This window comes from Notolabrus celidotus, chromosome 1 (assembly GCF_009762535.1).
Source record: "Notolabrus celidotus isolate fNotCel1 chromosome 1, fNotCel1.pri, whole genome shotgun sequence".
Lineage (NCBI taxonomy): Eukaryota > Metazoa > Chordata > Actinopteri > Labriformes > Labridae > Notolabrus > Notolabrus celidotus.
Window position 1 is genome coordinate 4,461,263 of NC_048272.1, and position 125,254 is coordinate 4,586,516.

Below are 125,254 nucleotides of genomic sequence, written 5' to 3' on the forward strand. Positions count from 1 at the left end.
CTGAGGTTTCTGCCTGTTAAAAGGAAGTTTTTCCTCGCCACTGTAGCTAAGTACTGCGATGTGCAATGCTCATGATGGATTAAGGCGGGGTCAGACTGAGTCTTACCCTGTCTTGAGGTTGGGTCTCTGGTCATAAATTGACATGGAGTGGTCTAGACCTCCTGTGTTTGTAAAAGCGTCTTGAGATAACGTTTGTTGTGATTTGGCGCTATACAAATAAAGGTTGATTGATTGATTGATTGATTGATTGATTGATTGATTGATTGATTGATTGATTGATTGATTGATTGATTGATTGGTTGATTGATTGATTGATTGATTGATTGATTGATTGATTGATTGATTGATTGATTGATTGATTGATTGATTGATCCAACCATAAAAGCTTGAGAAATGAAATTTAAGAATATAAATTTTAACAATGAACAATGATAAAGTTTCATCGATTAGAAAAGTATTTGGCAAATATGCTCATTTTGAATTTGATGCCAGAAACACTTTGCATGATCTGCATGAAATTTAAAAAAAAAAGTTGGTGCAGGAACAAGAAAATATTGAAAAAGTTTGAGGTAAAGATGGAAAGAGGTTCACCACTCTGTGGAAGAGTGATGAAACTGTGACGCTGAAATGGTGAAAGAATATAGAGCATAATGGGACAATATTTCACTTTCAGAAGTCCAGAAACTGGTCTCCTTGGTTACGAAACTTTTGCAGAGTGTTGTCTAAAGAAGATGTGATACAACACAATGGTAAACATGTACATGTCCAAACTGTTTGGAAATGTGTTGTCTGCATCAAATTAAAGAGTTTATAAATATCTTTTTTAAATAAATACATTATTGAAGATCCAACATTCAATATGTTGTCTATGTACTATTTTCAATTAGATGTGGAGGTTTTATACAGGCCCTGTGATAGGTTGGTGACCTGTCCAGGGTGTACCCTGCCTTCCGCCCGAAGCCAGCTGGGATAGGCTCCAGCCCCCCGTGACCCCTGACGGGATAAGCGGTCAAGATAATGGATGGATGGATGGATGGGTTTTATACAGTCTCAACTTTTTGGAGTTGGGGTAGAATTTCAGTTCCTTTTATGATTGTTTTGCATTGAGTTTGTTTTGGTGCTCAGCTGTGACAAAACATGGTCTCCTCTCCTCAGTGCCAATCATTGTTTCTGTGTGAGAGCTGCTCACCTCAGCATTTTCTAGGTCATAGTTCATATCAAAGGATTGCACGGCAGACCAATCCTGGCCTCATGCTGGCTGATAAAACAACAACTCATCTGTACAATCAACAACATCTTTGGCTTCTGCATAATTTTCCTATCTGCTAAAACAAGCCTGCACTTGTATATCCAAAACTGTAGAAAAGGACTGGAGGAGGGAAACTACAGTGAAAAGTGAGAGCCAAGGTGCGCACTGAACTTTACTCCAGTGCCAACATAAAACAAGAAGCGTTCTGATTACTTCCTTGAGCTACTGCAATGGGAGATGGGAACCCCCCCTCCTAGATATTACTGATTTGAAAAACAAAGCCATAATAATCGAAGCAGCAATCCATTTACCAAGTATAACTCGTACGATAGTCTACCATGAGGGCTGCTGTCCAAAATCATTCCCAAACAGTCTGTCTGACTTCTGCACACCGTGCCAAATGTAGAGAGAAAAAACGAGGAAGGAGAAAAATAAATACCTCCTCAATTTTAATGGCTCATTTCCGTGGGACACTACCCTGAAGCTTTGGGCCTGACATCAGTAATGAGACGACTCCTCAACCCCAATCCTCCATTAAATCTTCCCATCGACACACACTCTCTACACGCACAAGAGTTAGTGGTATGTCTAATCAGATTTTTCAGTTTGAGACAGACAGACAGATGGACCCGCTGGTAGCAGGGCAGGTGATTCTACAGGGCACAAAAGAGCTGAATTTATGAAGTGTATTCACATGGTGGATTGTGTCTGTTTCTTTGTGTCTGTGAGATTCCATAAACTTCATTTCAAAACAATAAAAAGTAATAAGAAGTGACACTTATGATTGGTTGGCAAAGTTAGGTTTTCTGTAAACATGAACTTTAACTCCTGACCCCACCTGTAATTTTAAGCCGCAGGAACTACAAAGTAGATGTATGGAGTTCTGTCAATGGAGAGCTTTAAAACATTCTCCTTTAATTTTAATTAATCAAATTTGAAATTGTGGATAAAAAGCCAGAGGAGAGAAAATTAAGGGGGAAACAGACGTTAAAAAATGATGAGATGTTTACATATTTTGAGATTATCAAACTGCGGGTAACATATTTTAACAACGCAGTTACGTCACCACAGACCTTTGAAAAGATAAGTAACACGAAAGCACTTCATTGCATCTGTTAAATTGTAATGGTAACAAGAGTAAACTGTTGGATTACATGTAATAAAAAAAAGAGATTTTGTGGGTTTAGAGATGCACTTTTCTTTTATCTCCAGAGTTTGACTTTGTGACTGTTGTGGGCAGTGATTCGTCTAAAGCACTGCAGGTGTTGTAATAAAATGTACAAAACTGCATGTAAAAATAGTTTGTAGTTTAAATTATTTTCTTTTTCTAAACTTGTATTTAGAGTGTCTATTTTTGTATTCATAAATTAAAAGATTGTTCTCAACACTTTGTGACAGGAGGCCAAGCTAAACTGAGAAAAATGACTATATACAGCTGAAAGTTATGGAAGATATCAAAAAACTTGACATTAAGTTTGGAATTTTTTTTATCAAACCCCTTTTCAAACATCAAAAATGAAACAATATGAAATTGTTATAATAATCCCTGTAATCACCGTGTTAACAGCTGGTCTTGAGCTTATGCTTATTGTCAAAACAGGGGGTTAATTTAAAGTTTGGTGAAATAATTGCAAAAAGTGCATCTAAATATTTCAAATTAAATTTGCACCAGATGATGATAACCTGTACAATGTTACTGATAAGTCCTGTAGTCGTAACATTATAATTAGGTCATTAAAGATGCAGGTGTGGAATCACAGAGGCATCAATCACTGTATCTGCTGTTCATCGTCATCCTTTAACGTCCTCTGCTCCTCTGTTGTTTTCATGTCGCCCTCAGCCTCCTCACAATGATGTAATGTACACACAGCTGACGCCTAATATTCAGCCATGGAGCAGTGAAAAGAGGAGGAGGGGAAGGCTGATGGGAATCTTTTGGAACAGTAAACACTGCATGAATTAAGCTATCATATAGCTGACACCATGAGGCATGATCAGATAAAGAATAGGTAGGGGAAGAGGAGAAAGAATACTAATTATATTAATTAGAAAGAATATAGTCAGAGACATGTTATTCTACAGAAAGCTTACGTATGCATGTGTATAGACTGTGTAAAGTGCACACTCAGTGTCAATCAAGCCAGTTTCTAATTAAGAGTTGCAGTGTAAGGTAAGTGATTGTTGCTGGGGAAGGAAATCACTATCATCGTTCCATTTTCATATGAATGAGCTCCTTTAATTGGAATGAACCAAATGAGAGCCTAAATCAAAATAATAGAATGTTATACCAGCTGTAAGCAGAGAACAAAAAGAAAGACCATGATGATGACATATAGGAAGAAGAAAAAGAGCTGAATGGAGAAACAAGTGGAGCAAAAAAATGGGAGATTGGCTGGTTTGTGAGCAGAAAACAGATATGTGTTTTCTTTGAAACTGTCATGTTATTTCAGCACCGACAGAAGGCAGAAGAATCCCAAGGCCGAGATTGAGACGGACTTCAGTGCACAAAAGAAATGAGGAAGAGACAGAGAGAGAATAAATGTCGACTTGCAATGTTGTAAGTCTGGTATATACGCATGTGTGTCTGAGCGAGGAAGAAGCAGAGAGGGAGATCGAAGATGAAAAGGAAGGGGGAAAAAAAGAAGAACTCTTTTCCATTGTTTGAGTCAGTGTGCTGGTACGTGTGTAACTGTGGAGTGTGCGCCTATTCTTGTGTGTCTGCTATAATTTCTCCATTTGAAGGTTAATTAACGCTTGAAGAAAAAGCTACAGGACTGCAAATCAGAGACAGTAAACAGTCTTCAGCCGCCTCAGGGGATTATTAGGGAAATAAATGAAAGCTGTGTAAAACAATTAATATATTTGAAATGTGAACTTTAAAAAGGATTTTTTCTGTTTTCCTTTGATAGCACTAAAACGATCAAGGACAAGGGAAATAAATAAAACTTGGAGAAAAGGAGTCTGAGCACAAAACTGAACAGTATGAAACAGTCTGTCACCACTAACGGTAAAGCAATGTATGGAGCATTAAAGCAAAGTGCTTTAATGCTCCATACATTGCTTGAATAAACAATATTAAATCAGACACGCAAAACTTTAACATTCACATCAAACAGAAACAACTGATAACTGGGGGTAAAAGTAGGCAAGCAGCACAGGAGGCACAAACATTAAGTTCAGGCCTCTCCAAAGAAGTAGAAGAAGTGAGGAAGTGTAACATTAGCAGTCTGGAGGGCACTATATGTATGTTTGAATTGGGGCTGTGCCGTTTGCGTGTCAACACCCTGAATCCAGCAAACCAGAGGGATATGAGCTAATTAAGGAAGAAGACAACCAAAGGGGCAAAACTGAGGGAAGAAATCAAATTACAGGCAGCAGGGGATTAGTGAGAGAATCAAAGTACTTTTTTTAGAGTTTAGCAAAAACATTTGGAAAAACAGAGGATGAGACTGAGTGGAATGGTGAAAAGAGAATGAGGAGTTAGAGAGACATGAAGAGGGCTTTTATGGAAACTGATTCAGGAGTTTTTTCAGACCACATTTGCATCAAATGAACCCCCCTCCAACATCCCCCTGCCTTGTTTTAACATGTTCAGTTTGTCTTGTTTTCTTGTTTTCCTGTCGTTCTCCCTGTCTCTTGCTGACTTTTTGTCTCCTTTTGGATCTCTCAGAGGAGCTGCCCCTGTCCTAGCCCTGCACTCCTATCTGATGGGCAGTGGGCCACTGTTTTTATAAACACAGTTTTTGGAGGGCGAGCATACATACATAAACAGCAGCGCCACAGGCTGCAGTGTCAGATCTCCCCTAAACCTCTGTCACTCACTCTGGTCTTCTAAAAGCCCCATCAGGCGGTGTTTGGGTCAGTCTGACAGTGTTGGGGCTTTCAGATTGGTTCCTAACTCAACCAAAGCTATGTCAGGGTCCCCATGAAGACACCAGGGCCCCAATGTCCCTGTCTGACAGTCCACGGCTAACTCTGTGTACACACAGAGTCCTTACAGTACACACAGCACAGACCTCAGGGCACTATAAAAGTCTTTTTATCTGATAACCTTGTGTTTGCTTATAAAGAAATCTTTTGAGGGTTTTAAGTGGTATTTTAGCAGAACCACTCACCCTGTAAACATTTTTCTCCATTTATTAAAGATACATTTGTGGTTTCTTTAAGCATAAATACTTAGGTCCTCGAGCATGTCTAGGTTTTTTTGGAGCACTAAGCCTCTGTAGGGCAGTGCGATTGTCCCATTAGAAACAACATTACGAAAACAAAATTCCATCCAGTCTTTACAATGACAGTCCAGCAACTTAGTCCCAAACAAAATAACTGTTTTCAAACTTCTTGTGCATCAATGTTTTTTTTGTTGTTGATTAAATTCATGTATGGGAGACTTGCAATAATAAACCCACCAATAATTACCGCTTGATTCTGCATTTCTTAGAAGTTCTTAAGTATTTTGCTATCTCTCAGCATATTTTTTCTCAGGCCCAGAGGACTTGCCAGTGAATCTGGATCATTTTTGTTAATGTTAAAGTTTCCTCTTAAACTTGCATTTGTTGATGCAACAACTGTGTTCACAGACAATGGTTTAGGGGAGTAATTTTGACCCCATGCAGGGATTTTCACTACAGAGTCATGTCTGTTTTTATTGCAGTGCTGCCTGAGGGCCAAGATCACGGCCTTCCAGAATTGGTTTTCAGCCTTGTCCCCTTTTCTACAGAGATTTCTCCAATGATATCATACTGTAGCTGATGAAATCCCTAAATGCTTTGAACATTGCTCTTGAATTGTTGAACTATCTGCTCTTGCAGTCTCTCACAGAGTGGTGAACCTCTTCCAATCTTTCCTTCTGAGAGACTCAGCCTCTCTGGAATAGCTTTTTTTTTACCCTGTCATGTTACTAATGTGTTGCAAATTAACCTATGAGTTGGGAGATGTTCTTCCAGGTGTTTCTTTGCAAACACAACCTGTGTTTCTAAAAGGATCAAATAATTTAAATAACAGTTACATTTTTCAGTTTCAACATTTGATGTCTTTGCATTATTTTCAGTAAAACAATTCTTAAATAATTTGCAAACAATCAAAATCTATTTTCATCAGCATTTTACACAGCATCCCAACTCTTTTGGAGATGGGGTTGTACTTTGATATCAATGGACTATATATATGTAAAACTAATATACTTTGTTAAATTACAAATTAGATGTACTCTAATCTTGAACGTAAAATGATGAAAAAATACACCCCAGCTCTGTTAATTACCTCTTTTTCTGAAATAATAAGTTTGACACTCTTTGAAAAGATTTTATTTTATAGATGTTTTTTTAATACGCATTTAATTTATTATTATTTTTTTTAAATTACACAAAATTATAATACAACAATACAACTCTGACTGGACAAGGTCTAAACAAACAAACAAATATACATACAAACAAATAAACTTGATAACCTACAACAGGACAAGACATGGGAGCAAGGGGTGGAGCGTAAATATTGTTCAGTGTATAGATAAAGAAAATTGAAAAATAAATACATAAATAAAATGTATACATTCATGTTCATTCAAGAATTCATGGGGTTTAAAACTCAGGTCAAGTATCAATAGGAGCCATCAAGGTCTTTTATCCATCACTGATACAATAAAATTCAAAGAGCCTCTGTGGCCACTGCCTGGATCTACAAGTGCTGATGCTGCTTGCTCCATAGATATCAGTTCTAAATAATCTTTAAGCCAGCTGTCTATATCAAAACATTTTGCCTTTCTTACCTTCCAATTCATTAAAATTGTCCGTTTTACAGATAGAAATGCTAACGTGATCAAGTGTTGTAATTCTCTGGATGTTATTCCATCTATCTTGTTTCCCAGTAGGGCCACTGTAGGACATAATGATATATTGACATCAAATATTTTGCACAAAAAATCTTTAACATCAATCCAGAACCTTTGGATCTCTGGGCAATACCATAGTTGATGCATTAGTGTTCCCGTCATCTCACAGCCATGCCCAGATCTGAAACATGACAATTCATTTTCTTCAGTTTTTGTGGGGTGATGTATGACCTCCACAGAATCTTCATTTGGATTAACTTGTATCTAACACATTTTGACAAATAGTTTGAACGTCTCAGAATTGCTTCCCATTGCTCTGCTTTGAGGGGAATGCCCAGATCTTTCTCCCATTGAGATAACACAGGTGCATGACAGTCAAAACGAATGTGGCTCATATGCTTAATATATCTTTGGCTCAGTGGCATCAGATGCCTAACCACAAACTGCTTGACTCACGATGAAAGACGAGTTTCTTTGTTTATAACTGTCATGTTTGGGGACAAATCTAAACATAACATCTACCTCTGGGTTTTAGTGAGCTAAATGGACTCCCCAAGGCTCCCTGAAGACATTTCATTAAATTGTATAACAAGCATGAAAATCCAAGAATAGTTGACAGCCCTTTGACATCTTTTACAAGGTTATCCAGAGTGGAAGTGACTTTTCACATGACCCTACACATCACATGACCCCACCAGCAGCAATTTTAGTTGGACCGGACCCCCAGTTTTAGACGTTCCTCCCTGCAGCCCTGCAGTCCCTCAGCAGTAACACAATGCTGAAAAGGGAACAGCTTCAGGCTTTTCCTTTAAATTCATTACTATGTTGGTTTAACATAATTAGTGAGAACATTTTTTTGACTGCACAGGACCTCAAACCAAAAACCGATACTTCAATGATAGTTAAGACTTTACATCGAGCTAAAAGCCAGCATGACAGAAACTAAAAACTTAACTCTGTAACATGAAATCCATCTTTGTATTCACAGATTTTGCATAAAAATGCAGACTGCAGGCCTGCAACATCAAAATAAAATAGCTTTTATCAATGTCTATGAACAGATACATGCACACAAATAAAATAAAATAACACCAACACAACAACAACTCTGTTATTACTGCCCAAAGAAGTCTTTGTTGGAAGCTCATTATGACCATGACCATTTTTGGTTTAATATCAATGCAGCGTGCAAACAAATGAATGAGCAGACATCTTTGCTTCTCTCATCTTAAAAATAAGTATCTTTCTTCATCCCTTGATGCTTTCATTTGTCCCTCTACAAGCTGCTCTCCCCACTGGTCGCATGATTTAACTGTCATTATCCCCAACTACATGCTTGTGGCAAGTTTTCCAGATTATTTCCTGATGTGTTTTAACATCAGCTCACCTTAACTTTTTGCAGATAGTATACTAGGGCGCTGGCAGGAAAATAAATAGGTAAAGTTGGGGTGAAAATTTCAGTTGTCTGCATTCACATACGCAACCCACACTGAAAATGAAGGCATTTTTAGGGGTTTTGCATGTGTGAATACAGCTATACAGACTAAGCAAGATATGTTCTAGTCTAATTAAACAATGTATCTGTACATTTTTAAAAATGTATTAGCCGATAGTGATAAACATAATAAAATATACATGCAAATTTTAAGTGCTAACAATACATGTATTGTACAAGTATACAAGTATTTTAAGAGAATCAAAATATGGAAACAACTGAGAGGATAACTGTGTGCTAACCATGTGCAGGATGGGGTATTATGAAGGGAGGTTTGGCCTGCTGTGGCCTTCTTTATGTTGATGTTGATGTTCTCTGGATCATGTCAGCTTCACTTTAATCACAACTATAATTAAAATTAGTATGTGTGGTTCTCTCCATTGTCCCAGTGTGTCGAGGTAAGTAAAAGACAATAGGACATCAGCAAAGAACACTGACATTTTTCAAGGTGACTCTGCAGGTAACCTCTGACCTGAAAGACTAGATTCTGCTGAGCTCAGCTGTACTTATTGGCTGTTATTCTTCATCCATCAGCCCCTGACGGCCTTTCACTGTCTGTCTCCTCATGCTGAGGTGAAGAGCAGGGAGATGTGAGGATGCAGGCAGCAAAGCAGACTATTGTTTTTGTTGTGTGTGCGTGTGTCTGTGTGTATGTGTGTAGGACTGTGAGGGTATAAAAGCAGTTTATCAATAGATTGCTTTATTGAGGTGCCAGCACTAATTTGCATGTTTTGTTTTCTGTCTACATAACTGAGACAGGAATAGATATGCAAAAATTTCAGTGGTGATGAAAGAACAATGGTAGTGTTGAAAGCGCTTCTTTCATTAGGATGTAGTGCTTATCCCTTGTAACAATTCTGTGGACACATCAGCAAAGACAATTTTTTGCATGTGTGGGGAAATAAGGATTACAAGCTGTGGAATAATTTTTAGCCTTTTTTTTTTTTTACACTAGACACAATTAGAAACTTAAACTTTCAGTGATAAAGTTTACATGACTTTAAGTCAGGAGATCTTAAATGGATCAGAATCATTTAGATTAATTTACAAAAAGTACTGCAGAGTTTGGACTGAAAGAGAGAAAGTGAGACTAAACAATATAGCACACTTATACACAGTGAAACAAAGTCCAAGTCTCACTCTGCAACATGTGATTAGAGACCATGTATGAAATAGTTACACAAAAAACTGACAACATATTTATTTGTAATTTACACTGAATCAAAAGCAGAGAAAAAACTCCATAATTTCCTCACCAAGTGGAGTCGAACCTACAAAAAGCTTTTGAATATTATCTTTGAGGTGTAAAATCTAAGTGTCTAATCCGTGACAACCCGAAGAAACAATCTATGTAGTTTGAGCTTGGTAAAACAATTTATTTCTACTTGACTATGCCACACAGGCTTTAGTCTATAGATTCGCTAAGTTGCCTTTTCCCTTATGTTCTCTTGCAGCAGGCAAATCCACCTTTCCAACTTTTTAATAGAGTTTGGTTAAGCTCTACATGGCCTAGACAAGGTACACAGAGACACTGCTTGCATATTATGGCTTTACAAATAATGACATTTTAAATATTATTATACAACTCTGTGTTCTGGATACTGTTCACAATAAGAGATATGATTTAGAGGCAAATACTACAGTATTTTTAAGGAAGATAAAAAACTGTTATGATACATGCAGTTTCACATTGTGGTGCCAAACTACTTAAAAATGTTTTCCTGTTGGGTAAAAATAACTTTAAAGCCCCTTGAGTCAAGTTACAATTCAAAAGATAGCATAATTTATCAAATTAAAATGGCAATGAATTATTACTATCAAATGTGTGGAATTTGAATGTATTTCAAACATTTAATTTTTCATGTAGTAGTAGCTGTTAAACATGGGTCAATTTTCAGTAGGACCTGGTTTTGTAAGAAAAGTTATTCTTGTGTTTAAAATGAAGACAAATAGTCAGTTAAAGCAATGTTTTAGTGGTTAGTGGCAAGTAACTTGGAGATTTACCAATATATTATTTAAAATACCAAGAGCTTTAAATTCATTTTATGTTCTCTGTAGTGTCCATGTGGTTTTTACATTTAGACTTAAAGTTCATGAACACACCGCTGTCAAAATGACAACCTCCAAATTAAAGACAACTGGCTATAAGATAAACAAGTAGAATTCATTCATCTTTTACTGCTTTACTTTGCAAACAATGCAAGACATAATGTATAAGTCCAAAAAATGTAGTAAACCCAAACTACTTGTGAGTGATATAGACAGGCCTCTATCTATGTCCAAGATTCACACAAATGTAAAAAAAAAACACAACAACCACAAAATAGCCAGAGAAAAATCCACAGCTGATGGGGGGATGGGAGATAAGCAGCACCGGAAATGGAGAAGTCGCCTGAAAGAGGCTGCGGCGGTATTAATTAAACGATGCCCGTTTTAATCAGAGCTAATTATATTGGCAAGCGAGGGTTGAGAGGAGCGAGGGGCTGAGGGAGATTTTTATCTGTGTGTCTGCTCATTAGTGCAGTGAAGCTGTCTAATACAGCTCCTGTCATCAAATAATCAGCAACAAATGTAATCTCTATCAGACGAGGGTTATAGTGTTAAAAACAGTAATCATATTTGTATAAGTTACATAGAAATTCCAACATCTGAATAGAGCTGTTTGGATAAAAAAAACTGAGAAATTTCAAACAAAAGACCTCAGGAGCTCCTTTTTAAGCAAAGAAAACACACGGTTAGACAAAAGAGACTAGAATATAGTGGTAAGCCAGGAATATATTTCAGAATGTCAGCAGCCTAACCACCTCCCCACTGGTTAAACTGTTAATTAATGTTTCAACTATTTATCATTTAAACAGCTGCTAATTAGTCTTTTAAATCTCTTCTGCCTAGAACAAACCCATTTCTCTCCCTCCTCTTATTCCTTGTCAATAATCCACAGCCTCCACACACCTCCCTCTGTTTCTTTCTCTCTGCTTCTTATCTCTGCTCATCACAGACTGTTTCCCATCTATAAACATTCAGGAGCTCAGACGTTGACCCTTGACCCCTGGCTGACCGGGAGCCACCAGAAAAATGGCTGAGGGCATTGAGGGGAAATCATCAAGGCTGTGTTTATCTCTATGGAAGAAAAGGAGGGAAATGAAGGAGGGAAATGCAGAAAGTCCAGTAGGGAATTATAGGGAAGAAATATGAGTAATAGGCAAAAATAAACAGCAAGGTGTGATCACTTTCCTATGTCAGGTGTCTGTGTGTGTGTGTCCTGGCTTGGTGATGTAGTGTGTGTGGTGAGCTGAGGCGAGAACACACTCGCAGCAGTGGTCCCATAGCCTGTCTGTCTGTTTCCTCCTCCTGCCACAATCAGCTCTAAAAGCAGATTATACAGTCCACCCAAAACCTCCTCACCTAAGCTTGGACAGGGATGACAGTGTTCCTCATTCACACACACTCACACACACAAAAATCCAAACCATGACACACACAGATAGGCACAGATAGGCACAACAGGATTAGCATGCATGTTAAAACATAGTGAGGGAAATACGTTGCACCCACACTCCCGCGTACGCATTAATGAAGGAGGATCTTTGTCGAGACAAGGAGGATGAAAATAATCATCTTCTAAACACGACATGCTGCTAAATTGATTCAGTTTTTACAATTACATTACAGCACAATGCAGTTTTTCAAAAAGGTTTTGATGCTTTCAGCTTATTGATTAATTTGCATGCTTTTTAAATGTTTGCGATTTGAGATAAGGATCTAACTTACATGGAGCTTACCTTTCATGGCAAAAGATTGTATTGTATTATCAACAACAAAAGGTGAATTGTTATGGTACACATTAGGCTGCACCATAAACCGCAATTTCATTGATATAGCTATATTAGCATTCACATAGCAGAGATGTGAATCTATCACATGCAATCTGAAAAAAAGAGCACAAGCAATGCTTTCTCACTCAGCATGTGTACATTTTACTCTCAAGTAACCTAAAGATTAAGTAGTGCTTATTTGCTGGCAAAAAAAAGAAGCTTTTTTTGTTTTAAACAGAGAAACATGAGAAGGGTAGCTGTTAAACATAGGAAATGTGAGGTATAGCTAATATGCACTCTTTAACTTTTGTTTACTCACAGCTATCTATTTCACAGTATTATGCAATGTAATGACATTTTGATATATATATATGTATATATATAAACTAGCGGTCGAACGTTTTAGAAAACAATTCCAATTCTTCTACTTTTTTTATTGAAATCCAAGCAGTTCAAGTCCATTGAATAGCTTGAAATGGTACAAAGGTAAGTGTTGAAGTGCCAGAGGTAAAAAAAAAAAAAGGTAAGGTTTACCCAAAACTGAAAAAATTATGTACATTTCAGAATTACACGAAAAGGCCTTTTTCAGGGAACAAGACATGGGTTGCTATTCTGCAGCAATTGAGGTTAGTCAAGCCTTGAAAGTTGTAGGAATAATACCACGAGTGTGTTCAGCTGTTATATCTGGCTACTTTGATGAGTCAAAGGTTTAGACTACATTTTGGTTTATGAATTGATTCCATGATTTATTTTTGAAATTCAGTTGTTTATTTGTTCGATGTTTTTATTTCAGATCACAATAAGACATTGAACTGCATCATTTTCAATAAAAAACTTGAAAAATTGAGGTGTTCTAAAACTTTTGACCGGTAGTGTATATATATATATATATATATTGTGCAGTCCTAGTATGCATGTGAAATTACAACTTAAAGGTAAATATTAAGGAAACCTAAAAGATGCTTCCACTACATTGAAAGAGGAGACATAGGAGCAGCAATGTAAAGAGAAAAAGAATCTTAATAAAAAATAAAATAGCTTGAGAATGAAAGATGGAGTGGAGCAAGGAGGAGAAATTGGAGAGACACAGGAGAACAAAGCGACAGATTTTATTTTTTTTCTTTTCCCGTCTGGTTTTCTATAAGAAGAACGAGGGGAGATAAGACTAAAAGGACTGTCACTCAGAGGAACAATCCTTCCAGTGTCCCCTCCTGCTCCTCCTGCTGTTCCTCCCTCTCTCTCTCTCTCTCTCCCATTTCCACAGATTCCTGCTGAGATAGAGTCGCTGCTCACAGGGACACTTTGCTGACATCATCTGCTTTACAGTGAGTTACTGCACTGAGTGCTCCGCCCCACAACACAGATGTGACAGGACAGACACACATAAACCCCCAAAGACACACAGGGACTTCCATGTTCTACCTTTATAGTCATTGATTAACAGCATCAATCACTAACAATCAAAATCACATTTTCACACTTCTGCATTTGTTGATAAGAGTGCTTGCTGATATCACCAAGTCTTCCACAGTAAAACTTTGTTTCAGGGACCTGCAATTTGTTGTGAGAAAATATGAAAGATTGGAAAACACTTGAGTTAAATTCATATTAACTTACAAAATACAGCTTAAATTTAAATAAGTAATACAACTGAAGTTTATAAAAAAAATAATTCTATTGATGATACTGAATTGTGAACATTTAATTAATATATCAACAATATTTAGCCAATACTACATTCCAAGAAAAAAATAACAAAATAAAAAAAGCTTTAAAAAATATAATCCCAAGTTTGAGTCTAAAGAAACAAACACAATATGCACATTGTTGCATTGGTACACACAGTAGATAATGTATATCTGTGGATATATCAGTCTCATTTATTAAATGCTCTTTCTGATCATATATGTATCAAATAAGCCAGAGATCTTTTTTTTCCAACATCCATCACAAAGTATTGTCCGTTCTTCTGGAATACGATCCAGTGGACACTTTCAGTTGGATGCTACAGAAGCACCTTAACTTGTTATGGATATTTGTAACAGCTGGGATTGTGAACACATTAAATTGGTTCTGGACAGAGTGTGACACATAGAAAATTAAGGAAGAATTGTATGTTAAACTGTACCCATTAAATGCTTTACAAGACAAATGACAGAAGAAAAACAAAAAAAAACAAGAAGGTGGAATTCATATTGAAGATAATGGTTCAACTTCATTGTCTATTCATTGGGAAGAATTGTCACGTGATCAGTTTTTCTTCGACTTTAGTACACATGTATCAGTGTTAACTCCACTCACAAGCCCCACCTAGCATTGAGATTTCTTCATATTTCAGGCTTTTAATGAGGATCTTTTGAGAATGGTAATTGAATTTTGAATTCAGATGTTCCGTAAATAGTTTGGATTTCAAGTTTATCATCAAGTTTATTAACAAAGATTGCACAAAAAGCAAGAGTCAGAAAAAGAGTTTCAGCAAAGGTTTGTTTTATTTGTCCTCCTAAAAAATGTGTTCAATTAAAGTTAAGTCAATTAAGTTCTGGTGTAACATGTAGCACCCCTAAATGCTCCTCTAACTGCCATATAGTAAATTAAATTGCATTGATGAAAGAATGAAAGCAAGAGTTTCTAAAATGATCACACAGCATAGCCGATAAATCTATCACACAGGAATAACCAGACCTTCACTGGATTAAAACACTGAGAAAGAAAACAGTCCTGCATGTTGAATGAATTGATTCAGAGCTAAGAAGAACAAAAGTGTAGTTTTTTTTAAAGACAACTCAAATGAGGAACAGAAGAGCAGCTTGAAATGGAGCAAAGTGGATTAAGTTTATCTCCACAAAGGAGGATAAAACAATCATTGTTTTGTTTTCATTCAGCATTCCACAATCAGTGCAGTTTCAGCAGACTGTCTCTGTCCCCATGGCTGATGAGAAAGCAACCACACCCTTAATACAGAGGCTTGTACCTCCACAGGACCTCTAAATCAGCACCGTGACAGCATTTCAGGCTGAAGTGTGAGCACCAGAGGTCAAGACTGAACCATCTTCTTGTGGGGATCAAAGATATACCGCTTAAAATGCAAGAAAATGCTAACAGGCTGCGAGTCTGTTTTGGGCTCCTCTTCGTTTCCACCTTTTCCTCCACCCTTTCCTTTCTTCTTAGAGGCAGAGGACAACAGCTGCTTGGTTTCAGGGAGAAGGCCCTCTGAATGAAAGATAAACAGGGAGGTGAAGTAAAAGGATAAACTGTCTGTTATTTGAAAGTAACAGTTCAGAAACATTACAGAATTGCCCCCCTTAAGTAACTAATCTAGATCATCCTCTACAATGTCCTACACTATGCTCTGTACTTAGGTCAGCCTTATCATGTTAGCGCAGGTATATCTGATGCATGATAGAGATCTGTTCTTCCCTGTTATATGTGCATTTGGCGCTGGAGCCTGTTCAGTGTGCTGACCTCGAGATCAACTGACGCTTTCATCCTCCTGACGTAACTGATGAAAATATCCAGAGAAACAGATCTTGGTTACTCCTAAGACTCGAGCTTCGTTCACAGCCATCACTGAGCTGCTGTCTGATGCTCCTCATGCATGCTCTAAAAAAAAATCTTCTCTGCCATCATATCTACCCCTCTGGTCTTTCTGCATGCATATGTTTTGTTGATAGAAAATGTTTGCCGCTGTGCAAGGTAAGAAATGTTCTGGGTTCATTGCTTTTCACACAGGCTGTCTGACCTCGCGTACACAGCGGCGCCAGCATTCTTCTTGTTATCGTTATACCAACGTGAGGGTTATAATGGTCGCAGAGCAGCCAGAATCTCTTCTTGTTATCTGTGATCAGCTGAGACTGTCTGTTTACTGGCACAAAACACACGGAAAGCTAAATGATTTATGTTCATATTCAAGTGACACATTGGGATTGCAGTTTTACATATGTGTCTCCAGTGGAGACATAAAAACAACTCTGATACATTTTCTGAGGCAGAAGCATGGACTTCAAACGTCAAAGAATCAATCTTAATGCATGTGGTATATTGGGGATACGAATAGTTGCAATAGATCTTGATCAGGCAATTCTAAAATCTCAGAACAAGTGTTAGGTAACAGTATGAATAGTTTAATGTAAAAGTATATAACATGCTATGATGCAAAGTTAGCAAACTTCTCTTGCAGAAGAAATGCAAAATCAGGTGTTTGCTTACACAAACAGTAAGGAGAAAAGCTAACCTTGCCCTCCCTTTAAGTTGACTCACAGAATATTGTCAAAATACAATCCTATCTTGGCTTCTGAAGATTTGCTGCTTTGTTTAAACAAATATTTACACTGTTGAGATTTTTCATTTTCATCCTTTCACCATGATTAGATGGAACAGTTCAAGAGAGACCGAAAATATGGTGAGAAGAGAGAGGGGAAGACATGCTTCAGAGAGCCAAGGCCAAGAGTTGAACTCGTGGCTGATGCATTCAGGACTTAGCTGAACCAGCACCTCCATACTGTTGAGTTTCATGGTATACACTCAGGCTATAAGAAAGAGTGTTTTGATATTTTGTGGTGAACAATTATTTGTGAAATACAGAAAACAGTTAGAAGATTAATAGATGTTGAAAAATAAGTGCAACCCTAGATAAAACACAGGTGAGCAGCAGGTAAAAATCAACAGAAGAGCGACAATAGCAGCGAAGTGGAAATAACTTCACTCTCTTATCTATAACCAGTAGTGGACAGTAACAGAGTACATTTACTTGAGTACTGTACTTAAGTACATTTTTTGAGTATCTGTACTTTACTTGAGTATCATTTTTTGGGGATACTTCTTACTTTTACTCCACTACATTCAGAAGACAATTATTGTACTTTTGACTCCACTACATTTCTATCAGCGCTCTAGTTACTCACTACTTTTGCTTTGAAGTCAGCTCATGAATTTCCTTCTCTTTTCTGAAATCTGATCCCTAAAACAGTAAAATGTGTTTGTGTAGTTCTGTTTGTCTCAGTGGTTTAGTCGTACCTGTATATCGTGCGTCTCCACGGTTGACCGTGGAGCAAACAGAGAGCAGATCTCACTCAGATCAGGCAGTTCATTTAGAGGTGGTAATGATGGCTATAATTCTCCACATGAGCACCCATAGTCATATCTTTAGCTCGTGTTACAGGTTTGTGAAATGATGAATGATACTTATCATTTGAAATGTTCTCCCTTTTTCCCACTCTGCCCAAACATACAAACATTCACTGTCCAACCTGAGAAAGCGTGTTGAGCTACGTAACATTTGTTTCATTCCAGATGAACATTTCAAACTAAGTTGTCTGTGCTTGGAGTAACTTAGTTTCTGTTTTTATTCCATGGTATAGTTTTTAGAGATTTCAAGTAATGTTTTCTAAATAAACATAATGTAACTGAATGTACTCCTATGGATTCTTGACTGCATGTATTGTGAAAATACAAAGTTTTGAGATTTTTTAAAAGTACTTTGAATACTAAGTATTTCTAAAAGCAAGTACTTCAGTACTTTAACTCAAGTAATAATCTGACAGAGCAACTTTCACTTGTATTGGAGTAATATTTGACCATGAGTATCTATACTTTGACTTAAGTAATGAAGCTGTCTAATTTGTCCACCACTGTCTATAACACATGAGATAAAGAGAGTGAATCTTTGCGTGTGAGGATAAAAAGTGAAACACATTCATATCAAAGTAATCTGATGATACAAACAGCAACAAGTCATGTAGTCACTGTTAATCAATGAAACACTGCTGCACTCAACCAACAACCAAAATCTTCATTTTAACATCATGCAGAGGTAAAGCATGCAAGAGACTTCACAGTCACAGTCATAGAGAAGGAGAGATAGAGTTTAAAGTTTAAAGGTCAATACTAAAGAACAGACACCTAAACTTACCGTGTCATTGATACTACTGTATCGATAGTGTTGAAAGAGCCCCCATTCATATGTACCGTCCTATCCGTTATTTGACCTTCTCATTATCAGTAGAATAGCGCCATCTTTGCTGAATGCCCACAGGGAGTTTCACATGAACACCATAGCATGTCTGCTTTATGTTCATGCATGAAGATGTGTGTGTTTAAGTGTGTCTGAGACGTCTCGGTGTATGGAAGTGTGATGCAGTTAAGAGGATGTAGGTGAGGTTCTCTTTCTAAATGTTTTTGTTTTCTCTTCCCTCCCGGTGTGGAGCAGTGGGTTTGGAGCAACAGAAGGTAAAATAAACATGAACAGACTTCCCCCGGAATACAGGCGATCCCCAGAGGAATCATGGGAATGTGGATCAGGATGTTGGGCCTACCGCTCTTACCGCATCCTAAAAAACTGTCCGAGGAGCCCAAAATTCCCCCCCCAAAAAAGATGTGTGTACTGAAGGAGAAGGAGGTTTACTTGGCCCCCGTTCAGCATCAGTAGTTTGAACACAGGTTTAACTTTAACAGAGATGACTCCTCACCTCAGGTTATCCTTACCTTGTATTCGGATCTTGAACTTCCCGCTCTGTCCAAACCCTCCCTCAATGGCACCTGTCTCCCCTGTGGACAGCGTGACCTTTAACCCCACAAACAGCTGGAGGTTGGTCTCCTTCTTGAAGAGGTTGCGTCCAATCACAGTGTAATCATCAGTCACCTGAGAACAAGAATAGGAAGGGGTTAAATGAGCATTCCCACTCATGACCAAGAGATTTAAAGCACAAAATCTGACACAATAATCAGAAATAAGGGAGGAACCAGGTTGGCGGATGCATGGGCGGCACATCAGTGTCTGCCAAGGTGTACCCTATTCACAGATATCGGTATGTGTATCCAGGGCGTAAAATTAACACCAGTCAAGCGCCAATGGTGGGTAAAAAATTTGTTTGGCGTGTAAAACAAAGACACACACCCGCCAGTGGCCAACAGAAAATGTTGTATTGCATGTGAGGTTTTGTTTTCATACTTTCACCCATTTCTGAACTGTCAGGCTATTTTGACCCTCGCAGCATGCTGTACTTGTGTTGGGATTGGGTACGTCGGGAACAGCGTGACGTCAGCTACTGGAGTTCTATTCATTCCCTTTGCTTGAAGAAGCACAGCAGGAAGAGCGTTTCGAGGAAGACGTGGCGACACATATTCTAATATTTGAATATTTAATATTTCTAATACATGATGATGCAGCAGTCACCTTGAAATGAAGTATAACCTAATAAAATAGCAAGAATCTAATTTTATCTGTACATAACTGTATTCTTTACGTGATGCTTAATTTGGATTTTCAAAATAAAAACAATTGGTAATTATTTTAAATCAAATAAGGCATGATGTTTTTATTTGGCCGGTGAAAAATATTTTTGGCTGGTACATTTTTGGAGGTCACTAGCCAATGGCAGATATGGTAAAAAGTTAATTTTATGCCCTGCGTGTATCTGTTGCATCCATTAAACAATGGCATGTGTATAACATGTTTTAATCTACAATAAATTTTTGCTATTTCAGATACAAAAAGAAAACATTTGGATTAAAAAAAACACAAGAGATAAATGTTCGCTGTTTTTTTTAATTGCAATTATTCATTATTTCTATGTATTTTTTAATTTCACTGCTTTGTGATGGTTTGTATATTGAGTTTAATTAAAGTAAGCAGCACTCATTTTTTTGTAACACTGCTTTTTATTGAGTTTGTGGTTGTAAAGCAGACTAAAGAGGTTTTTGGGCTTACTTGGAAAAAAATTAATCTTAATGGGTGTATGGTGGTTACATTTAAGGTTGTTTTGTGAATTTGTACAACCTATATAATGCTCACTGGAAGATAGTGTAACAAGGGCCCTGAATGACTTTAACATTAACCAAAAAATGTTTTTAGAATGAAGAACAATTTTTGTCCATAGCCCAAATGGGGGAGTTCATAACAACTAAAATTAAATAAGCAGCAACATTTTATTTAGGAAAATGACTATCGGCTAAACTGGTTTTCTTTTTCTTTTAGTATCAGCCCTGATTTCCTCAATCTGTGGCTACTAGAATTACTTGTTTAAAAGAAACAAACATCCCTTTGTTGGGACTAAAGATGCTTTGTTTCTGTGATTTAACTTCCATTACTGTAGAATAAGGAAGAAGAGGAGCTGGTCCTTCATCCTTTGCCCTCATCAGCTCTGCTACTCACCACCAGCAGTGTTCTTTGTGGCTCCCAGCCTAGCTGTCTCGCTCTCTCTGTCTTTCATCCTCATGCACATTCTATGTTATATTTGTTTGTATTTCTTTCTTATCACCCATCACTAAGTTGATCTTAACCGCCACTAATCTGATCACAGGAGGGCACCGCTCTGTCTCCAACTCACCCCCCACCGGCAGCTCTTCCTCTCTCATTCTGCCTTACCCTCATTCATTCTTGAACATTTGACCCCTCGTGTCCCTCAAGCGTGACTGATGCGCTGATTTTAAAAAAAAATACACTTGCTGTACACGTCCGGCAGACCATATGAATTGTGACTGGATGAAGCCGTCATATCTCAAAAATGCCAGCAATGTGTTCTTTGGCAAAAAGGAATTTTTTTTGAGGCACAACTGCCACTCTCTGGGACACATACTGTATGAGTGACAAAAGTTAACGTCACATGACCACGGTCTGACCTCTCCGCTGATCCTGAATCAGTGACTGAAGCTGTCAACAGCCTGAGGTGCTAACAGCACAAAACTTAGTTCACACACTTGATCCCTGACCTGACTCTGACCCTGTAGGAGGGTGCTAACAGACACATTTGACTGTAAAGCAGAGAATGACAAGAGACCAAACAACTGCAGACTAGTGGTGCTGAAGTCAAAAGGAAAACTATTAAGATGATAAGATGAGATACAGATCAGTATGGTTTTGTGCTGAGGATTGCGGACAGAGCACGAGGAGCACACCGTAACAAAAATCTAAACAACATGTGAATGAGAGAGGACGATGCTGAGGTAGAGAGAGCGAGGTAAGAGTCAGGTGAACTCCAGTGGTAGTCATGTGGGTATTCCTGTGCCACTCATGTGTGTCCAAACAGTGTCAGCATCTGACAGCTAGACAGGGCTAGTGGCGTCAGGCGGCCACCCACGCACACCCCGGTGTCACAGCAAATGCTAAGGCATGCATACTCAACCAAGCCTCAAACCCGACACACCAAGGTTGCACATGCATGCTTGTTTGTGCGTACGTGTCTGTTTATAAATATACAATAGGGGCTCTGTCTGGAAGGCCCGCTCCAGTGCCACCAGCAATGAGAAACATCCGAAGAAGCAAGCCAGGAGGAGGACGCGGTGTTGGCGAGGGCAGAGGTGCAAGGAGAGCAGTTCAGATTAAAGAGAATAAAGAATACCAAGTTTTAAATACACTACTGTGTGTCCACTTACCCTTTCCACCTGTCCCTCCTTGTGTTTTGTCTTGTAGATACGCAGACGAGGCAGGGAGGTCTCAGCATAGGCTTTATCTTCAAAGCCCTGTAGCAGGCAGCCTTGGAAGGCTAACCGGCATGTATTGGCATGGATGTCTGTGTCCAGCTTTGAACCAATCACCAGGCAGAGTGAGGGGCATGTGACCGGCCGCTCAAACTCCAGCAAGGCCCACTGCTCTGGGTCAGGTCCTGAACTTCCCTCTCCCTGACCGCTGACATACTCATCCTGGTAATGATACTCCCTGTCAAAGGTGAACGGTGTCTCCAGTGAGCAGGGCTGTGCTGGAGGTGTTTGGGTGTTTGAATCACCCAGAGGTGGCAGGCCATAGAAAGTCACCTTCGCCATGACTGTCTCGTGACCTACTGTGATGTGGAACTTGGCTCTGGTGGAGAGGGAGCCCTTGAAGTAGCTGATCTTCTTCACAGAGATGACAGCTGCGTAGAGGGTGCGCAGGGACCCAGGGGTGCACAATACACCACGCTCCAACAGTTTAGGGTCAAATTGTGTCACACACACACCCACACGGTCGCCCTGCATCGCCCCCGTTACTGGCTTCCGAAACATCTGCACTGACTTTATCTTCTTGGTCACCTAATGTCAGAGAGCAAAGAGACACAACACATAACAGGTCTGTAAAACAGATGAATATTTATGCTTTTTCAATCAAAAGCATAGATGTGGAACATAACCAAAGAAAGCTACAGAAACCAAAGAATGTGACTGTAATTGATTCCAAAGCGCACAGTGTTTCTGTGAAGCATTTTGAAAGATGTGTTTCTTTTGTTGGTGGTTCTATTATTTTAGCAATATTATAAATATTTAAAGCTCAGTTTTACTCCCACTTATAAAACAGAAAAATAAAAAAAATACATCATGACATTTCAATGTCTTTTTAAAACTCCAGTTGTTACATTAAGTGAGATTTTATAACTTCAAATATTCGCATACACAAATAAACAGCTCATTAAATAAGCCCGTTTTTTGTGAAATCTCCTTCTCGCCTTAAGAGATAAGAGAGGTATTAGTCAAAATATCACTGTTGCTTGTTATTTAATCTCTATGTTGATGATAATAACCCTCCTGAGATTTGTTTTGACTCTACATCTAAAAACAAATCGCAAGTGCACAAAATCTATCGCTCTACCTGATTACTAGACTACATCTACTCATGGATCATTGGGAGATCTTGCATACCTCAGTGTTTTCTTATTGTCTCTTACCACACACTGCCTCAATCAACAGTTGAGGTAAAAATAAAGTCACTGCAACAAATCACTGCTAATTTAACCATTTGCTGCCACCAAGAGGTGAACAGGGCATCTGCACACAAAAACTGCTGAGCCTGGTTGGAATCATGCATCTGGTCCAAATTACCCAACTCCAGTGCTGCCAGTCCACCCCCATCCCCTCATCCGTCCCTCACATTAACCTGACACATCCTCTGAACCCACCCGGCCATCCCTCCCTCTGTCTGTCTGCCCACTTTCACTCAACTTCTGAACTTCCTAAACTCTGCGGCTTCCATGAAAGAATTTCCAACGCTCTGGTATGTTGCTGGCTTGTACATATCAAAGATTCATAATTCATGCCCGGTGTTTTGGGACATACTTTTAGTGCTGGGATTTCCACAGTGTCATTAATGGCCAACGAGCCCTGCAGAATAGTTCCAGTCATGACTGTCCCTTGACCACGGATGGAGAAGCAATGGTCCACAGCCATTAGAAGATCGCCTCCAGGGTCTCTCTTAGGGAGGTACGTCTGTTTCTTCAGAAGCTGCAAACAAACAATCACAAAAATGTTTCTTTTTATACACAAGAATGTTCACAATAGTGGAAGGTCACATCTCACAAATAAGAAACAGGGGCTTCCCACACACTGCTCGATGCACCATATCTCAGGAGTCACAAGTGAACTGCCACTACTTGATTTAAAGCTCCTTTTACATTGCCTCCTCAAGACCTTATGTGCTGCAATCAATATAAATATTGTGGAGGCGTAATAGTAGAGGTGATAAAGGGGCAAAACATCATCAGTGTAAAACATCAAAATTACACTGGGACACCAATATTACCTGGTTCAGGGGTTCAAGGTAAGGTACAAAGGCAGAGTGATGACGTAGATAGATGGGATATAGCACTGCAATGGAATCTCAATCTAAAAAGTCTGACTGTCTCTTAAGTCATAAGATAACTGCTATTGAATATGTCAGAGCCTGTCAAGAGTACAGCCAGACAACAGATCTGGACATCAAGAATCTTTTTTCTTTTAATAACTTAATTCTGATGGTAACAAAATCATCTTTGCTGACCACTGTTCCTTTAAGTACATTGCATTTTTTTCAATATTTTTACATAACAATTAAATGAAAAAGACATTATTGTAGTCACTGAATTACCCAAACTCAAAAAATATATAAATAAAAACAATAGAAAAAGAACGGAAGAAACAAAAACAAACAAACAAAAATAAACAGGGGGGATAGTTTTTTGAGATTCCATCTGAGAGCACTTTAAGTGAGAAATTTTATTCTCAGTATGTATCTAGATTTGTTTAACTGAATATTTTAAGGTATCATTATTATCTTATTTATTCATGTAGGCATCAAATTACAGTACAGACAGAACTGAGTATATACTTTGTCAGCTGAACAAAGAACGTTTATTACTGTTATGTGTTGATAACCTACTTTGAGTAAACAAATTTAAGAACTTAATTTACTTCTTTTTTTTTACTACAGTTTGAATAATATCAACTGTCATGAAGTGCTTGTTTGTAGTTGAGAGCTTAGTGCTCTTTTAGTTAAATCAGTGAAAGTGAAAGGAGGCTAATGTGTTTCTGGACCTTACCTCTATTAACTGTGGCACTCCTTGTGGCTCCTCTGTGTCAGGAGCCTCCGGGCCCCCAGGCTTTGCTGCAACAGAAATCACTGGACAGTCCTTGAATCTGGAAGAGAGAAAAAAAAAGTTGTATTAACATTACGTCATGCTAATTGAAGTCACTTCACTCGAAACCAAGTAGGTCAGACAGAGAGACTTCTGAGTAATTGAGGAAGTTTCACAATCCTGGGCCACTGGGAGGAATACATGGGACGCCTTGACCTGACATACTGAGTTGTCTGGGCCCTCATTCAACATTCAATAACTCTCCATTCAATTCTGACCTGGTGCTCTCCAGAGTTTTGTGCAGTCTCTTGGTCATCTTCTCAATAGCACTCTGTCTCTTGTTCGGCGGCAACAGGTCAATTTTGTTGAGGACGACCACCATGCGAGGACAGGTCAGCTCTCCTATCAGCAGACATTCTGCAGTTTGAGTCTGCAGTCCTTTCACCACATCCACCACCAGCATCATCAGATCGATGATTTGGGCACCTAGAGAAGGAAGAACACACAAACATAAAAAAATTGATATCAGACATTGCTGCTATGAAGAAGCAGCAAAGCAGCAAGCTAACACTGAACACACAAAGATTTGCTGTTAAAGAAAATCAATCTTTCCTGCCAAGCATCTAGAAAATACTAATAACTGTAAGAAGAAGCCATGAATCTGACAACAGAAACACAAACAGGAACGGACCCAGACATCCAAAAATAACAGTAGAACAAGAAGAGAATTAAGGGGGGGGGGCAAAAAGGCATAGAGAGAGGAAAGGGCTGGAGGGTTGAAACTAGAGCTGCAGCTCACTTGGTTGTCTTTCCTTTCCCTCTTTTCTGTTCCTGACTTTGGCAGTCTCTCTTTCCTGTGTTCCCCTCTTTTCTCTCCTTCGATCTTGGCTCTTACTCTTTCCTGTGCTCACCCCACTTGGGACAGCAAAGGAAGTTTAATACATACCCCTATCCCAATACTTTCCTTCCTCCCTAATCTACAGCATGTGCCACCCCACTGGCTCATAGGTTTCATTTTGTATGTTGCAACATGACAGCAGCATGCAATGTTTGAGTGTTCCAAGTCTTACTGACAGGGATTTAACCAAAGTCTGCATCTGTTACACTCTTTGGTTAGTTCAAAACATTAGTCTTGGTTATTAATGATATCCATGAAAGAGAAAGTGATCTACTCTAGGGAGCAGCAGTTGTTTCTTCTCATACTCCCAATCACCCAAGTATAACAAGACAAATTTGGCTGTTTGTGGAGATAAGGCGCCATCTGCTGGATAAAAACAATTTCCCACAATGACAGAGCCTTAAGGGAAAGCAGTATTCTCTGTGGCCATGGCTGCACCAATTGGTTTTTAAAGTGATACAATGTTAAAATTTCTTTAAGCAGAAGCTTTTGTTTAAAATTATGTAAATCTGAGAGTGAGAGAAACAACGTAAGTAAGTGGCAAAAAGAACCGCTTCAAGTTTGATTGGACACGATTGCTCACAGATACTGCACAGGCAATGCACAAAGGGCGTTTGAAAACACTGTTTTGAGTTTTATCATCAACATTAACAACATCGGTGTCACGAGAAACCGGGAGTTTCTCTAAAGAAGAAAGGTTTGACATGAGGTGCATTTCGACCAAGAGTTCCGGGGCCCCCAGAACTACTAAAAATATATATCATATGATATTTTGAAATCTTAATAAAAAACTAAACTAGTATGCATTCCCAGGAACTCCCTCTGTGTTTAAACAACTGTGTAAACTCCACAAACACTGTTACGTTCAACTGAAAGTCCCAGGACCTTTGAAAAGTACTACCCCCAAAGCAGGGGCTTTTTATGGGGGAGATTATCTACCCCTGAACTGAATTTAGACCCTGGTTCCTCCGGTTGAAACGCACATAGTTCAGGGGTAAAGTCCCTAGTTCCGGGGTAAAGTTCCTGCGGTTGAAAAGCATCTTTGTTTCCAAAAAGTTACATTCTGCACAATAAGCAGGGGCTTTTCATGGGGGAGATTATCTACCCCTGAAGTGAATTTAGACCCTGGTTCCTCCGGTCAAAACGCACATAGTTCAGGGGTAAAGTCCCTAGTTCCTGGGTAAAGTTCCTGCGGTCGAAAAGCACCTTTGTTTCCAAAAAGTTGCATTCTGCACAATAAGTATAATATTGAGGATATCTTAGTTGAAAGCCTTATACGCACTAATGGCAAAAGTGACATCAATTGACCTGGAAAGAATGTGGATATCTTCAAACCATCAAACTTGTACAGACATTAGAAAGCTCACCGCCAATGATAGTCCGAATAAGAGAGGCGTGCCCAGGACAATCCACCAGAGTGAATTGTAGGCTGTCATACGGTTGCTTGGCTTCACTGTCCCGCAGCTGATCAGGAAGATCCACCGTGAAAGAGGAGAAGCCGAGGTCCAGCGTGATGCCTCTCTCCCGGGACTGTGGGTTCTTGTCGAAGGCGGCTGTGGAAGCAGTGCTGCTCAGCGCCCTGGCAAGGGATGTCTTCCCACTGTCAACATGCCCGAGCACCCCGACATTGAAATTTAAAGTTTTGATGCGGCTGTCAGCAGACTCTGACATTTTGACACCACTTTTAATGTAAAGTGAGCAGGCGTCCGGGTTGTTTTACTCTGAACTGAACCTTGATCTCAGCACTAACAGCAACGTGAAATAATGTTACATGTGTCCATTATTTTTCTTGTTCGCTTAAATAAATTCTTTGACCTCCTGGTGAAGTTATTTTACATATTTTGCCATACGATTTCAGTGTTACATCCGCGTGTAAACAGTTGAGAGTAAAATCTTCCCTGGTGTCAGGGCAGTCAGTCCTCGAGACAACATGCTATGCCGGAACCTTTTCCATACAGCCAACAAAAGTGCCAAGACAAATCTGACCCACTAAAATGGTTCCTTGTTTGAGCGTAATTGGAAAACATAAATACGGCGGTAGAAGACATGTTTCTTTTTTTTGTTCTGAATAAGTTTGAAGCTCCCACATACAGTTTGGCATGTTTCTAGTCGGCTCTAAGGTAACTGAAACACAAGCGGAACTGAATGCCTATGGGCGGGGCTTAATGAGATGATTGACAGGAAGTTCGACGACTAGAAATAGTGTATGAGTCAGTAAGGACCAATAAGATTTCGAGACAATCCAAAGGGGGCGTTGCTTTAGGGTATCACTTCCGTTAATTTTCCCTAGTTACCCACATGGAAACAGATCTTTCTGTGTTTTGAGTTTCGGCGCCCAATGCGGCGGTGAAAGAGAACTCTGGTGTATAAGAGACATTTTGGTTGACTCTAGACCTGCTTTACAGTTTCAAAGTATCATATTTGTGGACATAGATTAAATATGAAGATCGAGGAGGTAAAAAGCACCACGAAAACCCAGCGAATCGCCACACACAGTCATGTCAAGGGACTCGGACTAGACGAGGCCGGGAATGCTAAACAGTCAGCATGCGGGTTAGTCGGCCAGGAGGCTGCGAGAGAGGTACGGTTCATGTTTCATGATACCCGATTTAATCAGATGTTACTAGAATGAATTAAATATGTAGGTGAGGGTTTTTTTGAAAGCAGAATTGTGCTTTAGTTGGGGCTTAGCTGCACCACAGAGCTAACGGAGTTCCGTTAGCATGGTGGTGTCGCTGTTTCATTTCCAGGTCAAAACCTAAAGAAGAAAATCAAGGAAAATATTGTTCTTGAATATTTCATAAAATTCATTATATAATAATATGCCAAGTTTTTCATTCACAAACAGAAATTCGCAAAGTCACTTCTGAAGATTTCAATGTTTCTTCTAGAATTCAAGTCCCTTATTAAATCATTTCTTTTAGTCAATGACAAAAAATGCATCAAATTCATGAACTATTATAAAACCACTTTCCCTGAGACTCCTAGGTAAACAATTATTTACTTAATTCTATATACGTTTTGTTTTGTTGTTGTCGTGTTTATTTACTTAATATTTATTAACTTATCAAGATATGTTTCTATCATTTAATCTGTCCTCACTTGATTTATGTGTTATTAAATGAAAACATAAAAATATAAAAAGAAAGAAGAAATATTCATATTCTTCTTTCCCAGCTGTATTTATTTTTCTTATTATGTAAACCGCCCCCTTCCTTAGCATTAAACAACAGAAAACGGATTGGATGAGTTTAAATTGGAGTTATTGGTTGTAATTGTAACTTTTAAAGACTAGTAGTTTTAATTTTAAATTGGTAATTTACGTATTAAGCCTTAGTATTTACAATTAGACGACATTGATTATGTCAATCAAATGTCTCACCATTCCAGTGACAAAATCCTAGTGTCAAAATGTGTTATCAGGTACAACTTTAGACTTTAGTTGCACATACACACTGTATTTTTCAGGTGACTGAGAAGTCAAAGTGTTAAAGCAAACTTTATTTAAAAATGAAAAAGATTTCAATTTAAGACAATAGATTTTAGCTGCATTGTGCATTTCTGCATTATACTAATATAAGCAAAAAGCACATTTGTAAAGGGGTGAAATGATGAGAGATTATTACTTTTGTTTTAAGATAAGATAAGATATTACTTTATTGATCCCCCGGGGGGGAAATTCAGTTGTTACAGCAACCCAGACATAAGTACAATCAAGAAGAAGTTTCAATAGTAAAAAAAAAATAGAAATAAGATAAGTAAAAATAAAAATAGATTAATAAAGCTAGAATACAATTTATATATATACAATGTTACAATGGAATTTAGATTAAATAGCAGTAATTACAGGCAGTATTAAAAATGTTTCAGTAGTGACAGGTTGACATGGTGTGATTATGGTTGGTAATGACAAATTAAGCAATAAGTAAAAATAAAAAATAAAATAAATAAATATGGGTATGTAAAGCCTTAGTATTTACAATTATACAATATTGATTATGTCAATCAAATGTCTCACCATTCCAGTGACAACATACTAGTGTCAAAATGTGTTATCAGGTACAACTTTAGACTTTAGTTGCACATACACACTGTATTTTTCAGTTGACTGAGAAGTCAAAATGTTAAGGCAAACTTTATTTAAAAATGAGAAGCTGTCCAGTATCTACCCCGATATAACTCCCACCTGTGACAAGTGCAATTATAATGATGCTTCCCTGATACACATGTTCTGGCTGTGTCATAAGTTGCAGAAATTCTGACATGACATCTTCCACACCTTATCTAAAATATTACAGAAAAATGTAAATCTTAGCCCTACTCTTGCCCTGTTTGGTATTGCTGGTGGAGACAACCCCACCTCACTCCTACAGAGCACTGCATGGTTACTTTTGCCTTGCTCTTGGCCGGACGTGCAATCCTGCTAAAATTGAAGGGTGCTGCCCTTCCCACGCTTGACCAGTGGCGTCAGGATGTAATGTCTTGTCTCAAACTCGAGATGTTGCGCTTTTCTATCAGTAGCTTGAAGAGGAAAATTTTTGAGACATGGGATCCTTTCTTAGCCTCCTTTCATGACACCCAAACTAAAACATTAGTTTTTCCATATGTGATGAAAACTCAATAACAATATTTGAAATTTAAAAAATGAGAAAGATTTCGATTTAAGACAATAGATTTTAGGTGCATTGTGCATTATACTAATATAAGCAAACAGCATGGTTTTAAAGGGGTGAAATTATGAGAGAGAGAGAGTATTAATTTTGTTTTAACATAGGGTTGAATTTAAGGGGCTTTACAGGTGGTGATGTTTTAAAACTGTATGTACTGTACTTTCTTCACATGCAGGCTTGTGGTATCATTGTCGAGCTGATCCGATCAAAGAAAATGGCTGGAAGGGCAGTGTTACTGGCGGGGCCACCTGGAACAGGAAAGGTAAGTGGAGGGTTCTCATGCACTTGGAACACAATCAGGGAACTTGTATGTATACTTGGGTGTCTGTGGTTGTTGCTAAAGAGCATGACTTGAAAATCTCTTCTCTATATCCCTCCCTCAGACTGCCCTTGCCTTGGCTGTAGCACAAGAGTTGGGAAACAAGGTGCCTTTCTGCCCCATGGTGGGCAGTGAAGTCTATTCATCTGAGATTAAAAAAACAGAAGTGCTCATGGAGAATTTCAGGAGAGCCATTGGTAAGTGATTATTGAATTTGTTCAGTTTATTCACATTAATGAGTCACTGTAGTACAGGTTGGTTTTTGTGAGAGGTCTGATCCTTTAGGAAACAATGTAAACGTTTGTAGATTCAGCAACAGTTTTCTGAAAACTATGGCCACAGCAACAGAGGAAAAATGAAATAAGTCACATATCATCAGACTGAAAACAAATTCCCTCCACTCGGGATTAGATTAGAATTTAGCAATCTGTATTTTTTATTTATTATTTTTTGTATTTAACCTTATTTAACCAGATGAGACCCATTGAGATCAAGACCTCATTTACAAGGGCGACCTGGCCAAGAGGTCAGCAGCACACGTCAAAATAAATAGCACAACTCAACAGCATGGGGCATATATACAGACAGTATGTAGATGCAATCAATAATTTAAAAGTGCAACTTATTTGTAAATAAAGTGCAATTTGTGATAACAAAAACAGCATTTAAAAACACAGGCACTGTTCTGTGGTCTGTCTTTCATTTAAGATGGAGCCGAAGACGTTAAGTGAGATAAGATCTGACAATTTCAAGTCCTTCTGGAGCGTATTCCAAGCAGTAGGAGCAGCAAAACTGAACTGTATGACTAGACCTACCACCCCTACTTAGATTTGTTTCACTACTTTCTTAATCTTTTGGTGTAAAGGGACCTTTTATGTTCATTTGATGAGGAAACCTCAGGTAGAAGAGCAAGGTGTCCTGCAAGCACTGCCTTTGTGAGATGAAAAGCAACACTCGACAGCGGGTTCATGAAAATGGTGTTGAGAGGAAAGGAAGGAAGGAAGGCTAGAGTGGGGTGAGGGGTTTTGACTGCTGATGATACCTGTCACGGGGACAGAAATAGAGCTCAGACATAGGAGAGGTGGTCATCAGCACCTTTGCTCCTCTCCCAGAGCAAAATCCATGGGGTGGAGGGGGCTTCGTTTTCAACCCATTTCAACACTATGTTGATAAGGGCACTGTGACCGACAGCCCCTGCTTTAAGCTTTGTGTTAGAGCTTCACCACTGCAGATCAGCCACCTGCGTGCTGCTCAACAACAGTGGGATCGAGTTACACAAAATGATGCCTGAAACATTTCATGGGCACAATCATACATGTTCTCTTTCAGTAATAAAGACATTGTTCATTAGACTGAAGGAGGCCGCGGCTTTGTTGATACAGGAATTCAAAGGTCAGATTGAGCTCTCACTCTGTACTGTACTCACCCTTCAGGGCTGCGTATCAAAGAAACAAAGGAGGTGTATGAAGGGGAGGTGACAGAGCTGACACCCTGTGAGACTGAAAATCCCATGGGTGGCTACGGAAAAACCATCAGCCACGTCATCATCGGGTTGAAGACAGGCAAAGGAACAAAACAACTCAAGGTCAGACTCTGAGCATTTTTTTCCCTGTCCTCCTTTTATTTGTTCTACTTCATCATGTAAACTCTGAGGTATGGATCAGTGATTTTTTAAAAAAAGTGTAGAGATGGTACATAACTGAACAGGTGTAAATTGTATCCATTTATCAAGATGCAACTAATCATGGTCTTTTGAATTTGATATAATTATTCGTGTAATTTTTTTACAGGGATAGATTTGAGATCAAACATGCTGATAACACTGATGGAAAGAAAGACCAATGTCATGCTTCTAAATCTCTTCTCTTTCTCTCCAAAGCTGGACCCCAGTATTTATGAGAGCCTTCAGAAGGAGCGTGTGGAAGTGGGAGATGTCATCTACATTGAAGCCAACAGTGGAGCCGTTAAGGTATGGTTAAGTTACATATATATTTTGACCTTACAGTCAGAGCAAACAAAGAGGTATAAACAAGACATAACTGTTTAGTTCACAAGCTGTACTCTATCTCAAAGGACTATGGGGTCTGTGTTCTTTTTGTGCCTTGAATGACCTCTTCAGTCCTTCAGGGTGGCACTCTGTCATCTCCTTCAGCTCTGCATGAAAGCTCTGCTGCATTTCTACTGTACTCTGGAATGAGCCTCTCTCATTCCTGCAGCTCTATATGCTCTCTTTATCTCTCCATCTCCCACAATGCCTCTTTTCCAGCAGCAGGCTTGTGGCCTGTGTTGATAGGCTGAGTTGATGGTTCCTTTAATCAGTGCAGGTGGGCTTGGGGCCTGTAGGTCGGCCCTGGTCAGAGGGCTGGACGACACATTTGTTACTGTTGACAGTTGTATCATGACCTACCCGCTGAAACTCTTTCATCCCTCGGCCACATGCTCCCCCGCTCTGCGATGGGCTGGCACCGTGGGCTCAGTCATACACCTGCTCACCTCTCTGCCCCTGTGCTGTCTATTGGTTCATCCTTGTTGAGAACAGTTTGAGACTTTTGAGTGTAGATATTAACATTTAAATAAAATAAAAACGTTGGTGTTTTCTATCTTTGCAGAGACAAGGCCGCTGTGACACATTCGCTACAGAGTTTGACCTGGAGGCAGAGGAATATGTGCCACTTCCAAAAGGTGATGTCCACAAAAAGAAGGAGATTGTCCAAGATGTCACACTGCATGACTTGGATGTTGCAAATGCAAGACCTCAGGTATGTAACCACAAATGTCCTTTTAAGTTTACCTAAGTTTAACTGTCTTTACTTATAAAATACAGACTGTGAAAATGATGAGAATGATCCCACATTACTTACTGTATTTTTTTTTTTTTTTTTTTTACATATGTGCTAATCTAATTTGATCTCAGGGAGGCCAGGACATTCTCTCCATGATGGGACAGCTGATGAAGCCTAAAAAGACCGAAATCACAGGTAGAAGAAGCGGCTCACATCACCATCTGGCTGTACTTTCATTTGATTTTTGTGTGTCATCATCTTCACAGCTGTCCATTGTCATTCATTATCACATCCAGGATGCATAACCTCTAACTCAGTGATTTTCAACCACTGTGCCGTGGCACACTAGTGTGCCATGACAGATCGTCAGGTGTGCCGTGGGACATTATCAAATTTCACTTAATTATTCCAAAAAAGACTTATTCATATACTGCAAATAATTTGCCATGGAGTGCGTCTGTGCCTGCAGTGTAGTGACTGGCGGAGTAATTCAATACTTGTCCATGTACTGACCTGCGCTCCCCACCCACTGGGTGGCAATAAAGCACACTAATGACCTTGTTAATTTAAGACAATAGAATTAATGATGCACGCGAGAGGTGTATGTGACAAGACGTAGGCGTACCAAAGCGATGGATACATTTTCAAAAAGGAAAAATGAAAACTCCAAACTGAGCCCTGGACAAAATTCTAACTCAGGTGAAGAGAAGAGATGAAGGGGGGTGGAAAAGGCAACTTTTATGAGAAAAACTACAACGGTGTCTGCAAGAGCTCTCAAAGCTAGGTAATTAGTAGCTGAACTCAGCCAAATCAGAAAAGCGACACATTGTGGCAGATACATTAATACTACCTGCAAAAGCTATTGTTAAGAAGATGCTTCACCCTGACACAGTTAACGAAGTAGCCAAAGTCCCTCTCTCAGATAAATAGATTCATAAATTGAGAGACTAAAAGTGTCATTTTGTAAAACTTTTGGTTGGTGGTGTGACTCAGGACCTTTTTTAATGTATGAAATGTGCCTTGGCTAAAAAAAGGTTGAAAAACACTGCTCTAACTAACCACCAGTGGTGGACATTAACAAAGAAAAATGTACTTGACTACTGTACTTAAGTACATGTTTTGAGTATCTGTACTTTACTTGAGTATTATTTTTTGGGAATACTTATTGCTTTTATTGCTGATATTATTTTACTTTTGACTCCACTACATTTCTATTAATGCTCTAGTTACTCACTACTTTTGCTTTGAAGTCAGCTCATGAATTTTCTTCTCTTTTCTGAAATCTGATCCCTAAGACAGTAAAGTGTGTTTGTGTAGTTCCGTTTGTCTCAGTGGTTTAGTCATACCTGTATATCGTGCGTCTCCACGGTTGAACGTGGAGCAAACACAGAGCAAATTTCACTCAGATCAGGCAGTTCATTTGGAGGTGGTAATGATGGCTATAATTCTCCGCCTGAGCACCCATGTCCATGTCTTCAGCCCGTGTTGGAGGTTTTTGAAATGAGGAATGATACGTATTAGGGATGACCACAATTAATCGATTATCGATTAATTGATTATTAAGAAATTACTCGAAACACACATTTTTGTTTTCAATTTTCCGTCACGTGGAACAAACATCGTGTGGTCTCATATTACACTCATCTATCAGGGAGGTGTTTAAAGTTTAAAGCATGTTTCGATGCGAATCAGCTGGTAAAGGTGTTGCGCACAGCGGAGACGCTCAGCTGGCGGCTGCGGCTGTGCGTCAGGTCTCCACGTGCGCTTTTTAAAAGAGGATCAATACAAAACTGCTGCCAACAACGACACGGACACGAAGGTTGACAGCTTTAAACAGGATATTTCCCACCTTTGGATACAAAGGCAACAGACAGGTGGGAAATTCTGGTACGCTACGTTTACAGACCAGCAACATCAGAGCCGTCTGGGCTTTTCTCCAGCGGGACTGATTATGACCCGGTTGCGCTCCTGGCTGACACCTGACCGAATACACATGTTTATTTTTCTCAATAAGAACGAGTAGACAGAAAACTGGACACTGTGAGTCTGAAGTACTTTTCTGTTAGTATTATGAGCCTTCACTTTATAAGACTATGTCCACGGAGAATATTTTAATGAGCCTGATCGTTGATATTCTGCGTGTCAAACGTGTGCCCGTATTCAATCCCGTCAGTTATATGCATTTTGTTGCTGTAAAAAATACAATTTAAGGGAAAACAACCTATTTGGCATTGTTTTTGACATAAGAATAATAATGGTTTTTTAATCAATTAATCGATAATTGATCGTTAACATTTCCAAAAATCGATCATGGAAAATACTTAAAATGTACACCCCTAATACGTATCATTTGAAATGTTCTCCCTGTTTCCCACTCTGCCCAAACATACAAACATTCACTGTCCAACCTGAGAAAGTGTGTTCAGCTACGTAACATTTGTTTCATTCCAGATGAACATTTCAAACTAAGTTGTCTGTGCTGAAGTAACTTAGTTGCTGATTTTATTCCATGGTATAGTTTTTACAGATTTCAAGTAATGGTTTCTTAATAAACAGAATGTAACAGAATGTGCTCCTACCTATTCTTGACAGCATTTATGTATTTTGAAAATACACCGTTTTGAGATTTTTTAAAAAGTACTTTGAATACTTCAGTATTTTTAAAAGGAAGTCCTTCAGTACTTTAACTCAAGTAATAATCTGACGGAGCAACTGTCACTTGTATTGGAGTAATATTTGACCTGGAGGATCTATACTTTGACTTAATTAATGAAGCTCTGTACTTTGTCCACCACTGCTAACCGCTCAGTCAAAAGGATTATATATTTTTGCTGTGTTCCAGGTTGCAAATCTCTTACACTCAGTTTATCTGAAAAAGTTGCGGTAGCTTATTTTTAATTGACCGGTATCTGGACAAACAAAACTAAGAAAAGATCTGGATGGACAAGGGTCGATATCAACATATTTGTTAAGTCATTGGCCACTACTAGACTACAGCTAGCTACTGTTAGCATTCACCCACTTTGGATTTTCAACATCTTTTTAGTTGATGATCAATCAAGAAGCTCTGAGTTATTTCTATTAATCACATCCCCTGTGTTAATATGACTCTTAACTTGGGAGCTTCAGGAATATATTCAAATATTTGTGCTCCCTATCTTGGGTTTGAACTCCTGGAAAATGACTGCAGTTTGAATGTGATAAATTGTTAATTCATGATCTTTTTCTCTTGTTTCAGACAAGCTGCGAGCGGAAATCAACAAGGTGGTGAACCGCTATATTGACCAAGGAGTAGCTGAGCTCGTACCGGGTGTGTTGTTCGTGGATGAGGTGCACATGCTGGACATCGAATGCTTCACTTACCTTCATCGAGCACTTGAGAGCACCATTGCCCCCATCGTTGTGTTCGCCTCTAACAGGGGAAACTGTTTAATCAGGTTAGAAGACTAACATTGCTTTACAATGACAAATAAGATATTTAGAAGCTTTTTTTTACTTTCTGAGATGGAAGATTTCTGGGGTTAAAATAACTTTTTTGCCCACTAGGGGGACAGAGGACATCAGCTCTCCACATGGGATTCCTCTGGACCTGCTGGACAGAGTCATGATCATTCGCACCATGCTGTACACGCCACAAGAGATGAAGCAGGTGAGGCTGAGCATTTGAGTATCTGTGTGTGGGAGTGTATGCATCTGTGTGTGTGTGTGTCACTCATGATTATGTTGTTTGTAGATCATCAAGATCCGAGCTCAGACTGAGGGGATCAATATTAGCGAGGAAGCTCTTTCACACCTGGCAGAGATCGGCACCAAGACCACCCTCAGGTACATATATCTACTTTTTGTCACTGGTGACATACAGTCTGTGGACACTGCTTTTTCTAGTAACTGCTGATGAGGCCAAAAGAAAAACATTGAGTAATCTGACCCTAGATTATCCCCTCACTGCTCTTTGTGTTATGAACTTTACAAATGTTGGTTTACTGAGTGCCTCTGTGCCTCCTGTCTCCTCTCAGGTACGCGGTGCAGCTGCTTACACCAGCTAGTCTCCTGGGCCGTGTTCAGGGCAAAGAGTCAGTGGAGAGGGAGCAGGTAGAGGAAATCAACGAGCTGTTCTACGACGCCAAGTCTTCCGCTAAAATCCTGCAAGACCAGCATCACAAATTCATGAAGTAAAACTGGATTTCTACTTTAGGGCTGGTGTTCTCAGCTTGTTGTTACATGCTTCTCTTTGATTGTCCATTCTCTTTCTGGCTTTGTTTCTGTGATTTTCCCATCTCTCCTCTCTACCATGGCTCATTAGAGTTTCTTCACATCATTTACTGTGTTAGGTTTGTTCTAATAAATTTTATTCATTTGCTTTGTTCATCAAAATAATTTTTTGAATAAAAAGAAAAACAAATTGACTCATTTTTCCTTAAAAATGTTTGACTTATGCATTACATATTTACAAACATTTACAATGTGTTTGTAATGTGTGCTGTAATACTCAGAACAGATGAGACAGAATCAGCTTTTTATTTAAAGGAATTTTTTTATTTATCTCAAAGAAATCCTTTTTTTTCAATAGTTCTCCCATTTGACAAAACCTTTTCATTATTTCTTAAAAAGTGAACATATCACATACCTGTTTTAAAATATATTTGCATAAAGAATATGTGCAAGGCCAGACTTTTTTTTGTGTGTGAAAGGTAAACATCACAGTTTTGTTCAAATGTTGCTTTTTTGCCCTTTTAATACTTTTCCCTTCCGTTAAAACTGAGAAATTGCCATTTTTACAAAAACATTAGAATGGTTGGACAAAATTCTCTGAAAACAACAGGAATGGTTTTACAAGTTCACACATAGCTGTTATTAGAGGAAAAATTAAAGTTCACAAACAAAAAAGTGTTCAAATTAAAGCAAGTTTTACAAAAAACACAAAGCTCCTCAAAAGGATTTTTCTTCCATCAAACACAGCTGGAACATAACAAAAACTTAATCAGGAAAAGGTGTTGTCACATCACGGTCAAAAGGTCTGCTGCTACTTCCTGATTGGTTTAGCTGAGCGCGTGTTTAAGGCTGTCTCGCCTCCTGACTTTGCTCTGCTGAACACAGAGGGAGCAGCTTTACCCGCTTTCTCTGAGAAGACAAGAGAAACAACACAGAAGATGTAATTGTACTCAAGCAGTGGGAGAGGCTGTTATATTGTTGATATGCTCTATATATACACTTTGTCTAACTGACATGAATCCTCCATCATTACAAACCCCCCTTTCCTCTCTCTGTATATGGAGTGGAAACTTGTGCATCATGGGTGGGGGAACGCCCCTCACAAACTCATCGCCAACATGCAGTCATGAACAACCACATTCCAAAAACACAACACTGTTTCCTTTCAGTTTCCTCCGTGAGACTGGTGTTAAATCATGTTTCCTTGTGTTTATAAGAATGTACTCACCACACTCCTCCATCACTTCAGTCGTTTTGCTCTTCGCTGGTCCACTCAGTCCCAGTCTGTTCTTAGTTTCATTCAGTTCCTCTTCTCTTACCTCAGGACGCTGCATTTGATCATCTTCTTCCTTACCCAGCTGGAAGACAAAAAAAAAAAGTCAGATATATTTTTGCTTTCTGTTTTTTTTATGTTTGTAGAATGTCTTCTCAACATAATCAGAGAAATGCAATGCCTTCTTAAAGCAGGTCTTACTTGAGACATGTTTGATCAGCAGTGGAAGATGCTCTGTTAAACTCTCGTCTTTGTGGGGCTCACTTTCGGTCTTTCTTGTGTGTCCACACACTTAGAAATGGATACAGGGAGGCAGTGATTCTCTCATGGGCAATATATCTGTTCCTCAGACTAACAAATGACGTAATGGCTGTCAAAGCTCCTCCTCTTTTCTGTCTCTCAGCATCTGTTTTTTCTCAGGGTCTGCTGTCTTCTTCTGCTTCATTAGAATAGTAACAATCAGAATGCTGCTACCTCTTGTGGCATTACCCTTCCTCAAATAAATCACAAGGAATGTGACAAGTGTGTTTCCATGTAGCCTCCTGCAACACTTCCAAACTGCACTGATAATAAGAATGCCAAGCAGATTGGTGTCAAAGTCCAAAAGACATGCACAGATAAGAAGCTATCTGTCTTAAGATGACAAACTTCCCAACTAATGTTACACCGTGCTCAAGTCTCGTATAATACATGAAAGGAAAAGGAAGTAGATGAAAACAAACATTTTGGGAATGCTGACCCCACCCCTTCAATCTCTTTTTCCATAACTACATCAACCCCAGGGACCCTAAACTCATTATCAAGGCAGAGGGAGGCTCACATAAATAACTAAAGAGTTCCCAATAAACATACCAAATAGTTGCTCTATTCAGACCCTCTTAGCTCACATAAAGCTGGACAGAGTGTGGTAGAGTTTGCTCAGACCTACGGTGGCCCTGAAGCACAAAACAAATTTACAAAAGATGAAACACTTTTACAAAGTTGGAGACAAATTGACAAAAGATGAAACACTTTTACAAAGTTGCAGACAATTTTACAAACAATGGAACACTTTTACCATTTCTGAAACAAATTAACATTTCATTTTTACGTAAAGAGAATGTACCAAATACTGGAAGTGATGCGGAAGTGATGGAGTGAGGGGTCATTTAGTTTGTTCTGACGGAGAGAAACCAAAGGGAGCGACATGGTGTACATATTAGGACATCCTCAGGTCTCAGAATGAGGTGTCAGACCTCAGATGAAAAAGCATCATATCTCCTGAAAACCTGATATAAACCGAGGATGTCCATGTCGCTCCATTTGGTTTCCCTCCATCAAAACAAACTAAATGACCCTTCATTCGATCACTTCCGGTATTTGGTACATTCCCTTTCCATAAAAATGAAATGTTAATTTGTTTCAGAAATGGTAAAAGTGTTCCATCGTTTGTAAAATTGTCTCCTACTTTGTACATGTGTTTCATATTTTGTAAATGTAAATTTGGTTTGGCCTTGGTAAAAGGGTTTTGCTGATGTAATTTTGTTTTATAAAATGTAAAAAAAAATTCCAAAATGTAAATTTGTCTCCAACTTTGTAAAAGTGTTTCATCTTTTGTAAAAGTGTTTTGTCCTTCAGGGCCACTGTACAGAACAGTGCAGGCCTTTTGACATTATACACCTGTTACAGTAAAAGTGTTAACAAAAACTTACCAAGTGGAAAAAGGCACTAAAAATCTTTAGGAGGGGATTTACCTGTGGAGTGTGTGGTGTGCAACAGTAGTTGAAAAACGGTTCTGTGAAAAGATATATATGAGAAGGATCCCCCCCCCCAAAAAAATAATAAACCATAATTGGTTATTATAAACAAGACCTCGACTGCAAATATGATTTATGATTTAAAGGTGACATATCACGCTTTTTTCATCAATATATATTGGTCTGAGAGGTCCCCAAAACATGTCTTTAAAGTTTATGCTCAAAAAAACACTTTGAAATCAGATTTTGGCATGCCTGAAAATCCCTCTTCTTCAGTCCTCCTCAGAACACACTGTTTTCTCTCTGACCACGCCCCCGCAGGAAGTGGATGTGCCTCGGCTGTCCAGCACGTTGATCTAATGTTTACATGTTGGCTGAATATACACGGCTGCTCAGAGATCACGTTACTTCAACCCTCTGAATCTGATACAGAATCTGACCCTGACGGAGAGGCGCCTGTAGCAGGACCTTTCTGAAGGATTGGTCACAGATTTAGTGTTTCTTGTTGTTTTATTTGTCAGTATGTCGACGTGTGTCTTGGTACACAGCTACGAACATGTAGCTATGTGGCTATGCTAATTAGCGCTAGCACTTATCCATGACAAATAAAAATCATCCACTAGATCTTCAAATCTGCAGACGTGAGGAGTAAAACCGACCTCTACCAGAAAGGCAGCAGGACCTTTCTGAAGGATTGGTCACAGATTTAGTGTTTTCTTGTTGTTTTATTGTCAGTATGTCGACATGTGTCTTGGTACACAGCTACAGCTACGACATGTAGCTATGTGGCTATGCTAACTAGCGCTAGCACTTATCCATGATAAATAAAATCATCCACTAGATCTTCAAATCTGCAGACGTGGGGAGTAAAACCAACCTTTGTGTTTATTAAGACAGCCTACAACTAGCATGCCTCCCTCCTAAGCTCCTTGTTAGCACACATTTGTGCAGGTAATGAAAAACGGAGGAGGGGTTGAGTTGTATTTTATACAGTCTATGGGCTGAACAAGCTCCGAGCTCTGACTCCGTGACAGACCGGATATTGTCGTTACGCAACAAAAACACGGAAGTCTGAAACGGCTCGTTTCACACACATTTACAGAAAGGTGTAGAAATCAAAACAGGGGCAGAATGGATTTTTTTCATTCTCTGGGGGTTTGTAGACATGCCAGGGACACATATTTCAGGTAGAGAACCATTAAAAAGTCCATTTTGCATGATGTCACCTTTAACCAAGTTGGATCACTCTACACATGTAGAAAACAAGGTAGTCATAGTGAGTAATTTAGAAAGCCATAAAAGAGTAGGAATCCTCCTTCATGATGGAAATCAAACATGAGAATGAGAGTTTTGTGATTGATGACATGACAGATCCTTTGTCCAATTTAAAGTCAAAGCATTCAGATTTTAAAACTACAAATGTTAAAAGGCATCCCTGTTTTATTGTGTAAGAAAATTATCAATTCAACAGGATCAACTGTTTCTTGAAATACATTCATTTTTTTATGACAACCTAAATTAGATCAGTCTCCCTGACAGATATGTCTTCACACAGGAATGCACTCACATTCACACCCACTGACAGAAACATAAAGGAGGTCTAACAAAGAGCTGTTCCCTCGTTGCTTTGGTACAGTCAGTAACTGTTCTTCAGTATCTCCTGTTTGTAGTGAAACAGAAGTTTTCTTCCAGTCCAGTGAACACACACACACACAGTCTTATTTAAGTGTGTTTCTTTCGGTATTGAGGTAAGAGCTGAGTCCTTACAAACTGAACGAGCTGAGTCTCTGTGAGAAGAACAGTGACAAACACAATGAGGAGACACAGTGCTCCTATGACGATGTGGACCAGCCTCAGAAACCAGCCGCCGTCACAGCAGAATAAACCCTGAAACCACAGGAGATGTGCAAGACAGAATACAGATTAAAGAGTGCAGAACTGCGGAAATCATAAATAATGATACATATTTAGAGATAAAAACACAAGTGGAGAACACAGAGTCGTGATTGTCTTGTACCTCAGACAGAGCTGTGACAACAAGGCTGACAGCGAGTGCCAGCATGAGGAGCCGGGAGGGTAACAGGCCTCGCAGAGGTTTCCACTGACTGCTCTGGAAGTAGCGATGTATGTACAGAACACTGTGTACAATACGGAGGCCCATGTTCAGGCAGTTTGCAAGTATGAAGCCCACAGCACCAGCCCACCATGTCAGCATGTAGGAAAGGAAGAGGAAGGACACAGACAGAGCCAGCATCACAAAGTTATACCTGCAGAAATAACACAAACTCAGGGTCAACATTGTCACAGGTTATATGGTTTGTTACAACTGAAATAAACATGTTTTCACTCTTACTTGTCAACCTCTTCTTGGCTCATGGCAGCAAATACGAAGCACTCAGTGACACCGTTTACAGCCAGCAGGAGAACATAGCCGCTGTAGCAGCGCAGCAAGGTGGGCCCTTTAACAAGAAATTCAAAATAAAGAAAAGAGCTGTGAATAATTAAGGTCAATAAAGTACCAAATACAACAAACATGTTGTAGCTCACTTACCTGCTCCACTGCTCAGTAGAGAGCTGCCATATATATCCAGAGCTAAGTGAGAGTAGGCGTAGCCAAACACTGTAATGATCAGACCGACTACCAGCACCAGCTTCAGCAGACACTCAAGGACCTCTGCTGCGATTGCAACTTCATCCTGTTAAAAAAAAAAACTCAATGTGAAGCAAATCCAGCAATAATTCCTTCTAGCTCTCTACAAAGATGAGTCTGTGTTTATATCCATGACTCACACCTGTTTTTGACTCCTGACATCACGTCCTCTCACCAGCACTTTGGCAAAAAAGATATAGAAGCTTTCCTCGATAGGCAAGAAGATGAATCGAGCAACCATGGATCCAAGATTATTGACAATATCATAAACTCCCTGATCCCCGAAGCTGAGGACATTCAGGAAGGTCATGACGTAACGCTCCCCCTCTGTGAGGATCTGCTTCAGGAAGGACTGCTTGAAGAAGCTCCATGTGAGCCGGGCCAGAGTCCAATCAACCAGTGGCTAGGAACAGAGCAGTAGGAGAGGATCATCGTCACTTTAAGGTATACCTTGTCACTCATCAGATTGATTTTATTAATATAGATCATTGGTATTAACAAAATATATTATTCTAGCTAACTACCTCTCCATCAGCTCTACCAGGCAACACATCTCCAATATGATTCAGAGGGAAACTCTTCTTGGCTGCTTCTTTGGAGCCCAAAAAACGAGTGAAGTAAACAATGTAGCACAGCACCAGGGATCCTGTGTACACCAACTGAGAAAAAAATAAGATTTAAATAATTTCATAAATTGGTAGTAAATGCATAAATATTGCAGAAGACTTCATCTCATATCTTACATGAGCAGCAGAGAAGATGTAAAGGCCCCATTCACGGGCAAACATCACCATCACCACAGTTATACTGCACTTAGCGATCATTGCTAAGCTCTCAGCGATCACTTTTAGTCGGACAAACATGTGAGCTTGAGCCAAGACCCAAAGGGGCTCAGCCAGGAGCTCCTGCACTCCTGACAGGGCAAACAACACCACTGCAGGGCCATAGTAAGGAATAGTTTTGGGATCTGGGACCTCCAGGAGCCAAAGCCACACAGAGACAAGCAGAGCTGCCCATAACACACCCAGAGGCAACCTAGGGGGCAGGAAGGGACAAAAATGAGACACATACGGTGGCCCTGAGAGCTCACAGCACTGCAACTTAGGAAAACACATGCAAAAAGACAAAACACAAGCAAATTAAGAAAACATCTTCATCAATTTGACAACACATGCGCAGCATTTAGGAAACGCGCTGCAAAGACCACAACACAACAGCAGGGTTTCCAGAGGACACTTAAAAGTGATGCACACATACGGACACGCTTGTTGTTGATGCGGATTTTGAGTCACAGCGCTATTAAGGTTCTCTTACCGTCAGTGGTTTTGGAAAATGAGATAAAAAAGTAAGTGTTTTTGATTTATTTTAACATTGTGATCGCATGATTCAGCCTATTGCAGTGATCTGCTGTTAAACTACAAGCATGTCTGTACGTGTGCATCACTTTTAAGTGTCCTCTGGAAACACTTCTGTTGTGTTGTGGTCTTTGCAGCATGTTTTTCTAATGTGTTGTGTTGTGGTCTTTGCAGCGTGTTTTTCTAATGTGTTGTGTTGTGGTCTTTGCAGCATGTTTTTCTAATGTGTTGTGTTGTGGTCTTTGCAGCGTGTTTTTCTAAATGCTGCGCACGTGTTGTCAAATTGATGAAGATGTTTTCTTAATTTGCTTGTGTTTTTTATCTTTTTGCATGTGTTTTCTTAAGTTGCAGTGCTGTGAGCTCTCAGGGCCACCGTAGACACACCTTCAAGGTGGGAACACAAGAAAAAGCACACATCAAGTCAACTCACGTCAGCCACAGCAGGTTGATAACTTGTCTCCAGCTGTAGTTTGTCCCTGATACCCCACTCAAACAGGCTCTCCGAAAAGCTTCTCTGGATAGAAATACTAATGTGGAGTATAGAAGAGTGAGCCTGGATAAAAAAAAAAGACAAACAATCACATGCAATGAAATTAGACAGTATAATTCTGCAATTTTTTTAGAGTGGAGTTAAGTTGAGTTGAGGGTTGGCTGTGGTGATGGGGACCACTGAGATATCTTTTCAGGGGGCCCAAAATTCCTGGCGACGCCCCTGAATATCTAACAGTATGTTGTGAATTAATACATCATAAGAATATATAATTAAACCAAGTTTTCAAAAACACATTTATTCCTCATTCCTCAGAACTAAACATTCAGTTATTACTTGTATTTTTTTAAGAGCAACTTCATTGAGTTGTGCACATGTTCTGAACCCTTTCAATGCCACTTAAACCCCTCTTTCATTTTCTTGATTACTTACTGTCTATTTGGTTTCATTCCTGGAACTTGTTTGCTACTATATTTGTGGTATAGAAATGTTGTGCTAAATAAAAGCATCTTTCCACAAATACGAAACCAGATAAATAAAAAGTGTAAGTAGGTGTTCAGTATAGAATGAGAACCAGGGCCTGATAGTGTTTAAGACTTTTGATTTAACATTTCTGTTCAGTATCTTATGTGATCTACACAGAGGATTATACTGAACATTTTTTACCCTGGAAATTTGAGTTTTTAAAAACTTGTTTGCAATACTCTCCCGACTCAGACACTCAGGCATCTTTACCTGACATTGACAACTCCAATCAGCTCTTTAGACACGAACCGCAAAGTGAATGCATTCAGCAAGAATGTGAGGACACGAAACATCACCTGAAACAACAACCATAACATATTTTAACAACCAAAACACGTTTGTTAAGTTGTTATGGATGGTCTGTGTGTGCTCATTTACCTGCAGCAGCACATTGTATGAAGCTAAAGTGGACGCGTTCTTCAAAACATCCTGAGAACTCATTTTCGACTTCCTCTAACACGCTGGAGATCTTTGTCAGAGATGTCTGTTATACTCTTTTTTCTCCTTGTATCTACGAAGTGAAATCATAACACTGTGATTCTGAAGAAACCTTCACTATAAACGCCCGAAAACCAACACAGAAAAGCATCTTACTCCTAACAAGAGTGGACTGCTTGACAGCAGATGATGGTTCTTCTAGCAACACTTCCGTACACATTGATACGTTACGTAGTGACGTCATAGAGTTGTCTACACTGCTGCGTCGCTAGAGGGCGAAAATATTCACATGTCTGATATGTGATAGGAGGTGATTGGTGAAAGACAGTTAATATCTCATACATATTGAATATCTACAGGGGCGTCATAGTGGGGGGAAAAGTGGGACTGACTACCTAGGGCCCAAGTGGAGAGGGGGGCCCTTAATGGGCCTGGAATAAAATGTGTTTTCTACTACGCTTTTCTTTTGTTTTGTTATAACTGCAGTAAGATATCTAAAATTGTCTGAATAAATAAACAAACATTCAAAATTCCTTTCTGGAATTTCTCCGTGAGATGCACTGAAGTGGGGAATTGTCATATTTTCATAGCATCAAGTGTGGGTGAATCTGACTGAAAGTAAACTGTAGGTTTTTAGAGTTTTAATAATAATAATAATAATAATTCATAGAATATCTAAAGCGCTTTTCTGAATACTCAAAGTCACTTTACATAAGGTGAAAACTAAAAAATAAAACATATGAATAAAACAAAACAGGGACAGTGGTGGGGCGGGGTTAGGGGTCATGTGTTGTATGCTTTTTGGAACAGGTAGGTCTTGAGGAGGTTTTTAAATGAGAGGAGAGAGTCAGAATTGCGGATGTGTAGAGGGAGAGAGTTCCAGAGTGTGGGGGCAGCGATGGCAAAGGCTCTGTCCCCCAGGGTGCTGTGCTTGGACTTGGTGATAGGGGACAGGAGGTTGGCATCTGATGATCTGAGGCGGCGAGATGGGGAGTGGCGTTGAGGAGGTCGGTCAGGTAAGAGGGGGCAAGGTTATTGAGGGCTTTGTAGGTGATGAGAAGGATCTTGAAGTGGATTCGGTGCTGAATGGGGAGCCAGTGGAGGTGCTGAATGATGGGTGTGATGTGGGCTCTGGAGCGGGAGTGGGTGAGTAATCGGGCAGCTGAATTTTGGACATATTGAAGTTTTTTGAGGTCGGTGAAGAGGAGGCCGTAGAGAATGCTGTTGCAATAGTCCATTCGGGAGGTTATGAAGGCGTGGATGAGGGTTTCTGCAGCAGAGGAGGAGAGAGAGGATCTGAGCCGTGCAATGTTGCAGAGATGAAAAAATGATACTTTGGGGATGTTTCTGATGTGAGGTTTGAAGGGGAGTGTGGGGTCGAGGGCGATGCCAAGGTTACGGACTACTGGGAGGGTGTGACTGTGTGGTTGTTGATGCATAGTGAGAAGTTCTGGGTGGAGGGAAGGAGGGATTTGGGGCCGATTAGAATGATTTCAGATTTATTGCAGTTGAGTTTTAGGAAATTGTTGCTCATCCAATGTTTGAGGTCAGTGAGGCAGTTTGTGTGAGTGGAGATGATGGCAGGAGTGATGTTTTTTGTGGAGATGTAGAGCTGGGTATCGTCGGCATAGCAGTGAAATTGAAGTCCATGGTGGCGTATGATGCGACTGAGGGGGAGCATGTACAGAATGAACAGAAGGGCACCAAGCAGGGAGTTTTATTTGACTTCATGAGGTTAGATTGTACCAAATCAATCAATCAATCAATCAATCAACCTTTATTTGTATAACGCCAAATCACAACAAACGTTATCTCAAGACGCTTTTACAAACATAGGAGGTCTAGTCCACTCTATGTCAAATTATGAACAGAGACCCAACTTCAAGACAGGGTAAGACCCAGTCTGACCCCACCTTAATCCATCATGAGCATTGCACATCGCAGTATTTAGCTAGTTACAGTGGCAAGGAAAAACTTCCTTTTAACAGGCAGAAACCTCAGGCAGAACCAGACTCATGTTAGACAGCCATCATGCCTCGACTGAGTTGGGTCTGGAAAGACAGATAGAGGGGAGTAAGAGAGAGAGGTGATAGTGATGAGACGAGTAGTAGAAGCTGTTGCCGCTGGAGTCCAGAACATCCGTATCAGCTTTTGTTTTTATTGTTTTATTATCCTGTGTTTTAATTGTTTTTATGCCGGCGTTGTCTATTTACAGTTGTACTCATAAGTTTACATACCCAGACAGAATTTGTGATTTTTTGGTCCATTTTTCAGAGAATATGAATGATAAGAGAAAAACTTTTTTTTCACTCATGGTTAGTGGTTGGGTGAAGCAAAATTTTTATCAAACAACTGTGTTTACTCTTTTTATATCATAAAGACAACAGAAACTACCCAAGAAACCATAAATTCTGCCAGGGTATGTAAACTTATGAGCACAACTGTATGTACAGCACTCTGTTCCAGCTGTGGTCGTTTTAAAGTGCTTTATAAATAAAGCTGAGTTGAGTTGAGGGTTGGCTGTGGTGATGGGGACAACTGAGATATCTTTTCAGGGGGCCCAGAATTCCTGGCGACGCCCCTGAATATCTAACAGTATGTTGTGAATTAATACATCATAAGAATATATAATTAAACCAAGTTTTCAAAAACACATTTATTCCTCATTCATCGGAACTAAACATTCAGTTATTACTTGTATTTTTTAAGAACAACTTCATTGAGTTGTGCACATGTTCTGAACCCTTTCAATGCCACTTAAACCCCTTTCATTCTCTTGATTACTTACTGTCTTTTTGGTTTAATTCCTGGAACCTGTTTGCTACTATATTTGTGATATAGAAATGTGGTGCTAAATAAAAGCTTTTTTCCAGAAATACGAAACCAGATAAATAAAAAGTGTAAGTAGATTTTCAGTATAGAATGAGAACCAGGGCCTGATAGTGTTTAAGACTTTTGATTTAACATTTCTGTTCAGTATTTTATGTGATCTACACAGGGGATTATACTGAACATTTTTTACCCTGGTAATTTGAGTTTTAAAAAACACTTCAGAAAAAGCATGCATGTAGTGATTATGTTAAAACCTCTTCACCTAAAATAAAAAGATGACAAACCTTTCTACCACTACCTGACACTATAGATAATCTGTAATATCACTAAACCACCTTAAATTTCTTCTTGTTTCTTAGTTTATTTTTTATGATCAGCGTTTTATGGAAGCTACAAAACCTTCAATCAAAAAAGCACATCCAATTTGGGAGTAGATGATTTTTTTTAATTGGATGTAAAAGATGGAGATAGTAAAAAAAAAAATACACCCTCAGCGATCAATTATACAGGTTACAACAATATACACACACATTGTCTATATACAGCAGTTCAGTGACTTCCTACTCATTGTTTAAAGTCACTGGTACTAAACTTTTTGTACACCTGACTGCATTCTGACAAACCTTAAAATCCAGCAGAGACCAGCTGTTGATCTGTTAACTTTTGTTCTTTACATGGCACTTTTAAGTCAGTTACACAATCACAAGTTTCACTTTGTCAGACATAATGTATCCAGTCAAAGGCAAAAATTCTGTTTCAGAAACAGTTGACACTGATAAATCTAAATTCAAACATGATAGGTGTTAGTTTGAGACCTCTCTACATGCAGTCTCTTCATTCTCACAAACAATTTACATTTGAATTATAATTACAGTGTATTTTCATTGGGTTTCCTTTCAGAGTTTTTACACACATAAAACTTGACTTGATTTTTTTACCAAAACAAGACACAAAAATACTGCGGATGGAAGCAGTGACATAAAGTGGAATGAAACTAGTTTCAACCTCCCATCCTAACATTATTACTAATACAGGCCTAGACAAATAATAAGCATTCACACAAACACAATAACAGCAATATATACAATAAAAGGGCCTGTTTCTATTATACTTTGTACACGTACCCCAGGCAAGAGTTTGTGCATAAGAGTAGGTCACACAAATACTGATAATGGAACAGCTCACTCATTTGCAAGTTAATAAGGTGACAGAATAAGGGAAGTATCTATGAGCAGTAGGGATGTAACCCCACATGACTACAATTAATGCAATCACTTTTCTAAAAGGTGCTCCATCTTAGGATTGATGAATGAAAAGCCAGAGAACGCTGACTGATCCATGGAGTCTATGAAGTTCTTTTCGCTGTAGGACAGACGAGGCTTCTCACTGAGGAACTCGCGGTCAAAGTTGCTGCAATCGTTCGGTGCTTTCTGTAAAGGAGAACAAAAATAACTCAGCAAAAAAATATAGCAGCAAAGCAGAGGTGATCAATACAAATTATTCCTCATATAGAATTACAGCACATGATTAATCTGTCCTCATAATGTAATCTTTAGTAGATTTTGAACAGGCCTTACCACTTTGGGTTTGAAGGGGGGTTCTACCTCTCTCTTCTCCAAGGCCTGCCAGTTGATGCTCTTGAAGAAGGGATGTGAAGTGACATAACCCACAACTCCAAGCCTGCGAGTAGGGTCCCTCTCGAACAACTGCAGGGAAACAAAGTCAGGGAGTGAAAGTAAGAATTACATCTGTATAGCTTGTAACTGGCCTTTTTTTCAACGACATAAATTGACTTGATTTCATCAGATTTGAATAATTTTTCAACCAAACAGCTGTATAATTCTATCATCTTGGCCAGGAATATATGACCACTCTTTTAATGACATTTAGCCCATAAATTAAGGTAATATGACATGATCTCTAGTTCACCTAATTTCAACACATTTACTAACTTCTGTTGTTGCAACATTTCACATTTTAACACTCTTTCCATAGCTGTAGGCAGCACACAAAACAGATACTGTATAACGTGACTGTTGTTTCATTTTGTGATGTGAACTTGATTAGTAAATTTGGAGTACAATAACATTTTAAAGTTAAATATAACTGAGTATGTGATTCAATTCTGATGGGCACACCTCCAAACAGCAGTCTATGCAATTAAGAAATGATCCTTTGTTATTTAAACGTAATCTAGATTTGTATCACCTGGAAGTGAGAGAGAGGAGAAACAGAAAGAAAAAGAAAGAAAGAGAGGAGAGAGATGATTGATAGAGAGAAAGAGAGAGAATGAAAGAAAGAGAGGAGAGAGACAGAGAGAGACTATACTTCAGCTGACCACTCCGAGTAGCATGTATGGAAACAGTGACTAAGTTCTTATTTTGCAGTTTATTAGCGACAATTTTCCAAATTTGGACCTCAATGGCATCAAAGCTGGTTACAGCTTTTGGTACGAAAACACATGGAAATAAAGTGCTCACCAAAACCAGATCATACTCAATTAGCACAACATGATTTACCATGCCAATTGCTGTAATCTCAACATACTATGATCATTGCTCAGTTCCACAAATATACACAAACAGCAAACACACCTCACAGCTGTTAATCAAAAAACAAAACAGTTTGTATTCATCACAAGTATCATCGCATAGATTTTAAATGAGAAGTATGCCTGTATGTTCTGAGACTCTCCACTTTACACTAAAATGCTTGTTACCCCTCTTTTTAAAAATGCTCTTCTTACAGGTCACATGTTTCCCACGAGACTTCTCTTCAGGGCGGGACATCCAGAAAAGAAATGGTGTCCCATCACAGAAGTGTTTTCCATAAAACATGTTACAAACCCGTTCAAGAAGGTCCTTGGCCTCTTTGTTGATCCAGCGAGGATAGTGAGGGGTATCCATGCGAATGGACTCAAACAACTCATCCTCATCGTCTCCATGGAAAGGCGACTGACCAACCAGCATTTCATACACCAACACCCCAAATGACCACCAGTCAACAGAGAAGGAGTATTTCTGTCCCAGCAGGATCTGGGTTAAAACAGAAAATGATAGTTAGATATTACTCCAAACAGACAAACACTGGTTGTCTGTTTCAAGTCATGAAAATATCTATTTTTGAAATTAACATTTCAAAACAAAGGAGCATCAGGAAGTTTATAACGCCATACCTCTGGAGCGATATAGTCAGGAGTACCGCAGAAAGTTGTGGCACGATTCTCTCCAAACACGTTTTCCTTGCACATGCCGAAGTCAGCGATCTTTATGTGCCCCTCGTGATCCAGCATCACATTGTCTAACTTCAGATCTCTGCAAAGAAAAGAATAACAGGGGAATGGGAAATTAAAGAGTTATACTGAAGATGATATTCCAAATCTTGAATGCTCACTGTTGCAGAAAATTTGCTTTTGCCTCAAAGGTGTCCCTACGTAAAAACGATTTTAAGAATCTTACCCGGGGTTTTAGGTTTTTTTTCAGTTGCATGTACTTCAATCAGCCCATTTTACAACACATACTTTAGAGCTTCAGTTAAATTTTATTACCAGTTCATTTCATCATAACTTGACAATAATAATCCTGTAGGGGTCTTAAACTTGTCTGACACTGTTTTTTTGAAAAACGTAATCGTCATTTAATAAGTACTTATAATATTTTAACTCCTACATAAATAATATTGTGAAGATGCCTGGGATTACCGAAGCAAGTTTTTTGACGCAGATGAATTGAAATCAACAATCTTGTGTAAGGTTGGGAGATAATCCAAAACAATCTGCTTAAAATGTGTTTCAAATAGGGTTGCAAAATTCCTGGAATTATCAAAGTTGGACATTTTCTATGGGAATAAATGAGAATAAACCAGGAATTTACTAAATTGAAGGTTGGGTCTTAATAGGGAACTTAAATATAGTTGGGTAAAATATATTTTAGCATAATCCTGACTAAAACAACCAGATTTCATGCAAGTACAGTTGAAAGTCTATGCTATTCCTCACTCACATGCACATAGCACACTGCTTACTGCAGGGCTATTGAGACCACGCCCCTTACATGCACTTTTTATTTGCATGTTGAATGGGACTTTTTTGGAGGGAGAGGGGCTCTTTTCATTTAACATTTTGAATGGAACTTTGTTGAGATTGCATTTTTGTTAACTTTTGAATGGGTTGGGTCGGGGGAATGAGTAATATTTAACTCAACATTCATATTTTTGAAATAATTGATTGTTCAATAAAATATTTAATACTTGATAAAGTTCTACTTACAAATAAATCTGTTTTAATTGCATTATTTTGGATGGGTGTCTGCTTATAACAACAAATATGTATGCTTTGATATGATACCTTTCCATTAAATTACCCTCGATTCCCAGTTAATTCCCAGAAATTCCCAGAATTTCCAATTTGAAATATTTCCAAGATTCCCCAGCTTAACTTCCCAGAAATTTCCCGGAAAATTTCAACCCCTTTGCAACCCTAGTTTCAAAAGTAGCATTTTACATGTATGAGAAAAATGAATGATGAAGATTTTTTAAATTGAATATATTATTCGTCACAGTGTGATGTGGACATTTTTTCTCTCACCTGTAGATGATCCCTTTGGAATGTAAGAACTGAAGACCTAAAATGATCTCAGCAGAGTAGAACCTGAAAGACAGACATATCAATTACTCATCTCTGTGGAGAAGCTACAGGTCAGGCTGTAGCTGTCTCACTGCTGAGCTTCACACCAGTGTCACAGCAGACTCATTTCAGTGTTGAGCTGAATTATTGAAGAGGACATTTGTATGGAGTAGTAGACATGTGAATAATGCTCTCATAATGAGAAACCTGAACTCTGCTGTGGGCAGAAAGATTAGACTACCGCTAACCATAGGCGTTTCTAGCCCTTTTTTGGGGTTGCTGAAGCACCTCTAAATTGAATCCCAGCACCCCTAAAATTTGAGAGATTTTTTTTGTTTTACTGTATGTCCTTTTTAACAAGCTAGAAAAGTTTCAACCATTCAGTACTTGGTTGAAACGTAATATTTTAAAAACAAAAATACAGCAGCTCCATCGCGTTCTACATGTTGTGAATTGCATTTCAAATGAAAGTCCAAAAAATAACTCCAATATCAGTTTTTGGTATTTTTGGTCCTCACTATAGGGGGCTGGTTTACTCCAGAAACATACATACTGTTTATGCATATGCTGAGGAGCTGCTGGATCAAACTGAGTTGTCTTTCCCCAGAAATGAGGGCTACCATATGTTTCTTTTATGATTCCAATCCATTTATCTTTGCTGTGGCTCAGCATTTAAATAACCTTTATCAGATTTGATGGTTAAGTCACAGACTTTCCCAAGAAGTGTTATACTTTTCTTTCACAAATATGGGAATGAAATTGCATTAAAATGTACAAAACAGTGAAATTTATCTTGCCCCGCTCAGCACCCCTAAACATCGGATCCTAGAATCGCCCCTGCCGCTAACCTGCTTCTCTTTTCATCTGTGTCTACTAAAACAACTGTGTTTTGAGAAGAGATGGAGTAGCCTTGGCTCTAAACCCAATAATTCAACATTCATCAAAATTCACTGTAAATGACCATCTAACAAGGACTGAATAGGCTGTTATGTATTGATCATGTATCACTAGAAACACTTAAAAATACAGCCCTTCTAATATGTTTAAATTGAAGATATGTGCATGCAAATAGAAGACTGCTCTGCGGACACAAAAGAGAATTTAAGGTCTGGTCTGGGACAAATAGTTGGGTTCTGCTCTGTAAGGAACATTCAGACATTGCACTAGACTTTCTACAGCAGCCAGTCAGCAAGTTAGCAGTAGCCACTGGGAAAAAGAGGACCTTGGTGCTGATAAAGAGGTCACTGGAAACTCTGCAGTTTATTTGCTGCCTGAGGATAAATCTTGCATAACCAAATACAAAAGATAGTTTCCATTCCACTGCAATAACTTGTACAGCAGTACAGTAGATTTTTCTTTTGTTTAAACAAATATGGAATTAAATGCTTGCACTGTTAGGAGTTAATGTAAGATCATGAAACAGCACACTCTCTTTCCCTCAGTCACTGAGGACACATTATCCATCCAGACTGAATACAGCCACTGAGTGAGGAGGATTTCAGTGAATGCCAACACAAGATCATGTGTCTGTGCTTGTGAAGAAGAGGATTACTCCTGTCATCTCATGGGTCCAGGACACGGCTACAGTTTAACTACATGAAACACAGGAGAATCTGAGCCCTCAGTAAACCTGTTTTAAACATACACTAGTATGTTTAGAAATATTAGTGTATAAGAAACAAAATAAAACACACTTCTAACTGTATCAATTCATAGTTTGTTCTCCTATGAAAGCTAGATTTTCAAAGCACAACCTGTGTTTGCAACATATAAATAATCTCTTAATTATCGCCTTGAAGCTTGATTTTGTGACTAATAGAAATCTCAAAGAAATGTTTCACTTATAAATATTATTTGGCATTGAGAGTCTTTTGAAAACTTTAGTTGGCGGTGGTGCATGTGCTTCAAAGCTTTAGAATCAATAACACGTTTGTTTCTTCTACCAGTGTGCTTTTGTTGTTTTCTGGAAGGGTTCCCACAGAGTGATGAGTACAGAGCTGAGTGGGAGTAACTGATACCCTCCCATACAGTCATATAAAGACAAAGAGCTGCTTGCTCCTTACAAGGCTAGCCTGCTGATGAGTAGCAGCTGATGGACAACAGAGCAGCACCAGCCCATCAAGGTTCAGTACATCATGTGAAAGAAAAACACATAATGGGAGAGGACAATAAAAGCAGCATGGGTAGAGTAAATATAGACTCTTCTTTATGAGGACCTGCTCCCCACCAGTTCATTGATACAAAATGTGTCACTCTGACCAGCTCCAAGAGCACAAGTACCTTTAGAGTGTGTGTGTTTATTTCTACATTTTAGTCTATGTGTTATGTCAGTGTGACAGGTTGACACTCACGTGGTTCTGTGGAGTTCAAAGCGCCCTTTCTCCTGGATATGAAACATCAAGTCTCCCCCGTTCAGATACTCCATCACAAAGAATAGATGCTCCTGTCGGCAAAGGTAACTTTAAGTATTTAACACACATATGATAGACTAATTATAGACACAATTAAAGCTGGAGAGGGGGGGGGGGGGTCTACCTTGGTCTGGAAGGTGGAGTAAAGGTGTGTGAGGAAGGGGTTGTCCCAGGCCAAAGCCAAGACTCTCTTTTCTATCATGGTGCACTCCACATCGTCATCCATCAGCACTACATCTTTCTTCAAAGCCTTCACTGCAAAATACTCTCCTTGACCCTTCAGCTCTGCCAGGAGAACCTGTGAAGAGAACAGAAGAGAATAGAAGAGAACACAGGAGAAGAGAATAGAAGAGAACAGAAGAGAAGAGGATGCTCATATTGCCACTTTTGCATTTTCTGTCATGTTAAGCTTGAAAGCATTCAAATAAAAGCTATCAATTTCCAGTGTTGACTAATTCAAATACCTTGTTCAAACATCATACTGAACTTCAACCAAACACTTAACATGTATCTGAGTATTTCTTATGAGGCCTAAAGATGACAGTAACCTTAAGACAGTTTACATTTCTATCCAATCATTGGCTTTCTTTCTCTTGGGTCATGGTTTTTAAAGTCTCAGTTTAATTTACACCAACATGGTTAATTTGTACCTTTCCAAAGCTGCCTTTTCCCAAGACCTTGTGGAAGACAAAGTTATCTACGTTGATGCGGGTCAGATGAGTCAGACGAGACTGAGGCCGCGGGCTGGACCCCTCCCACAGTCTGCCATACGTAGGCCCATCTAACGGACAGACACAAAGGATTTACATTTGCATTTCTTCCTGCAAGTACGTCTTATCTTGCCTATACTGCTTTTACAGATGCAAAACAGACACACTCACTTACCAGTGATCTCCAGTCCAGCAAGTTTGTTAACCTCATCATATATTCCAATATCAGACACATCAGGCAAGTTTGGATCTGAGCGGCGGGTGGACGATTTCTGGGGAAATAGCAAATGAAACATCAAAAACAGTCAGGAAAAATGTTTTCCAGCAGTCATTGCTCATTGAGCTGGGACACTTTCAATGTGAAAACATTTTATCTGATTCCTCTTTGAAATAACAGTCCTGTCTTCTAACACTGCCAAAAACAACATTCATCTCAAGGCCTGTGAGAGAGAAAGGTTTAACTGAGGGATTCAAAATGGGCCAGTTCTTAAACACATCAGGAACTGAAGCCTAGGTTCCCAATGGGGTCAGATGTCTCACTCAACAATTGGTCAATACACAGCGGATTTTGCGCTTCACATTTAAAGGCCCTGTGAGGAGTTTTGAACTGGCTGAGAAACAGACTGAAAATGATACTGATGCCTCTTTATGACCTTCAATAGCAAACAAGACCATCAGCAGCAACACTGGCACCTTCTCTGTTGTTATTTTTAATGCCTGAAACTGCCCTGAGGGGGTAGGTGTCAGACCAGATGATGGACATCTTGCTTCAGAAACAGCCTTTATCTGACTGTTTTCATGGAAAATAATCACATTGCCTGATAAAGTTGACTGTTAAAAGACAACAGGATGAGGTTTTTTGTTGAAAACACTACTTTTGCATGTATAGGACAAGAGATAAGAGGCATCACTTTGTCCACAAGGGGGCGCCAGAATCGATACAAAACAAAAGTTCCTCACAGCAGCTTTAAGTGACACTGAGGTTAAAGGGTAATTTTAAAAGCTAATATATACTTAATTTTAAGTGTTTCAGATGTGTAAAGGACAGAAATGTAAAGTGAGACTCCAATGTGTCTAAGACTGGTTTCATGTTTGGGTTGACTTCTATATAAGGACATGATTCAGGACTAAAATGGGTCAAGGTCACAGCAGTTCATGGTTAGGTTAAAAAGTGACCCTTTGTTGGAGACTAAAGTAGGTCATAATAATACTTCAATCAACACGATGCTATTTCTGTGTTTTGTGACAGCTTTCTAGAAGTGTCTGTGTGGCCTATCACACTACATGTCACATCACGCCTCTGCCTCTCCACACATTTGTTCAACAAACAAAGCAGCCCAGGACTCAGAAGCCACAGTGTTAATTTTTCTAATCAGTGTGTTCTTTCAGATCGTCTTTAAGCACAACAGGAAATGCAGAAATCTGGCTCACAAGATTTTATTATAATAGTTCAGCTCATTTTTCACAAGGTTTCTACTAACGTCACATATGCGTCATATATTGTGAATTTCTATATATTGTTATATCTTTATTATATTTTTATGCTTGAACAGCCAAATGTAGTTTTACAATGCTCACTTCAGTCTTGCCTCCAGCTTAACAACTCCTGAGAGTGAAGCTCTTATTTCAAGAGGCAAAGCATAAAAATGGATCAAGTTCTTGTCTTCAATTATAAAATTCATCTCATCAGAAGTGAATAAATATTTTTATACTTTATAGATTCATTTGAGCTTTATAATAGGAAAGTAAGAGATAATGTTATCAGATATCTGTAGCCTGTAGCAATGTGATGATTTAATTATGTGTCATGGAACTTGAGTCAGACTTATCTTTCAAATTCTTTAGACTTTGACTTCAGCTGACTAACTTAAAGACATCTGATTAAACCATAGACCGGATGTCTGTCTCCATGAACTCACCTGGCTGACTTGTGTCAGCGCCTCGGCCAGTAGTTTCTGGTTGATACCACAAAGGTTGGCTACTTTATCTTGACACTTGTGATGGACATTCATGGCACAATCTGCACAAAGAACATTAGAAAAACCAGACCATGAGAAAAGTTCAGTTACACTCCAAAGATTTCTCAATCATGTCTGCACCGTACCTTCACATTTAAGTCCTTGTTTGACTAGACCCCACAGCAGACTTCCACAGTGGTCACAGAAGGTTGGACTCATGTAGTTATGGGTCTTGAAACGATGTGGCATGTCAATTTTGAAGCGCTCCTTCTGGAACTGTGAGGACAAACAGGATTCAGTATTTCCATGAAAGACGGGTGGTGAGCGAATCCTTATAGGTGGCCTGTGATTCCTCAGAAGCCTGTGCACCTGCCTCATCTTTATTTTTTTCCTTTCGCTCTGCTTCTCTTTCTGAGCCTGTACTGTCAGGAGTGTCCACACTGATGGATGGAGCTTCTTGTGTCTTCCTACATCTGCCTCTACAGTGATTTAAAATGACCCACTGAGACTGCCCCCCATTGACCCCATAGGTGGGTGGTTGGGTGTGTTTGATCATCACCATGATACCATTATTTAAGTCAATTGGTCTCTGACAGGCTTTATCCACCAATATTGATGATCACTGAAAAGAGCCTGTTTCTGGACATGGACCCTGACTGATATTTGCTTTTGCTTTAAAGTCTGACCTGACAACACATGCAAGTTCAATGATAAAGCATTGTTATTTGTGCTGTAAGGAGCGAGAGATTTCTAGTATAGAAAAAAAAACAGCCCACACCACACTGACATGTTGGGGCATATGGAGAACGCTCACAGTACACTGTGTACTGAAGAAATATGTGATACCTACCACAGTATCCCGACTGTTGGCAGCAGTACCAGTACATCTGCCGATGATTTTTTCTTTACATTTCTTATGGATGGCTGCATTACATTCTGATAGAAGAAAAAAATCAAAAAACATAAGTCAACAGTGCTTTGATGTACTCTAGGTACATTCCTTTACTCGCCTGCTATTTCAAAGAATTCTCAAACCAGATCAGATAATAACTGTACACTTACGTCTGCATTTATAGCCTTGCTTGTTGAGTCCCCTATAGGAGAAAAGGTGACATCAACAAGTCAGTTTTAACAATTTGTTGATCATGGGAATGTAAATTGTTTGCTGATAGATCACTTGGTAGTCACAATCAACAGCTTGGGTACACCCTTGCTAATTTGTGTTATTTGTTCCTGTTTTCTTTATTTTTACAAGCTTCAAAATGAGCTTTAAAAGAGATCTGTGGTGATATGTGGCTTTAAGAGCATATATTATTACTGTCACAAACAGATGTTACAATCTAAAGAGAATATCACACAAACTTTATTAATAACGTCTTAAGTAAAAAAAAATGTATGGGGTTTTGACAGAAACCCATAAGTTCAGGCAACATTAAAGGCACCCAAAAATCAGGAAGTCCATTGCATCATGTTTTTAGTCTTCCTGTTTGGTGTTTTATATGATCTGATCAGTGGTTTAAGAGTTCCCTTTGAGCTGCCTTTAAGGTTCTTCAATTGGGCTAAAGTGTAGGACAAACTGACCAGACGAATTCTCTGCAAACCGAGCAGAAAGTGGGCTGTCTGAAAAACGTGGCAATGAACTCATGGTTCTTTATGAAGTGGATCTTGGCCTGCTTGATTGCCCCTCGTCTACGGTTCAGGGTTGGAGCCTCTTCCTCCTTTGCAGCCAGTTTACTCTCTAACAGAAGGAAAGAGAAACACACAGTCAGCCAAAGGTTATTGTGTATTGGTCACCAATTGAAAACCTTAGTGATAATCTCTAGGGACCCAAAGGAATTTCTCCTGAATGTCTATGAATGATTAAAGTAGACTAAAAAAAGCGCTGACAGATATTGACATGTGGCTGGACTGTCAGTGTGTTAAAAAAGGGTGTGTTCCAAAGGACAGGAATGGTTACTGGAAATCATACAAGCTGCCTGGGGAGGGACAGTTTAATCAGCGTAGTGTTTGAGTATCAGATGAATGGTAGCTCATAAAAGTCTGATGTAAGAGATTATTTTCCGTATTTCATACTACAAAGCCTTACTCCTGGTAACTCTCCACATCTGTTCCTAATGTGATTGATTGATTCTACATGAATATTGAATCGTAGCCAAGGCAGGATTTCTGGTTTGTTTGTTTTTCTACAATATTTTGGAGTTGGTGAGTTAGAAAAAAGTTAAGTCACATATGTCTGTGCATAGACCAGAATTAGCCTTTAGATCCGGCCCTTTTTGTGCTTGAGCTAGTTACACCCATAAGGTGCTACTGAGTATCAGTAAAAGGTTTGTTAGTGTATTCTCTTCCCAAAGAAAAAGCTAATATTTTACATCACAAATTAAGAAATTCATGTTCAATAAAGTAAAAACACATACAGTGCAGAAGAAATGTTGCTGGATGAAATGAATGTGTGGCTTCTTCTCTCTTTGTTAGGATCATTAAGACCTCTAAATTTGTGTCAACACAGTGAATCTTTGCTATTGTTTCCTTGAAGATGCATTGCCTGATAATTGCCTGATGATTGCCTGATAATTGCCTGATGATTGCCAGAGAATATCAAATACCAACTGCAGTATCCAACGAAACTAAAGCTTTTACTTGATCTACTCGAATCAAATTTGGATGACAGTCAACGACTGCGTGGTAATGTTGCCAGATCTAAATCAATCAGGTCTCAAGTAGTGCTGATGAGATCAAACGTTTTTAAGCTATTGTTATTTTTAAGTTCTGAGACTTTAATCACAAATATTTATTGTTAAAGAGAAATTTACACAGGCTTTAGTGGCTACATGCAAAATCTAAAACCAAAGAAACCCATGCCCCTGATATATTCAGAAAATTACAAGTGTAACAGAAAAAGGTCTGTAACAGAAAAACTCCAAATGTTTAAATTTTATTTTCCTTCACCTGTATCCCCGCCCTCCAGAAAATACTGCACTGCCATCATCACTTTCCCAGAGGGATGGAGATCCACCTGAACACACAAACACAGACAGATATAGAGAGTTACACACAGACAGTCCAGATTGTTTCTCTACAGGGAACAGAAGACAGTCTGTTAAGTCCTACCCAGAACTCTGCGCGCCCGTTTGCTTTCTTGCAGCGCTCAGCAAGGACAGACACTCCAACAGTGACCTCAGCCAGCGGCTCCTCTGCTGTCTTCATCAGCAGTACCTCTAGCACACGACCCTCATAGATGTGTGCATCGAAACAGGCCTTCCATGCTGGGTACATTGTGGGTTTCCTCTGAACCAGGGTCTTACCTCGTTCTAGGAAAGTCAAAACGGACAGAGCAAAATGAAGAAAAAAAATCTTTTTTTTTTTTTTTAGCACAGGTTGTGAGGTCTTACAGCTCTCTAACAGAGGTGACAAGTCCTGTAAATGACAGAGTCGTGCAGAAGAGTTCCTCACCAGTTGTCAAAGCCTCCTTCATCTTGATTGCACAGAAGGGCTGGTCAACCAGAGGAGGCAGGACCCCCAAGTCGTATGAGTTGAAGGCAATCCTCAAAAAAGGCGCCATGTTGACGAGTGCCCAGGTCACCTGCTCACAGAGATAGACAGTGTTAACCTGTTGACATTTATCTATGACACACAGCTACCGTCTGAAACCACGTCAACACATATACATATATACAAAGAGGCATATACTTGCAGCATGAAAGCATTAAGATGGGTTCTACAGGTTCTTGTCTTCAACTGTAAAATCTAAATGTACAGACCCAAAAAATCATCCAAAAGGGAGGATAAGGTAAGGCCCTTTGATTGACATAGAATGAGTGAATGAAAATAAAGCAAGGACTTAAAGACTTTTATCAAACTGTTAGTTTTTACAGAAACAGGAAATGAGCTGACCCCGGTTGCACCATGCTTTTGCATCACCCCTTTACTGCTTTTCACTTTGAGACTGAGGCTAATTTAACATCTTTAAGGCTGTCAATAAAACACATTGTGTAAAGTACAAGCTGTTGCAGTTTGTTGTTGGAGGTAAATGACAGAAAATGCTTAAATGAAATGTATTGACCATCTTGTGTTATTTTTTTTTGACAAATTAATCACATTTTCATCACTAAGGCATTTTGAACATTTGCAGTTATCAATCAACTACTCAGATTATGTGACGAAAATTGAATTTCTGCAGCGACATAAGTTGGCATGATGGGGAACAGAGACAGAACAGAGAAGAATACACAGTTTACTAAATCATTGTTGGGAAAGAAATAGGTTTGTAACGATTCATCTACTACATTGATGTATCCATTTATATTCCTATGATCCAGCTACATCGATCTGTGCTCGGCAAGTTGGCCTTCCGGACGACATATATCGATCTTACACTGTTTTAAAAGGTAATAAATTGATTGTATTGATACCAAGCGGCAACCTCTGGCAGTTCATCGAGAATCCGCTTGAGGCTGGCTGCAGAAACACCGGAAACCACATAGACACCAATTCAAAAAAGACGATCTTTGCAGCATTAATAAACATGTTTACAGCCTGGTTCAAAAAACAGCTTGGCCCTACATAGATAATCTCTCTATCGGCACACACTGTACGGGGGGTGAATCTTTTTCTAACGTGACGGTTCAGAAGATATTAAGATTATGAGTTTTTGCCCAAATAAGGACATGACTGACTTGACCCCCAGACGGGAACACACAACTGTTGGCTTAGAGCTCAAACTCTGCCTCTTTACACTACACGATGCCTGGTTGAGTTCCGCATTTCCAATATGGCTGCCGCCGTCGATTGGCTTCAAAACAGCTCTCAGGAACAGATGGGTGACGCCACGGATACTACGTCCATTATTTATACAGTCTATGATCGATACTAGGAAATAACGCATTGGATTTAAGCACGGCAGACTTTATATGGATGTGTTTTTTTTGCACTTTTAATGATAAAGACATTAAACATTACTCAATTCAACCCGCCTGTCTGTCTGTAACATCATCCCCACGCGCCAGCAGACAACGTAACATAGCATGGCGGACAAGCAGCAACCTCCGGTCTAAAAAATATGTGTCCAATGGGAAAGTGTTAAAAGCTGCAGTTCATCGAGGATCCGCTTGAGGCTGGCTCCGGAAGTACCGGAAGTCACATACACATGAATGGGAAAAAGCTCTTTACAGCAGAAATAAACATGTTTACAGCCTGGTACAAAAGATGAGTGTAGTCTGAATAGCTCATTTCTCAATCAGCTCTCACTGTGCAGGGGGTGAATTTTTTTCTAACGCGGCAATTTCGAAGATATTGAGATTACAAGTCTTCCAATGAGAGGCACAGCTGACTGTGGGAACCATAGACTGTGTAAAATATGGACGTAGTATCCATGACGTCACCCATCTGTTCCTGAGCGCTGTTTTGAAGCAAATCGACGGCAGCAGCCATATTGGAAATGCGGAACTCAACCAGGCAGAGTGTGACGTAGTGTGAGCCTCCTAGCCAACAGCTGTGTTCCTGACCGGGAGTCAAGTCAGTCATGTCCTTATTTGGGCAAAACTCGTAATCTTAATATCTTCTGAACCGTCACGTTAGAAAAAAATTCACCCCCCGTACAGTGTGTGCCGATAGAGAGATTAGCTTCGTAGGAACAAGCCGTTTTTTGAACCAGGCTGTAAACATGTTTATTAATGCTGCAAAGATCGTCTTTTTCCCATTCATATCTATGTGGTTTCCGGTGTTTCTGCAGCCAGCCTCAAGCAGATGTTCGATGTATTGCAGTTAATAACACTTCCGCATGGGCTTCATATTTTGAGACCGGAGGTTGCCGCTTGGTGGGAACACTACAGCTGTTGGCTAGGAGGCTCAAACTCTGCCTCTTTACGTCACACTGGCTCGACAGAAGCAATATGGCTGCAGCCGCCGATTGGTCTCAAAACAGCTCTTCAGAAACAGATGGGTGACGTCACGGATACTACGTCCATATTTTATACAGTCTATGATGGCGGATGGCAGAGGAGAAGCCGGCGAGCGAGAAATGATCAAGCCACCATTGCGGTCCAGTGTGTGGAAACACTTTGGCTTTTGCAAAGATGGAGATGTTCTAAATAAGTCGCTCGCTGTTTGTAGGATATGTAAAGGTCAAGTAGAGTACCACGGCAACACGAAAAATCTATCCAACCACCTACTAAGGCGCCATGGGATTTCACTTAACATTTATAATATATACCTGATTCCCTTACAAGAAACAACAGGAATCTAGGACTGTCCAGTGTCAAGGTATTTATTTCACAGTCACACTGGTTGAATTTTTGGCTAAAAAGTTACAGAATCGATTTCAAGTCACTGAATCTTTTCGTATCGTATCGTTCTAAATGAACCAATATCGTCCTTTAATCGTATCAGCAAGCACGAATCATGATACGAATCGAATCGTTGTTAAAAAGAATTGTTACACTCCTAGAAAGAAAGAATCTCTTCTGCATGTTGGAGTTATTTGGAACCAAGCGTAGTATTGAACACTGCTATGATACTGCATGTTGTAGATTTTCCTCCCTTTGGTGTGGTCTCTATCTTCTGCATTTAATACCTTTTAGTGCAACAGTATTTATTCTCTCCAGTGGAAAAAGGTTGTGGTGGCAAAATTAATACTTTCATATTTTTTTATTACTAGTAAGTTAAACAAGCGTTGGAAGCATAATGTGGGCTTGTATGGTGGTTAACACCTAAAAATTAAATAGCTGAAGGAAAAAAATACAATAAATAAAATAAAACATCATCAAAACCAGTTGCATCTCTTGTGCATTAGCAGGGAAATACAGGCTCGTGGTGACATATTGGTGAGGGATCAATACCACCCTGCATGCTTGGCTCAAGCTGCTTCACGCACGGTTTTGCATTAGCTTACATGTGCAACAGATTGATCCATAGCTGGTGTTGTAACAGTCTACGCACGTCTGGTTTCCTCTGACACTTCAAAAGTTGATGCAAATCTATCTTATACGGTGAGTAGACAATTTAGTTTCACTAATGCTGTCTTGCATACCTCTTCTGTTAGTTCCATAACCCTATATGTAAAAGCGCAACTGCTTTGTTTCATGCGCTGGCATCATAAGTGCCTCTGCCACTTCTTTGCTTCCCTGTCACACTGTTTTTCTGAATATGTAGTTTACAGCTGCAGCAGTGGGGGTGTTTGCCTGTGCTACAAAGGCAGAGCAAGCCTCAACATGTCACTAATCCAAATACAAGCATGCAGTGCACCGCAGTAGTCCTTGCTGGTATTTGCAATCCTAAACCCATAACCGCCCACTCTGAGACCAGAAAAATAAGACAGAGAAAAACACAGAGCAGAAAGAGAAGTGTTCACTAATAGTGGAGGGTGATGAACGGCCCTGTTCACTCGTTCTTGAACTGCTGCTGCTGCGAGCTGTTATGTCAGGGTTTTTTGGAGATCAATAACAAGCACACTGAGTGATTTAGGGCGTCAGAGATTGATTACCTTGCAAACTGTACATGTACAGTTTCGATTTGTACCATCTGTTAAATTCAGTAGTTATGCCCTTGTTTATGCCACGGTATCTTTCAAACTTCCACTGCACTTCCTAATTTTCATACTTATGAAGTGTACTTCCTAATACCAAAATTAATGACAGAAAGAAGGTGTGTCTGTTAGCATGAGCAGCACTTTTCCTAATTAAATCTATTGTATGATTACATCAAGAATCTGGCCCTAGAGGCAATGTAAACAAACAAGAGAACTTACAAAAAAGACAGTATGTGTGTGCATTTAAAGACCATATCTTTAAAAATAGGCATCTACAAAGCTCATGTTGACTCCAGTGTAGGTACATGTGTGGTGACATTAAAAGTTTGTCTACGTTAAGCTTTAGTTGAGGAGATTAAGACAATATGTGAACATTACAACAAAAGTCTTCGGAAAGAACAGTTGAAAGAGAGAAAAAAAGGAGGAAGGATATCATTGTGCAACAATGAGCTAAGTGAGAATAATTACAGAAAAGAGAAGCACCTTGTAGGTGTGCAGGCACCTCTACCTTGTACAATGATTTTGCTGCATAGATGTAATTATGCTTCAAACTAATTTTATTTATAGAGCACTTTCAATCAAAGGGCTTTACAGAGCTTAAAAACAAATAACAAACAAAGACACAACACACCATAAGAAACATCAGCCGTTAACAACAGTAAACAGGTGGGTCTTCAGTTTTGATTGAAATACATCCACTGAACATGATATTCTAATTTAAGCAGGGAGACTGTTCCATAGAGTGGGTGCATGGAATAAAAAGGCCAGCTCACCAATAGTCTTTTTACGGACCGTAGGGACACTTAAAAGGTCAGTCCCCTGAGAGTGAAGTGCCAGAGCAGGAACATATGGGTCCACCAGGTCTGTGAGAACTAAAATGTAAGTGTTTATAACAAGCAAAAGGTGCTTCTACTAATAATACAGGTAACACTACTACTAATTCTACTCCTACTCCTACTACTAATAATAAAACATTTTATAATCATAATGATAATAAAAATCTGCCTTTGTTACATGGAAGCATGTCCTCACATGTGCCCCTCTAAGTCACATACAGGTATGAGCTTATATTAAATCCCACACTTGATCAAATGCCTTGCTGATTTATACTACTCCCTGAAAGTTTCAAAATGCACGACCGGATGTTACAGTGATTTACTATGCAAACGTGGTGAGCAGCATACAGTCATTTACAGAGAAGAGTCAGTATATCTGACTCTTCCTGTCATAACACTTCATCCTCAGAAGGATGTGGTTGAATGGCAAGCTTGAGCTGAACACAGATGTCACATGTCTGACACAGAAAACAGTTTAACTTCCAGATTCCCCAAGACAACAAACACAGGTGTAGTTTTATATCAAAATAACATTCCTCTTGCTTTAGCTGTCCAGACCTGCCACATTCCAGCTCACCGCCCCGGTGTTACAACGCATTCTGTGACCCGGTGTTACGACGCATTCTGTGACCGGACTGGAATTCCCCACTGTTTTTAAAGCTAATTGTGCTTTAAGTAGCTGTTAGAAGTTACCACGTTGAACTACGAGTTTAGGTCACAGATTCTGACAGGTGTTGAAGGTGGCCAGTGTAGGTGAGTATGCAGAGTTGTTACACCTCACCTGGGCACTGTTGACAAACCGAGAGGGTGACTTTTTCTTGCATGTAGCGTCACTAAAAGTCATACAGGGCAACGATTCTGCACAACAATTTAATGAAAGCAACACTTTCCGATATGAAGTTGTTCTGGCTTGTGATTTAAATCTGGATGTGAATATTTAAAAGACACGGTGAGAAGGTTATAAGTGTGGATAAAGTGACAGCACGGCTTCAGTCGCGGTGTTAAGAATCAGCTAACCAACGTTAGCAGCAGCGGTCTCGGTTGACTAGTTAACACCACAGTTTGTTACACCGGTGATGAAATGTACAAGTTATTGTCTTTACTCCACTTTCTGCAAACTTAACACGTTAAAGCAAGATCAATTCTTTAAAAGCTCCTCGGCTGAGAGTAATACAAAAAGGCTCTCACCTCGTTCGGCTCTCTCTTTTTTCACCGCAACACGATGAAAGTTGCTTTTTCTCTTCCTCTCCTTTTTTTTCTTCGCTCTGTAATTCCGTCGATTGAGGAAGTGTGGCGCGCGCTCACAGAGGCTTTCTCGGCAAACAGTGACGTTTACCTGCCACACACACACACACACTCTCACGCTCACACATCTCTCTCTCTCTCTCGCTCACAGACTCAAACATACACACGCAGAGAGGTCCCGGTAGCAGAAGCACCCAGTTGCCCCAGTTTCAATAAAGGTCCAGACTGTGAGTTATTATGAAACATTTTTTTCCACATGAGTTGGTTTAATTCATCTAGTTCATGTTATTTATTTTCCATCACACCCCACCTCCCTCCCATCAACCTGAGATGTTTTTTTCATTTACCTGTTGATCTTCAGCTAAAAAAAAAAAAAGCCCAACCAACTTCATGTGGTATCTGCATTGCTGCTGTGTGCGCCCTAGTTTACAGTAAAGTCTGGTATGTGGGTATTTTTTTTTTTTGTTGAGCTTACTGTGTTTGTTTGGCAGGGAATGGGGTCACGTGACTGGTACTGTAGGCTGTGGGGGTAGTTTGGAGGATAGAGGTAGGCTTTTCCTGTAAGGATGTGGTAGATTTGGCTTCCTTGCAGCCAAATGGTCCTTTCTAGTTTATCAAATTATGCAAAGTCATTATTTTATGCCAAAAATAACACAATATCTCAAAACACCATGTGTCTGCACACACAAAAAAAGCAGCTATTTTCATCTAGCAGTACACATGAAATAGACCTCCTGGTTAAACACAAGACCTAAATAAAGACATGCTTCATGAATGAGTCACATTTTTAAGCTTAATTGCTGTTAATAGGTATGAGACTTTTCACTGCTGCAGAGCAAAGAGAAATCCACAAGGAATCATGTGACTGAAAGGTGTGTCAGTGATCCCCTCTCTCCTTAGAGGTTTTATATAACACTGCATTCTGAGTCATGGTAGACACAGGAAGTCTTCAGTGGAGATAAGGTGTGTGCACCAAAGACTTCATTGCCCGGCTGCTCTTTTCTGACACTGACAGATGCACGTTCAAAGCTTGAGGAACCCCCTCCCTTCTGTTCTTCCTCCAGAAAACACAACTTCACAAACCCACTGTCATGAGCCAGCCGTGGGATGTATAGGCTGTAAAAACAAGCAGGATAAATATAGCATACAGAGTTAAAGAGAGCCAGATGAAGATCCACATCGAAACTCCCTATGTATTGAATTGACACAAAACCCTAAAAGGCAGTTAAGATAAGATAAGATAAGATATTACTTCATTGATCCCCCAGGGGGGAAATTCAGTTGTTACAGCAACCCAGAAATAAGTACAATCAAGAAGAAGTTCCAATAAGTAAAAATGAAGTAAAATAAAAATAAAATAAAATGAAAATACAATAAAATAAAATAGAATAAAATAAAGGTAAAATACAGTTCAGGGCTACAGCCAAAGGAGACTGCATTATTCACAGCTGTTAATAAATAGGTGTTGCTTTATGGGGTTAGTACCACCCAATGATACACCTCAGTTGTTGTTGTTGTTATTGTTTTTTTTGTTGTTGTTTTTTGCTAAAAGACACTCACACCTAAACATTTAATTAGGCAAGACTATCAAAGTATCAAAATCAATCTGTGGTTTAATTAACAATGTCAACACTTATATCATTTGTTCTAATTCAAGATAAACAATTAAGGAAGCATTGAATTCATTTTTTAAATTATAAACATTAAGAGTAATTTTACAAATAATAATATTTTCCTTAATTTATCTTACTCTTTCCACCAATCAGACCATTTTCAGACAAATGTAATCATTGTTAATATTTAAAACAGTAAGGGTTTGTATACAAAGAGCAGATGAGGTTGTGTTTAAAGGACATTGTTTACAAAGCCTTTGACTGATGTTTGGTATTTGATCTTGATTGATATTAGCTTCCCTGCAGGAAGTTGGAGGACTGATGCCACTCTCATACTTGCCATTTACTTTTGAAGGAACATTGTAGTTTTGAGTAAAACTAAAACTAATACTGGAAGCAATGACTCTCTGGAGTCTTGAGTAGTTAGTAGTTACCCAGCAACTGCTTACTGTCATGAAGTAATCACGCACATGACCCCCCATAAAAAACAACTTAAGATTAACCAAAGAATTTGAATAGTGTTAATTTGTAAACTTTAGATGTCGAAGGTATGCAGCTCAGCTGAGCTCCAATCTTTGAGCTTGGCAAACTAAGCTAAATGACTGCTGGTGCTAACTTCATGTTTACATGACAAGCAGGGCATGTGGTATCAATAATCTCATCTAGTTCTAGGCAAAATAAGAAATAAAAAAATTAAAAAACAACTTGTATGGGTATTACCCCTAAAAATGTACTTTTTTTTAACATAAAAGAGGGAAAAATAAACTACACCCTGAGTAGTCCTGTCCAGGGGTGGATCCACTGGGGTGGCTGGAGGTGGTATGGCCCCTCTGAAATTTGATTGACCACTCCAGGTGTCACCCCATAAATCTAACTTGTTATTGGCTTTTTGCCATGTCAGAGATGGGACTTGTGGTAAAATCAACTTGTTGGGCTATATTGCAATGACCTGCTGGTAGCTGTCTTTGCTTTTCAACGTGGCACATTTCCTAAGTACTTTAAATTGTGACTTTGGACAACATCCACTCGAGGCTGGCTCTGGAAGCACCTGCAACAACATACACACCCATTTATAAAAGCGTATCTTTACAGCCTCTTGTTATGTCAACCTAAAGTTATGTTGAGTCAGCTTTTTCAACATGGCGTCCACCAAGGATAGGCTTCAAAACACTGCTTCAGAAGCCAATCGGTGACATCAACAAGGTTAGGTCCATGAAACAAACAATCCATGCTTTGAACATACATCTGTTTAAGTCCTTAAAGAATCAAGCCAAGAAGTTTTTTATATGTTGCAACTTTTTATTTCACTTCTTAAAGTTAACGAAACTACCCAATAATATCAATCTTTGGGACTAAGATTTTATTGTTAAAGTAGGTATGGTTGTTGCAGACAGACTAATTATTCATAATGTTCAAGTATAAGTCAGTGTCCCAGTTGGGCCATCCCAGTCAGAAAAGTCTGTGTCCAAACTTGTTCTTGTTTAGTCCGAGACTCCAGACAGATTAAACAACCCTCCTTGACAGCTGCTGGCCTCGCTGACATGTGTTTATACTACTTTCTGTGCAGATAGCTGCCAGTGACAGAATGGTCACAGAAGAATGAACAGCACAACGCGGCCTCCATGTTTAGGCAACAGGGATAATAAATGTTCACACACAGGTGTGGAGGGTGTTGAAGGGTGTGTTTTTCTTTTTGTCCTGCTGAGAGAGAGAGAGCTATTTAAAGCTAAGGGGAGGTGAAATCAGTGTAACATTGAGTTGACAGTGTAGGCTGCAAAGAGTTTGCAAAGTGGGGCATATGAGTGCGACTCTATTTTCTTCCAGTCTTTCTTACTCTTTTCTCTCCTCTCCCTATCCCCATTGAGAAACATAGGACAAGGCGCACACCCAGAAATGTGGAGTCAATGTCAAGTGGACACAACTACTTTCCACATGTCCTAATCCTAAGTGTTTTTATTTAAACCATTGGCTATTATGTAATAAAATCTTTTCTTTCACCCTGAGGATCTGCCACCCACACAACACTATGAAAGATGAGAAGGCATGCTGTTGTAACTCACGACATGAACACAAACACTGCGCTGCTTTTTCAGGCTAAAACTGGAAATGGCCTGAAAGTTTCTCAGTGTGAGTTTACCATTAAAAAGTTTTTCACAACTTTCCTGTCATGTGGGCAAAAAGAAACATACTGCTAAGCAGATGAAGATACATTTATATGCTTATCTGGCACCAGTTTTTAATGATTCCTGAGGCTGAGCACATATGACAGACAGCTGAAAGCGTCTGACCTTATTGAGTAGGCTGTGTATGTATGATTGATTATTTGCTTCTCTCTGCAGCACTCCTGCCTGCAGCGATATGGACATGGGCTTTGATTATGACACTGTTGCTGCCCTGCTATAAAGAACATTTTTCTCAGCATCTGGTGACAGCAAGCTTTCATCATTTCTTATTTTAAATGAATAAGAACATGTTGAGCCATTAAAGGGGCAACTCTACATCAGAATGTTAGTGCTTTTAACATTTCCACTAGCTGAAATGAACAATTTCCTGTTTTTGATGCTGAGGTGTGACATGATAAGAATAAGCAGAAGTATGTTAAAAAATAAAAACGTGGCATCTCTGTTTTAGATCAAGAAGCTGATAGACATCACTTCTCTATTCTTTCTTGAGTTTGTTTAAGAATTGTACAACAGAAAAATTAGGTACATTTTTCAAGCAGTACTTTCAAAATGAGCTGAACAACAGCCAATTAAGAGAAGTCATCCCAGTAGGAGGATTCAGTGAGAAGAAACTTGTGCAAAGAGTGTGGGATGACAAGGGCTTTTAAAAACTGTAATTTTTATGGAGTTTTAGTATCGTCATAACTAAGAGCAAAGAAAGAAAGACAACACTGCTAAGACTTGAGAAAAAAAAGTGAAATGGCAGAGAGGGGAGAGAACAGAAATGGGGCTACAGAGAGGGAGAGCAGAATGATGAATGATCTGTCCTCTATATAGGACGAGGTAGGAGCAACTTTTCAGGAGCCCCAGAAAGCAAACTTTCTGCCTGAAAATATTCTGGGTCAGAAATCCTCAGGGGGAAACAAGAAGCAGAGCAGGCTTGGTCTTTCTTTGGCCGCACTACACACTGGCCTGTGTGTCAGTCAGTCTCCCAAGAAGCCCCAAGTGTTATCTGAACCACACAGCTAGCTTGGCGTTTCATCAGTACAGACCACACATGCACTGGGAGAGGAGAAAAGATGTGCTACTTAATCAAGTGTTCAATTTAAGTGCAAACTGTTGACCAGCATAGAGGCTAATGTTTCCATCTTTTATGTGTTTACAGAGCTCCATTAGTAAGGACAAAGTGACAGGAAGTCAATGACACCCTGTTGAAATTTTAAACTTTGGCTCTCTAGAGGACAGAAAGAGAGTACAGAGGAAACACAAGGGTCACTTTTCTCCTTACAGTCTCTTTACTTTATTTTAATTTATTGTTAGACATTTCAATATGACTCAAACAAGTACAGTACAAAGTTTCATCCAGGGCCAACTTGTGCATATCTAGATGTTTATCCTTAGTACAAAAAGGAATTACATATTTCTGTTAAAGATATGCAACACAAAGAAGACACAGTGGGGAATGTTTCTCCCAATAAAAAGCACACAAAGTAAATTAGATTAAGTCCTGTAACTGAAGTTTTTGGCCTCTTGAGATTAAGGTAAACATATTTTTTAATAGGTTCATTTCTTTTCATATACGTTTTTAAAAAGCATAACTATTTATTCTCTGGCAGAATAACCTTCCATAATACAGTACATGGCAATCTACTGACACCTCTATACATTTTAAATGACTCGTTCCTTGAAGCAGCATGTGCTTTTAAAATATGACTCACAGAGCTGCATGTAATCCAGTGGAAGAACACATGTAGAAATAAAGGCAAATTTAATTTGGCTGGGTTAAATTCGTCTCCTTTTTTGCCTCCATGGAAACAACATGTTTGTTCAGTTTTTGAAATGATTTTTACGTGGTTTTTGATTTAATTTGTGCAAAAAGAATCAAAATCCTAGCATTTCTTTTCCCTAAAATCTCCCTCTTCTTCCTGAGGAATGTCTCTCCTCAGCTTCTGGGAGGAAATACAGGTCACATCATGTAATGTTCCACACTTGCAGGTATCTGGGCCAACGCCTGTCGAGGCTCTCAGCTTCACGCCTGCTGCAGCAGCAGGCAGGGGACACAGGAGGGTGACAAAGTAGGTAATCATGTCCCCTCTCAAAGAACATCATGCCACTTTTTATTCAGTCCAGCCAAGCAAGTTTCTACTTGCATTAGAAACATTACATTATCAAACAATCTTCTCTTTTTGGTTTCACAGTTGGTTTGTTGCATCATCCAGCCACCTCACCAGGGCAGCTGATCCTATAAAACTGTGGCTTCTTCCATGGCATCCACCCACCTGTATGAGGAGTACATTTTTAAATTAGAAACATACAGAATAATCTAAAGTTGTGCCAAAAGATTACGTTTGGTCTCCAACCCCAAATATATTGATTTGCATGCCCATCAGCAAGACAGATAGCAACATAAAAGTCTAAGCTCATTTCAATAATTAAGTGTACATTTTGGTCCATCAGAGATGTGTACCTAATTAAATACATAGACTTAAACATTTTGTTTTTTGGTTGTTTCTTCCCAGATAGTCACAATATATCTGCAGCAACCATGGCTAAGATGTAGGATAATCATGATGAGTATTTTACCCTTTGTAAACTATCCAGCCATAAATACTACAGCTACAGGCACTATGTTTCCTTGTTGTCTCAAACCCCAGTAAGACTTACATCCCTCTTTTGTTAATCTTCAAACATTTCAATATCAGTTATTAAATGTCCATATGTCTCACCTCTGGGCTGTGTAGTTGTCTGATGCTTTAAAGGTGTAATACAAAGTGTTTTTGTGGTAAAGCTGGAAGATGTTGGCCTCCTCCTCCCCCATCGGTCTGTCAGGAAGCTTCACTGTGAATCCCAGCAGAGGTAAAGTCTCGGATGCTACTTTTTCCTGCAGGCAGATAAGTAGATCATAAGACACAGAGATGTAACTGTGGGCATGTCTGCACTTAGAGTTATTTGTAGAAAACGGATGGCTTTTGACTACTTTAGTCTCACTGTGTGAAAGCAAACATGTATTGTTTAGGTTAAAGGGGAGTGCATGTTTCCCCTCACCTCTTGGGCTCTGTAGGTGTAAAGCACCTTGTCTTTCAGGAGGAACCACAGCCTCTTCCAGCTCCTCTTGGTCTTCTTGCTGCAGTGCAGACTGCCACTGATGGAGCCTTCCTCTGACAATGTCACCTGCATGGTGCGAGAGCAGGAGGAGGCTAATGATGTTACTTAAAAAAACACAGCTGTCATCCACATCAGTGACTATCCAGCTATCTGCCTTGTGCAGTAAACGCAGCCCTCTCTGAGAATTGCAAGGCACATGTGGGAGGTTATAGAGTACCTGGGTGAAGGAGGCAGTGCCTTTGCGATGTCTCCAGATGTTAGGAGGATGAATGTTTTGGAACACAGCAGAGAGAGGACGACTGGAGCGGCTAGGACGAGGGCTGCCCTTCCCTGACAATGCGGACACATCATCCCCTGTGGTAATACACAGTTTAATCACAGTGGAGGGCAAGGACTGGCATTTCTCACATTTTACATGAACCTCATCTTAAAACCAGAGTGCTTTGAATTTCTCATGGATAACTCTTTCCAGGTGCAACTGTCACTGATGAATTTAAGAAATAGTACACCATCCTTGTTTTATTTTCTAAATATATCGCTTCCTTTCCAAAATCTGTCTGATCATTCAAGTCAATCCCTGATAATTATCAGTATCAGTGATATAATGAACTGGTTATGGATGGTAGACATGCTGCTCCTCTTGGTTAGAAGAAGAATTGCTATACTAAAATATGTAATCCAATGAAGTGAAACTGATTGATGAGTGTTAATAAAGGTATCAAAGCAGAGCTTTCCCACCTCTCTTCTTGAGCTCGTTGTAACAATAGTCACACACTTTGGCCATGCGGTCGTTCATGTATTTAAGTGGGTATCTGTTCCTGGAGCAGCTCCGACAAACAATCTGTGTCAAACAACATACATTTGCCTCAGGTTTATTGAAAAGATAGCAAAACAGTGAAAGCATTCATGCTTATAAAGTCTTAAAGCAGACTGTTGAATCCCGTAAAACAGATATTAAAGTATTAGAAATATTGATTTGTGTGTGACTCACTCTCCCGCAGCCGTGGCAGTGGTGTCTGCGCAGAGTGAGGCTGAAGTCTGAGGTGCAGTTCATGCACATCACTACCTGCGAGACTGGAACAAGTGTGGGAGCTTTTTCTCCGAGAGACAGACGCAGACAATCTCTGGCCTAGAACAAACACGCACAAACTGATTAAACACACTTGAAATGCACTTGGGAAACTTTACTTTGTTTGAGTTAAACAAATAAACTCAATCTTATGGTGGGAAATAAGAAGAAGAAAAATATTATTGCTGTTTCACCTCTGCTAAGCCCACGCTGTTGAATGATACAGATCCTCTGGCATGTTCAGTCACGGTGCGGCTCAGAGTGTAAAACCAGTCCTCTCTTTCAATGAAGGAGCTGCAAAATGAACACCAATTACAATGTTATTACAACTCAAATTTAATTTAGAAATACAAGCATCATTAAGGACAATTTATGCAAAACATTGATGTAGAAAGCATATCAGGTTTTAAAGTGTTAACCTTTATACAGCTGCCATTATAAGATAGTCTCTAACATTAAAACAGTACTGTATCACCTACCCTGCTGACAGAGTGATGGAGATGTCTTCTCCCTCAATCCTCAGGGCATTTTGGACATTTTCTATGATGGGTTTACTGACCTGCGACGTTGGTAAAATGATTAATCAGGTTCAAGAAAAACAGAGAAAGGAGATTAAAGGGCAAATAAGTTTCAGTGAAAGAGTAGTGGGAAACATATCTTTTCAAACATCGCATTCTCTGTTGACTGCGAATATGTTACAGAAAAATTTAATATTATACCTTTATTTTACCAGGTAAAAATGTTTGAGAACCAGTTCTCATTTACAAACATGACCTGACCAAGAGGTGCCAACAGGAACACACACATACAGACATATAAACATAAATAGAACAAAAGTGTACAAGTAACAAGCAATGTGCGCGAGGTGTAAAAAAGTATGTGTGTATAAAAGTATGCATGTAAGTAAAGTCTGAAGTGATCAGCAGGAGCAACAGTCAACTAAAATCTGTTTAAGTTTTAGCTTGAAGGTTCTGAGTGGAGTCAAAGTTGAGAGTTTGAGGGTGTTTTGTAAGTTGTTCCAGTCTTTAGTTGCTGGGGGATGATGAACTTGATGTAGTTACTGGACCCAGTGCGATATGAGACTTGGGTGACATAAAGAAGAGAGGACAGGTAGGGAGGTGTCTTGCCCAGGATTGACTTGTATATAAAATGAAGCCAGTGGTGAAGCCGCAGGGTATGAAGGGAAGGCCACCTCACCAATTTATAGAGATCGCAGTGGTGAGTGTGGAAGGGTGCATTAGTGGCAAAGCGGATAGCTGAGTGATAAAGTGTGTCCACTATGAGGCACAGCAGTGAAATTGCACACCCCCAGTATAGTACCTTATGCATGTCATTCCCCACTTTCTTTTCACAGTTTCTTACTCTATCCACTGTCCTTAGCATGAAATATTAGCATGAAAAAGACCAAAAATAAAAAAAAATCATCATTTCAAACTAAAATGACTTTGGTTTCTCTGTGTTGAGAAAAATGCTTTCATCTAAGCTTCCAGTAAAGGTCCAAGGCAATTTAAAGTGTTTTTCTAAGTTATAGGGTTAAAAGAAAAGACCAACCTTTAGTCCAGTGAGTTGCAGAGTATTCTTCAGTCTGTATTTCCCATCCTGCTGAGGGTAGGTGTACAGTAGCACATCATTCATCTGAAAACAGACATAGACAATGATGATCACTTCAAAGTTACGCCTCAGGATAATGACCAGAAGACATATAAAAGGATGAAGTAAAACAATGATAAAAGATTCAAGCAAAAGAGCAGCTTTTCACATTCTGACTTCATGTTTCATAATTGTACAGCAACTGTCCAGTAGATGGCACTCTAAGTTAGAAAAAGACTTGACCTCAGAGCCTTTACACATTTCATTCATTGGTTAACTATGGCCTACAATATCAAGCACATGTATCAAACTCAGGATATACCACTTAGTTAAAACTTGCTGATTGTTGCTTTAATTTGATGTTTGAGATTCAAACCTCAATCATTTCTTTTACCATCTCTATTGTACCAATTCCATTCAAGACAAATGTTACCTCAAGACACTTTCTATAAAGAGAAGTTCTCTTTGTTTTTATTATTTACAGCGACGCAACATAAATCTACCATGAGCAATGACTTGGCAACATTTAGCAAGTAACAGTGGCAAAGAAAACAGGGTAAGAGAGGAGGTAGAGAGGGATAGACCAGTACAGAGACTGATGCATGTGCAGGGTTCAGAGGTTGTTTTACATAGTTATATGAAGGTAATGATGTTTTCTTTTAGCTCATATCTGACTCAAAGATAGGTACTAACTCGTGTGACATCACATGCCTGGAAGACAGTAATAATAATAATAATAATAAACTTTATTTATATAGCACTTTTCTAAACAGAGTTACAAAGTGCTTCACAGAAAGTAAACAGTAATAATAATAATAAATATAATCCCAACCCTTTTTCATACACATATACACATATACACATATACATATGTACACACATGCACATACATATACATACATACATACATACATACATACATACATACATACATACATACATACATACATACATACATACACACACACACACATACATAATAACATGTTAGCAAGTTATGAAGGCCTTTTTGAAAAAGAAAGTTTTAAGAAGTGATTTAAAATTAAGAACAGAAGTAGCACGCCTTATTTCAGATGGTAGGTCGTTCCATAGTTTGGGAGCCCAGACTGAAAAAGCCCGAAACCCCTTGGATTTTAAACGGGCACTAGGTATAACCAATAAGCCCATGTCGGCTGATCTGAGAGGGCGGGGAGGCTTGTACCGAGTGAGAAGGTCAGTGATGTACTGGGGAGCCTGAGTGTGTAGAGCTTTGTAAGTGAGTAGTAGTATTTTGAAATCGATTCAGAATTTAATAGGAAGCCAGTGTAAGGAAGCCAGAATTGGAGTTATGTGATCGGATTTTCATGAACCAGTGATTAATCGGGCAGCTGCATTTTGAGTTAATTGAAGGCGATGAACAGAAGTATGAGATGAACCGGAATAAAGGGCATTGCAAAGTAATGGATGCACTTGATGCCTTAAGCACACATACAGACTATAAACATCTCAGTAATATGGAAAAAGTTTTAGGACTAAAAGTTTAACTTTTCATTGTTTTATTCACTAACTCTAGATTTTAAAATGGGAGTAGACAGTATTTTATAAACATTAAACTAAGATGTATCTATTTATTTACTGTTTGATTACTCGATTGATTTTGTAGTGGATAAAAATGATCATTCCCAGGAAGTATCTGAGTACACTTCTACTCTAAAATATGTTTTGGTAGATCTATAAATCTAACATTTTTATGGTCATTCATACACGAAACACTTGAGTAAATAGATATCAAAGTTGATATCAAAATGCATCATTACCCTTGTCTCTTTCAGTGAGTCATTTTACGTGCTGTCCCTGTGTGTTTTAGTTATCTAACATTAATAGCAAGTGATAACTTGTAAACTGTTGGGATTGAATTTCTGCTGCGATGATTACCAACATTCCTCCAGAAGAGACATTTATGAGATTTTTTAGTGTTTAGCCCAGACCACAAATTTTAATAGAGCCATTAGGGGGAAAAAGCCGCACTCTTTGATAATGCTCTATGGATATTTCTGCAATGGATTCTTATTTCAGGACTTTTCTTTCCTGCCTATATCATGAATTAAATGATTTTGATTTGACTTATTTTAGAAGTTAATGGGAAATGGAAGTAGAGTTTATACTTAGAACCTAATTGATATAACCCCCCTCTGTCTCCCTGATTTCTTGAGCATCAACGCAGTCAACTGATGGCATCTATATCAATTATGTATTTCTGAGACTGAGATTCCACAAAGAAGACAGGGGAAGTGTGTTCAATAAGATTTGGGACCCTTTGCTAAACTTTCTTCATGGCAAATATTAATATTCTGTGTCATAATATGCTGCGAATATGTGTATTTGTTTTTTCCACATTTTTTTTCCCTAATAAGAAGAGCTTAAGATAAGGTTTTAATGTGATCAAGGCTGCTATTGCAACAAACGTGCTCTTTTTCTGTTATTATTATTTTATTTTTATTTTCCTTTTGGGAGGGGGGGTTAGCTTTTATTTTTAGATTTGCTGTTTTTTTTGTTAAGTCTGTATATTCTATGTTTAGTGGGTAGTGGGTAGAGTCGGTTGTCTATCAATCGGAAGGTTGGCGGTTCAATCCCAGCTCTGGCAGTCACATGCTGAAGTGTCCTTGAGCAAGACACTGAACCCCGAATTGCTCCCTCTATTATTCAGAGGTGTGTGAATGTGAATGAATGAGATTAACTAATACTGACGGTCCCTTCCTAAATTGCAGCCTCTACCATCAATGAGTGAATGAGTATGAATGGGTGAATGTGACAAGTAGTGTAAAAGCGCTTTGAGTGGTCAGAAAGACTAGAAAAGCGCTATATAAGTACAAGTCCATTTACCATTTACCATAAAAGCAATAAATATATATATTTTTTCAAATTTTGTATTTCGGATAAATATTCAGCTAACAGAGTTAGAGACCTAGGAGTTCACAGGTGTACCAGGATACTTTAGTACATAAAAAGCTGAAGTTGACCTTCCCTGTGCAGTAGAGAGCTGGCTCAGGAAGTCAGCATTCAGAAACATCCTGTCAGGAAGCTGTGCTCTTAATAGCTCAGTCTGAACACAGAAACAGACCAGACAGAAAATGCCTGAATCCATAAAGAGATCTGCTGGAACTAACTGTATTTACATGATTAAGGTTAAAAGTTATAAAACATAATGTAGCTAGACCAATGGCAAAAGTGTCTTTATAAGTATTACCATCAGAACGCAGTGCTTACCAAAAACAGATGGCGAGGCTGTCGACTCTTCCTGCTGACCTTCATCAGGGTGCCCTCTTTCACGAAGACCTGATTTTATAAAGAACATAAACAAGTTAAAATCAAGCTGACATGATGATAATGAAAAAATATAAATAACATGACACATGACAGGAACCTGCCATCCTTAAAGTTAAAAAAAAAAGAACAAAAGCAGGCCGACAGGGGAATCCTGGCTGAATGTCTGTAAAGGGCAGCACAGGGGTGGTGCAGGGCAGACAGGGCGGGCTGGGCACTTAAAATCAGAAACAATGCTGTTATCAGAGTCATACCCTGCCAGGCTGCAACAGGTCCCACTGGCCGAGCACACTGTACTCAATGTTGACCAGACGCAACAAGTTCTCCTGAGACACAGAGAAAAAACAAAACACAAGGAGATTAAATGAGACGCCCATTTTACAGAAACTATAAAAGAGCTGTAGGCCCATCAGTAATTTCTCTGCAATGATATTTTGTTACACATGCGAACACAAGACACTTACCCCGTGTTTTAAGCTGTCATTTGCTTGATCTGCTATATCAGACACCACCGCCACAGCAGCTGAGGAATAAGGGAAGACACCATATGAACACATTCAGAATAAGTATTCATAATTCTTGAGATGTTTCTTTGTTTTATTTCAGGTGGAGGTCATGAAAACATAAAACTCATGAGACAGGAGCCTGGCTGTGTCCACAACCTGAGACTTGAGTGGCTCCCTTAAGGAAGATAAGAGAGAGTTTTGCTGCAACTTGCCTTCTCGTGAATTACACATTACAGTCGTCATATAAGAAGAGCTGAAATGACTGCTTGGTGGGTTACCACTGCAAACAAAAAGATCTAAATTGGCTCTCTCATGGCCATTTCTCCATGCCAAATGAGTGACAATAAATTCTGAGTAAACACAGAGCGACAAACACAGGCCGCTATGGCTCCCCTGTGAGAAACAGTGGGCAGCCTCTGTCAACTCTGGCTCTGCTGTTTGTTTCATTACCCTGGGTGTATTCATATTCCTGGGAATCAGGGGAAAGGTTGTTCAGGTAATCTGCAAGAGCAGAGAGAAGAAAATGAATGCAGCCATTATAAGTGAAACGTCTTTTTATTCAGAGAGTTACCATAACACAAGACTCACCAGTGAGGAGCATGCGGTACTGAGCTACACGCACGATGACCTGCAGGAGCTGATGTTTTAGAGACACTTTTTCTCCAGCTGGACTCTGCTGCTGATGTGAATTAAACAGATAAAACATTTTTGACTCGTATCATCGCTGCACATAAAGGCAAGACATCCACATGAACTCTGCCAGACTAGTTCTAAAAAGTCAGGGGATCTCAGTAAAGATGTAAGAACTGACAATATGACAATTTATATATGTATGTATATCAAGTGTATTTAAGATTGTTTATCAATAATCTGTTTCTTTATAAACCCACACACACATACAAACATACTCATTCAAAGATATATTTATCAGTTGGTCAATTGAGCAGGTTAATTGTTTTTATTATACCTTACAGGGGAAGCAAATTCTGGAATATTTATTCCAATGTGGTGAAAAACTGTTCATCTTTAAAATGTTATAAAGGATGCTTGAAAAAACTTTTAACCACTGTTACTTAATTATACCCATCATGCTCAACCACATACTCATAAAGTAGGTGTCCATACACATAATATTCATATTTTGTACTTTTGAATTCTGTTGATGTAATAACTGGATTTATATCAATTGTTAAATTTGTATATTCTTATGTTATTTTATTTTTAGTATCAACTATTGTCTTAATATGTGTCAATTTAGTATTTTTTAATTATTTTTTTATATTAGAATACCATTTTGGTCTCGTCCTGCACAGTATATTATTTATCTTTGCTCTTTTTGGTGTGTATTTTCTTTTAATTGTGCAAATCAATAAATATAAACATATTCTGTTTGCTGTTTCCATTTTAAACACTACACAATTCTGACGTCATAGTTCATGAAATAAAAAATGAATTCAAGTTAACACATAAGCAGGTGTACATTGCTGATGTTAATACACAAGGTGTTTGAGAAAATGTACAGGCTTTTAAACAGCGCTGCTTTTAAATCAGAGAGAGAAAACTGCCAAGCTCTGCAAAGACTTTCTGCCAACTCCTCTCCTGCGTGGTCAATAAAATGAAGGGAAAAAATAGAGAGTCTTCTGTCCACCTCCCTGTTGAATTGTCAAGCATACAGTTTTATATGTTTCATACTTTAAATTTATCATCTTAATAGCTTCTTTGGCTGACTGGTTTAGAAAATGCTGTCTTGTGTCTGTTCATTTAATTGAGGCTAATTATAACGCCTCAATAAAAGTGTACTGTTGTGGAGCTTAAAGAAGCAGTGGGAAATGCAACCAACATAAATTTTAAGATTCCCCTGTTTTTAAAGAGACGTCAGCATGTTATTGTTGCTCTGAGTGGCTCATAACAAACATATTTGTTTCTAAATCTGAACATAAGGTCTATATTTCTCCTTTGGGTGACATGACAGTTTTCATAAACAGCGAAGAACACTGTATACTTGTTGCCTTAAATTAAATTACTGCTTTAATTTAACTGTCCGCCTACTTTGCTTTAACCTTTAAGGATTTGCATCTTTGGCTGTTTGTCAGAGGGGTCTTCTTCTTTCAAAGATGCAGTCCAATCCATGCACTTTATCTTTCTCACTCACGCACACGCGCACACACACGCACACACACACACACACACACACACACACACAAACACACACACACACTCACACACACACACTGAACCTAAATTATTCCACATTCAAATATTAGGTGAAACTTTTGCTTTCAATATGCAAAAAGGACATAAAAAATATTAGGGAAGAGGGGGAAAGAAAGCTTTTGGGGCCACTTGCACTATAACAATGTTGATTAAATACCAAACTACAATTTGCTACTCTGTAGGTACACTAGATCAGGCTATTTAGACGACTAAAAATCAACAAAAAATACTGCAAATACTCCAGCAACTTGGTCTGGCAGTAAGTACAGATATAATCAGAGGACGTGTCATTCTCAGAAAGATCCAATGCTCCCCTGCTTATGTTGGTATAGCTGAAGAGGATGTGAAATGTGGATTTTGATATACCACATTGTTGGTTTTGTTGAGTTGGAGAAGCATCGCAGGTCTTACCTCAAACTGGTGAACAATAGCTGCAAAGGCGGGTGAGGTTCTGCAGCTGTCCTCCAGCAGGTTCATACTTCTGTCGTAGTGGCCGATGTAAGTTGTAAAAACCAAGAACTCTGCTTTTCTGGACAGGAAGATGTCTGCGATCCTCTGGCTCTCCTCCCTGAGTGATAAAAAACAGTCCTCAGGTTACTTTTTACACTCTATTAACTGCATTAATGTGTGCACAGAAGAGGGATTAATGTGAAAGGCAATTCATTTTCAGGGGACTACATGTTGTATTAACAGTAAGAGACGATGTAAGCGCCTCACCAGTGCCGTATTCGATTCTCCAGCTCGTTGAGGATTCTGCGGTGAAGGGTGTAAACATCAGGAAGCTCGTTAAGAATCTCTCGAAGCCTGTCTTCATCCAAAACAGAGTCACCCTCATCCCCGACTGCTGCCCCCACTGCTTCCCGAAAGTCCTGGAACATGGTTGGGTGTGGAGGAACAGTTATTTTATGTAGTTTCTGTTCAAAATCTAACAAACAATTTTCTTGAATCTCTTTTTCTATTATTTTTGGGATTCCTTTTTTTTGTCTTTTGAAGCCTCTGTTGAGAGGATAAGACAGTGGATAGAGTAGGAAACAGGGAAGAGAGTGGGAATAACATGCAGCAAAGGGCCAAGCATCAGAGATGAACGAGGGGCCTTTAAGCATCTGTACATTGGGTGTGTGATTAAACTGAAGAGCTAAATTCCCTTATAGATCAAGGAACATGAGAATTATTTAGCAACGGTGAATTGGAAAATAAGAGAAGAGTCGATTGATGCTTACCTCCTGCAGGAGCTTGAGGGCTTTCACATGTCTGTGAACAGAGAAAGAATAATTCCTTTTAACATGTAGACAATGGGAACCTGATTTGTTTCAGCAATTAATTGAGATGTCTGATGAGCAAATTCAGTTTTCATGTAACTTACAGTCTCTCTGTATCCACCAGCTCCTTTGCAATATAAAAGGCTCTGGATCGCCCATCAGGCTGCAAACAATCATATTATTAACTTGTTATAAGCTCAGAGTTAGAAAGAGCTAAAGTATTCTGGCACCAGTTCAACAAATATCACCAACTGCCCTCTTCACTTTGTCTCCAAGCAGCAATCAAGCTCTGTGTAATGAGGACAGCCTTGTAGTAGCCCATTATCTAACCCCCATTAAAGACCTGACTAGTGAGGGCAATGTTAGCAGTTCCCCGAGGTGAAAAACAGCTCACTTTGTTTGATTTTGTTTTGTTCAGTTATTCAAATAAGTCATCATACCTGCTTAGCATTTGTTTGGTAAAGGTGACAACTGTAATGCCCCAAGAAATACGATGAAATCCCCTTTTAGGGACAGGATTTGTCAGAACTAACCTGTCTGTCGAAAGTGCTGTCTGCACCTGCCTCTTCCTCCTCTGAGGTGCGTCCCTGGTCTTCCTCACCCGCTGTCCCTTCACGGACATCACCCACTGATACAGTCTGTGGAGCAAGAGCCACTGAGCACACGTTGTAGGCTTCTGTATAGGCGCTGGAGAGAAAGATGGAGTACTATGGTAAGAAGAGCAAGCATGCATCGTAAAGGTTATCAGCAGCCACAGACACTCCTAAAGAAGTACAACCCCAATTCCATAAGAGTAAGGTTCTGTGTAAAATGCTAATAACAGAATTAGATGGTTTGCAAATCATTTAAACTCTATATAAAGTTGTAAATAGTAGAAAGACAATATATGAGATGTTGAAGTTGAAAAACTTTAATGTTTTATGAGAAATATACGTATATTCTCGTTTTAAATTTGATACCAGCAACAAGTTTCAAAACAGGTAAGACAGAGACATGTTTAACATTGTGTTTATCACCTCTTCTTTGAATATCACTCTGCAAATGTTTGGAAACCGAGAAGACTAATTTCTTAAGTTCGGGGCGCTGGTGGCCTAGCGGTTTAAGCACCCCACATACAGATGCTACAATCCTCGTTGCAGAGGTCACCGGTTCTATTCCCGGCCGATCGACCATTTCCTGCATATCTTCCCCCGCTCTCTACTCCCCACATTTCCTGTCTCTCTTCAGCTGTCCTATAAAATAAAGGCATAAAGGCCAAAAAATATAACTTTAATTTCATAAGTTTGGAAAGTGAAATGTTGTCCCATTCTTGCCTAATATAGGATTTCAGCTGCTCAACAGTTCAGTCTCCTTTTTCATATTTTTTGTGTTATAATGCATCAAATGTCTAATATGTGACTCTGTCATTATCTGGCATCTTCCTGCTGTATTTTGCAAGGTCTTCCTAGAAAAAGAAATTGTCTGGATGGCAGCATATGTGGAAAAACCTGTATATGTCTTTCAGCACTAATGGTGCCTTTGCAGTGTGTAAAAAAGTCATGCCATGGGTACTTAAGTATCCTCATACCATCACTGATGCTGGCTTTTGAACGGTGCACTAATAACAAGCCTGGTGGTCCCTCTCCTCTTTAAGGCAGAGGATGTGGTGTCCATGATTTACATAAAGAATGTCTGATTTAGATTTTTCAGACATTTTTCAGGACAGTTTTCTACTGTGATTTTGAGCTTGTGCAGTGATTTCCAATACAGAGTCACATCTGTTTTTAATGCTGTGCCCCAATGGCCTGAAGATCACAGCCACCCAGTATCAAGTATCAATCTTGTACAGAGATTCCTCCTGGTTATCTGAATATTTTAATGATATAAGTTGTGAACATCGTGGACATCACTGGTGAGGGATGCAACCACCAAATATGCTTTTCTCCTAAGAGGGTTCTATTTATAAAAGTCATACATGTCTTCCAAATATATTCTTGCAGTTTTCAAAGAAACCTATCGGTAACAAAATCTGCATCTCTGATTGCTGAGTGGTCTGTATGAAGAAGCAGCCAGCAGAAAGTTCGCCAAGCTTGGCACAAAGACTGGAAAAAGCTAGCCTGGCTCCGTCAAACATGACACAATATTCTTCTCATTTTGTTTTCCTAGAGTCGGAAGAAAATGTAATTCACTACACAACCCATGTAAAACAGTAATTTCTTGTGCTTGATCCTTCCCACTGTTACCAGTCTTTACCCCACGCTAAGCTAACTGGCTGATGGTTTTAGCTTTATATCTTGTTTTGTGATCTGTCATCTAATTTACAGCTACAGAATAAATAAGAGTTTTTCTTAAAATGTCATACTCCTCATTTGATGGTATGAGGAGCCATAAAACATGAAAGTATTCAGTAATTCAATAGACCGTGGGCCCGATCTACTCAAGGTTTGAATGTATAAAAACACGTGCAAACTTGATAGCGCGCACAGAGCTGATGTGCTAACCAGGAGCACAGAGGATTGCGTCTGAGTAGCACTCGCTATCCATTTAGCGTGTTTGCTGTTATGAATATGCAGAATATATGCAGATTATCAGAACGTGCAAAATACTGGGAGGAGGAGATGCAAATGTAATCATTTAGCACACCCAATGTGATTTATCAAACCTGAAACAGATAGCGGGTAGTGTTTTTATGTCTATATTTAGCATGTTTGAAAGGCAGGTGCAAACTAGCAACACACCAACTTATGTGCAATATTATAGTTTGCACACGCAAATTAGTGCTTGTTATTTGGGGTCTAAGTAGATCAGGCCCCTTGTCTTTTAAAGAAACCTATACTTTGCTCTTTATACTCCTTGAAAAATCTTGTGACGAAATCTTGCTTTTGTTCCCAGAATGTGAAACTTGATCTTATCTGGAAGGTTGCATTTCCGTTTTTGTACAGACTGTATTGTTCTTTTGCTAAATTTGACTAAATGGTTTTACAGAACAAACCTTGTTCTGTCCTTAAGCTTTCATTCATGAAAGAATAAATCAAACAATTTTATTTAACCAACCAAGCCATCTTTACAGTCCTTTTTGATTATCTACATTGAAATATCACTATAATAAATATATTCAGCGTTAGGAGCAAATGCGAACAGATAAAACACTGCAGATATAGAGAAACCAATAAACCTATCCTCGAAGGCCTGTGGTGACAACTGTACCCAACTCGGGATGCATGTCGGTATTTTATGCCACGAGATTCTCTTCTGCAGGGAGCCCAAATGAATATGCTAATGACTGCAGCTCAGTAGGGGGTGTAAACTATGCAAATAAAAACACATCCTTAAGTTACAGAAGTGCTGCAATCGTCCTCTATGTGACCAAACGCCTTGCCATCTTTCACTCCAAGCACCAGTGGATCTAACCCCACTGAGATGCAAATTAGCTGGGTATGAACAACATATGTGAGCAGTTCAGGTCTCTGCACCGCACACATTAGAGCTGCATGGTCCATTACTGCTGAAGGGATCAAACTTTAGATGAGATATCAGGGGGGGCTTGAACCACACAGTACATGTACAGAACTATATTAGGCTTTTATATCACTTCGACACAAACTGCCTCCGTCACTTCTGCTGCCATGTTGTATGAAGGCTAGAGGGGGAATCTATGGAGACAAATTACAGAAGGAGATAAGAAATAGTCGTTTAGTTTTTGCCTCAGGAGGGTGGAAGTGATGGGGCAAGGACACCAACAATCTCCAAACTCTGATCTGCTAATATTGTCCCTTCAGGCTGCTGTAAAACTCACAACCCCCATCACTGAGTCTGCTGTCCAATATTCCACGGCTGTGATTACAGACTCTGCTGTATTCACTGGGAGCTCAGAGTGGAGGATAATAATCATACTGCTTTTTTTTTTTTTAAGCAGGCAAAGAAAGTTCAGGTCTTTACTCAAAGCCAATACATTTTTCAGTTCTCTATGAGACGGAAAACCAATGATAGAGAAAAGTTTTTAAGCTAATCAAGTGTAAAATAAAAAGTCCAATTATTCATTATTCTTTGAAGTACTACCAGCTCTTATCAAAAAAAAGAAGATGAAGTCTGGGGAAAAATGTGTTTCGCAGATTAATATTCAGAATTTATAGAACAGAGCTATTGTTGATTGATTATGAGTCCAAATGACAACAGTGGCTCAGTCCATAGGGACTTGGCTTGGCATCCGAAGGGTCGCCGGTTCGAGTCCCAGTATGGACGAAGTTTGGCAACTGGACTGGTGGCTGGAGAGGTGCTGGTTCACTTGCCTGAGCACTGCAAGGCACCGAACCTCCAACTGCTCGGTGTGCGCTGGTTGATGGCAGCATCCTCACTCTGACATCTCTCCCTATTGCATGTTCACTGTATGTTTGTGCATAAAATTGTATGTATATCAAAAACTGTGTGTAGCATGACCAAAAAATAACACAAGCGGAAAAATTGAATTTCCCCCATGGGGATTAATAAAGTATGTTTCTTTCTAAATACAGCAGGGAATGTAGGGCATAATAACTCAAACAAAAGCAGGACATTCTTCAAGGAGCCACCTGTTTACACATACATTTTGCTTTGTCTGACTGGAGTAGCAATATGCTTTATCAGACTGTATTTTTCACTTGACCCTGATTGGTCGAAACCCTGCCACAATTGTGATTCTCAATAGCAAAGACGACACCAGCGACAACCTGATCCCACATCAGAAAGGAACAGAAATGAGTCAGGCACATTTCACTTCTGCTTGTTGAAATTGTGGCAAAAAAATTCTGGCTTTGCATCACTATCCTGCTCACTCTGTCGTAACCTCTAATTTGCATAACAACCTTCTCACTGTACATTATCCCTTGCTAATCTTATAGTCATTTATAGTACAGCAGAGGGGGACATTGCATGGAGCCCACAGTCAGAGCTGCAACCAACACTTGTTATTGATTAATCAGGCAATTAGATTAGTGAACTTATCATTTAGTGAGCATAATGTCTGAAAATTCTCACAAAGCGCAACAAAAATTAATTGGACCAAAATAAAATACTCACATGCTTGTTTTAGGAGGAAAACACAGAAAAATGAATGTTTGCAATTTTTTTTACATCCATGCTAAACCATAATTGTAGCAGATTAATTTCCTGTTGATTAAATAATAATTGAATTATGTTCTATACTCTCAATTCAAACATACCTCTTTTGGACAAATACTACTTTTTAATTGAATGCCTATCAAAAAATATTTGTTCAAACCCTCAGTTCTACTTTGAACATAGTAAGTCTTCCTAGGCTGGCATAATCATCATATTATACTCCTAAACCCCTATTGCACTGCATTGCACTGAGTGATAGTTTGGATTTCATATACAGTAGCGTGTGTATTCACCTTCTATCATATCACCAAAAACTTCTGTTTTAGAGGCTTCGTAGAATACTTTTATTGCACACATGAATCGATGATCACAAAGATGAGAGGGGGTGCTGCAGTGAACAACTGCTGACTACAGAACATACTGAGATTGTATCTTTGCCTGTTGTTCTGGTCTGCTTAGAGAAGAGCAATGACTCCACAATGCTCTGACTATTAATCATCCTGAGCGGTCTGTATGATATGGGCACGGCCAGCAGGAATGTTGGGGGGATGGGTTAATGTTAGCACAGCATGGCTGATCATACCAACAAATAACACCACAGCTGGAAGACTAGAGGTTCCATCTTTAGCATCCATCAACACAAGAGCCTGTCTTTGCATCTTAAAAAATGATTTATGAATAAAACCAGCCTGTTTTCACTTAGATCTGAAAAGACCACCCTTATCACCACCAGTGCTTCCCTCTCTACCACCCAACATGCCCCGACAACACACAGGCACATGGCTGCAGGGGCATCTCATAGTAAGAGAGCAGCTACCTCACTGTCCTCCACGTCTGCTGTGATGGCAGCATCAAGGGACTTCACATAATAAATAGTGATAAATCCTCCTCCCCAGTGGCATTGTTAAACTCTCACAGTGTCCGTGCAGTAATAAAAAAGACTTGTGCTCAGTGTGGAAGACGGCAAAGACCGCTAATATTGTGTCCGGCAGCATCAATCTACACAAACACACACTGGAAGCACATAGAAGCTTGCTGGATGGCTCTATGGATGGTAATGTACTGGTCAGTGCATCATTTTGGTTCACACTTAAGTATTGCAACAATTATCAAACGGAGTACAATTCAGCTACATGCCGACATTCATGCTCCACAGAGGATATATTCCATGGGGGGATGCATGACATGACTTTGAGATTTTTTTCTTGACATTCAAGGGCATGGGGCTTCTAACCTTATTATACTATTGATATTTGGAGGGGGCCTGCTAGTTTGAGGGAAACGATTGCTTTTGGTTTCAGTACTTTTTAAGCCCTTTTAAAGTAAGGTAAATTTAAACAATGTGAGGAAAATAAGGCCATGAAGATGTCTGGACCTTCCCTTTCACACATTGTCTAACAGATCATGTGAGACGTTTTATTATTCAATAGAGCTACTTAATTTGAAGTTGAGGGAACTCCTGGGTAGAGCATGCAGGAGGAGAGGGGAATGGCTTGACCATAATGGTGACTGTTTGTGTGTTGAGATAAGGGAAAAGTGCATAAAGTGGTGAAACCCAGTGGACCAAAAATGGAGTCATCAGCACACCCACTCTCACTTTGAACAGTCTGGAAAAATATCTGCTGTGTTCACGCATCAGCTCATTTGTCATTGTGTGACTTCGTACGAGGGGCCTTGTTGGGTACTGTTGAAAAGTCCAGGTCAGCCGGTTTAGGGGTTTTCTTTCTCACATTTAGCCACCAATGGTAATCTCAGGACATTTTCAGGAGTGCGTTACATACATGTATGTAAAAGGGGTTTTTGGTAATAGATGATTGAGGTCCAGCTTTTTAATCTTTCTCTTTGCCTAGAGGACAAATGATTAAAGACCATACCACAGGGGCCAGGCATTACAGTGTGCAATCCATCCCTGAGTGCCAAACCCAGCTGAGTACCACTACTGATGATCAAATTATTTACTCTCCAGAAGCACAGGATGAAACTCCAATGATATCCTTCACATTGTGTTCACCAGGTTCACTACAATTTGTTCACCATTTCTGTTACAGTTTTTCTCAGTCGCTTTGGTACATTTCTCAGATCAGAATTGAAATTCTCAAAACTACTTGTTCAATCTTCACATCATTGCATCACTTGTGCACATCAGAAAAGCAGTTTCTCATTTCTTTGAACAAGTTGCAAATGCTTTGGTACATCCATGCAAATGATTATGTTAATTATCTGCTGTTTCCTACATTATCAAGTGCTTATGTCATGTTGATCAAAATGTATTTTAATGGGTCTCTGTTGAATAGTCTCACCCTCCACAACATTTAGGCATTAGTTCATCACAGAAGTCTACACATGCAAAATGGTTGAATATGTTGTCAGAATATATCAGTCATATTTTTGTACATTTCCATCAGACTTTTTTTTCTAAATTTGTCCTGAATTGGTAAATTGCTCCCAGGTGAATCTTGACTTTCTCTAACGAAGGCCCAACAGACAGGAACGTCAGGAGGAGTAGGAAGACTGCACTGCAGTGTAATTCCTACAGCACTGCATGTACAGTTTCCCCTATGTTCACATTTCTACTTTTTTTTTGCACATTATGTCTTTTTCTTTCTGTATTGCAATGACATTTTCTGTCAACAAATTAAATTACAAACAGTAAAAGCGTAAATGTGAATCTTTTCCAGTCTCTTGCAATCAATCTCAGACATACACTAAGGTGTAACTTACAATCTACAATAACTGTCATCAAAACTTTAGCCATAGTTAACATCAGAACGTCCCTCCAGAGTACACAGTTATATTGACAACACGACTAAGCAATTTGACTGTCTTATCTGTACACAATGACACAAGGACTTGTCATTCTGATGGCACTGACATGTTCATTGACAGATATTTACTTTTGAGAGATGAACTAAGGATTTTGAGCAAGAAACTGGCTTTTGCAGGTAACCCATGGTGTTTTGCTATTTGTACAAATTGTTTTGAGAAATGCACTCACTGTTTTGCAAATGTCGAGGATGAATCGAGAGATGTACCAAAGCGACTGAGAAAAACTGTAATGACTAATTACCTGGTGAACTGGTTACATTCAACCAGTCTGCAATTTACCAAGCGCTAAGAATCATTTAGCAAACTCTGGTATGCTAACACACTCAAATTTTAAGACTGCATCACATCGACGCGTAAGCACTAATCTATAATTTCACCTCACAGAGCTGCTTTGCTTTGCTGAAGACTCTTGTTTACATACCTTTCTGCTTCCTCTTCTGATGACTGAGTTTTACTCTTAAACCCGGGTAGGCTGCTCATGTCCACATATCCATCAGTCTCATTGGCAGCGGACAGCATCCGACCGGGACGATCAAAGTAGTCTGTATAGGGTGCCTGTCGGACAGGCCTCCTCTGCGGGACCTGCAGGTTCTCGTAGTCTGAGCTGATGGCAGGAACATTCTCGTAGTCTGAGGTATCTGTGTTGGGGAAGGAGATGGAGCGAGGCTTGGTCAGGGGAAGAGACGTCGAAGGCACACGAGAGCGGTCCTCAAAGGACTCTACTCGAACAACACTGCGATTCAGGAAGGCCACGGAGTTCCCTTTTCTTTTGCTGTCCTTGTAGAACAAAAAGGTGGAAGCCGGCTCTGGGGAAAAACGAGTTTTACCAGCAGAGCGTGAGTTCAGATGTGGGGAGCTACTTGTGCTGTGTCTATCAAGATCCAGCAATCTGCTGTGTGTGTGGTGGCTGGACTCCACAGAGGTCTTAAAGGAGGACGGACTGACATCCACCACAGGCTTGCTCTCTGTTTTCCGCCTAAATTTGAGCATCAGGAAGCGCTTAATGGAAGATTTCTTTTTCCTGGTTTTCTCTGATGAGTCTCCTTCGACAAAAAGTGAGGGGGAACTCTTTGTGATGGGCTTCTTGGTGATGTAGGCCAGCTCAAACGGTGGAGGGATGTCCACTACAGATGTTGGAGTGGACAGACCACTGGAAGATAGAGGTGAGCACCGTGAGAAGCTACCAGATGAACAAATAGCCCCCCCTTTTCTTGAGGATCCTTCCCTGTAGCTGTAGACACCCAAAGTCGTGTCCTGATCCTCCATGGAGAGGGAGCGTGGGTAAAGGGACAAATAATGGGTTTTTTTGTGGGTCTTGTGCAGAACTGAGCTCAACATGGGGCTGCTACTCATTGCAGGTTGACCAAAACCAGTTACATAGGGCTTATGAAGATAGTGCACTCCCACCTCAGACACATTACTATTAGTGCGGTGTGAAAGTGAGCTGGAGCGCAACTCTGTGGTCCTCCTAAAAGGAAAAACATTCTCACCCTCTGAACTGTGCCCTGGCTCCTCATAGACATGATCATCGCTGATGTCCTGCTCTGTATCAGAGGTGTCATCAAGAAATGGTGCTATGTGACCATCCTCGTCCACAAAGACATCCGAGTCATTTGGGGAAAGCAGCTGGCTCTCTGAGAGAGAAGATGTCAGGGAGCTTTCAGCATTTGTTGGCACTGAGATGGATACCAGCCTGAACCTTGGCTGGCAGTCCAGATGATTCAGGAAAACCTCAGTAGCCTGAGCCATGGTTTCTCTGCTTTCAAAAGTCATCCTTCTCTGACACGTTCTTACCATGTTTTCATCAAGGTTGTGGCCACTGGATCCATTTTTACCCAGCTCTACATAATCCTCAGTTGACATACAGTCTGTTTGTCTGTTTTTTGCTAATTCTCTACTGCTGCCTCCAGGTAAAAGTTGCTTTTCTAGTAGTCCATGAGCTTTGCTGTTCCCGGGTATCATTCCTCTGTTTATTATATCCTCTGAAGAAACATAATACGGCTCATGAGTTGGATCATCCTGAATAGAAAAATGCCTCTTACTTAAATCACAGACTCGTTTACAATCGCCATTTTGCTTTATTTTATGGCCACATCCAGACTTCAGGACTTCACATGTGATGACACATTCAGCTGCAGGTTCATCTTCACTCTCCTTTGCATGTGTTGTAAAACCTTTTGAATCAGCACCATTGATAAATAGATCAGGTTCGTCTGTGAGGGATTCGGTCAAATCGTCTGCTGTACAGTCCCCTGTTTCGTCCTCCTTGGTTTGGGCCATTTCCTGCCCCTCTTTCACATGTCCATCTTCAGCGGAATAGCATCCTGCCTCCTCTTCAATGCTATTAACAGAAATGTCTCCCATTGAAACGCCATCCGTGTCTGCCAGAGCCTCGCCTGCATCTAAACCTTCGGCATCCATGTCCTCCGTCATGTCTGTGTCAGCCATCTCCACCACGTCCTCAGAGTCGGCTGTGAGTCCTGCATCACTGACCCAAAGTGTTTCCAGGGAGTCAACCTCCTCAGTCACAGCGCTGTCAGTCAACCTCCAGTCCTCGTCCATATTCTGGACCACGTCATCTTCCTCTTCCCTTTTCACATCTGTTGACGTCTCGTCCTCCACCCTAAATGACCCATTCTCTAATTCTTTCTGCGGTTGTCGGTTGTAGGCGTTGAATTGTTTCTCTACCAGTAATCTGTTTGTAACAGCATTGTTTAAACCAATCTCTGTCTCCTCCTCTTCGCCAGCTTCGTCATCTGTAGTTAGCAAGCTGCCATTGACACCTATTTCTTGGTTACCATTAAGCTCTGGTGTGACTTTGGGTTTCGGGGCTATAGAGGGTTTGGGACCCCTGGCTGCAGACATGAGAGGGGAGGGCCACTTCAGGCTGGTGTGACAAACAAACCTTGGCTTTGGAGCAACAGAAGGCTTGGCACAGTCTGAGAGAACAACAGGAAAAGGAAACTGTAAGATTATGTGCTTTAAAATAGCTTACAGGTCAATTGTATTGTGTCCCTGTGACCTAAAGCAGCAGCTAGCAGATTCTAGATACTGGCATGTAGTCACAGTTTGGACATTTTCTTCCTTAAAAGTAAACAGTATTTGATAAAGAAGTGATCCATCAAACCTATCAAATGTCATCTTTTTGCATACTTTCCACTAAGAGCTCACCAAACTTAAAAATAGTGGTAATAGGATATAACAAGGGACCTTCTATGAGTTCTGGTCCCTTCTACATCCGTTGAGTAAGAATTAAAAAAATCTAAGGGATTTCCCTGACTCACTTCCTGCAATTGAAGTGAGAGAAACCCTTTTAATCTGCATTCACTGCTCTGAGAATCACACTTTGAATGCACCAAAAGAGAGGGAGGAAAAGCACACATGTAACTCAAGTATTTAAAACATACTGTGTATATTCAACCCTTTTTATAGCAACAGGCTAAAAAGGAAGATTATGCTTGTGCTACATTTCAGAAAATGCACAATGGGGTATTACATTATCTCCAACTGGAAAAGTCACGTTACACACTTTAAATCGTTAAAATAATATGATTTAGACTTAAAGAATGACTTTAAAGCTGCCTTAAGATACATCAAAATGAGCTCCAATGGCGCTAAATCATTGAACCACTGTAATCAATGAAAACAAGTGTACTGTGAGCAGATTACAGGCGAAGTGTACATAGTGTGTATATATCTGTAATAGTTGCCATATTTTATTTAATTTTACTTTACTTTATTTTATTCTATTCTATTCTATTTTACTTTATTTTATTTTATTTTATTCTATTCTATTTTATTTTACCCTTGTTATTGCTATTATTACTGTTAATATATTTTTTTACTATTTTAGTACATTGTTGTATTTCCCTGTCTCATGTTGTAAGCTGCTGTAACAAAATAAATTTCCCCCAACGGATGAAAAATAAAGTATATCTTATCTTATCTTATCTTATCTTATCTTATCTTATTACACTGCTCTGAAAAAAACACGAACTGAAGCCCACTTTGCCTTGCTGAACAACCTGTTTCTACCGCTGGATTCTCATCCATAATAATGGAAGAACAAGGTTAAAATGAGAAAAGATAACAAAACTGCAGATCATTCTCCATTGTCTTAATCTTCTTTTCATATAAAACCACTTTGTACTAAAAGGCGTCCAGTTGTTATCAACACCTCTCCTCCTTTCACACAAATCATCTCACCTGTGTTCATTTCTTCGAGGCGATCTTCTCCAACATCTCGTCCACGAAAGCAGCGTCAACACACGCAGTTCAAAAAAATTAAAATTAAAAAACGGAGACAAAACTCAAAGAAACTGTCCTCACAGAGCGTAAGTGAGTGAGTCTGACTGAAAGCAGCTCTCGCTCTCTTCTTCTGAGAGGGAGTCGTTGCTCAGCTGATCGTGTGTGCGTCCAGGAGCGCGCGCAGGACGCGACTGGAAACCTAATGGAGAGAACAGCGCGAGGAGCATTACAGCACACCCCAGGATCCCAGCGACACCAACAGCTACAGGTCCATTTCAGCGTTAGAAATGTTACCTGTAGCTTTTCGCTGGATGTATAGGGTTACTTCAATGAACACAGTAAAAGTCACCCTCTTAATACAGACACAGGGGAAAGATGAGGCTGAAAAAGGTGTAAGTTGAGGTTGTTTTGAACGGTGGCGCTGAAGGACAAAACAAATTTACTAAAGATGAAACACTTTTACAAAGTTGGAGAAACATTTACATTCTGGAAAACATTTTAATATTTTATGAAACTAAATTACATCAGCAAAACACTTTTAACAAGGCCAAAACAAATTTACATTTAAGAAATTTTTTTTACAAAAGATGAAACACTTTTACCATTTCTGAAACAAATTCACATTTCATTTTTAACGGAAAGGGAATGTACCAAATACCGGAAGTGATTGAGTGAGGAGTCATTTATAAGCGGCAACCTCCGGTCTGAAACAATGACGCCCATGTGGAAGTGTTATAAACTGCAATACATCGATGATCCGCTTGAGGCCACAAGCGGAAACCACATAGACATTAATGGGAAAAAGACGATCTTTGCAGCATTAATAAACATGTTTACAGCCTGGTTCTAAAAACGGCTTGGCCCTACGAAGCTAATTTCTCTATCGGCACACACTGTACGGGGGGTGAATTTTTTTCTAACGTGACGGTTCAGAAGATATTAAGATTACGAGTTTTTGCCCAAATAAGGACATGACTGACTTGACTCCTGGTAGGGAACACATAGCTGTTGGCTAGGAGGCTCACACTACGTCACACTCTGCCTGGTTGAGTTCCGCATTTCCAATATGGCTGCCGCCGTCGATTGGCTTCAAAACTGTGCTCAGGAACAGATGAGTGATGTCACGGATACTACGTCCATATTTTATACAGTCTTTGGTCATTTAGTTTGTTTTCATGGAGAGAAACCAAACGGTGCAACATGGTTTACGTGGTTAATATGCAACCTATTAGGACATCCTCGGGTCTCAGAGAGAGGTGTCAGGCCTCAAATGAAAAAGCATCATGTCTTCAGAAAAGACCTTCATCATGTGTCAGAATTCAGATGAAACAGCCTCAGAACACATAGCCTCAGTCTAAATGGAGTCAGGCTAAAAGGAGTCAAACTTAACGGTAAAAGTGTTCTGTCGTTTGTAAAATTGTCTCTGAGTGTTAAAGTGTTTCATCTTTTGTACATTTGTTTTCTTAAATGTAAATTTCTTTTGGCCTTGGTAAAAGTGTTTTGCTGATGTCATTTTGTTTTATGAAATGTAAAAAGGTTTTCCAAACTGTAAATTTGTCTCCAACTTTGTAAAAGTGTTTCATCTTTTGTAAATTTGTTTTGTCCTTCAGGGCTACCGTAATTTTTAAAGTGAGAACATTGAAAACTACCTGTTAAAACATCTTTTGATGGTGAACAATTGTAGAAATTGTGCTTTAGTTTCCTGAATTACAGTGATAAAATGATAAAAGTTTATATCTGTACACTAAATAAAGATAACTGATTCGTTAAATAATGGTTATAAACTTTTAATAGCAATAATATGGGAATTTGTTTGTGTTTTTTTAAAGGAGTGATAACAGGTGCTGACAGATTCTTTCAGACTGTGGTCTAAATGACTAGGGAATAGCTCAACGCTTTGAAAGGCTTTACATATCTTATTAATGAGTCACTGAAACTTAAATTGTGTCTTTAATATAACTTTAGTAGAAGTGTAAACATAAGCCAAAACCATTTCCCAAACTAGCAATAACTATGTCATTAACTATGGCACAATATATTTATGAAGTTGTGATGAATTGTGACTTATTAAGGCCTTCTAAATATTTTCCCAGCTTTTGAAAGAGCACATTTACTTCACTCATGCCCGTCATGTTTTCCAAAAGATCTGTTTTGTAAGGTCTGTGGAGACCATCTGTGTCTGTGAATATATTTTCATATGAAAAATATCAGGTATCCTGTGTTTCTTGAATTTGTTCTCATTAATTTTGAAACTTCTTTTTAAAAGCATGGAATCTATAAATCTCTTTAAATTATATGTTTTCCATTGATAAACTGGCCTTGTTGCCATCAATGCTGTCCGACTGTCTGATTGGTACACAACATGTTTTTTTTTCTACATAACAGGAAACTGCTCTCCCTGTTTCCTGCTCAACCCAACTTCACATCCTTCGTAGCTCATGGACATCATGCTCACATTTAACCCCTGAGTGGATTTACAATGACTCACTGCTGGTGAGGTAAGGGAAGCTATTCTTCTTCTTAAACAGGGGTCAGGTGGTGATTTACTACATTTGAGCAATATCAGTCGATTAATCACAGGTAGAATAAAAAACTGTCTAGACTATACCACTGACAAAAACCAACAAAGGATCCATTTAATTCCATTTTCATAAAGTGCATAGTTACCTTACCTCGCCTCACCACATAATGAGTCACTGTAGGCCTAAGATGTGTCTGAGGGGAACATACAGAGAGAGCTCTCCAAGCCTAAGAGTAGACTTAAGCATCATGAGTGTTCCCAGCTTTCCCAGGCCGCATGCAGGCGCAGTTTGGTGAAAAAACAATAACAAAAAACATCAATCTTCAGATACACAAGTACCCTAATATCCAGAATATAGTTAGAATAATGACCTCCTTTGCTGTTTTATATTAACAGCTGATTTATACTGAATGTAAATCCTGACACAATGCTAGAAAAAAAGAGAACTCTAATAATCCTTTAAACAGTATGCAAACAACAATACTTCCTTTACTCTGCTCAGCTTGAGCATAAACAGCTTTGTCACTAACAGAGTGTTTGGCTCATTGAAAAACATGATGTGGCCGCACCTTTGACCGCCTACAGGTTGGTGCAATAATTGCGTTTTCATGTAAAGTCAATAAATGTGTGGAAAGGTGAGAACTGCAGTCTGCAGCACAAGAGAACAATGACAGATCCTCTTAGAGCGTGAGCAACATGAAAACATATCTTTAGATGGTGTTTGAAAAAGAAAAGTAATGTTGATATAGTTCAGAAATTAAGTGTAAAGGCTACACTTCTTTGAGACTACCTATGCCTGCCTTTGGTCCTGTTTTGAGCCACACTGGAGCAGACTTCTGATTCACAAAAAGAAAAAGACAAAATTAAGGATCAATTTATTGTTGTTCTTGTTTTTTTTTAATCTCCTTAGACATACCTTTAAATGTTGAGGAATCCTCTTCAACACAACTCTCAAGCCATGGTCTTTTGGTGCATACAGTAACATAGTTGTCCTTAATCGCAGCAGTATTATGTACAAGATTGTGCCGCTCTTTAAATTTGAATGAAAGGGTTTTTATCTCATAGAAATAAAACATTTAATCAATAAATTGACCTCAGGTGTGACGTGTTTTATATGGATCTCTCTCTTGAGGGAGACATTCACAAATATGAAATATTAGACATGTACAGCAACATTATGAAACAACTATATAGTTTGGGAAAACAATTCAAGCCCCGAGCAGCTGAACCCCGAGGTCCATCCCTAGCTGTGTGTCTCCTGTTTGCGTCAGGCGAGGAAAGAGCACGTCTCCTCCTCTCTCCTGCTCTGAGGTGAAACAATGAGACTGGGGCTTAAAAAAGGAACTCCATCTTGATCTACTCCTTCCTGTGACTGTTTTCAAGTCTTTCAGCAAATCTAGAGCACAGAGGGCGTAGCCACCAAACTTAAAGGATAACTTCGGTTATTTTCAACCTGGGCCTCATTGTCCTACTTCTTGACATCCTCGTCAGTGTACAGTTTATATAAAATCTCCACTAATGTCACTGATGCATCTCAAGTTGACACCCTTAATCCCTCTCTCAGTCTTCATTTCAGACAAACTAATGTGACTGTATGTATAAACACTATATAAACACTCTTGCCACCAAGCTAAAACAGAAAGTTGGTTTCTTATACAGAAATAAATCCAGCTTGTCTTGTAGAAGGAGAGTTGTTGAAGCAGTGTTTTTATCTGTTTTAGATTATGGTGATGTGGTTTATAGACATGCTGCAGCTTCAACACTAAAACCCTTGGACTCTGTTTACCACTCTGCTCTCAGATTCATCACTGGTGACAGATATGACACCCATCACTGTGTTCTGTAAGAGAAGGTTGGTTGGCCCTCTCTTGAGCAAAGGAGGAACAAACACTGGCTTTTGTTTATTTTTAAAGCGCTTGTTGGAAAGCTCCCCACCTACCTCATAAACTTGTTGGAATGGAATTGCGGAACCTACGGGACTTGCTCTTCCGATTGGCTCATTCTGAAAGTACCACGAATAAATACCGAACTGGGTCGACCAGCATTCTCCATTGATGCCCCTAAATCATGGAATACCCTCCAACAGACCTTGAAGCTGACATCCATTCCATCTTTTGCAGAGTTTAAGACCTTGATCTCCGACCGCTGTTTCAAACTGTATCTGCTTTAATTAATATATTATTTTGTGATTGATTGTGTTTGTTTGTTTGTTTGTTGTTTGTAATGTGCCTGTGATCTCGAAGACATTGGAAATGAGGGAAACCTCAATGTCTTTTCGAGAATAAATAAAGGTTTGAATTGAATTGAATTGAATGTATCTTTAAAGGTGACATATCATGCAAAATTGACTTTTTAATGGTTCTTTACCTGAAATATGTTTCCCTGGCATGTCTACAAACCCCCCGAGAATGAAAAAAATCCATTCTGCCCCTGTTTTGATTTCTACACCTTTCTGTAAATGTGTGTGAAACGAGCCGTTTCAGACTTCCGTGTTTTTGTTACGTAACAACAATATCCGGTCTGTCACGGAGTCAGAGCTCGGAGCTTGTTCAGCCCATAGACTGTATAAAATAATACTGAATCCCTCCCCCGTTTTTCATTACCTGCACAAATGTGTGCTAACAAGGAGCTTAGGAGGGAGGCATGCTAGTTGTAGGCTGTCTTAATAAACACAAAGGTCGGTTTTCCTCCCCACGTCTGCAGATTTGAAGATCTAGTGGATGATTTTTATTTGTCATGGATAAGTGCTAGCGCTAATTAGCATAGCCACATAGCTATATATTCATAGCTGTAGCTGTAGCTGTAGCTTTAGCTGTAGCTGTGTACCAAGACACACGTCGACATACTGACAAATAAAACAACAAGAAACACTCAATCTGTGACCAATCCTTCATAAAAGGTCCCGTTGCCTTTCTGGCAGAGATCGGTTTTACTCCCCACGTCTGCAGATTTGAAGATCTAGTGGATGATTTTTATTTATCATGGATAAGTGCTAGCGCTAGTTAGCATAGCCACATAGCTACATGTTCGTAGCTGTGTACCAAGACACACGTCTACATACTGATAAATAAAACAACAAGAAACACTAAATCTATGACCAATCGTTCAGAAAGGTCCTGCTACAGGCGCCTCTCCGTCAGGATCAGATTCAGAGGGTTGAAGTAACGCGATCTCTGAGCAGCCGTGTATATTCAGCCAACATGTAAACATTAGATCAACGTGCTGGAGAGCCGAGGCACATCCACTTCCGGAGGGGGCGTGGTCAGAGAGAAAACAGAGTGTTCTGATGAGGAATGAAGAAGAGGACTTTTCAGGCATGCCAAAATCTGATTTCAAAGTGTTTTTTTGAGCATAAACTTTAAAGACATGTTTTGGGGACCTCTTAGACCAATATATATTGATGAAAAAAGCGTGATATGTCCCCTTTAAAGTCCAGTTAGAGCAGGACTAATGCTATACATCTTTTTTTTTAAGGTCATGTTAATATATTGATTGACTAACAAGTTTTTTGCTTTCTTTTATGTTCTGAATTATTACATAAACTGAGGAGAAAGAATTCCATGCCAATAACTAAGTTTTTTAATATGTATGAGGTGGCTTAAATACTATCCTGGTAAGTGTAAATATTTAACATCTTTTTAAAGTACATTTGTTTAAAAGTGTAAGGGCTCAGAAATATTTTCAATATTAACAAACTGAAGGAAGACAGAACCTCTGGCTGTCCACACTACTCCTACCTTCAACAGTCACATAAACAAACAGCAAACAGAGGCACATATCTGTATCAGTTGAAAGAAATGTTGACTTGTGTTGCCCCCGTCGACATTGAACTGTGAACATGTGAACTGTGAAGTTTCTGGACCAACATGCTACAAACCCTTGCAGGAAGAAACCCTTGTGTCACGGTTGTCTAATTTTAGTTGCTCTTTACGTTGTGACGAGGAAGAAAACACAGCTGGAGGGTTGTTTTTGTTCTTCTGTGAGAACTTTCTGTCAAGTGCACAATGGGAAACGTTCTGACAAAGGCGAGCTTTAAAAGTCTGGAGTGGGAGTTTAATAAAAAAACAGGTGTTGCTTAGTAAACGCCTGGTGGGGTCACAAACGCCTTGTAGAATTACAGAGAAACACCACCAGTTAGTAATAATCACCCAGTAGCATCAAAAAGCCAGGTGGTAATGCTTATTGGCATTGGAGGTGTTTACGAGCTGATAATGTCTCAAGTGGGCATATGCTGGTAATGTTGAATAAATGCCAAGAAGCAATTGTTCAATTCTTGATAGACTCACAAAAGCCTGACAATGTTGATCAAGATAAGATAAGATAAAATAAGATAAGATAAGATAAGATAAGATAAGATAAGATAAGTTAAGATAAGATAAGATACTCCTTTATTCGTCCCACAACGGGGAAATTCATGGAGTTACAGCAGCAAACAAGAAGGTGTACAGTACAAGAATTTCATCAAGAATATATATAGAAAAAAGAAATGTTCATCAAAGACGACAGCTAGGCCATAATTCTCCTGTCAGCCACCACATCCACAGGGTCCAGGACTGAGCTGGCCTTCTTCACCAGTGTGTTCAGTCTTGCTCTCCTGTATCCTGTCCGCCCACAGCAGGTGAAATCCTTCCAATGTGGCGTTCATGTACGGTGTTAGCTCTGTTAGCATGATGCTACTCTGCCAGTATTCCCTCTGGTGCTGGGTTAGCTCATCCACCTTATCAAACGCCTGACAACATTTATATGACATAACCAGACAAGAAATCAGAGCTATTAATGATGTGTTTTCCATTTCCAGATACAGTATAAAACTTCTTGCCGTCAAAGAGAACAACCACTAGGATGTGTCAAGTGTCTATGCATGTGTGTCCCATAACTGGTAGATGCTTGTGATCATCAGCCAGCAATTCGTCTTTCTTACTGAAATTCCCTCCACCAGTCTAAGGTCACATTTGGCACATTGGTTTCATGCTAATCATGAAATCAGTCTCCAAGGCAGCTGAAAAAGGCAGCCAAAGATATGACTCAAGCAAAAATACCCTTATTGGATTTGTACAAAAAAACATGTCAATATATCAGGAATCTAAAACCAGTGGGGGCTGGATACATAATGCCATAATCCACTGATGAGCCCTTCAGAGCTGTCATGGGACGCTCACTGGGCAGCACAACTACAGGTGTTTTATCTGGAATTTAAAGAATATAGAAAATAAAATAAAAAGATGTTGTCATATACTCAATACTTCTAAGAATGCACATTAGAATAAATATGAGACACAAGAAATAAGATAGTGGGCTTTAGAGGTGCTGATGGACTTTTTAGATTCATTTTCCCATTTTTTCCTGAGGATAGTGCAGACCAGATGTTCAACACTGTTTCCAGTCTGTTTGCTGGCTGAAGTTCTTCATTACCATAAACAAGAACAATAGGGATCACTTCATCTTACTCTCTGTATGTTCCTGAAATAATGTTTTCCACACCCACAAGTTTATTGCGTAAATAAAAATGTATCATAATTTAACATTACTCTGTATTTTTTATGCTCACTTTTTTTTGTCATGCCGTTTCACTTTCATTACGAATGAAGAGAACATAAAGGAAGATAGTCGGTTTTTAGAGACAACATTTATCCCACACTAAAGGACATATTGAGATGCAAGCAGCCCCTTAACAGCATATGTTTGTCTTCATAAGAAAAGGCTTTCAACTTTTCCACCCTACCCATAGCCGAAACATATGAAGAATAGGAGAGATGTTGTCACATGTAGTACAAAGACAGCACTGGTCAGAAATCCCTGCAGATCCTTTAATGTTGCTGCCTCTTGGAAGCCTCCCTGACCAGTTTTCTTCTCGTCTTTTCATCAGTTTTGGAGGGATATCCAATTCTTGGTAATGTCACTGTTTTGCCACATTTTCTCCACTTTATGATGACGGTCTTCTCTGTGGTCCATGGTACATCCAATGCCTTGGAACATGTTTTGTACCCTTCTCCTGACTGATCCCTCTGATGCTTTGGAAGCTCTCTGTGGACCTTGGCTTTTGCTGTAAGATGCAACTGAGGAAATGTCAGGAAAATCCTCCTAGAACAGCTGATCTTTATTGGGATTAATCAAAGTCACTTTAAATTATGACAGGTGTATATACTGAGTACTTTTTGTCATGAGTTTGAATGTGATTGGTTAATTCTAAACACAGCCACATCCCCAGTTATAAGAGGGTGTGTTCACTTATGCAACCACATTATTATTATTATTATTATTATTATTATTATTATTATTATTATTATTATTATTATTATTATTATCATTATTATTATTATTATTATTATTATTATTATTATTATTTTATTCTTCCCCCTAAACATTTTAATTCTTTTTCCATTGAATTGTTCATGTTATAGGTCACATTAAAGGTTGAAAAAGTTCTGACATGATTTATCTTGGTCTCATTTTTTTACATCACAAAACCTGACATATTAACAGGGGTGTTAAGACTTTTGATATCCACTGTATGTATGTATTTTTATCACCCCTGTGAAAATTCAAAACAAAGGTGCAGTGTTGTCATCGGTGGGTCTGCTGTAATTAGGTGTTTTTGTAATTAAATTACTCTCTAAAATATACTGTATATAACAATAATATGAATCAGTGTCTGTGTTAAATGCAGGTAGGGGGCATGGTGGGCGGTCTGAAGCAGACAGAGAGTGAGAGTAGACTGCAAATGAGTCCACAGTCCCTTTCCTTGCTTTTCCACTCCTTTTTCCCTTTCACACCAGGAGAATTTATGAGGCCATTACGAGTGTGCATGCAGTGTCAACAGTGGCCAGCTAATATCTTTATCCAGCACCGTGAGGTGGCAGAGGGGGCCTGTCAGAAAACACACACACTGCCCAGGAGACAAACTGCCCTCCCAACTCACAGTTCAGCAGAACACACGCAAACACTTCAGCTGTTAAACATGCTCCAGCATCTTAAACACATTGGTTAACCTCTTTGAAGTAGCCAGCAACTTGAATAATGAATTCAGCCAGAGACTTCTCTCATGTGAACAAATCCATGCATTAAAGGAAAAAACTGAAACCAGGTTGGACGAAAACTTGCAGAGTAACACACCAACATAGAGACATATGTTTAGTAATTATTGCTGTGCATTAGGTCCTCACTAAAATGAGATGCAATATGTTCTAGACCCATTTCAATTTTATAATTATGGCTTTAAGCTTAAAAAGAACAAATACACCCCATAATATTAACATGTTTCCTTTCAAGTTAGAGTAAACCACTACTCAAACACTATGTATCTCTCTGTCTACTTCAGTACAAGCAACCACAACTGCAGACTTTATAGTTATCAAGAGGACAATCATCGACACTCTTCACAAGGAGGCTAAGCCTCAGAAGGTCATTGTTGAAAAGGCTGGTTGTTTGCACAGTGCTGTGTAGAAGCTAATTAATGTAAAGTTAACTGGGAGGAAAAAGTGTGGAAGGTAAAGGTGCACAAATTGATTCAAAAACTTAGGAGAGCTTCACAAGGACTGAAGTGAGGTTGAGGTTAGTGCATTAAGAGCCACCATGAACATACATCTTCAGAGAAGTGTCTACAATTCTTGCATTCCTAATATAAAGCCACTGAGCAAGAGGTAATGTCAGAAACGTCTTAGCAAGGCTAAGCAGAAAAATAACTTGACTGATGCTCAGTGGTCCAAAGTCCTTGTTTTTGATCGAAGTGAATTTTGTATTTCATTTGGAAACTAAGATCCTAGAGTTTCAAGGAAGAGTGCAGAAGCACAGAAACCTGGTCCACTGTGTTTAATCCAAAGTCAGCTCAGTCATTTATCAGGAGATTTTAAACATAATTCTTCCATCTGCTGACAGCCTTTACAAATGCTGATTCATTTCCAGTGGGGATTGAATTACACCTGCCCACAGCGCCAAAACTGCTACCAAATACTTTGCTGACCATGACATTACTATACTTGTTTGGCCAGCCAACTCGCCTAACCTTAACCAAAATAGAGGATCTGTGGGATATTTGTCAAGAGGAAGATAATAAACATCTGACCCAAAAATAGAGATGAGTTGAAGTATATTATCCTTGCAACATTCTTGCTTCAGTAGCAGCTTAGCAGTGTTGATTGTCTCCATGTCACACCAGGTTGACACTGTAATTCTTGGTTAAGGAGTCCCAACAACATCCTTTTCAGAATTTGGACATTTCTGTATCACATCACATTTTATATTTTAATAAACCCTTGAAATATTTCACAAAAAAACCCAACAACTTTTAATTTGAAAATGGTGAAAAGAAAGTCAGGGTGATACAGAGGGCATTAAATAACAGGGTAAAGCATTATCAGAACACCTGCCCGCTGTAGCAAAGTGGAGGTTCCAATTTGATGTTTATTCACTGGGACCAGTGTTGGCGCGCCCTGCTTGTGACCCTCAGAATACCTGATACATCAGACAATTCAAAAGTAGCTCTACCTCACCCAGCTACAACAGTAAGCGACTACTCATTTGTTTGATTATGTCATCAAGTATATAAGTCGAGAACTTTTTCTTGAAATTCTTGAACTTTAACATTAATAACTGTACTGTAATTTAATATAATTGTGCATTTCATTATAGTAAAGAACCTGAATAATTGACCCACTGCCAACCAATGCTACAATAAGGCACATGGGTGATTGCTTAGATTTTGAACAGCAGTGTAGAGCAAAAAGAACTTTGACTACACAAGGGAGACTTAGTTAAATAATTTGATTTTTTTCCTTTGTTCTGTTGCTGGGATGTGCTGATAAGTTTGGCATATATCGAAACTTCAGTATAGCTTTCTCTGTAAACACTCAGGTGATGTATTTGAACCAGAACTGAATCCTTCAATACGGCACACCATGATGTTAACACCATGTGGTCAACAGAGGGCAAAGGTGTTATTTAAACCATAATTTCAGCCACCCCATGTTGTGAGTCAACCCATCGCCAAATGCTATCATTAGAGACTCGGCGGGGCCTTTGTCCCTCTTTCTAGATCCATCTGCTGCTAGGGGGGGGTGCGCTGCAGCAGGCCTGCTATCAAGCTCAGTGGCACCAGTCTGTTTTACATGTGACTGTTTGACACAACACAGCAGGAGCAGCATCATGGCCTGGTGGCAGAAAAGGCTCAATAGCTGTGGCAGCATTAGCTCTCATTAAGCACACACACCAACTCATTACAGCTCACTGTGGGGTAATGCTGACAGAGGGTCTCCACTCAAAGACCGTCATGTTACAGTGTGGAGGTGGCGATACACGCCAGTGGAACACCTTATTCACCAATGGACCATTAAAGAAGCCTGCAGCAGCAAAACAGAGCTTCTGTGGAGCAATGGGGGATGTCGAGGCCATAGTGTGTTTCAGTTGTCTGCCATGGAGACGCTTCTCTGATCCCAGAGAGGGTTAAATATTTTCTATGTGTCTGATGCGCATGTTTTTCTCTATTAAGATATTTTTTCCCCTCATGATTATGAAGAATATGTTTCCAAACACTATTTTTTAATTAAGTTGCATTGATCCTTTTTATTTTGATCAAGTCAGGAATGTCACATGAGTTTTGCAATACTTTTTGTCTTAACTATTGCAGAATCATAAATTGATGTAACTCCTGTAACTCTTGTACAGTCAACTGTTCTTCTTTGGGAGTTGTATAATTTGGCTCCCCCACTGCTTTTCATTTAGTTTATTTCTATGAGGACTTTGACTACAAGTTAAACTCCTGCAGCGCTCCACAGCTGAGTTAAGCACACAGAAGAACAACTTGTATCCCAGTGTGAGAATCATGTTGTTTTGGGAGAAGATGAAACCAACCAGCTGTCCATCTCAGGTGGTACAGAACAGAAGATGAAATTAATTTAGATGGATAAACCTGCTTACGTATCAGAAAGAAAATGTAATAAGCTCTAATGAATGTTACATTCTCCAACTGTCTAGTTTTAAATCTTGCCGGACCTCACAAAAGCCCCCCTATTGTTTTATGACTCCCTTTAAAATAACTAATCTCAAACGTACTTTAGTGCTTGTCCAGCAGATTTATATTAATGTTATCTCCAACTAGTGTTTTAAGTTGCATTTGATTGGAACTCCTCATGATTCTGAAATTATTTTTGATGTAATATTTCCAGAAAAAAAACATTTCAAAGCAACTTATTTAATGCATTTAAAGGCTCAGAGATGACTTCCATTGAAGTATATATATATATTGGACTGTTGAAAGTGGTTGGATGCAGGGATGGCCCAACTGACTTTATCGCATCTATGTTACTTTTCATACGTACATTTAATTCCATGCAATATTTTTCAACCTAAAGTAACACAACAATGTAGAAATATCTAAAGCTTCTAGACTTCTTATTTCTTTAAAAACTCAAAAAGAAGATTGAAGTCTAATGTCACAGTTGAAAGTACTCACACTATCTAAATGTGTTACTGTAAGAAGTGTGTTGGGGTCTGCTTGTAGCTTTAAGGACTGATTCCTCATCTACACACTTGAAATAGATGTGTGAAGTATTGTTTTACAACTTTAGGTACAAACTTTAGAAAAAAAGGGCTTCATTTTAATCATAGACTGTATAAAATATGGACGTAGTATCCGTGACGTCACCCATCTGTTTCTGAAGAGCTGTTTAAGGCTGATCCGCGGCAGCAGCCATATTGCTGCTGACGTAAAGAGGCGGGCTTTGAGCCTCCTAGCCAACAGCTACAGTGTTCCTGCCTGTCAATCAAGTCAGCTGTGCCTCTCATTGGAAGACTAGTAATCTCAATATCTTCAAGAAATGAGCCATCCCGAATACACTGTTTATTTCTTCTGTAAAGATCGGCTTTTTTGAATTGGTATGTGACTTCCAGTACTTCCAGAGCCAGCCTCAAGCGGATCCTCGATGAACTGCAGTTTTTAGCACTTCCACATTGGACTAGTATATTTAGACCGGAGGTTGCCGCTTGATTTTAATACAATGAACCAAATAGTTGAATTCAAGACAAATCCCGCCTCTGACATGACAAACAGCCAATCATACCTAGTGATTTTGGGTGGCACCTTTTGAGCCAATCAGATTACAGGAAGGGCCACATGTCACCCCTGGCAACCCCTCTGAACATACCTGTTGACAGATGCACATGATGCAACTGTTTCATTGCACAGTCTTTGCACAGATAGCAGAGCTCAGTGGATCTTTTTTTTTTCTTTTTAGTCCAAGCTTGAGTGTCTGCTCATTTCAGCGATGATTGCTTCTCTGCACAACCAAGCAAATTTAATGGAAACCAAAGTATAATGTTCTTGCAAGAGATGTAAAGGTTACTAAAATGTTTTTCGGAGATTAAAAACAAAACAGATTTTTTTTTCATGCAAATCCAAAACCTTGCACAGAAAACTGCAGTCTCCCTTTAAGACTGTATCAGTTCTATCATTTTCTATAAACCTCTCATTATCTAGTAGTAGTTTTCTAAATTTGTTTGTTGGCTTAATATGCTTGATTTTACTGATGGAGACTTAATGGCCTATTATCCTTAATGGACCCAGTAATATTCGCTCTGTTCCCTTCACTTGTTTTCAATGTTAATGTCAGTAATTTAAAGAAGAATGCTACAGGCTCAAAATCTTGTGTCCCTGGGCTCTTTTTGTCTTTTTGTTGCAGTGTAATCTGTGCTGCTTTTTTGGTCAGAAACCTCTTTGAATTTAAGGGATTCACTGTGCCTTTTGAACTTGTAGTGTTAGCATGTGCCCTGGGATTGATAATTTATGAGTTTGATTCCCTCTCTTACATTGTGAGTTCTGTCCCCACTTGGGTCATTGAAACTGAAGTGCTGATTCTGGGAAAGACCTGTGTGTACATTACTAACAGAGAAAAGGACTTCTGGATTTCTCTGCTCCCTGCTAGGACATTGTACATAAAGAGAAAATTGCTTTTTAACTTTTAGGTTTGGTACAGATTAAACATATAAAATACACCAGGTCATAACATCTGCACAGAGGCACAGAAGCTGTAAGATGAATGTCTTTGCATTCCGATGAAGTAAGATTTCCTGTCGTGAAAAATACACAAAGCCTGTTCTATTTTATTTTACTATGTTCTTTTATATCTAAATATCTGAAATTACAATTCCTACTGTGAGAATACAGTTTTGAAGAGCAGATACTCTATTATGGAAATGTAAAATATAATGCCTGATAGAAGTGTGTTCAAATTAAATATTAAACAGCTTGCCACAGGCTTCAGCTGTGAGTAGAATATTGTGATTTAATGTGAAGTCACACACTGGGACACCAACATTATGTAGTAACAGGGTCCAGTGTAAAAGTACAAGGTCATCAAGGCTCTATTTGCTTGTCTTCTGTGGCGGCTTTATAATGTAACTGCAAGAAGAATCACCAGTATACTCACACATGAATGCATCACAGTTCCTTATATCAGTGACTGCTGGATAAAGGTTTATAGTGCAAAAATGTAAATACAAACTGAACTACATAAGCATTAAATCTGTAACTGTTTCCACACTCTTCAGGTCATTTATTGTCTATTATAACAACAGCAGTTTGCTATTTTTCACTGCCACAGCAGGATTAAACTGCCACAACTGAATGCACGGCTCATTTTCCAGTGCAGCCGGTCACAGAGAGGAGGGCAATCTGTCAATGAGACACACCTTCCTGTCCCTTAGAAGTGATTAGACTCGTAAAAGTGCAGGTTCAGCGAGTCAAATGAAGCTGAGAAGATTCTTATTTTTCTGGTCTTATTTTGAGCTATAGTAACTCAACACAGAATAGGGTTTGTGTTTCTTAGTTTTCTTGATACAGGGATGAATATGAAATAAGCAGATTCATTTTATTTGTCCTTGAAATTCCTTTTATTGAGCATTGGCTAAAAAAAACGGTTAAATGCCAAACAAAAATATGCTGACACGCTCATTTTTAGCTTACATAACATTAACAAAGATAACCATCTTATTGTAGCGCAAGAATTTATTTGTGACACTTTGGGTTCTTGCTAGTGATTGGCCCCTTTGACAGTATTTCCAATGTGTTGATAAATGCAATGTAATCAAACTTAACTCATATAAGTTAATTTCAGATACTTTGAAAGTGAAATGGATAAATGGGACTTCATATTTGATCTAGTGGCAAAAGTCATGTTTCCGGTTCCATTAGGCTGTCACAGGCTAAATGCAAACATCACAGAGCTACATGCTCATCATGTCTACGCTGACATGCTGATGTTGTGCTGTTATGCACAGACACAATATTAATTTTTCCTTCCCACATGTGTAACCATTCATTAGATATAGTCAATCTCAATTGATGTGGTGCAACAGCATTGCCACTGTTATGATAAAAGTATAAAAAGTGAGGTCTCTGTTATTTTTTGTCTTGCTTTATGTATTTCCCACTTTGCCATGGCTTTTCCTTTCTTCTTTTACCGGCTGCAGGAAGAAAGTGTCAGCAAAAGAAGAAGAAGAAGAAGGTACTTTATTAATCCCCAGGGGGAAATTCAATGTTTTTTACTCGTGTTATTTTTCAGTCATGCTACATGCACAGTTTTTGGTATATACATACAATGCACACACATGCAGTGAACATGCACCTAGGGAGAAATGTCAGAGTGAGGAAGCTGCCATCAACTAGTGCACCCAGAGCAGTTAGGGGTTCGGTGCCTTGCTCAAGGGCACCTTGGCAGTGCCCAGGCAAGTGAACCAGCACTTCTCCAGCCACCAGTCCACTTGCCAAACTTCATCCATACTGGGACTCGAACCGGTTCCCAAGTCAAGTCCCTATGGACTGAGCTACTGCCGCCCCGACTGAGTTACTGCTGCCCCAAAACACACCTTGCTTCCTGTTGTTATTCCTGGTAGAGCAGAAACAGGCAAAATCATACAAATATATTCTGAAGTTATGATTGGTGGTTAAGTGGATTTTTAAGCTTTCAGTGATCAGTCATCAGTTGAACACACATAATTCACAAGGAACATTATACCCTTCATTACAAAAGGCTGTGTTTGTATTTACTGTATTTGATGAATGATAGCTTGTAGTTAAAATATGACATACTGCTCTCTGAATCACCTCACATATTTATATGTACTGCAGAGTACAACAGCTAATGAGTTTGAAGCATCTAGCTGATGATGAAATATTATTACACGTTTTTGGAGGCAACTCTGTGAAGGATGTCAAATATTGGAGTTACATGCTGCATTAAAGACACATTTTGCTGGATTAAGGAACTGAAATACCTACCTTTTTTTTAAAGAGCAACTAATGGTTTGAGACAGATATTGCCCATATGTTCTGCTCGTCTTTATTCTTGCAGACCAATGGTCTGAGTCTCTTTAAGATTTGAGGATGTTTTGTTATATTCTACTAAACACTGATTTCCTGTAGGAGAAACGGGCAGGTAGCATCACCGCTGACCCCTCACACCCTGGACACAAATTCTTCAAACTCCTCCCCTCTGGCAGGCGCTACAGATCACTGTGCGCCAAAACAACCCGCCATAAGAACAGTTTCTTCCCCCAGGCTGTCACTCTGATGAACACTAAACCATAACAGTGTCAGACCTGTCAGATAAATACTCTCTGTAAATATACGTGTAAATAAACAATGCAACAATTCTCCAAGCAGAATTCCATATTTCTATTTTTTGTATTATTTAACTCTATTTTTTTTTGTGTAAAAACTACCTCTGCTACTCACCACTGCACTTAATCATATTATTTTAGCCTGTACATATTAGTCATGCCTATTTGTTGTTCTTTTTGTATTTATAGCTGATGTTATTATTATTTTAATTTTATTTTTATTTGTATGCCTTATTCTTATGCCTTGTACAAAGAGAGCACAGTTTACCTAAGTCAAATTCCTTGTGTGTTCAAGCATACCTGGCCAATAAAGCTGATTCTGATTCTGAAGAGTTCAGATAAAATACAAAATCAGCCGGGTGACATGCAGAGATTTCATCAACATGCAGGTGTACACTACCGTCTGGAGGATGTTTGAAAACTACAACCTAGTTTACAGACTTCAATAATCTTCACATTTCAAACTGAGAGCTTCATGAGGAGAAGGATAATATATCTAACCATATCATCTGCTTTTTGTACCATGAAGACAAAAAATAAGTCAGATCGTTGTCAAACCTGTCATTTATTAAGAAGCTAAAACTTCAAGTTGAGACATTGTGTTCTGTTGTTGCTGTCCCTTCCTCAGCAGGGTTTAAACAGAAAAACAACTTGACAGCAAGCACAGGATTTCAGGGATCAGGAAGAGTTTCTATAGAAGGATAACATGTCGTCTATAGTCGGTGCAGGCTGCTGGGATTGAGTGACATCTGCAGGCAGGCCAGGCGGCGGCGGCTGAGAATTGCTCTGTGGCTGAGGTGGATACTGGGGGGGATAATGGGGTGGATACTGGTTTGGATACGGTGAAAAAAATGGAGGAAGCATAGGAGGTGGTCCAGTAAACTGAGGAGGAAAAGGAGGATAGAACATAGGAGGGGGAAGCTGTGTATTATTAAAAGAAGGAGCAGACACAGGAGCTGAATATGGTGGCTGATCTAAAGGTGATGACTGGCATGAAGTCTGTGGTTGTGAAGCAGTCACAGGATGTTGTTGAGGCTGAGGAGGCTGAGGAGGCTGAGGAGGCTGAGGAGGCTGAAGAGGCTGAGGAGGCTGAAGAGGCTGAGGAGGCTGAAGAGGCTGAAGAGGCTGAGGAGGCTGAGGAGGCTGAGGAGGTGGGGGAGCAGTCTTAGGCTGAGACTGTGGCTTTTCCTTCTTCTCAGAGACTTCTCCTGGGTCCTTGGTCCACTTGAAGGACATCTTTGGCTTATTTTCATGAGTTTTACTCCTCTCTGGATTTTGCCTCATCCGCTCAGCAAAGTAAGCAGAAGGAGGGGCAAATTCTGAATCACGCTCGTCACGAAGCCGGGTTTTCCACTCACTGAACATAAACTCTGGAAGAAAAGGTTTAAAATGAAAAGGTGACATTAAAAAAATTATTTACTTTCATTTTAAAAACTGTGTTCTTCAAGCACAAAGTCTGTGGCAAAGGTGTTTCAAGTTAAATTGGGATCCTTGTTTCTACCATTACAAATTTTACAAGTTATATCAACACAGCCCCACAACAAATGGGCCTACACAATACTACACATGAGCTTTAATAGTACTACAGATGTAGACAGGATAGATCTGAATTAAATAGAATTAAAGTAAACAGCCAAGGATTAAGTCATGGTGTGGGGACAGTTTAGATCTTTTAAATTAGTTGAAAGCTAACCTTTTCCTCTATCCCATTCTCTGACATGAGGAACTCCTGGTTTGGTGTCCTTCCTTTCCTGGATCTCCACTTCCACTTTCTTCAATAAGCTGACCTCAGGGATGTCCTCTGGTGGAGGAGAGGGTCCGATCAGTTCATCCTCCTCCTCTTCTCCTCCTGGGACAAGCAGTTCACAACAAAAATGTATTACAACATAAAAACAGACTATATGCACAAAAGTTCTGGTTTACTAATAGAAGGTATATCTTATTAGATCTGAGGTCAGGGGGAAATCTTACCCTCCTTCTCTTCCTCTCTCTGCTCATCCTCAGTACCATCCAGCTTGGCCTTCTTCATTTTCCTCTGCCTCACTTTGGACAGTCTGGCCTGTAAGATGGCCTTCCTCTTGTCCTTCAGTTGTTCCCTCTTGCTGCGCTGCTCTGTTGTCTAGAGGACAGGAAAGATTTAAAAGAGAAGACTAAACGAACACACAAAGGGGAATTCTCCATTCGCCGAGACTTAAAACAACATAGTTATCAGATATAACAAGTGCACGAGGACTTTATGTACTACCTGGATTGCCAACAGTAGTTGTGTACCAAACAAAGCTTTGTAAACAACAAAGATGTAACATATATTGTCTAAATTTCTACATTTTGTGTTAAGTCCTTACTCTCTCCCCTCCCTCCATGACATGTACTCCTCCCACCTCACCCAAAAAGCCCTGCCGCATAGCAGGCGACCCCTCCCAACCGTCTCACTGCCTCTTCAGCCTGTTGCCATCAGGAGGGAGATTGTGCAGTCTACAGGCCAGAACCAGCAGACTGAGGGACAGTTTTATCCACCAGGCAGTCAGGATGCTGAACTCTCTCCCTGTTAGTGCCCCCTTCACAGACTTAACCTGGTCACTGACACACCAAATCAACGCTGAGGTCTGTCATCCTCAGGACTGAAATGCACACACTCACTTTGATTTTAAATTGCATGATAGCAAAGTTTTTTGACTGTTTTAAACTGCATTTTATTATTTTTATTAGCTTACTCTTTTTCATTTTAGCTTGTCTTTTTCTAGCTATTTCCTATGTTTATCTGTTGTTGTCGTTGCTAGGGTCTGAGAGAGAAACGTAATATCAAATCCTCTGTATGTCTGGGGCATACTGCAGTTTTTGACAATAAAGAAGACTTTGAACTTTGAAAAAGATGATAGTTTACCGGGTGATATTTATCAAAGGAATGTTAAACTCATAGTCAAGATCAGTATCTGTGTCCGTCCAGTGACCAGCAGCTCACCTGGTCTCTGAGCATGTCCAGAGTCTCCCTCTGCTTTCTGCGCTGCTCTTCATCCTGAGCAAATGAAAAGTAACCCACACCAAGCTCCCGAGCCTCTGAGATAAAAGAAGAAAAAAAAAAGGTTTCTCAATGACACCACTCTCAAAGAAAAAGCCCTTACTTTGAATATGTGCAGAAACATTTTACAAAGGCAGTTACCTTGTCCCCTCATGTCCTCATAGTGGATCGGACCGACAGGCCTCTTCATAGCCTCCTCTTCCTCCCTCTCCCACTCCTGCCTCTGCAGCTCTCGACGCATGTCCTCTGAGAGTAACGTCTTGTCGTCAGAGGCTTTTCTGTACAACGTGGTCATTTTCAAAAGAGAAAATTAGACACACCACCTGCAAGTTTCAAGAGTACTTCAAACAGAAGAACAGAATATTTACCCTTTTCCTGTGAGGTCATGGTCCAATCTCTTAAAACTTGGAAGATCTTTCTTCATACATCTTCGAGATCTTCCCAGAGAATCCACGTAATCAACCCTGCATAGAAGCAACATTGCAGGAGAACAGTTAACAGGTTTTAAATGAATAAAACAGGTATGACTATTTAATGCATTCATTTTCACATTTCACTGGAACTGTTATTAGAACTAGTACACTGATGATATAAGCTTTTAGTGACATTTGTAGCACTACTAACAACATATTTTCTGTTATCTTTGTGAAACTATGTGATGCTAGTCTTTTCAGACAGGTAACCCTATGAAAATATATATATATAATTTGGATGAAAAGAATTTAACTGAAAATAAGTAACATGAATAAAGTAATCCAAAAACAAACAGGAAACACAGTACATATTCATAGACTAATCAAAATGAATAAACCACAAGTTACCATTCCTCATCTGGGTTTTCAGGAGGAGGGATAGGAGACAAGTTGCGTCTATCTTCATTATCTCGCTCTGCAAGTGTTTCTTTCTTCTTGTCAATTATCTTCTGGGTGAAATCAACCAGGTACAGTCCTTCTGTCTCTTCATCTGTATCACAAGACGAAATTATCACAAGGTTAAAAAAACTGTTTTAAAAACTGTTAAAAATCAGGAAAGTATCATTTGTGTTCCACCTACCTGGGAAGTCTCCTTTCGTCATTTGTTCATAGAGTTTGGCCTTCTCCTCCAACTTGCGTCTATATGGAGAAGAGAAATGAGGAGTTTGAGATTTTGGTCACCATCACATAATGACAGCATGAAAATGCAGCTGACATTTGTTCTCTAGGATGTAGCGTCTGTCCTGCAATCACAAATAATAATTATAATACTTTATTTATATAGCACTTTTCAATACAAGTAACAAAGTGCTTAACAGTAGGCAATAAAAACAAGAAGTGCAAAGCAAAATGAAGCGATTAAAAATAAAATGAAATAAAAGACAAACTTACAAACTTATAAAACAGTCCCTTAAAATCAGAGCTAGAATTAAATAAAATCACACAATAAAAGCTGTCCTGTAAAAATGTGTCTTGATTAATGACATAAAACAAGGGATTGACTCTGCAAGTCTGATCTCCTCTGGCAGGCTGTTCCAGAGTGTAGGAGCCCTGACTGAAAACGCCCTGTCCCCTTTGGTTTTCAGTCGGGTTCATCTCAAATGTTGAGATGAGGCTCTTACTATACAATCATTATGGTGGACCAGTTTGTTTAATAGATGAAGTGAAATGTTGAGACCTTCAGTTGTATGTTGTGCACTTCACAAGACAGAGTTGGATTCATGATTGATGGTTAAAATGAACGCCTGTTTGAGAGTTTTAACATTACTGTGAAAACTGTCCTGCATGTTTGTTTGATGCAAGTAATCAACATGTATTAAATGCTTGGACATCTTTTTCCTAGGACAATTTTTGCGACATTTTACTTTATATATTAATGTCTTGTTTGTGTCAAATATCAATAAATATTGATGTGTGGGGGAGAAGCAGAGCTGTGGTTTGTGCTCTATAACACCACATGGATTAAAAATGAATTTCACATTATTATTATTATTGGTATTATTTTTATTATTATCCTAATTACTATTTATACAATTATTTATATTGTTTTTATTATTATTATTATTTTTTTTTTTTTTGTGTGTGTGTTAATCATTACAATCCTAATATTATTATTATTTTGTATGTTTGTATTTACTTACTTTTAATTGTGTACTATCTATTTTGTTATTCGGACTATGGACTAGGTGTTTTCAAAAATCTTGTTTGTGTCTTTTTTGTCTCTGAGTCTGATGGCTGCATTGGTTTTTTTGTGATGTTGGCTGAGTCTAATAAAAACGACCAAAAAAAAAAAAAGAATTCCACTAAATACAAAGAATATTCTTGATTTATCTTCACAAGTATAACAAGCCAGCATGAATATTTATCCTCATTATTTCCATTTGCAATAGAGTTCATTCTGTATACTATCAATCAATTAATCAATCAATCAGACTTTATTCATAAAGTGCTTTTCATACAATGACATTGTAACACAAAGTGCTGTACAAGAAAAACAACTTAAAATAGAATAAATTAAGAAAAAGATCCCAGCCCCGACCCCAAACCCACCCCACAATCCTAAGGTTAACAACAAAATATGCAACAATAGTAATAAAAACAATAAAAATAAAATAAAATAAAAAAAAATCTAAATAATTTGCTGAACGAACTGAGGAAACGCTCTCATGTTATCTTAATGAGGAAACACTGGAGGTAAAATAAGATGTTAAAACTAAAAACAGGAAATTAAAATCACCAAAGTAAAATACATTTCTAAGATAATAAAAGACTAAAATATTAAACCATTAAAAGAAAAAAAGATGTGAGACTTAAAATAAATAAATAAGTTAATAAATAAAGTAGAATAAAAGTGACTAAATTTGAAATAGATAAGAATTAAATAAATAAAACTGTTAAGAATAAAAATAAAACTTAGTTAAAAGCAAGACTAAAAAGGTAGGTCTTGAGTTTGCCTTTAAAAATATTGATGTTTATATTTACTAAGACAGGAAACATGCACCAAAACTCACCTGGCTGTCTCGAGGCTGTTCTGCTCCTCAGCCAGCTGCTCTGCATCTTTCTCAGCTCTTGCTGAAACACCCGCATTTTGCTTGCTCCAAACATTTGGTTTCTACACAGTAACAGGGGAGACAAGACGCCCTGGTTTGTGAGCACAATCTTAATAATAAAAGCCTGTTAAAATATGTCCACAAAGAAAAGTTACTGTACCTTCGCTTTGGATTGTGAAGTAAATCCAGCACTGGAAGATTCTTGTCCAAGTCTATCCTGTTTGAATTGCTCCTGCTTTCTATAAAGCTCAGCCTTAAGGTCCACAAGCTGGGAGAAAGTTATATCATGGGTAAATAATACGCTAGTGTTAATTCCAATTATGATAATACAAATTCCAACTCTGTATAAGCTAGCAACATAGCCTGAAAGCTAATGAACAGTGAGCTTTTACAGGCGTGATTACCACCAGTAACATCCACACAATACACAAGGAGAGCTGAGTTAACTCACCGAGGAAGCAGTCACGGAGAAAGGTTTCTTCTTTTTGTCCATTTTTAATCACTATTCTTCGCATCATTACCATTACATGCAGGTTAATATTGCTGTTGTGCTAGCTTCTTCTTCGTGGTTTCAAATGAGGATGGAATAACAGCCTAAAGGCGCACTACCGCCACCCCCTGTGCGATGGTTAGTTGTGAACATGAGGCTGTATGATTGTGAATGAGCTCCTTCTTCTTCTGGTGCAGTACCGCTATCTCCTGGACTGGAGAGTGCAACACAATTGGAATTAAAACCGCAAGCGGATATGTGCAGGCCCTCGTACAAGCACCGCGTAATGTACGCCACAGCCTTAAGTGCTGCAGGTGTTGCTGTGCTGCTGTTTATGAGGCCTAGGCTGAAACTGAGAAAATAAGAAGTGACTTCCTGTGGCCAGTAGGGGGCGCTATAACACATAGGTGAATATTTGCACATAAAGGAATTCAGGCTGGGGCACTTATCATGCATGAGCGGCCTGGTCCTGATCCAACACTGCATTAGAGTGTCATAAAAGTGGTAGGTTTTTAGCAAAACCTCCAACTGTGACGCTCTGCCACTCCCACATCCGTTGACTTAGGAAGATTCCTTTGGCAAATGTTCATCTCCAATGTGACAACAACATTCTGAGCGAAGCAGGATTGGATATAAACTGCAGGACATGTGATTTTCTGCTGCCAGTAGGGGGCGCTATATGATATTGGTGAATATTTGCATATAGAGGCTTTCAGGCTGGGGCACTTATCATGCTTGACCAAGCGGCAACCTCCGGTCTCAAACGTTGAAGCCAATACGGAAGTGCTATAAACTGCAATACATGGAAAATCCACTTGAGGCTGACTGCAGAAACACCGGAAACCACATAGACATGAATGGGAAAAAGACGATCTTTTGATCGTCAATGTGTCTACTTCAAAATGTTCATGGTTGTGATTTGATCGGAGCAAAATTGTAGGGGGAGTTTACATAAATTCGTACCCTTGCGAATCGGGTGAAATCAAAACGGCCGACTTCCTGTTGGGATTTCACCACGATGTCAAGAGGATTTTTTGTAGGTCTTGGCATGATACCAAGCGGCAAACTCCGGTCTCAAACGATGAAGCCAATACGGAAGTGCTATAAACTGCAATACATGGAAAATCCGCTTGAGGCTGACTGCAGAAACACCGGAAACCACATAGATATGAATGGGGAAAAGACGATCTTTGCAGCATTAATAAACATGTTTACAGCCTGGTTCAAAAAACAGCTTGGCCCTACGAAGCTAATCTCTCAATCAGCACACACTGTATGGGGGTGAATTTATTTCTAACGTGACGGTTCAGAAGATATTAAGATTACGAGTTTTGCCCAAATAAGGACATGACTGATGTGACTCCCGGTCGGGAACACATAGCTATTGGCTAGGAGGCTCACACTACGTCACACTCTGCCTGGTTGAGTTGCGCATTTCCAATATGGCTGCCGCCGTCGATTTGCTTCAAAGCAGCTCTGAGGAACAGATGGGTGACGTCACGGATACTACGTCCATATTTTATACAGTCTATGCATGATACATATTTTGAGATAACGTTTGTTGTGATTTGGCGCTATACAAATAAAGATTGATTGATTGATAAAGATTTATTGATTGATAAAGATTGATATCCCAAAAAATTTTCATGCATGTATGTTGAACTGTATTCTGGGGCTGGCCTTTTGAAATTTGCAACTTCAAGGGGGCGCTGTTGAGCCATTTTTGGGATGTTTTTCATGGGACCACAAAACTATCGAAATTTTCGCCAGGCCTGATGCATGTGCAACTTTTGGGGACTTTTGGGCCGTGTTAAGGCAAGCAAATTGGGGATTCAAAAGTCGGGAGAAATAAGAAAGATAAGAAGAATCACTCGGGTTTCAAGAGGGCCACCGCCGACATTGTCGGTGCTCGGGCCCTAATAAAAAGGGAGCATTAAACACAGTAATTCTTTCTATTAGTCGTGTTTCCTTTAATATTTTTATTAAATCGTTAAATCATGTCCATGTACATATCCAAGACCAGTGGTGGACAAAGTACACAGCTTCATTACTTATCAAATCCAATCAAATCCATTTTATTTATATAGCACATTTTAAAAACAACAAGGTTCCCAAAGTGCTGCACAACAAATACAAACAGTAGAAATAAATAATAGTAAAATTTAAAATACAGTAAATAAAAAGACAAACAGAGACCAACATAAACTCTCATGCTGTGTTAAAAGCCAGGGAGTAAAAGTGAGTTTTAAGATGTAATTTAAAAGTATCCAGGGTGGGGGACATTTTAACTTGGGTGGGTAGTAGTGATGTGCGGATCGATACTGAAATATCGATACTTCTGATACCAGATCTTTATGCTCTAAAATCGATTCTCAAATCAAAATATCAATACTTTGGATACTTCAGTCATTTGAGGAAATGTATATCATTAACAGGAACACAGTGGAAAGTAACTCAACCATTGAGATCTTGTCTAAATGATACGCGGTTGGTGGGAACTACTAGTTCTAGTTCTTAATAATGAAACAATAATTTATTGTAATTGTTTTATTGTTTTACTTATTTTCTTTTTTGTTTGTGTTTAAAACACCATTTTCACATATTTTGTATGATTGTGTCGTCTGTTTGGTTTTTCTGTTGTTGTATTAGCTCGGCTATATTGTAAATGTAAACCCTAATCATAACCCTAACCCTAATCACAACCCTAACCCTAACCCAATCACAACCCTAACCCTAATCATAACCCTAACCCTAATCACAACCTTAACCCTAACCCTAATCACAACCCTTACCCTAATCATAACCCTAACCCTAATCACAACCTTAATCCTAACCCTAATCACAACCCTTACCCTAATCATAACCCTAACCCTAATCACAACCCTAACCCTAACCCTAACCCTAGGATCAGGGTGAGAATGGTTTTGTAACAGAATAAATGCACACAATTGGGCAATTATAAGGCTTCTAATAAAAACACTGTTCGTAAAAGGGTTTTCAACACAAACCATTATTTTTGTAAAGTTAAGGTAAAACATACGGCTACAAAAGATCCTAAATTAAGAGCCGTTCGGGAGTCGAAAGACACGGCTCTTCTTTGGGGGCCGAGTCAAAAGAGCTGGCTCTCTGTAAAGAGCTGAACTTGCCATCACTAAAGCACATGCATACTACCATTTGCACTCTTAGTTGCCCTTGGAACTATTTGTATTGTAAAAGGTATCAATGTAAATCCTTCAGACCTGTACCATCGTGATAAACAGATAACACTTCAATATGAATCAAGTAAATACAACTTGTATACTTTAAAACAGAGGGTCATTTCATTCCTTGTGGACTCAACATGACAACATTTATACTTTTCAAGTAATTGATCTTAAATGCTTTCAGAAAATTAACAGGAACAAGACTCACATATCCCTTCAGCCACCAAATGGTATCATAACAATGGTGTATATGCTGTTTGTAATGACACAACACAATTTTATAATTTATTAAAAATGTATTCAAATTATTTCACAGACCCCCACGCTATGCTTCGCGGACCCCCAGGGGTCCCAGGACCCCACTTTGAGAACAACTGAGCTAGAGTACGGTAATTGAGCCAAATGTACCATAAAACATAAACAATATACCCCCGTTTTCTGTGAATGCATGATTATGAAGTGAAGGAGAAAAGATGTGAAAAAAGTTGTGCAGTGTTGCTGTCTCTTCCAGCACAGCGTGCGCTTAACTTTCAATGAATGGGGATGTGTTTTGTTAATCGGGTCAGGTCACATGCAGCCATGTTGGAATAATTTTCCAGGACTATATGTGATTTTCCAGTACATTTAACTTTTTCTCCCATTTTCCAGGTATTTTCCAGTACTGGAAAACTGGTCAACTGTTTTCCAGGTTTTCCAGGTTTTCCAGGACGCGTGGGAACCCTGACATACCAATAACTCCAAAACTGCAACTCTTGGGTCTCACCCACCTCTGGGTAGATAAGATTTCATTTCATTTGAATATTTTTCCTGTGAAGCACTTTGTGATTTTATTCTATGAAAGGTGCTATACTAAATCCAATTTACTGACTAAAATATTCATAATCAATATAATTCTGAACCTCAAATCGTAGCTCTTTGTGCTGTACTATTGGCACTACTCTGTCAACAGATTAGTCAGTCATATGTCAAGCTGTGTAATGAGCACGTATTCAGCATTAAAAATACCAAATGTACAGGTATAAGAACACAGTATGTTCTCAGGGCTGTTCTTGTTTTTCTGCTCAGATGTACATGTCAGTAAAAATACAGCATCAGTCATTATTTTGTATCTGCTTGACCACGAGAGAGAGAGAGAGAGAGAGAGAGAGAGAGAGAGAGAGAGAGAGAGAGAGAGAGAGAGAGAGAGAGAGAGAGAGAGAGAGAGAGAGAATATACTTTCAGTACATTTTCTCTAAATTCACATTTTCAA

At 39.2% G+C, this 125,254-nt stretch overlaps 7 protein-coding genes and 1 long non-coding RNA gene across 13 annotated transcripts; 2 read left to right on the forward strand and 6 right to left on the reverse strand.

Annotated features, from left to right (window-relative positions):
• Positions 1–14,593: 14,593 nt before the first annotated feature.
• eefsec (eukaryotic elongation factor, selenocysteine-tRNA-specific) lies at positions 14,594–27,714 on the reverse strand. The gene is made up of 7 exons (XM_034680520.1): positions 26,948–27,714; positions 24,961–25,168; positions 24,647–24,743; positions 23,409–23,573; positions 21,759–22,391; positions 18,870–19,026; positions 14,594–15,599 (listed from the first exon to the last, which is right to left on the reverse strand). Exons 1-7 carry the CDS (start codon positions 27,249–27,251, stop codon positions 15,424–15,426), a joined length of 1,740 nt encoding a protein of 579 aa, XP_034536411.1. The 5' UTR covers positions 27,252–27,714; the 3' UTR covers positions 14,594–15,423.
• Positions 27,715–27,858: 144 nt separating this feature from the next.
• On the forward strand, positions 27,859–37,718 carry ruvbl1 (RuvB-like AAA ATPase 1). The gene is made up of 11 exons (XM_034680530.1): positions 27,859–28,161; positions 30,426–30,512; positions 30,634–30,766; positions 32,003–32,154; positions 32,449–32,538; positions 33,179–33,328; positions 33,484–33,547; positions 36,591–36,789; positions 36,899–37,001; positions 37,086–37,177; positions 37,369–37,718. The coding sequence occupies exons 1-11, from the start codon at positions 28,021–28,023 to the stop codon at positions 37,526–37,528; spliced, it is 1,371 nt and encodes a 456-aa protein (XP_034536421.1). The 5' UTR covers positions 27,859–28,020; the 3' UTR covers positions 37,529–37,718.
• A 148-nt stretch (positions 37,719–37,866) lies between these two features.
• On the reverse strand, positions 37,867–39,290 carry mustn1a (musculoskeletal, embryonic nuclear protein 1a). The gene is made up of 3 exons (XM_034680541.1): positions 39,039–39,290; positions 38,793–38,922; positions 37,867–38,473 (listed from the first exon to the last, which is right to left on the reverse strand). Exons 1-3 carry the CDS (start codon positions 39,045–39,047, stop codon positions 38,376–38,378), a joined length of 237 nt encoding a protein of 78 aa, XP_034536432.1. The 5' UTR covers positions 39,048–39,290; the 3' UTR covers positions 37,867–38,375.
• A 2,707-nt stretch (positions 39,291–41,997) lies between these two features.
• rft1 (RFT1 homolog) lies at positions 41,998–46,271 on the reverse strand. Its single transcript, XM_034698409.1, has 11 exons — positions 46,188–46,271; positions 45,972–46,104; positions 45,804–45,889; positions 45,009–45,131; positions 43,967–44,258; positions 43,748–43,882; positions 43,366–43,626; positions 43,125–43,269; positions 42,927–43,032; positions 42,591–42,840; positions 41,998–42,460 (listed from the first exon to the last, which is right to left on the reverse strand). Exons 2-11 carry the CDS (start codon positions 46,032–46,034, stop codon positions 42,296–42,298), a joined length of 1,626 nt encoding a protein of 541 aa, XP_034554300.1. The 5' UTR covers positions 46,035–46,104; positions 46,188–46,271; the 3' UTR covers positions 41,998–42,295.
• Positions 46,272–49,286: 3,015 nt separating this feature from the next.
• On the reverse strand, positions 49,287–68,620 carry prkcda (protein kinase C, delta a). 2 transcript variants are annotated; one of them, XM_034685108.1, is made up of 19 exons: positions 68,113–68,301; positions 66,862–66,960; positions 62,017–62,146; positions 61,675–61,874; positions 61,513–61,579; positions 60,148–60,304; positions 59,629–59,660; positions 59,417–59,502; positions 58,713–58,842; positions 58,528–58,628; positions 56,784–56,880; positions 56,549–56,679; positions 56,023–56,196; positions 55,839–55,930; positions 53,449–53,511; positions 52,039–52,177; positions 51,710–51,898; positions 50,441–50,569; positions 49,287–50,293 (listed from the first exon to the last, which is right to left on the reverse strand). In XM_034685108.1, exons 3-19 carry the CDS (start codon positions 62,123–62,125, stop codon positions 50,135–50,137), a joined length of 2,055 nt encoding a protein of 684 aa, XP_034540999.1. In that variant the 5' UTR covers positions 62,126–62,146; positions 66,862–66,960; positions 68,113–68,301; the 3' UTR covers positions 49,287–50,134. The 2 variants fall into 2 exon arrangements, with proteins under 2 accessions (XP_034540999.1, XP_034540991.1); XM_034685100.1 differs by lacking the exon at positions 66,862–66,960 and having other exon boundaries at positions 68,113–68,620.
• LOC117814012 lies at positions 68,210–74,700 on the forward strand. Its single transcript, XR_004631502.1, has 3 exons — positions 68,210–68,396; positions 73,940–74,019; positions 74,143–74,700. It is a non-coding gene; the product is annotated as an uncharacterized LOC117814012 (long non-coding RNA).
• Positions 73,148–97,333, reverse strand: LOC117813977 (FYVE, RhoGEF and PH domain-containing protein 5-like). Of its 4 annotated transcripts, none has more exons than XM_034685087.1 (21): positions 97,099–97,333; positions 93,314–95,831; positions 85,524–85,677; positions 85,095–85,153; positions 84,952–84,982; positions 84,449–84,600; positions 84,143–84,299; positions 82,106–82,193; positions 81,968–82,018; positions 81,476–81,534; positions 81,266–81,337; positions 80,955–81,023; positions 77,670–77,753; positions 76,598–76,677; positions 76,313–76,412; positions 76,041–76,178; positions 75,788–75,890; positions 75,267–75,403; positions 75,017–75,115; positions 74,671–74,825; positions 73,148–74,223 (listed from the first exon to the last, which is right to left on the reverse strand). In XM_034685087.1, the coding sequence occupies exons 1-21, from the start codon at positions 97,106–97,108 to the stop codon at positions 74,187–74,189; spliced, it is 4,353 nt and encodes a 1,450-aa protein (XP_034540978.1). In that variant the 5' UTR covers positions 97,109–97,333; the 3' UTR covers positions 73,148–74,186. The 4 variants fall into 4 exon arrangements, with proteins under 4 accessions (XP_034540978.1, XP_034540970.1, XP_034540955.1 ...); XM_034685079.1 differs by having other exon boundaries at positions 82,106–82,196; positions 97,099–97,271; XM_034685064.1 differs by having other exon boundaries at positions 73,149–74,223; positions 74,990–75,115; positions 82,106–82,196.
• Positions 97,334–114,817: 17,484 nt separating this feature from the next.
• ccdc174 (coiled-coil domain containing 174) lies at positions 114,818–121,374 on the reverse strand. Of its 2 annotated transcripts, none has more exons than XM_034692947.1 (11): positions 120,764–121,374; positions 120,473–120,580; positions 120,274–120,374; positions 118,344–118,402; positions 118,112–118,253; positions 117,659–117,754; positions 117,432–117,568; positions 117,234–117,328; positions 116,243–116,390; positions 115,965–116,120; positions 114,818–115,641 (listed from the first exon to the last, which is right to left on the reverse strand). In XM_034692947.1, exons 1-11 carry the CDS (start codon positions 120,803–120,805, stop codon positions 114,950–114,952), a joined length of 1,776 nt encoding a protein of 591 aa, XP_034548838.1. In that variant the 5' UTR covers positions 120,806–121,374; the 3' UTR covers positions 114,818–114,949. The 2 variants fall into 2 exon arrangements, with proteins under 2 accessions (XP_034548838.1, XP_034548848.1); XM_034692957.1 differs by having other exon boundaries at positions 115,965–116,117; positions 120,764–121,135.
• Between the last annotated feature and the right edge of the window lie 3,880 nt (positions 121,375–125,254).

What these genes read in the sequence shown, in the direction of transcription:
- ruvbl1 (XM_034680530.1), top strand. Translation starts at nt 28,021, where the DNA reads ATGAAGATCGAGGAGGTAAAAAGCACCACGAAAACCCAGCGAATCGCC. An exon ending in GGCCACCTGGAACAGGAAAG is followed by an intron (nt 30,513 to 30,633) that starts GTAAGTGGAGGG and finishes TCCCTCCCTCAG; the next exon opens with ACTGCCCTTGCCTTGGCTGT. An exon ending in GGCACCAAGACCACCCTCAG is followed by an intron (nt 37,178 to 37,368) that starts GTACATATATCT and finishes GTCTCCTCTCAG; the next exon opens with GTACGCGGTGCAGCTGCTTA.
- eefsec (XM_034680520.1), bottom strand. Translation starts at nt 27,251, where the DNA reads ATGTCAGAGTCTGCTGACAGCCGCATCAAAACTTTAAATTTCAATGTC. An exon ending in AGGAGGGACAGGTGGAAAGG is followed by an intron (nt 19,027 to 21,758) that starts GTAAGTGGACAC and finishes TCTTGTTCTCAG; the next exon opens with GTGACTGATGATTACACTGT. An exon ending in GTTCAAGATCCGAATACAAG is followed by an intron (nt 15,600 to 18,869) that starts GTAAGGATAACC and finishes TCTTTCATTCAG; the next exon opens with AGGGCCTTCTCCCTGAAACC.
- LOC117813977 (XM_034685064.1), bottom strand. An exon ending in ACCTGTTGCAGCCTGGCAGG is followed by an intron (nt 81,024 to 81,265) that starts GTATGACTCTGA and finishes TTATAAAATCAG; the next exon opens with GTCTTCGTGAAAGAGGGCAC. An exon ending in CAACGAGCTCAAGAAGAGAG is followed by an intron (nt 75,404 to 75,787) that starts GTGGGAAAGCTC and finishes GTATTACCACAG; the next exon opens with GGGATGATGTGTCCGCATTG.
- ccdc174 (XM_034692947.1), bottom strand. Translation starts at nt 120,805, where the DNA reads ATGGACAAAAAGAAGAAACCTTTCTCCGTGACTGCTTCCTCG. An exon ending in TCTCCGTGACTGCTTCCTCG is followed by an intron (nt 120,581 to 120,763) that starts GTGAGTTAACTC and finishes ACTTTCTCCCAG; the next exon opens with CTTGTGGACCTTAAGGCTGA. An exon ending in CTTCACAATCCAAAGCGAAG is followed by an intron (nt 120,375 to 120,472) that starts GTACAGTAACTT and finishes GTTACTGTGTAG; the next exon opens with AAACCAAATGTTTGGAGCAA.
- rft1 (XM_034698409.1), bottom strand. Translation starts at nt 46,034, where the DNA reads ATGAGTTCTCAGGATGTTTTGAAGAACGCGTCCACTTTAGCTTCATAC. An exon ending in ACATCTTCTCTGCTGCTCAT is followed by an intron (nt 43,883 to 43,966) that starts GTAAGATATGAG and finishes TTTTTTTCTCAG; the next exon opens with TTGGTGTACACAGGATCCCT. An exon ending in ATGTCAGGAGTCAAAAACAG is followed by an intron (nt 43,270 to 43,365) that starts GTGTGAGTCATG and finishes TTTTTTTAACAG; the next exon opens with GATGAAGTTGCAATCGCAGC.
- mustn1a (XM_034680541.1), bottom strand. An exon ending in TGAAGTGATGGAGGAGTGTG is followed by an intron (nt 38,474 to 38,792) that starts GTGAGTACATTC and finishes TTGTCTTCTCAG; the next exon opens with AGAAAGCGGGTAAAGCTGCT.
- prkcda (XM_034685100.1), bottom strand. Translation starts at nt 62,125, where the DNA reads ATGGCGCCTTTTTTGAGGATTGCCTTCAACTCATACGACTTGGGGGTC. An exon ending in CCAACAGTCGGGATACTGTG is followed by an intron (nt 58,843 to 59,416) that starts GTAGGTATCACA and finishes TTGTCCTCACAG; the next exon opens with TTCCAGAAGGAGCGCTTCAA. An exon ending in CCAAGGACCTTCTTGAACGG is followed by an intron (nt 50,570 to 51,709) that starts GTTTGTAACATG and finishes GTTTCCCTGCAG; the next exon opens with TTGTTCGAGAGGGACCCTAC.